We start from the raw sequence: 141,004 nt of genomic DNA on the forward strand, positions 1-141,004 counted from the left end.
ATGGTGTTATAAAAAATGCCACGTGAAGTTTAGAGCAATGGCTTTGTGGTCTCACTGTAAAACATCAGTGATTCAAGCACCCATGAATTTAACCCAGTGGAGTTATTTCCATGGAGAAAACAAGTCAAAATTATCAAAAAGTGTCACCCAGTTTTTGGCCAGTGGAACCAATCACCTGATTTTAATAGCACTGAGCATTTTATTACCTTGTCTCATCAGCCACCAAATTTTTTGTTGTGTTTGGTACCCCTCGGAAATGAAATCTGGTATCTCTGATCTGCAAAATGAAGATTTTTGGTGTGTATTTTAATCTTATAAAGGGCAGGACTAAATAGTCCCATTGCATGCAGAATATACTTTATAAATGTAGATATTATAACTTACAATATCCTCCTCTGTGTTATCCCATGGTGGATGTTTATTATCATTCAAAACTAATTACCTTGGCGTCCTTCAGCAAAATATGAGCTGCAAGAGCTTTTGTTCACATGCCAACCCAAGAGCTAAAAGTGAATATCCCTTCCTCTGACCACATCAATCACTTATAACCACAGTCAGATAATTTTTGCTTTCACCCTTTTTTTTTTCCACACCACAGATTTTATGGGAGATCACTGAGAGGCTGAGTTTGAATGTGACAAATAATCCACCCAGCCACCCCAAAAAGCAGGTGGCAGCCTTGAGGGGGCTGGCAATTAATGCCATATGTGACATAAAACTCTCCCTAAATGTACCTTCCTCAGCCACCGGCTATCTGTGGGATGAGGGAATAAAACTCTAAAATTTGGGGAGTAAAATAAATGGAACCAAAATTTGGGCCTGATCCCATTTTCTTTGTTGCATTTCCACGTTTCCCGTGTCTACCGACTTCTATAAAAACTCAGGGTGAAGATGAAACTTCCAGTTTCCTCCTCTGAGAAAAACCCCAAGTAACAGACCACCAAAAGCTGCATAATTCCGTGCTGGAAACAAAACATTTGGTGTCTTTTGAGGAGTATTTCAAAGAGAGAATTTAAAATCCAGCACAGATGATGTGTGACTGGTCCCCAGCAGGAACAAGCCATGAAATGAAGGGCAGCACCCACAGCCAAGAGAACCCCAAAAACCTTCCCTGGCACCCATGAGGAAATTTGGGGAAATAATGAGGTGGTGCAAAGGCAGCTCTAAATCCATGGAGCCACCCAGGGAAGGTGCTGGAGGCTGCAGGGGTGTGAGGAGGGGTTGCACATCTGGCAGGGAGCAGCAGCTGCACTGCCCTGATCCATGGCAGAGAGGGGGTGGGAGTAGGTGTAGGATCAGGCTGGGTTACAACGCCTTTCAAACTTTTATTGATTTCCTAATCTCCTCTTTCAAGAAGTAAGAGGGGTGGGAATGAAGAGAAGAATTTTGCTGTGAGCCAGGCAGGCCTTGCTTCCCCTCAGATCTGCCCACCCTCGCCCACATCCAAGCAGGGAGCTCTTCTTACCAGCCAATTTTTTTTTTTTTCCCTCTGAAAATATTTGAGCAGGAGTGAAGCAGTGAGAGGGCCCGGGAAGATGAAACAGCAGAATTTACAATTCTAGGATGTGGAACCTCACTCACCTGTCTGATGAACCTGAGCACACCTCAAAGCTCTGATCCTTCAGCATTAATTCATCAAGCTGTGAGAGATTATTCAAATAAAATTAATTTTAAAAAGTAAAATGAGTACATACTCAAGGGCTTGGCTCAGCTGAAGCCCAGCAGATGGCAAGAAGGACATCACATCATTTTACATTCCCAGCGTGGAGGCTGAAAGGGATTTCTGCCATTTCTGAGGGAGATGGTGCAGAATTAGAGGGTGCTGAAGGTAAAACTGAAGTTGGGAAGGGTGCACAGAGAAAATATCAAAATTACTGGGTCAGAATTCCTTGGCAGAAGCACCTGCAGCCCAGGGAAGGGGCACAGCAGCCACAGTCTGCAAAGAGGAACAACTCAGGGCTCTGGAGAAAGAGCAGGAACAAAAGGATAGGACTGACACGGGCAGGGAAGGAGTAAAATGAGAAACAATGAAAGAGACAGCAGTAAAACACGCATCTGTTATTTAATCCTGGCTAAATACCCAGATTAGTGACATCAGATTCTGCTGTTTGTTTGGAGTTTACTCTGGAGCCGTGGCTCCCGAGGCTGAGGCAGCTGGGATAGAGCCCATGGATCCAGGCCAAGGATTTATCCCAGACATGGCTGTTCATGTGCAGCACAAGGCATCAGGCAGAACTAAAGTTTGGATGGAAAAATTTGTCTTTCCAGCCCTTGTGCTCGTAAAAATAAAGCTGGCATGAGCTGGCATGGCGAAGGAATTCAACAGTTTCATAAATTGTCACATCATTTTGCAGTCACTCAGTGCTTAGATGGGCCTTGAAGGTCATGAGGGCTAAACATGGACATTATGTCTCTTTTATTTTTGGTTTTTATCTCAGATGCCATTTTATTTCCCCACAAAGGCTGAGCCTAGTTGACAGAACCCCAGAATGATTAAGGTTGGAAAAAAACAGGATTATGGAGTCCCAGCTGTGCCCCATGGCCACCTTGTCCCCAGCCCAGAGCACTGTGTGCCACCTCCAGGTGACACCTCCAGGGATGGGGGCTCCAAACCTCCCTGGGCAGCCCCTGCCAAGGCCTGAGCACCTTTTCCATGGGGAAATTTCTCCTAATATCCAACCTGAGCCTCCCCTGACCCAGCCTGAGTCTTTCCTTCTCCTCCTGTCCCTTGTTCCCTGCTAGAAAAGGGTGACTCCTGAGTGAGAAAGCAAAATTTGCTCACTTTCTAAAGAAATACCAACAAACACGACCCACGCAGGGAGAAAAAAAAAAAAAAAAAAAAAAAAGGCTGAATTTTGATTTAATATTGACTGGCTCAGCCCACAAGGAACACCATCACCATCCCACTCACCTGATCCCACTGAACATTCCTCAGCCGAGCTGTAAAGTGAGATGTTCCCACCAGGCTGCTGATGTTCCTGCAGATAAATGTGTTGGGTTTAAGCTGCTTTTGCCACTTGGCAGCCAAGAGGGGAAGGTGCCCAGCAGTGAAAGTGTTACAGAGCACCAGGGGCAGCTGGAACTGCTGAGGGAGGCACATGGAAAACATGACGCCGAGTGAGCGGCGCTAATTAATGCTGGCTGCTTAAATTAGAAAAGCTTTTAATGGCTAATGTTTAAAAATAACACCTTAATGGCATCTAAAAATAGCTGCTGCTGAGCCCCAGAGTGTTTTGACCTCCATTAAGTCGGGGGGTCCATTTCCCAGGGCTGGTGGTGTAAATCACATTTTCCTTTGAGGTGCTGCTCTCCCCGGGATCAGCTGCAAAGCCTTGTGACCTCAGGAGCGTCCCTGCAAATCCACCAGAGTGAGCTGGATCCCTGCTCAGGGTGCTGGGCAGTGTGTGTCCTGAGGGGGATGAGGAATTGGAGAGGATAATCTCAGGTTGTGCTCATCATGAAGGAGGGAGAAATTCCCAGACCAGACAAAATCAGGGATGAGGAAGGTGGGGCTGGGATTGAGGACACAGGAGACACCCAAGTGCCATTTCCTGCTTGATGTCTTGTGAGATGTCTTGAGGTCCCCCATGACCAAAAAAGCATGTGGAGATCTCCCTGATCCTGGAGGAATATTCCCAGGATAATTTCCCTGAGATGTGTGGCATGCTTAATTCTAAGTGCACCTCACAGAGACAATAATGATATAAAAAGGTAAAATACTGCTTATTTTTCCTTAATATGGGAATCAAACCCAAATAACCTGCAAGGCAAACATGCATGAGGACTTCTCATGGTTCGACAGAAATACCTCCAGTAGTGCTGAGGTAACAATTTGCCCCTTTGTGCTGTGCTTGGCCCTAACTCATGGCCTGTCACATCTGTGATAGCTGAGAGAAATCTGCAGCCAGACCTCCCCTGGAAAGATGATTTCTGACATAAAACCTTCTGTGATTTTCTCCGGATATGCAAATGAGGTGAATTCCTTCAGCAGCCACATAAACTCAGGTGCTTTCATTTACATGCTACATAAAGAGTATCTGAAAGGCCAGGAATTGGCAACAGGAAAAAATGTTCCTAAAAACCTGGCACACTAAAGTAAAGCTGCTCTTTGATTTGCTGTTCCCGACCAGGCAGCAAATCCAAATCCCATTCCTCCCCATCCCATGGCACGCCCCAAATCAAAGGAATGTGCAGAAGCAGAGAGTCCTCAGCCTGGGATGTTGTCCTGCCCAGCCATAAAATCCTTGTGTTTTCCTTTTCCCTTTCTTTCACAATGTCCAAGGGATTGTTCTGGGAAGAGACGCCCCACCCTACAAGAAACCTGGAGAAGACAATTTCCAAGGGCTGGAGGGACAGGACGCAGGGAATGGCTTCCCAGGAAGGGAAGGAATTGGGCAGGAATTGTTCCCTGGGAAGGTGGGCAGGGGCTGGGCTGAATTCCCAGATTTGCTGTGGCTGCCCCTGGATCCCTGGCAGTGTCCAAGGCCAGGTTGGACATTGGGCTTGGAGCAGCCTGGGACAGTGGGAGGTGTCCCTGCCCACGAACTGGCTGATCTTTAATGTCCTTTCCAACCCAAACCATTCCATGATTCCATGATTTTGCTGTCAGGCAGAGAGCAATGATGCCACAACGACAGAGACCAACCCTGGCACTGATGTCACCTCAAGCACTCCAGACTCTTTAGAGACAATTCTGAGATTATGGGAATGTGGAGCAGCTTCACTTTGCTCCCTTGCATCCTTCTGCTGCCCTGATGGCATTGGTTAGCTGATCCAGATGGTTTTCCTCCCTTTTCCTGCTCGGGCCACCTCCTGCAAACACTTCCACTTTCTCCTCCGAGCAGGAGCTCAGCACGTGCACAACCTTGGCAGAGCTGGAGCCTCAACTTGTTCCTGTTTCTGAATTCCGAGCTGGATTGTGATGCAAGGGTTCTTTTATATATTAAAATAGTTTCTGCCCACACACAGCATGTGTGATGGATAACAGAGCTGGCAAGGCAGCCATTGGAAAAGGCCACTTAGTCTGGGATTTATACAGAGGGAAATTGCCATTCCTTGTTTATCAGCTTGGATTTATACACGGCCAAACTCTGAAGGTGCTGTCTCTCAGAAGCTCCAGGATTTTTGCCCGATTCCACATTTCACCCACAACCTGAAATCAAGACCTGAAACTCCACAGATCCTAACGAAAATTACTCCCTTTTGAGTTACTTTACTGAAATGCAACCTCAAGAAATACTGGCCAGTCAGGAAAGCGACTTTAATCCAATATTTGTTATCCTCTTTCACAGGTTTTAAATCACTCTTTTTGCTCCCTACTTAGAGCAAATACACCCTTATTGTTTTCCTAGTCCTGCTATGACCTTCTGGGAATGTTTTCATCGTGTAAAGCAACCTGCAGTTCCCTACTTTATAAATCTCCTTCATTCCAAGTGTTAACACTACCTAATTCTCCGCTTTAGAGAGGAAATCATGTTTGTTTTTTGAAGAGCCTGCTGGGAAGAGGAATATTTGCATTTCAAATATTTTTTTTCCATTTCATAAATTGTCCTGAGTTCTCTTCCCAGCGGGGCAGCACAAGGCTGTTTATATAAGGGAAGAGGGGAAGCTTTGCTTTCCCATTCTTCCACAAAAATACGATTAACAGCGATAACTATGCTAATTATTGCCCTCGCTGCACTTGGAACGCACCTCACTGGCTGGAGAGGCAAGGCTTTGGGGTAATAATTAACTCCTTTTCCCCTCAATTACCTTTTATTAGGGAGCAGGAGGTGTCAGAGCGAAACAGCCGCACATCTTCCAAGAAAAGCTGGTTCTCCGAGGGAACCCAAGCGGCGGCGCCTCGTTAAGGAAGCGGGCAGGACGAATGGCGAGCTGGGCCTTGGAGCTGCTGGGCTTCTCCCTGAGCCTGCTGGGCTTAATTGGGACGTTAATTGCCACCATCCTGCCCCACTGGTGGCGCTCGGCCTACGTGGCGCCAACATCATCACGGCCGTGGCCTACGTGAAGGGGCTGTGGATGGAGTGCGTGTGGCACAGCACCGGCGTCTACCAGTGCCAAGCCCACCGCTCCCAGCTGGCCCTGCCCGCCGACCTGCGCCGCCAGGGCCATGATGGTCATCTCCTGCCTGCTGGCCGTGCTGGCGGCCGCCGCGGCCGTGGTGGGCATGAGGTGCACTCGCTGCGCCGAGGGCAGCCCCGCCAAGGCCTCCATGGCCGGCTCCGGCGGCATCGGCTTCATGGCGGCCGGCCTGCTCTGCCTGGTGCCGGTGTCGTGGAGCACCAGCGACATCGTCGTGGATTTCTACCACCCCGCGCTTCCCGCCGGGATGAAGTACGAGATAGGGCAGGCTCTTTATCTGGGGTTCCTCTCCTCGGCTTTGAGCATGCTGGGGGGGGCCCTGCTGTGCGCGTCGTGCCTCGGGAGCGGGGCGCCTTTCCCACCGCGTGCCGGGGCTCTTCCCTCCTCCGCCAGCGTCCCCAAGGGTGACCACGCTCCTTCCCTGACATCCGCGTCCCACAGCGGCTACAGGCTGAGCGACTACGTGTGAGCGCCTCGGGAATTCCGCACGTGGCACCGCAGGACTGGGAATTGAGCTGCACCGTTGTGTTGTTCCGTCCTTTTTCCCCCGGAGGAGGGAAGGTGTGGACGCAGAGCTGCTGCCTGCAAAACCTGGAAAATAAAGGCAAAGGTGGAAGAGGAAAATGAATCCAGAAACGCCAGAGGTTTATGTCCAAAAAGGAGACAGAGGAGTCGTTTGATTTTATTCTAATAAAGGGAGAGGCCATGGGGCATTTCCCCTGGGGTCTCTCCAATTTTGGAGGATGCAGCCTCCTATTTCATCCTAATTTCCCTCTCTCTTTCTCCATTGACTGAGGTACTTGAGAGTTACAGCCTTCCTGGAGTGCCTAATACCTAAAATTCCCCTTTAATGTATAAACCCCCCCCCCTTTTAATTCTTAATTCTTACGGAATTTATGCATTTTCCCCATTGTTTCTTTCATCTTTCAATATCCAGTTCCATTTACCAGCAAACCTACAGTTTGTTTGTAAAGGCAAATATCTTCTTTTCCATATCATCGATCAGTGGGATCCTTCCCATCGTTTCTTTTGCCTCTCAGTGCTGGTTTTATCTGCAGCAGACCCAGAGTTTGTTTGTAAAGACAAGTCTCTCATTCCGCTCAATATATTCCCAAGGCAGCACATCCCCGTCTACCTCCAATCACAGCTTTGGAGCCAGGTAATTCGAGGGGTATTTTGTTAAATAATGGTTTGGTTTGGAGTCCTGTGATGCAGAACTGGCCACATCTCTTTGTTTCTTCCCAAAAAAAGACAGAGTTTTCCCTAAACCCTGGAATTTCTTGGGGATACACAGTGATTTCCAGCACTGATTGCCTGCTCATTTCCATAATTCACGAACATTTCGTCATGACAAGGTATTAATTTTGTTTTGACTTAACTTCTTGTTGTTTTTTTAACAGTCCCTTGAAATACCAGTTTCAATGGCACTGTGACAGATGTATTTGACAGCCTGTTACAACCAATACTGGAAGTTTTATTACAATGTTTTGACCTGGTCAAAATAGAATTTCAGCGCATTTTTGAAACGCATCACGAGGGAAACAAACCCTCTCAATGGCTCAGAATTGGGTTTTTTTCAGATGTCAGGAATAGAATGGAACCGGACATTTGATATTAAATGTACTTTAAAATTAAATTTAAAAAGTCTCTGAATTCTAAGACTTTGTCACATTTAGCTTTTGAGCAGATTTAGCATCCTACACAACCTATGCATTATAGGGAGTGGAAAAACAGTTCCTAGAATCCTATCCCCAAATCCCAGGTAATGAAATGTGCTCATTTCTTAGGATGAACGCTGGTATTTTGTGCCTGAAGGTGCATTAGGGTTAGCAAGGATATTTCCATCCCTCCAGCGATTTTTGGGGAACTTCTGTTGGGGCACAATGCATCCTCCATGCCAACACTCATGGACTCTGACCACTGCTTGTCAGGAGTACCAAATCCAGATATTTCCTTCTAAAATCCTCACAAAATTCCATGGTTCTACAGTGGATTCAATCAAAAATCAAAATTATGAGCAAAGAAAGCTCATTTCACATTGCAGCGAAGTCCAAGGCACACATAGCATGATATAAAATTATGACAAAAACAGAATCGATGGATTTCTCTTAAACCAGAAATTTATAGGTCTCCCACTTCCAACAGATGGACCAACACGTTGGAAAAAAACAATTCCAAGACATATGAGGCAACAATTCTTCATTTGGCAAAAAAAGAAAATCTGTTTGCAATTATATTGTCCCCTTGTATCACCTCCAGAGCCGGGAGATTTTCAACATTTCCCCTGGTTCCACTCTGAACCTTCCTTTTCGTGGTTGAGCACCACTGCCTTTGGCTTCATGTTGATTTGAATTGGGACAGAGGGTTTTCAGCATTGATTCATGTTAACATCACCTCTGTTTGTAAAGATAAATGGAATTTCTAAGCGATTTGCTGAGACCATAAATAAAAGTGATCTGGGACCCGATTTTGGTTATTTGTGGTGAAAGGACACAGGGAATGGCTTTAAACTGAAGGAGGGCAGGGCTGGATGGGATCTTGGGCAGGAATTGTTCCCTGGGAGGGTGAGGAGGCCCTGAAAAGCTGTGGCTGCCCCTGGATCCCTGGCAGTGTCCAAGGCCAGGTTGGACATTGGGGTTGGAGCACTTTGGTCTGCATTTTCATAAAATCAGAGAATTCCAGAATTTCTGGGGTTGGGAAGGACCTTAAATCCCATCCATTGCCACCCCTGCCATGGGCAGGGACACCTCCCACTGTCCCAGGCTGCTCCAAGCCCCAGTGTCCAACCTGGCCTTGGGCACTGCCAGGGATCCAGGGGCAGCCACAGCAAATCTGGGAATTCTAGTCCAGCCTCTCCTCACCCTGCAAAGGAACAATTCCTGCACAAGATCCCATCAAATCCTACTTTGAAGCTATTCCCTGTGTCCTGTCCCTGCAGCCCTTGGGAATTGTCTCTCTCCAGGTTTCCTGGGGCTCCTTCAGGCCCTGCAAGGCCACCCTGAGCTCAGCCCAAAGCTTCTCCTGTCCAGGCTGAACAATCCCAGCTGTGGCAGCCTTTCCTCCCAGCAGAGCTGCTCCAGCCCTCTGCTCATCCTGGAGCCTCCTCTGGGCTCTCTGCAGCAGCTCCACGTCCTCCCTGGGCTGGGAATTCCAGGGCTGGATACCACTGGAAGTTGTCCCTGCCCATGCTGAGCTGCATTGGATGATCTTTAAGGTCCCCTCCAGCCCAAATTCTGTGATCACTGACCCTGAAAACACCTCAGTGACAACCCTGAGCTGCAGGGAATGGACACAGACTGCACAACAGCTTCTCAGAGAAGATGGAAACAAACTGTTCATGGTCCATTATGGATTTCTGGGCTGCTTTTTTCAGCCCAATGGAGGTGGTCAATTCCTGGGCTTTTCCTCTATTTCCATTCTACCAGACCCTGCCAAGTGATTTGGTATCAACCTGAGGCAGGGCTTTGGACTGCCATGAATGCTGGAGCACAATTCCAAGGGAGGAAATGGGCTGTGGGTCATGAGGGGGGGTTGTGCCATACACTAATAAATTCATTCACTGGCCAGGTGTTTGGTGTGGTGGGAATACTCCTGTGTGGGGCTGCTCTTACTGCAGCAATCCCCAGCCAGGCAGAAATGTGACAGGAGTGGAGCAGTTTATAAAATCCAGGCAAAAATACTTGGAAGTCAATAGATGTCAATAAAGACGGAAATGGTCTTTCTTTCTTCCTTCCTTTCTTTCTTCTTTCTTTCTTCTTTTTTTCTTTCTTTTTCTTTCTTTCTTTCTTTTTCTCTTTCTTTTTCTTCTTTTCTTTTTCTTTCTTTCTTTCTTTCTTTTTCTTTTCTTCTTTCTTTCTTCTTCTTTCTTTTCTTTCTTTTTTCTTTCTTCTCCTTCTTCTTTCTTTCTTCTTTTTTCTTTCCTTCTTCCTTTTTCTTTCTTTCTTTCTTTTCTTTCTCTTTCTTCTCTTTTCTTCCTTCTTCTTTCTTTCCTTTCTTTCCTTCCTTTCTTTCCTTGCTTTTCTTTCTTTTCTTTTTCTTCTCTTCTTCTTCTTTCTTCTCTTTCCTCTTTCCCCTTTTCTTTCCTTTTTCTTTTTTCTTCTTTTTCTTTCTTTCCTCTTTTTTCTCTCTTCCTTCCTTTCTTTTCTCTTTCTCTTTTCTCTTTCCCTCCTCCTCTTTCTCTTTCTCTTTTCAATTTCAATTCAATTTCAATTTCATTTCTCTCTCTTTCTTTCCTTTTTTTTTTTTTTTTCTTTCCTTCTTTGATCTAAAGACACTATCCCTTCCTTTCATTGTGCTTTGACGTGCATCATCAGAGATTGTTCTTTTTCACTTGTTTTCTAAAAATTGTAAGTTTACTGCTTAGTCCCCACGTTCTATTATCCACATTTAATTTTTATCACTAAAGGGGCACCTGGACATGTTGATTCTCAACTTAATTCAGATCATCTTTTCCAGTTCCTCAGCCTATGGAAACCAGAAGTCATGTTTTAACCCTTCACTGAGATCCTGACAGTTCTTCAGACGCTTCCCAAAACTCAACATCTGAATGGGTTTCAAAGTCTCTGTGGACAAGAAAGGCAGAGAGACCCCACCTCTCTCCTTTTTCCCCTGGGAAAAGGTGTTATTTTATTTTCTGCTTTAAGCAAGGAGAAAAATACATTATTTCATTAGCTCACACTTCCAAGATGTTTGGTAAGCAACTGTGGGAAGTGGAGTGATCAATGCAGAGATTGTGACCCTGTTGAGAGCACATGTACAGCCTTCATATAGATGTGTGGATATTTCAAATGCTGGAATTTTCCGCTCCATTGACTTCCCCGAGGTCACATTTCACCATAATCTCATTATTATGTCAATACTCCCAAATCTATTAGAGAGCTTTTAACTAAAAGGCCTCCAGAGCAAAGGAATCAAAGTCAGGGGGATTTTGCCCCCTCAGAGGATGGGATGGAAGGAGCTTTTGTGGCCATTTCACAAAGTGTTTGGTAGTTGAGCAGCTGCAACCCGTGGATGTGTGAGGGAGTTCTCCCTTCCCTGGATTCAGGACAAGCCTTTTATTTTTAAGATGTCATAATCACGGTCTTGATCACCAGGGTGCTCTCAAATCCACCCAGGCTCGGCTGTCAGCCTGTGCTATCCCTGGCAATTCCGCCCAATTAGCTGCCTTGCTAATGAACCTCACTGCTTTTCGTGGCTCTCTGTGGAGGAAAGGGCTCATTGACAGAGCAAGCCCAGCCTTCCACCCCCTGCCTGAGCTGCCTCTTTGTCTCATTTGGTCCCATTTTATCATTCCATGTGATGCCTTGGGAAGGCTGAGCTGGAAGGAGACTGGACTGAGCTGGAGAATAAAGTAGGTATTTATTAAAAGCCTTTAAGATACAACTTGGGCAGGACAAGAGCCTGGCCAGGGCTACACCCCAAGGGGACAAATGGTCATAACATTGAACCAAAATAGTCACAAAATGGTCACAAAATGTCCACAATGGACAATCAGTCGGAGGTCTCACACTTTGATAAGTTTTGTCCATTTGCACATTGGTTGAATTGTCCTGTTCCAGCCCCAGGTGATGCAGTCCCATCCTTCTTGTTCTCTCTCCTCAGCCCACCCTTGTTTGTGCTTTGGGGCCTGAAAACTTGTCCCAGGTGTCCTTGGTGTGCAGCAGGAGAAGGATTTGTTTTGTGTCCCTGCTGTGCAGAGCTGAGTGACACTGACTGTGAGCTCAGAGCTGCAGCCCTGGGCACCACAGAAACTGGGATACAGCAAAGGGAAAACTGAAGGCATCACACAGAAAACACAGAGAGCAAAGGTTTAGAAGCATCAATAAACCTTGAAAATCAGAGTTAGGACTGAAGTGCTTGGGAGAGTTGTGGCTGCCCCTGGATCCCTGGCAGTGCCCAAGGCCAGGTTGGACATTGGGCTTGGAGCAGCCTGGACAGTGGGAGGTGGTGGATGTTCTTGAAGGTCTTTTCCAGCCCGGATGATTCTGTGAAATTCATGGTAAAGATTCTGTGAAATTCATGATAAAATAACACCAGATTTGGGTTACATCATCTTTGCAAAGTTGAGTCATTTTAAGTTCACTTACTCTTGAAAGGAAGTTGAGGACGAAGAATCTGGAAATTGGGACAGTTCAGTCAAATTTTCCTTTCACTGAACACTCTGAACTCAGGGATTCAGCTTTGCACCAGCTGATGTTTTCTAGAGCTTTATGGAATTCCTCTACAAGGGAAACCATCAATAAGTTGCCAGCTGGAGAAAAGTGGGAGCAAAGAAAAGGAATTCCCACTCCAGCAATATCCAAGTGTCCCTTTAGTGACCTGAACATTAACAAACGAGGCTGTGCTGGATCCAGATCCCCAGGTAACTCCTGACACCACGAGCTGCCAGGATGCCCCACCAGATGTTCCACTCCCTCACCCCTGGGTGAAGCTCTTTGGAGTTCTCAACTCATCCAGCCTTTGGGATCTGGATCCAGTCTGTGGAAATCTGGATGCAGTCTGGGGATCTGGAATGCAGGTCTGGGGGATCTGGATCCAGTCTTTGGGATCGGATCCAGCCTGTGGGATCTGAATCCAGCCTGTGGGATCTGGATGCAGGCACACACCCTCGTTTGGGATCTCTGGGCACGTGGTGCTGATCCCGTGTCCAGCAGCACATCCCGAGCACTGGAATATGCAGCATAACCAGCAGAACCCCAGGGATGGCACCTCAGGGTCTTGCCACAGCCCCAACTCCTCCTCTCCCAGAATCCCAAAGCAATCTGGGATCTTCCAGCTGTGGTTTGGTACCTCCTGGCAGAAGTTCTGTGGCAAACACGAGCAAACTGATCCATAAACCCAGAAATGGGCTGTGAACAGAACTTCTGGAATGTCTTGTTGCTTCCAGAGCCCAAACAGGAGAATATTGGCCTTTGGAGACGCTCACACTCCATGGACAGAACACTTTCCCTCCCTCTGGAGGTTTTATGGTCTCTGGGCATCAGCTCCAGCTTTCCCTCACTGTGACCAGACCTGCAGCAATTTCTGACCCAATCTGCTGCAAGATCTGCTTCTCTTTTCCCAGCCCCAGCCGAATCTTCCTCTATTCCTCCTGCAACACATTTTGAAGATGTGTTTTGGCCAACACATTGTTGTATTCTTTGTTTTCTGCTTAATGAGTTCCATCAGCTCCTGAGAGGCATCCCTGCCCATGGCAGGGGGCTGGAATGAGATGACCTTTAAGGTCTCTTCCAACCCAAATTATGTGATTCCATGATTTAACATCAGAGCACACTCAGGATTGTTATCTCTCCTTTTTTATGATGAGTACCAAGCAAAAATGAGAGTTCAGTGAATGCTGTTCACTAGAGGGGTTTTCAAAAGTGGCCACTGTCCAGCACTAACCAGTGACCCCCAGCCCCGTGTGGGTTGGGAGGTGGCTGAAATCCCCTCATCCCCCAAACCAGCCTGAGGTGCCAGAGCTGAGTGGGAACAGCCAAACACGGAGCTAATCCCGAAGTTCTGCCTGGCATGGGATACTCAGGGGAGGTCACCCTCAAAGTTCACACCAAGGGCACAGCAGCCTGAGCTCCTTCCTGAGTACAGGAGTCACAGAATCCCAGGATCCCTGAGGCTGGAAAAGCCCTCCCAGCCCAGGCAGTCCCCCTGTGCCCACCTTGTCCCCAGCGCAGAGCTCTGAGTGCCACCTCCAGGGGACACCTGCAGGGATGGGCACTCCAAAGCTCCCCGGGCAGTGCCAAGGCCTGAGCACCCTTTCCATGGGGAAATTCCTGCTGCTGGCCGAGCTGAGCCTCCCCTGGGCCAGCCTGAGGCCGTTCCCTCTGCTCCTGTCCCTGTGCCCTGGGAGCAGAGCCCGACCCCCCGGCTGTCCCCTCCTGGCAGGGACTTGTGCAGAGCCACCAGCTCCCCCCTGAGCCTCCTTTTCTCCAGGCTCAGCCCCTTCCCAGCTCCCTCAGCTGCTGCTCACAGGATTGACTCTCCAGAACCTTCACCACCCTCACCAGGAAAGATCCATGTCTGGATCAGAGGCAGAGACTGAATCTCCATCCCAGCTCCAGGTGATCTCCATCTCCCGTGTCCAAAGGAAAAGCTCATTTCAGTAGAAAAACCACTTCAGGATGAGCTGAATTATCTGCCCCATCTGATTCCAACTCCACTCCAAGGGATCCAGCTCCCCCTCATGTTTCACCTGAAAGCCTCTGGAAAAAGCCATCTCCAGCTCCCTGTGGGTTAATCACAGAATCCCAAAGGATGCAGCCAATAGCTCCTTCCCTATTTAAACACAGCCTGAATTGGGTATTAACTACCTGCTGTGTTGGCAGCTCTCTTAGTTCCTAAAATAAATAACTGTATGAAAAGTCATAAACTCTATATTGGACTTTTTCATTAAAAAAAAAAAAAAACCCAGAAAAAATCAAAGTACTGTCAGGATTTTAGCAGCCTCACTTCTTGCAGTAAATCTGCTTCCACAGCTGTTCCTGCTGTACCGTGTCCTTCAGCCAAGAGTAGCTGCAGTCCAACATTTCCTTCTTAAGTTATTCCTTACCCAGAGCAAAGCCAAGGGAATTTTGGACAGGGCTCCTCGCCTGCTCAAAATTATGAATGTGCTCTTATTAGAGCAGGTTGCATGGTTTATATTAAATATTCATTCAAATAACAATCCAGCAAAATGTTTGTCGGGATAAGAGTTACTTTGGCTGAAAGGGCACATTTTTCTTCCAGTCTCCACCAAACCTCGCCCATATTTATCATGTCCAGGATCTAAGGGCATTAATGAAGATCTTGCTTGAACTTGGTTGAGCTCCTGCAGCAGTGCCAGATCCTGTTCTCCTGTTTCAGAGTTGCACCAGTTCAGGAATTGCTTGGTTGTCACTGGGGAAAAGCCTTTTACAGGTTCCACTGCAGCTCATAAAAGAGGGAAAAAAGAAAAAAAAAAGGGGGGAAAAAAAAAGGAAAGTGGCATTTTCTCCTCCTGCCTCCTTAAAAACCTGCCTGTGTTGAGTTGAGAGCCATGGAGAGTCTTGCAAAGTGGTTTGATTTCATGGAATCATGGAATGGTTGGGCTGGAGGGGACTTTAAAACTCCAGTGCCATGGGCAGGGACACCTTCCACTGTCCCAGAGTCCAGCCTGGCCTTGGGCACTGCCAGGGATGGGAACTCCACAACTTCCCTGGGCAGAGAATTTCCTCCCCAAATCCCATCTGTCCCTGCCCTCCCTCAGCCTAAGGCCATTCTCCCTTGTCCTGTCACTCCATCCCTTGTGAAATGTCCCTCTCCAAGTCAAACCATGAAAGGAAAATTTCCTCTAAACCCCAGAGAACTTCCACACCTTGTTCTGAGTCCAAGCCCAGCTCCAGGAGCTGCCTGAATGAACAAAATTAAAGATTAGCAATGTTGCCATCATGTGGCTGCTCCCAGCAAAGGCTCAGGCATGAGCCTGAATTTATTCATCAGGAAGCAGAGATTCCACTTGGATCCTGCTCTGAAAGCTCAGAGACAACGTTTCAAGTCGTTACTATCACAGGATGTAATTAGAATAATTATTTTTATAGCAAGAACATGTGTTCAAAGGTGATACCACACCTCTGAGTGTGCTCCTTATGCTCAGGGATCTATGGATCGTATCGAAAACCTCACTCCAAAATTCATCTTGAGTTATCCAAGCAGAAATTGTAGAAGTGAAAATCCCCTCTTCCTGCAGAAAAAAAAAAAAGACAAGGAATCAGTTTCAATTCCCTTCATATTTAACACAGCTTGAAAGTGAAATTTTAACGTTCCAGCCCTTGAATTACTTTATCCTGACTGCTCTAATAATAGGTGATTTTCAGTGGGTTTTTTGTTATATTTTTATTGTATTTTATTATACTTCTCTGCAGGATCACACCAAATTCTTCTACACTGACAAGGAAAAATCCAAGGAAAGGAACTCCCACAGCCACATCAGAGCAGCTGGATCCCTGGCAGTGCCCAGGTTGGACACTGGGGTTGGAGCAGCCTGGGACAGTGAAAGGTGTCCCTGCCATGGCAGGGGGTGACACTGGATAAGTTTTAATGTCCCTCTTAACCCAAACCATTCCATAATTCTGTGATTTATTTGGAAAAATTCTTCCCTCCTTCTGGGAAGCTGAGAGTGAACAGAAAGAACGGTGAATTTACCACCTGCTCCAGGAACATCCCAGATCCTGGCAAAGTTCTCCAATTTTTTTTTTTTTTTAATGGAAAACCCTGCCTGGGCATAAAGTGCAGTTATTTTATGCCCACTCTTTCCCACTACACAGGATTTCCCATTCCAAGGAATAATTTCCCTGGACAATAACCCATCTTTTTCCTGCACTGCCTGCTCAGAATTACATATTTTATCCGGTCAAATACTGCAGCAGGAAAAGTGTTTTGTGCTATTCCTGCTGATCCAAGCACAGAACTATGATTTGGCAGTTCCTGGCTGACAATTTTCCCTTCTCCTCATGATCCATCCCACAGCAGAGAAATTTCAAATTTCGAATATTTGGAGCACAGAGGCAAAACCTCCTCTCCCCTCTCCTTGCAGAGTAAATCCACACTTTCTTCCCTGCCCTGCTCTTTATTTGTGAGCACATCCAGCTGGTCCAACCCACTCAAAAAGGGAAAATGAAAATACCCAGAGGCTCCTGCAGCTCCTGGAGTGCAGGAGGAACACTCAGTGAGCTCTATTTTGAACGAGAGCAATTGAACAGGCTGAGATCCCACAGCCATTCCCATTCCAACCTGGCCCGTTTCCATTTCCCCCAGCAAACAACACTTCAGAATTCCTAATTTCAGCTTGGCAGAAATCAAAACAAAACTTCCTGCCCAGCTTATTTATTTGCTTTTGGTGGCTGAAGGGGAGAAGTTTATGCTGAGACAAAACCTGGCATTATGTAGCATCAAAAGTCAGCATTGTTGTGCTTAAAACTCAAATCTCGAGGAGGAAAAATGCCCAGAGAAATAATTCCCTCAAAATGAAGCCTTCCCAGTTAAACTCTCAGCAAGGAAAACATTTTAAGTGAAAACACAAGTAATTGGAGCAAAACCAGGAAGATTTGAGGAGTTCAGCCCTCACAGAATAGATGGCAACAATTTAAAAGACACAAACGGTGTTCCTGTCCTTTTCAGGAGCACTAGGATCAGGTTTTTTCCAGGCATTTGGAAGAGCCCAAATTTATGCCCAGTTTCCAGACAGAAGAAATCTGTGAACCTTTTTAATATTCATGCTCTGAGGGGACAATATCCTCTTGGACTGCAGTCACCGGAGGCATTGGGGCTGTAGATTTTCCTGGGATTTTTCAGCTGAGGGAATAAACAGTGGGATCCTCAGCAATATCAACATCCCTGGGCTGGAAGTTTGGCAGCCAAAGGGTGGGAAAAATACTCCCAGTTTGCCCATTCCAGATTTTCTACTGGTATTGGAGCACCAAGATGATGAGCATGGAAAAGCTTCTCCTAAAGGGATTGGGAAGGAGGAGCCTCAGCTCCCCCAGTCCCATCTCTCTGCAGCTCTCTCAGATCCCCTTGGAATGGCAGGATCCCCAAATCCCACACCTGAGCAAGAACAGAGCTGCTGTGTGGGGTTGGGGCTGCTCAGGGAGAAGGGATAATTGGGACCAAATGTTGGGATTTGACTTTGGAGATGACTGGCAAAAGCGCTGCTGGAGTGAGGGCTGAGAGATCTCCTGAGCAAGAACAAGCAGGGAAAATACCTGGGAAGGACAGAGGGGTTTGGGATGGGAGGGACCTTAAAAAATCATCCAACTCAACCCCCTGCCATTACAGGGACACCTTCCACTGTCCCAAACTGTCCCAACCTGGCCTTGGGCACTGCCAGGGATCCAGGGGCAGCCACAGCAAATCTGGGAATTCTGTGCCAGGGAGGAATTTCTTCCCTTTATCCAACCTAACCCCATTCTTTGTCATTTCAAAGCCACTCCCCATTGTCCTGTCCTTCCTTTCCTGTCACCTCCTCCAGGCACTGAGCACTCTTCACTTGGTGGATTTTTCTCCAAAACCCCAAATCCAGTCTCTCCATAAAAGCTGCCAGGGCCTCTGTGGGTTGTCCCTGTCTTAGGATGTAACCAAAAGTTTGTATTCTATTACCAGCTGTTAAAACCAGGTTTAAAAGTGTTTCTTTATCCCTTCCATGACCCACCTTTCAGCATTCCAGGAGGGATCTTTTGTTAATAGGCAGCTGTTAAACCAGTTTTAAAAGTGTTTCTTTATCCCTCCCAGGACCCATCCTCCCCCAGGGGTATCTGCTGTCCATGGGCCATCCAGGCTCACTGCAGGGCTCAGACAATCCCATCATCCCACGGGGAGAGGCTCCACCCAGGAGGAGGAGCCCAGCATTCCCCCCTGGATCAGCCCTGGGGTTCAGAGCCCAGCACAGCCTGTGTGCACTGGATTCCCAGAGGAGACCAGCCCCAGCTCAGCACCACTGGAGCTTCAGAGGGAAACTCCACCCTGGGACAGGATCATCTCTGCTCCACCAGAACCACAGCTGTCACTGCAGGAGGACTGGGCTGGGCTGGCACCAACACCCTGAACAGCAACAGGGCTCAGGCTGTGCTCTGACTCTGGCAGGGGTTTCTTCTTTTTGTTTGCTTTAATATTCCTCATAAAGAACTGTTCTTCCTATTCCCGTATCTTTGCCTGAGAGCCCCTTAATTGCAAAATTATAATAATTCAGAGGAAGGAGACTTACATTCTCCATTCCAAGGGAGGCTCCTGCCTCCCTCAGCACACACCTGTCTTTCCAAACCGGGACATTCCCACAGGCAGAGGTTCTGCTGGATATCCAGTGCTGGGAATCTGTGTCACCTCAGCCCAGGGCTAATCCAAGGTCTGCTGCTTGGACACTCTGCAGTGCCAATTCCTCCTGGAAATCCTCTGGATTAACTGAGTGGGAGATTCTGTGCTCTGTTCACCTCATGACTGAAGTCATCCTGCTGTGTTTTCCTCCTGGAAGAACTCATCCCTGTAAAACCCTATTTGCTTCTTCCTCACGTGGAAAAAAGGCTGAAATTTTCCGTTTGTAGGACAATTGTCTGGAAGGATGGGAAGTCTGGAGTAGAGGGGAGTTTCTGCTCAGTTTGCTTTGCTTTAGGGAATGCTGTCACCTGCTGGCAGGAGAGTAAAGCAATGGAAGTTTTGTGGGGGAAAAAAATCCATTAAAAAACCTCTCAACTAGAACCCAGCCTGGAAAATGAGGTGTTCTGGGCAAGGATCCCCTTGGGCTGAGGGTCCTGCACAGCAATTCCAAAGATACCAAACTCTCTCCCAGCTTCCATCATTTTCCTCAAACACCACTTTTGTCTCCTTCTCCAGCTTGTCTCCACATCCCAGCTCCAATGAATCCATTCCTGATCCCTTTTTTCTCCCTTTTTTCAGCCACCTCCATTTTCATGGTCATCCCTCCTCCTTTTCAACAATTTCCCACCTTCCATGATTTCCGTTCAGGAGGCACTGAGAGATTTGGGACTACCAAAAATTGTCCTTGTGCTGGGAATTCGAGGGCTGTGGTCAATTTAGATTGGAAAAAAAAAAGGAAAAATTTCTTCCTGGAAAAGGAAAGGATGTCCAGGGAAGTGGTGGAATCACATCCCTGATGTCATTTAATTCCTGACATTTTGTTAGCACAAAATTAATCTTCAGGATCCTGCAGCTGCCAGAGCAGAAAACAACCCAGAGTTCCCTGAAAAGTCTGGGTTTTCTTGATTAATTTGATGGTCTTTATGTTATTATTTGATAATAAAGCTCATAACAAACACAGGGAATGTGCAGACAAAATACAGAGTCAGTTTGGAATCATGGGCAAGGGTCAAGCAAATTTTGAGGAGAGCGTGTAATTAATGACAAGACTAAATTAATATTGACAGCTTGGGAGTTAAAAATTAAAATTTCAGCAGCACAGGAGCACAAGGTCTGGCTGTCTCAAAATTAATCATTATTATACAGCAAAAAAAGTCTTTCCAGGAACAAGAAAATCACAATCCTCACCCAGCTAAAAGTTACAAAATCTGAAAAATCCACTTGAAATCTAAAAATTGCAAATTCTATTTGAAATCCATTTTAAAAAAAAATGCCATTTCTATTGAAACCCATCTGAAAAAATCCAATTTTTATTTGAAATCCATGCAAAAAATTGCCAATTCTATTTGAAACCCATCTGAAGAATTCCAATTTTTATTGAAACCCATCTAAAAAATTGCAATTTCTATTTGAAACCCACCTAAACATTTCCAACTCCACTTGAAAGCCATCTAAAAAAATTGCAATTTTTATTTGAAACCCATCTAAAAAAACCTGCCAATTCTATTTGAAAACCACCTAAACATTTCCAAAATCCACTTGAAAGCCATCTAAAACAACTGCAATTTCTATTTTAACCCCTGGTGCAGTTACCTCTAAATGCCTGTGGAACAAGCCCTGCCCAGTTCAGTGGCTCACAGAAATATTAGGACTTTAAGGTGGGATGTCCACATGGGTTTTTTGGGGTTTTTTTTTTTTTGAGGAGAAAGAATTTTAACCATGGCAAAATGGTTTTTGAGAGAGAGTTTGCACTGGAGATGATCCACAGGGCTTCCCTATCCCACAGAAAGATGGAGAGAATGGATAGATATTTCTAAAAAATGCAGAATTAGGACACAAAAATTATATTTTAAAAGATCTACGAGCAAGCCAGAGAAATAAATATAAGAATTAACTCTATAATTCTTCACTAGAAGAAAACCCAGGTTTAATGAAGTCTAATGAAGATCCATCCTCATGACAGTGACAAAACAAAGATCCCATCAAGTTTCCTACAACCTTTTTGCTTATTAATTGTTGAAATTTAATTGGAGGCAAGAGCTCATCTGCCTGAAGGACTGACAGAGGTGTCTGTTAATATTTCCACCCCTGTGAGACTTTGTGAGGTATTCTGGAACGTTTGTACTTCTGCTTTTATTAAGTATTAAATGCTAAAAAGGAATTTTAGGTGTAGAAGTTTTCTCATCCACTGGGTTGCGTTTTATTGGCCAACAGAGTTAAGTTGGGGAAAAAGGAAAAGGGGAAATTTCAATGTACACACTCAAATCCTGCTGCCTCAGGAAAATCTGACACCTGCATTTCTTTTTTTCAGTCCAGAAATTAAACAAGTGAGAACTTTTCTGCTGTTTCATTCTTACAGCAGCTCTTCAGAGGATTTCTTCCCTTTTGCTTTCTTCTTTCTTGCAGTTCAATCTTCCCACTTCTGCTTCCACATCCCAACCCTGAGCTTTGCTGCTGCATGCAGACTGAATCAGCTCCAGGGGAGCATTACTTTACACAAGAAATAAAGCAAAATGCTGGAATGACACAATTTCCTCCTTTTTTTTAGGTCTTGGACCACATCAAATCTTATGAATGAATTCGATTCTTTTTGCCAGACAGTTACTGGAAGACATAATGCTTCCTAAACATGGATTTTTGGGACTCTGAGGGAGACTCACAGCTTACTGGGTGGATTTTTAATCCCCAGATTTCCCTCATTTCCTTGAAGTCACTTCCCAACTATTTCTCCTGCTGCAGAACCACATTGCTGAAACCTGGGTCTTTTTCTTCACAGTTCTACATCAAATATCCACAGGGAACTTGAACTGAGAGTTGAGGATTGAGTTTTTGCAAGAAGAAATGCACTCAGAGGTGGCTGCTTTGACTCCAGGCTGGGAGGGGTTTGCTCAGCCTCTATTTGTTGGGCTCACAGCTGGTTTGGTCTCCAGCAGGTGCAGGAAGGGACAATTCCTCAGTCCTGGCACGTTTGGGTGCTGGGGGAGCTTGGAGGCTCTCATCAGATGGCAATGGCTTCTCTGGAAGAAGCATAATACAGGAAAATCATTTCAAATTAATAAATTCAGATTATAAAAAAAAAAACCCCAATCCTGGTCTGAGAGAGTCCAGCACCTGAAACAACATTAAGCTGGAAGTACAAAAGTCTTTAAGAGCTGGAGAACATCAAAATCCATGAATTTGGATTCAGCCACGAATTTATCCTTGGTTTCACTGCTCTAAAACTGAAGGGACAGTCACAATCAGCTGCTCCAGGGCAGGGAAAACACATCTCATACTGCCCAAAGCACCTTTCAGACACATCAGAACAATGAAGAAGCTTTAGAATTGGCAATCAAAGTGAGGATTTTTTACAATAGAAACCTATAATGGAAAAATCTGACTGGGAAGAGACTTGGCTGGTGTTCAGAGCCACAAAAACTCACCATGTTCCTGTTCTGAGGAAGCAGGGGTGGGAGTTGGGTCTGGATATGCAGAGGTTGGGGTATCTGGCTTCAAGGAAATCAAGTTAATTCTCCTTTAAAAGAGCAGAAAGAATTAAATTGCTTTACAGATATCATTTCCACTCCAAGACTTAATTCATATACATTCAGTTAACTGCAAAGGTAATTCAGATCTATTTTATTGCACATTTTCCTTTCTTTTTACAAGCTGAATGCAGAATTATCCACTTCCAACCTTCCATCACCTTCCACTGCAGCAGGGTGCTCAGAGCCTTGACACAATCAATACCTGGATTATTGGCAATTTCTAAAAAATAACAACCTTTAGGAAGTCACTTTATCAATGTTTTAAGTCCCACACTGAGGCCCTGTCTAGACTTGTATTCTTCTTCAAATACTCTTTGGCAGAAGGGTGTTTAAACAGTTCTTGGCAGCTGAAGGCTTCAGGTACCAGTTTTGTACAGAAAATTGGATCTGAAGACAGAATCCCAGAATATTCTGAGCTGGAAGCGACCCATGAGGATCAAAATCCAACTCCTGGCCAGGACAGACACCTTCTGTTGTGAAGGGTCAGGTGAATTTGCTGCCTCCTACTTCAGGCAGAAACCTAAAATGTCCAGGAGACATTTTGACCTCTCATCTGCATCACAACAAAAAAAAACTCCCCATCAAGAGAGCTTCCACTGAGAGCCAGGGCTGGGAACTTGTGTGCAAAGCTCAGCCTTTAAACACAGCACAAGCACAGCTTGTCTTGGCCCCTGTATTTACAGCTGGAAGAGACAGGCACCAGAAATCTCACCTGGGTGTTTTGAAAGAGGACTGCAGAGTGGTGAAGGTGACCCTCCTGGGCTGGGGGCCTCTGCTGCTCTGGGGGGCTTGGCTGCTTCTCCTCTCCTCTGAGGATGACACTGGGGTGGATTTGATGCCAGCAGGGGTGGAAGGAGATGACACTGGAATGGATTTGATGGCAGCAGGGGTGGAAGGAGATGACACTGGGGTGGATTTGATGGCAGCAGGAGTGGAAGGAGATGAGACTGAGGTGGATTTGATGGCAGCAGGAGTGGAAGGAGATGACACTGAGGTGGATTTGATGGCAGCAGGGGTGGAAGGAGATGACACTGAGGTGGATTTGATGGCAGCAGGGGTGGAAGGAGATGACACTGAGGTGGATCTGATGGCAGCAGGGGTGGAAGGCAGCTCCTTCCCAGCAGTGCTGGGAGTCCGGGGTTGCAGTGGGGGATCCTTGCTGGGAGGGGTCCCCTCTGCCAGCCTGGAGCTTGGGGAAATCACTTTGTGGGATTGGCTCTTCTTGGCTTTCTTGTCTGCTGCTGCACCAGGAGTCCTGACAGGGATCTGGGGCTTTTCCTTCAGGGGCACCCCCAGCTCATCCTCCTCGAAGGTGACGAAGGAGCAGTACCCATCCGTGGAGGAAATAGCCAGGAAGGATCCATCACTGGACCTGGTTGGGATTTATTTTTTTTTTTCATTAATGGCCAAGATTTTACTTCAACCCAACTGATTAAGAGCCATAATTCTCTTGATTTACAGAGCAAAAAGAGATGGGTTTGCTGCTCAGACACTGAGAGACCACGTGAGTGTCATAAATTAAATACAAACCCAAGGCAAGACTCAAAGTGAGTCAAAATTAGACACGGAAAAAGGCCATTTCCCCCATCACAAGAAACCTCAGGAATACAATTCCTTACCATGAGATGTCACTCAGGGTGTGGTAATGGATGTTGGAGACATAACCAAAGGGGAAGGACTGCTCAGTGTCATAAAAAAGCACTGAATCTTCTGAAGCAACAGCAAACACCAATCGATAGGGGAGGTTGAACAGGGCAGGGGGAGACTTGGGACTGATTTCATCTGCAAAGAAATCAACAGGGAGAGTTCTCTTGGATTTATTGCAAGATAGGGATTGCACTTAGCCCATAATTTAAATAAAATAAAGTATCAGCGATCAGGATAAACACTGAGCAGACAGCTCTTGCATAAAACGTTAAATTTAATGTTTCTGTTGTCTGAAATTTACTCTTTATTTTTTTTAAATCGATTTCTGGATTTCTTTCTTTCTGGGTTTCTTTCTCCCTCTGCATTGCTACTGGATTTTTATTTTTTTTTAATTTTTCCTTCTGTTTTCCAGCTGGAATTTTTCAGCATATTTATATGAATTTTAATATTAAAGTCTCCCTTTAGAGGAGCTCCAGAGACCAACTGCAGACCCTCATCTCCTTCCTTTGCAACACCATGGATTTAAAATTATGATGGAAATAAAGAACAGGTAAATCCTGTAAAGAATATTACAAATGTAACCTTTAAAGAAAGGAGCCAAGCTCTGCCTTTTCACCAGAATAATGCCAGTCTTGTTAAAACATAAACACTCCTGGACCCACAATAAAGCTGGATTAAATAAATAAGAAATAAATTCCTCACACAATCCTGTCCCCAGCTCAGAATTCCTGTTCTGCCCAGTAACACCAGCACTGCTTCCTTGAATAAACACCAGTGATTGCAGCAAACCATTCCAACTCCCTGTGATGTGGGCAGCTGAGACTAACAGGAATTATTTCACTGCATGGCTCCTCTGGTGCTAAACCAGGTGATTTAATTTGAACCCAAAATGGTTAACAGCTCCAGGAAAACATTTCACAGTGTTTCTGCAACTCGAGAAACACCAACATTTAAAAGCCACTCACGAGGGACTTGAGGTGAACTCAGAAGCAGGAAAAGAGCTCCTCAGATGTGGCACAGCAATGTCTGAGAGGAATGCTGAAAGGCTGGGGGGGTGAAATAAGTGTCCAGCCACATCCTTTTCCCACATTTGCTGGGAGTTCCCATTCCCTGAAGCTTCCCATACCTTTAGCAGAGGCTCCTCTCAGCTCAAAGTACACAGGACAGCAGCGAACAGCCAGAGTTCCCTTGCCAGGGCAGGGCAGGTGACCCACGGGCCTTCAGAGAGAACCACGAGTTCACAAAACACATCTGCACCTTTTGAACTGCTTATTTTTTTACATAAAAAACAGGTTTTTAGCTCGATAAACCCATCTACCTTTTGAGGTTTTTCCTGGAGAAAACATAGGTGGTGTTTGTAACGTTCTCTCCTGACTCCACACAGCCAGCTGCAAAAACAACAACAAAAAAATTCCAAATTATTCATCACCTCAGAGAGCTCCTGAGCACACACCTTGTGTCCATAAACATTCCAATTCCTGGGAATTAGGCTTCTCCATAAACACTCTCATTCCCAGGAATTAGGTTTGTCACTTGAGTAAAAGCTGAGTACAACTTAAAAAGGCATCCCAAATATTTATTTAGTGTTGGTTTTCTTTCCCTTATGCACTTCCCTCCTCAAAGCTGCTTTTTGATGTTGCCAGACATCAATAAAAGCAGGGTTTGGGCAGGCACACACTGATCCCTCCTTGCAGGGCTGTTTTTACTCTGAATGCAGAATGTTCTGAGGGAAGACCAGTCAAAAACCCCACTCATTACTCTTCATTTCTATTTTGAGACTTCTGCTGTTGCAATTTATTCAGCAAAACGCCATAAATATCACTTTTATCACAGGAGAATGACGACGTTGTGGATTGTTAATGGGGATTATTGTGGAGTTGGTTTTATTTTTTTTAAATAGGGAGAATGAAGAATGGCTTAATTAGGATAAATCAGCATCCCTGAGATGCAGGAAATATTAAGGAACAGTCAGATGAGGATAGAATAGGAAAGGGGCTGAGCCTGGAGAAAAGGAGGCTCGGGGGGGAGCTGGTGGCTCTGCACATGTCCCTGACAGGAGGGGACATTCCTGTTGGGCTCTGCTCCCAGGGACAAGAGGAGAGGAACTGGCCTCAAATTTCACCAGGGGAGGCTCAGCTCGGCCAGCAGCAGGAATTTCCCCATGGAAAGGGTGCTCAGGCCTTAGAGGAGCTTTGGAGTGCCCATCCCTGCAGGTGTCCCCTGGAGGTGGCACTCAGGGTGACAAGCTGGGCATCGAGCACAGCTTGGATTCCACGACCTTGGGCATCTTTTCCAACCCTCAGTGACACAACCCCGAGGCACAGGAGATGTCCCCACACCTGGAGTGAGCAGGTAGGAGCCATCAGGAGTGAAGCTGAGCCGGCGGAAGAACGACTTCATGCTGTCATCATGAAACATCCGAAAGCTCCTGACCTGCAGCAGGGAGAAACAGGATTGTGGAGAAGGCCAGGAATGTGCCAGCTGCAATCCCAGCGAGGCAAAACATCCACTTGGAAGCTCCAGCCTGATGGAACTTTTGAAATAAAACCTTTTTAAAAGCCTTCAAGCTCTCCAGAAATTCTTCACAGCTAAGGAAAATAGTCCTTGATCCCTCCTGAGCTGCAAAGTGAAACACCCCCAGAGGTGTCACCTTAAACCAGCCATCAAAAAATAGCCATAACCTGGAGAACAACATTATTTAACACCCACTGTTGCTCAGGCATCTCATTCTAACCCCAGGATTAGAGGCTGAAACAGAACTTCTCTCATGGCAAAGTGCCTGCTGCTCTCAGGCCTGCTCTGCAGTGTCTATAAAACTCTGACAAATGTTTTCCCCCCGAAAAAAGAAAAGGAGTGAATAGAAGGAATTAAGAAAGTTATAGCCAGCTTGGAGGTGTTATTTTATTATCATTAAAGCTGTTTGGGAGGGGAAAAAAAGCTCTTTTTTTCTCTCTTTGGGTTAGAATTTCCTAAATCAACCTTAATTCACATTTTTCCTCAAAATCTAACTACCTTCTTGAAAATTCCAGGTTGTTAACTTTAAAATACTATTACTATGTCACCTCCATTACTACTTCCAGGTATATTTGAAGCTTTTCCTGTTAAGAACTATTTTTTTACACCCTATTTTTAACTTTTACAGCTAAGGGATTGTGTTACTGCTTCAATCAGCAAGAAAGTTTGGGGATGTGGTTTTGGGGTGATGATGGTGGGAGTGGATGAGTGTGGAAATCTCTTCCAGCCTTGATGACTCTGTGACACAGATGATGCCTTAAGCTTTAGCTTTCAGATTTGTAGATTCTGTGGTGCCCAGGGGTGCAGCTCTGAGCTCACAGTCAGTGTCACTCAGCTCTGCACACAGCAGGGACACAAAACAAATCCTTCTCCTGCTGCACACCAAGGACACCTGGGACAAGTTTTCAGGCCCCAAAGCACAAACAAGGGTGGGCTGAGGAGAGAGAACAAGAAGGATGGGACTGCATCACCTGGGGCTGGAACTGGACAATTCAACCCCAGTGTGCAAATGGACCAAAACTTATCAAAGTGTGAGACTTCATTTTGGGTGTAGCCCTGGCCAGGCTCTTCTCCTGCCCAAGGTGTGTCCTAAAGGCCTTTCAATAAATATCTGCTTTATTCTCTTAGCTCTGTCCAGTCTCTGTTCCAGCTCAGCCTTCCCAAGGCATCATAGGAATTATCTGAATGGAAAATATCCCATCCTTTAGTTTCATGGCACAGGAAGTTCAGATAAAACAGCCCCCAGCAGAGTTTGCAGAGCCATGTACCTCTCCTTCAGCTCCTGAGCCCGATGGCATCTTGGTGACATTGAAGGCCACTCGCTTGGTCTGGGTGCTGTAAACTCTCAGGACCCTGTGTGGGAGAGCAGAGTCAGCCAGCAGGGAATCATGGAATGCTTTGGGTGGGAAAGGGACAGGAAAAACCAGCCAATTCCATGGGCAGGACACCTCCCACTGTCCCAGGCTGCTCCAAGCCCCAATGTCCAACCTGGCCTTGGGCACTGCCAGGGATCCAGGGGCAGCCACAGCAATATGGGAATTCCAGCCCAGCCCCTGCTCACCACCACAGGGAAGGATTTTTCCCCACCATCCCACCTGAACTTGTCATTTCTCAGGTTGAAGCCATTCCCTGTGTCCTGTCCCTGCAGCCCTCGGGAATTGTCTCTCTCCAGGTTTCCTGGGGCTCCTTCAGGCCCTGCAAGGCCACCCTGAGCTCAGCCCAAAGCTTCTCCTGTCCAGGCTGAACAATCCCAGCTCTCCCAATGAGCAGTTTCCTTTCACCCCAAGTTTCCCAAAAATAAATGCCCCAGGACCTCCCTTCTCAGTCAAATATAAATCTGGACCACCAATTAAGCATTAATTAAAATTCTCCTCATGAGACACCACCAGAGGGATGGGTTTTAATGAGTAAAGAATCAATAAACCCCTGGCAATGCTTGGACTCCACAAGTCCCAGCATATGGATTTATGGAGGAATAAGGGAATTAGCAAACAGGGAACTGCCAGGCTGTTCCCACCTGCACTGCAGGTTCCTCACCTTAAAAACAATTCACTACATCTGCATCAGTCTTATCACCAGGGAAAATGCTTTAGGCTGGAAGGGACCTTAAAGATCATTTAATTCCACCATCATTTAATTGAGCAGGGACACCTTGCACTGTCCCAGGATGAATTTATCAGCTCATTAACACGACCATGCAGCACTCTCTTAAGAGTTTCAACAATGATCAATCACAAAGAACACTTAATTCCTAAAAGAAGACTCCTACAAAAGTTTATTTGCTGCTAAGAGAGACTTTAGCAATCATTTAGCACAAGCTGAAAAAATTAACTAAAAATATCATTTTACTTTCACATCAAGCTGCTCACACAACAAAGTGAGTAAAACAAAACCTCATGTTTATCTGGCAGGCTTCCTTTTAATTCATCCTCCTGGGGAAAGGAATATTCAGGGAAAACACTCAGCTCACCTGTCACAACTCAAAGTTGCAATATACTGGCCTAGAGGATCCCAGGTGACTCCTTGGACATAACTCTTGTGCTCATTAAATATTGAAACTTTCTGTCCTGAAATCGCAAACAGCTTTCAGATCATAAATTCAAACGTGTTCCCAAATATTTCACACATAAAACAAGACAAAAAAAAAAATTCGCTTCAAAACATAGGGAAATAATTCTTTAAACATAAAAGTGTTCATTGGATAGTGGCTGATAAAAATACCAGCAAAAGTTGCTTTTCAAGTGCCAGTTTAAGGTTTGTTCACTACAAACTTAATAGTTAATTAGAATTGATATTAGATTAATATTAGAACTCAGATAAGCAAAGGCAGGAGCTCACTGACCCCACTGATGTGCCACAAGGGAAGGTCTCAGAGCCAAAACATTGGTGGAACAAAGTTACAGAGAATTTTAGAAATACTTTGATGAGATGAAGTTACAGAGAGTTTTAGAAATACTTCGTTGAATACTGCCCACAGGTGGGATTTTTATTCTTATTTAAGTGTTGCTTTCTTGCTAAGAAATAACCAGAAGCTCACAAGTTTCAATGAAAATAAACAGCTTTTCAAAAGGAAGACACAAACAGAGCTGAGGCCAACACCACAAAGTGGAGTAAGGAATACAGAAGTTATTTGTGCAAGAGTTTTGGGGGGTAAAAAAATGTGTGAAGCTATTTCCTACACACTTCAAGGTGAACAGATTCCTCAGGTGTACATTTGTTGGCCTGAGAATATTTTATATCTACTTATAGAAGGGCCTCACAAACCCAGAACATCATAAAAAAAAGATGTTTCCCATTTTTTTTGGGGGGGGAAATGCCATGAGGCACTTCCAGTAGATCTGGAATTCCAAGGGATAACTGCAGCATTTACCTTTATTGACATCCCACATGATTGCTGTGTTATCCACAGAAGCAGATGCCATGTAATTTCCATCTGAGGTCCAACAAATATCATAGACATCTTCCAAGTGGCCTCTAGAAGGCAGAAGAAACCAAATTAATCATTTGAAAATGAAAAGCTACATGTAAATATGAGTTTTATCAATTTTTAGCTTAAATATATGTATATAAAGAGGGAAATAAAAAGCTCCTCTGCTGGTGCTTCAAGCACTTCTGTAACTCTTTTCACATCAATCTCAGCAGTTGCCAAGGACTGCTCCTTCAGCTTAAAACCATTACCCCCTGTCCTGTCACCACCTTATTATTTAAAATAGTTTATATTTTAAATAATATAAAACCATTACCCCCTGTCCCTCTCCCTACTTTTTCTGAGTCCCATTGGCAGGGAGTTCAAAGGATTAATATCACAGCAAGCAAAATGTAGGGAGCACTGGAGTTCTACACACACTGAAAAGCTGCACCACATGAGAAAAGCCACTGAGGAAACAAAACCACTGAAAAGAAAACCCAACTCACCAAACAATTAATTACCTCAAAGTTTTAATGACTGCCCAGTTCTCCTTGTTGAGCTGAGCTTCATCTTCATCCTGAAAAACCAACGGCTCCAGCTCTTTGCTGTCATTCAGCTTCCACAGCAAAATGACGGCGTCTGTAGAAGCAATCAGAGCAAGCTGCTTAATTCCCCACTCCCTTTTGTCCACACAAAACATAACCGAGGTGGATTTGATTTAGTTTAACTTCAGATTGATGGGATAGAGTAGAAGCAGCTCTCACCATCCCCTCCTGAGGCCAGGATCTCCCCGCTGGGAGAGAAGCGCACGACGTTCACGGCCTTGGTGTGGCGCGCCAGGTTGGACAGGAATTCCACAATGGCTTTTCCATCCGGCCCTTTCTCCACCTTCCAGATCTGGTTATGAGAGGGTTACAGCTTTCCAGGGCTGTCACAGGGTCATCAAGGTGGGAAGGGACCTCCATGATCCCCCAGGGCCACCCCAGTGCCACCAGCATCAGCCCAAGGCCTGTCCCCAAGGGCCACCTCCAGACTGTCCCTCTAAAGCTCACCTGAACTTCATCTCAGCCCTTTGGCTCTGGAGGAACCTGCCCTTGGGATGGGAGGGACCATCCTGGAGACTCCTCACAGCCCTCAAGGGGCTGAGGCTGGGAGCAGATGAATTGGGAGTTGTGGCCCCTGAACATTTGGTGGATGTGCAGGTGCCTTGGGCTTGGATTCCATGGAATGCCCAAGGTGGGAAGAGCCCCTCAGGATCCCCCAGGGCCACCCCAGTGCCACCAGCATCAGCCCAAGGCCTGTCCCCAAGGGCCACCTCCAGACTCCTCCTGAGCACTCCACAGACAGTGACTCCAAACCTCCCTGGGCAGCTCATCCCAAGGCCTGACCACTCTGCCAGGGAAATTTCCTTGCCCAATCTCCCCCCTGAGCCTCCCCTGGTGCCATTGGAGCCATTTCCTCTCCTCCTTTCCCTTGGGACACTGCAGCAGATCCTGACCCCACCTCACTCCTCCTGTCAGCGAGCATCTTTTATGTCAAAGAAAACTGACATTTTTCTAGCCCTAAAACATGTATTTAAAAAATCCCTGAAACATATGCACCATCAGGGAAAAAGAGGTCAGTTTACCAGTGAGGATGGAAAAAGCTTTATCTGAGACAACTGGAATGAACTACTACAGAGACTATTTATAACAGTATGTATTGACAAGGGGGAGTGGCTTCAAACTAATAGATTGGATATTAGGATGAAATTCTTCCCTTGGACGGTGAGGAGGGGATGGAATAGGATTCCCATATTTGCTGTGGCTGCCTCTGGATCCCTGGCAGTGCCCAAGGCCAGGTTGGACACTGGGGCTTGGAGCAGCCTGGGACAGTGGGAGGTGTCCCTGCCCATGGCAGGGGTGACACTGATGGGCTTTATGTCCCTTTCCAACCCAACCCACCCCACAATTCTACAGACAGCTGTACAATCTTACACTCTTCCCTGAAACCATCCACTCCCTGCGGCACACACCTGCCAATACGCCAATAATCCGGATAATGAAACCAACCCGATATTCCACATAACAAAACCAACCCAACATTTCGGATAACGAAACCAAGCCGATACTCTGGATAACGACACCAGCCCGATTTTCTGGCTCCCGCCGAGGCTCCAGAGGCAGGTTTATCTCACCCTCACGGCTGTGTCCACCCCAGCCGAGGCCAGGCGATTGATCCTGCCGTCCGCTCCGTGCTGGAAGTCCAGGCTGTAAACCGGCTCCTTGTTATGCCACACAATCTCGCACGTGATGACCTTCATGTTTCCTGGAGGAAAACAGAACAAACCTCACATCAATCCTTGTTCTTTGCGGCTCGGGAGGCCAAACTTGGCGCAGGTTTCTCAGGCACCGCTGGCAGAGCCTGGAATTGCGCCTCAGCCATTGACAGGATGCTTCGAGGAAGGCTGTTTCTCAAAGTTGTGATTATTACGGCTAAATGCCTGCTCGGGGATTGCAAGAGGATTGTATCAAGCGCTGTGGATAGGTTTAAGACTTGAGAGAAAAACTTTTTTCGGGGTAACAACCTCATCCGGAATTCAAACAACGAGCGGGGGCACGGGCGGCCCGGAGAAAGGCAGAGGCGCCGCCAGCCTCTAGCGGAGCCCCGAGGATCCTCAGTGGCGCTCTCCAGACCTCGGGGATCCCCAATCGCACTCCGCAGAGCCCCAACAGCCCACACCCGGGCGCGGCTCCCGCGGCTCCCGGTCCCGTGTTCGTGTTCCCGTGTTCGTGTTCCCGCCGTCCCCTCACCTGCGGCTCCCGCGCGCTCCCGCCTGGGCCCGCCCCGCGCATGCGCAGGCCCACCTCGCCCCGCCCCTCTCCGTTTGGCCACGCCCATCTCCGCCTGGCCCCGCCCCTCTCCGCTTGGCCCCGCCCCTCTCCGCCTGGCCCCGCCCCCGCCTGGCCCCGCCCCCCGTCTGGCCCCGCCCCCTGCCCCGCATGGCCCCGCCCCTCTCCGCCTGGCCCCGCCCCGCCTCCCGAGCCCTCAGGGGCGGCCGGGGGTAAAAAAAAAACCCCTCGAAAAACGTCAAAATAAACCTAACGTTTAAAAAAGCCCAGCGCTTGCACCTCCTCGAAAGAGTGTTTGTGGGTTTTGTTGGTTTCTTGGGGTTTTCTTTTAATTTTTCTTTTTTTTTTTTATTTTACAGGCCTTGCTGGGCTCGAGCGGTGTAAATATATAGAAGTCCACAAGGGTGATGATAACGTGTCCTCAAACTTGCCTGTTTCAAATGTAAACCTTTTGCCTGAAAAACATAATAATAAACAATAATAATAATAATAGTAATAATAATAATAATATACTGTTTCAAATGCAAACCTTTTGCCTGAAAAACATAATAATAATAAAAATAAAATAAAATAATAATAATATACTGTTTCAAATGCAAACCTTTTGCCTGAAAAACATAATAATAATAAACTAATAATAATAATATACTGTTTCAAATGGAAACCTTTTGCCTGAAAAACATAATAATAATAAACTAATAATAATAATATACTGTTTCAAATGCAAACCTTTTGACTGAAAAACGTAATAATAATAATAATAATAATAGTAATAACAACAACAACATAATGAGAAAAAGGCTGCTGCTTTCAGTTGTTGCCCACGGGAAGAAGAAGATGCTCGGACGAGGGGTTGAAGCCCCAAACGGCGCCCTGAGAGGTGCCCAAACCCCACACAGCCTCACACAGCAGGCGAGGGGGCAGGGAACAAAGGCAGATTATTTCTGTGTCACAGAATCATGCAATGGGTTGGGTTGGAAGGAGTTTAAAGCTCATCCCATTCCCACCCCTGCCATGGCAGGGACACCTCCCACTGTCCCAGGCTGCTCCAAGTGTCCAACCTGGCCTTGGGCACTGCCAGGGATCCAGGGGCAGCCACAGCAAATCTGGGAATTCTATCCCACCCTCTCTCAGGGAAGAATTTCATCCTAATATTCAATCTAAACCTGCTGTCTTATTTGGAAGCGATTCTCCCTTGTCACAGTTTCCATCCTTTGGAAATTGTCTCTCTCCGTCTTTGTTGTCACCTCCCTGCAGGTTCTGGAAGGCCACAATTAGGTCACCCTAAAACCTTCTCCAGGCTCCAATTCTCTCAGCCTTTCCGTTCCCATGGGACAACTCTTTGTTGTCATCCCTGTGGCACAGCTCACTGTCGTTGTCCTCCTACTGCCTGGACAATCCTTGAATTCTGGAGTCTTCTCCTGGGGACAGCCCAAAGGCTCCTTTAGCTCCACGTTGTGCCAGGGCCCAACACAATGCTCACATTTAGGATATTCCACTTGTGCTCCATGGCCCCCACCTTGGGGACACAGGGGCTTTGCCCTCCTGTGCCACCCTCTTGGGGGACAATAACACCCCAAGCACAGAGGTGTTGGGCTGCAGGAGAAGCCCAGGACGGGCTCTGGGGCTGTGGCACCATCTCCATGGTGTCCCTGAGTGTCCCTCGAGAGATGGCAGCCTGTCCCCACAGAGGGTTGTGGCCTTCCCTCCACAACTTGGGATGGCCTCTGTGGAAGCAGTGGCTTTGTTTTCCCCCGAGTTTGTCACAGTGGGAATTTCTGCCCAAACAGGTCACTCCATCACCAAGCCTGGCACCTTCTTGGTTTTCCATCTGCACTTTTTCCTATTGCCTGCACACCGGAATCTTGTCCAAACCTTTCCCTTTGCTGTTTGCCAACTGTGCCTTAGGTGAGTTATCCTGTGGGAACTCCCTCCTCTGGCAGTTTGAGACCATTTAATTGAATTAAATCCTGAAAGATCCAGTCCTCTCCTCATCCATCAATCTTAATCCCAGTCCCCAAACCCCAGTGCTGCTCCCCACACCCTGTCCCACAAACCTCTTGCTGCAATCCTTCCCTATCCATCTCTTTCCAGCTGAGGGAGATGGGTGGGTGTGGAATTGGAGATTTTAACATGAGTTTTCCAGAAGTCCTGAGGAGTTCCATGGCAGTAGGAACTGCCTCAAGAAGCCAGGATGGTGCAAGTCCACGTGCTTGATGAACTTCTAAAGGCAAGGAAGCTCATCCATGTACCAACAGCAGAACTCCCTGAAATTCAGCTCCATTCCATTAACAGCCCCTCTTTTTTTTCCATCTCCAGGACATTCCCATACCATTTCCATACTGCTGTGCCCAGTCCAACACCACACTGAGCCAGGCTTTCTTCTGACACCCATCACTTCAGCCATTCTGCACAGGGTTTTATTTAGAAACAAACACAAGTTGGCATCCTGCAAACTCCGATTTAAATCTCTTTATTTTTTACAAAAAATACATTTTAACAAGTAAATAGAAACCATTTCCATAAGTCCACCGTTGTCCAAAGTGTAAATGTACATTGCAAATTTGCCGTTTTTAATATAGACATGTGCTCTATTTTGCCAGTTGTCTACAAGAAATTCAGCTACAGTCTGATGAAATGTAATAAATAATGATTAAGAAATGGAAAAGCTACACACCAAGAAGTGGGAAATATAAACTTTGCAAAAGTCATACATAGTTATATTACAGCCACCTCTTCCCAAATCAAACATTCAATTTCTCCTTTATAAAGTACAACAGTAGTGCATTCCCATTATTGGCATAGAGAGAGATCTTCCATAGAAATACTGTCCATGGAAAGAATTCCACTGAACTACAACTAAAAGGGACACCAAGGGATTAACTCAGGACAGTAGCAGTGCAAAAGCCAACAATATTGGCTTTATTAAAAAATATATATATATACTTCCTATGAATTAACATACTGAACATACTAATTAAATGATTTTTTTTTAAATTTATTTTTTATATTCAAAAACGAGACCCATTTTTCTGGAGAGGTCTTTGGGTGACCAATCCCACCACAGAGGAAAAGGTGGATCTGCTGTCTTTGCCACCCAGTTTGTCATTCCCAATGATTTGGAGAGAAATCCCTGCAGCTGGCTGGGAACTTCCCTTGGTACCGTTGCTTCCAGGTTTTCCCACATCCAGGGGAAACTGGGAAGATTTAGAGCACACAACTCCAAAAGGGGAGATGTGAAAAAGAGGAATTCCCTTTCCTCACCTGTAATAAAAACTGTCTAAAGCTGCTGAAGCTGAACATTTTCAGCTCTGGCTCACCCTGTAGTTTACACCACGGATAAAGAAACATCCCTCCTTCTCCAAGTGCTTCCATCCAACTGGTCCATCCCCAGTTTGGAGGATAAAACCCTTAAAGAAGACTTCTTTTGGGAGTACCACACAAATATTCCCCAAATATGGCCCAAATTCTCACCTACTACTTACATTTCTATCCCATGAATGTAACACAGAACACTGCTGGGAGCAATGGAACAACACTGTGGGATACATCAACTCTGGGAAGGAAATCAAGGAAGTTCTGGGGTTTGTTTTTTTTTTTTTTTTTTGCATTTCTAAGGTATTCCACTACTTTAGAAGAGGAAATACTCACAGGTATTAATGCTCTTATAAGATCCAAAGTCAACCAAAAGGTGTCTGTAGAAAAGTATTAAGATTCCTAATAGTAAAAATATCTGCAAATTTAATTACAAATACATTTCCAAAGCAAAATCCTTAATTAAGTACATCAGGGGTGGGGTCAGTATTGACAGTGTTCCTTGAGGAGGAAGGGAACAGCTAAATGCAGAATATTTACACTGAGAGATCCACTTAGGTCAAATATATAAAGTGAAGCAGCCCTATTTACAGTCTGGAACCTACAGGTCGTAATGGAAGAGCAATAAAACTCTGCTGCTAAAACATGGAGATTTTTTTTTTTAAGTACTGCTGATTTCATGCATTTGTTCCACCACTTGCCCTAAGATCTCATCCACCACATCAATGTCATAGTTCACTTGCTGCAGGTCCAGGTCAGGCATGATGGTGGCCAGGAGTTGTCCCACGTTCACTCGGAGAGAGCGGAGCTTCAGGCTGGGGAGAGGAATGGGACACGGTTAGATGGAGATGGAATTGTGGCTTCAGAGGTCACCTAACAGAGCTGGGCTCATCACCCAGGCTGGAGATGCTCCATGACTCCCATGAACCAGAAAAAACAAACAATAAAAACCCCCAAAAAAACAAACCAAACCAAACAACAACAACAAAAAAAAAAAAAAACCAAAAAAAACCCGCAAAAAACCCAACCAACCAAAAAAAAAAAAAAAAAAAAAAACCACACACACACACAAAAAAAAAAACCACAAAAACACAACCCACCAAAACCCCCCCCCCAAAAAACAAAAACAAAAACAAAAACAAAAACAAAAACAAAAAAAGAAAAAAAAGATGCAAGTAAAGATCAACACAGTTATTTAGGTTATTCAGGAATAAAAGGTTTTTTTGCAAGGGGAGAAACTTTCAAGGTCCACATTGGAGCACACCAAAAAGATGATTACATTCATTTAGGAATAAAAGGGTCCTTAGCTAAGGTGTAGGACAAAAATTAATTTGGGTAACTGTGAGGCTGCCTCACATTCTACAAGTGGGAGTTTGGGGTTGTTTCAAATATTTGAAAAAATAATCTGGAGGGAACTTGTTGGAAGTTAAGCTAACTTCCAGCTTCCTGAGGGAATTTTCATTCAATAAACAAGAATACTTGGATTATTGTATCTAGCTGAGATGAGGAGCACTGTGTTTGCTTGTAGTGCTTAGGTTTTTTTAGCTGCATCAGATTATTTTTCAATCCACCAGTTTTTCCAAGCTTCTCTTCAGTTTTCAGCGTGAAGAGGAACATTCCCTCAGTTTCAAACCAATACTAACCTGAATTCCCAGCTGAAATACTTCAGAATTAGCACTGGTGCAATCCTTTACCCCACACCACCTGTATTTCTCAAAGCAATATTAAGCAAGGATATTTTTGTATCTATTTAGAAACCCAGACTACCACAACCCACAGGAACAAAAGGAGAGGAAAGAAGAGAAGACAAGAAAGAGGAGTTTGTCCAAAGTTTTAAAAATATAAATAGGAGACAAGAGTTATAGCCCAGGGAAAAGGCAGTGCCTCCCTTTTTTTTTTTTGTTTGTCTCCTGGATGTCTTTGCTGCGTCATCTTCCTGATCAAATTGTTTTGCCATGAGCCATCCCTTCTGTGGCCTTCCTCTTTCTACTCTCAGATCCTTTATCATCTCCATGACCAGTTCTCCCAGTGCTGCCACATCTCCATCACCCTGTGGGAAAGTTACTTCCAAGTCCTGCATTTATTTGCTAATTCTTTTAGTAAACACAAATCAAGGCTATAAGGAAAAATAAAATCAAATGCTGACAGATCCTTTTTCGATGTTGGCTCAAAATTTCTTTTTTTAAGGCTGAAAGGGGTCTCTGGGAATTATGCAGCTCATTCTGCACCCTCTGCCAGGGTGCTCAGAGTGGATGCAGGGTTCCCAGTGCCCAGCAGCAGGGAGGATCACTGCCCCAGCCCAGCAGGAGCTGGTTTGTGGCACCAGCAGAGAGCACTGTGGGCTCACATTGCACAGCCACTCCCCCAGCACCACCGGCACCTTCCTGCAGCAGCTTCTCCAGGAGTTGGCTCCACTTTGTGCTCCTGCGCTCAGGAATTTTCAGGGGCTTTTTTTTCCAGCCCATTTTTGCCCAATTTGTCACAAGTCCCTCAGCAGCAGCTCTACCCCCTCCTGAGTTCCCTCCAATTTGATGGCATCAGGAATTTATTGAGTTCATTTGGCTTGGTGACCCAGGCCTTGAATCCCAGAATCCCCAGGCTTGGAAGAGACCTTTGGGATTATCCAGTCCGGCAATCACCCCAAAATGCCATTCCCAAGGGCCACCTCCAGACTCCTCCTGAGCACTCCACAGACAGTGACTCCAAACCTCCCTGGGCAGCTCATCCCAAGGCCTGACCACTCTGCCAGGGAAATTTCCTTGCCCAATCTCCCCCCTGAGCCTCCCCTGGTGCCATTGGAGCCATTTCCTCTCCTCCTTTCCCTGCCCCTCCTGGCAGGGACTTGTGCAGAGCCACCAGCTCCCCCCTGAGCCTCCTTTGCTCCAAGCTGAGCTCCCCCAGTTCAGCTGCTCCTCCAGGATGTGTTTTCCAGCCCCTTCCCTGCCCTGTTCCCTTCCCTGGCCACACTCCAGCCCCTCAATGTCCTTTTCAAGTGACACAGAACTGGACACAGGACTGGTGCAAAAAGCCTTTTCCCTTCTTGGCCTTGCTGCTGATCCCCAGTTTACCCTCAGTCAGCCCACGCTGGTTGTCCTTACTCCCTTTTGACTCCCATGGGGCTGCAGGTGGCATCCAGGTACATTTATTCCATGTTTTCCCTAGGATTGAGGCTGCAGTGTCAGGATGGAGCTCTGGCTGTCCAAAATATGGGCATAACAACTGCCTTTGTCCAGGAATGTTAACTTTTAGAGATGCAAGGCCCTCAGATCCCTCTGAAATGCCTCTTATCTGATCCTAGGGATCAATTTGCTGAATTAGCCCCTAATTGAGTCTGCTTTTACCCCAGGTAATGCTTCACCCCTTGGGTTCTCCCCTGGCAGGGACCTCAGCTCCCTCTGCTTTCACCTGCTCTGGGGTTTTTTTGTGTGTGTGCTATTCCCACTTCCCAAAGCTCCAAATTCTCCAGCTGGAAGTTTCAACCCTTGTTTAATTCCAAGACACAGCCTGGACCCTGATTCCACAGGATTTGCATGCAGCAAGGAGTTCTTACAGGGAAGTTTTAAATCCAGACTCTTCAGGTGATTCAAGACAGAAAGACAGACCCTCAAGTGAAGGTCATTGCACAGCAGAAAACAATGATCACCCTCTTTCCTGCCTCCCTTTTCTCTCCTTGGTTTGCAAGTTGTGTTTAGAAATTATACAGCATTTTGGATATTTTAACAAGTACCAGTTTTGGGGCAGTGGCCAATCCTGCTCACAGAAATAAATCATAAATCACAAACATCACTTGATAAAAAAAAACCAAACAAAACCAAACAAAACCAAACCATTAGGTAGGAGTCACAAAAGGCAGTAGAAAAGAATTCTGAGCATCACATTTTATTATCACACATAACCTTCATCAAAATATTTCAAATACAAGCAACAAATAAATGAAATAACATCTAGAAAGAACAAAACTGATACCTTTCTCCATCAGAAAAATTTACAGAGTCTTCTACATTACTGGTGGTAGAATCATTTGCCCGTGCTACAGCCTGGGGGATTGAAGCTTTTAACTGAGCCACCTCTGCCTTGAGCTCCTCACACTGACAGGCCATTTGATTCTTCTCCACTTCTAGGACTTCAATCTGCCAATCAAAAGACAAAACAAAGATGTAAGAATTATTCAGAACGTCGTGGGGCAGAAATGCTGGGTAAAAACGGGAGGGAATGGAAGTGACAGGAGTGTTTTACCAGCCGTACCTCACTTTTGTACCTGTCTCTCTCAATGGTGCACTTGTCCAGCTGCCTGAAAACATCATCCAGCTGCACTGCCATCTCATCCACCTCACTCCTGCTCTCACCATCGGCACATTTGCTGCACTCAGTCTTTAGGTTCTGCAGGGTGCTGCACTGCTCCTTGAGCGTGGCTATTTCCCCCAGGGCCTGCTCATAGAGAGCTGTCACCTCAGCCAGGCTCCTCCCATCAGTGTTTCCTTCTTCAAAGGAGGGCTCTGTCTCTGTTGCCTGATGGCACATTTCCTTTTTTACGTATTTATTATTCATCTCCAAGAGCTGCTGTTCCAGCGTTTCCACCTGTTTGGTTAACGCTTCGCATTTGCTTTGGTACATTTCTTTTTCTTGGTTCAATAGCTGCAGCTGGTTTTTCAGTTCATTTTCCAGCTCTGCAGATGTGTCAGGGACACCATTGACCTTGTGCTGCTCCTTTTCCACGGCTGCCCCAGGAGTCTGGACTGGGATGTCTTCCACCTCTTCCTTTTTCACCACCAGCTGTGGCAGCTCTGTCTGTGTGGCTGAGCTCAGCTGTTCACTCCTTGCCTCTGAAGTGCTTGCACTGCAAGGTTCCTCCACGGCAGACTTTTCCTCCTGCTTCTCCTCCTGATCCAAATTGATACATTCCGGTTTTACCACGGCAACATCAGCATCTGCTGAAGGCTTTGGAGTGCTGTTCTCCTCTAAAATGATGACATCTTCATCATCATCCTCCTCCTCGTGGTTGTTGAAGGTTTTGTCACTGAGCCGAGACGCCTTTAGGGACACAGGTGTCACACAGCTCTGTGCCTTCCTTTTGAGGCTGAGGAGGAAAATATTAAAATCATCAGTTTATTTGCTTAAATGCTGTCAAATCATTTGTTTCCAACCATGTGCAGCGTTTCTCTGAACGCTGTTCAAAAATTACCACTCCAGAAAATCCCCTGCATGGGATTTTAATGCGTGTAGCCAGAGTAAATTCCTGGAAAAACAAATGCCTGCCATCCACACACTCCCACATTATTCTGAAACAGACTCAGTATTCCCAGGAACATCCCCACAGAGCTTCAGGAAAACGGCCTGTGGAGAGTGGAGAACACAAACTCTGCTCCTGAGCAAACAAATCACTGAAAGTATTTCCTTTTTGGCATTTTTTTGCATTCACTTTTGAACTTGACAAAGGCTGCAGGTCCCTTTAACCTGCAGCTTCCCATGCTCCCAGAACTGCCACAGGAATTTTAGCAGCTGAAGCTGCCCTCAACACCATCATTTTCATTAAGTTATTAATGTTAGAAAGAAACAGGAATCTCCTGTTTGTACAGGTCCACTCACCTGCTATCAGCATCCAAATGAGGGGAAGATACTTGAATTAAAATAGGCAGAGATCTTCTAACAGAAGCATCTGATGATTTGGAGATAATTAACCTTGGAAGAGCGTCCTTTGTATTTGGAGCTGAGAATGTTTTGAAGTCTTTACTTGAAGAAACAGGTGTTTTTAGAAGTATTTCATTATTGATCTGTAAGACAATGCAAGTTAAGAATGGAAATAAACAGATATTAGTAGATTCTTCAGGACAGATTTAAGCAGTTCTTTTATACCAACACGTAAAATTCTGACATTTCTACATCCAAGTACCTACTTGAACCCAAGGCTCAGGATTTTGGGATGAGAAAGGCTGACTAGACTACTGCAAATCCCAGATTTTCATTTTAAAGTGCTGTGCAGAATCCCAGGCAAGAGCTTTTCCCAAGCTGTGTCTCTGTCTGGAGTTTGCCCATCAGACACATCCCTGGAAAAGCTGCTCAAGGTTCACTCAGTTGGTCCAAAATGAGCAATTATTTCACTTTCAGAAATTACTTTTGTGCTGAGGGAGATGTAATGGCAGAGAAACAATAAAATGAAACAAATAGGTTGAAACAGCACATGCAGCATCTGCTCTCCAGAAATGAAGTGGTCTTAGGTCAGAAATTGACTTTGAATGCAGCTGAAACTAAATCCCACTTAGGAAATTTGATTCTGAGTTACAATCCAGACAATCCCATCAAACACCTTGATCTGCATCTGGATTTAATCTGAATTTGAGGGTCTCCTTGTACAACTGCAGCTGCTCCACCTCTGTCTATCCCCACTTTTAAGGGCATCTTTACTTTCACATCCCCATCACCTCTCTCTCCAACAAATCCCCTTTGAAGAACTGGGTGTCCTGCCATAAAAACAGCCACGAGTGACTGACATCTCTTCTGGTTTTGGCCTTTGTCCCTCTCAGACTCCTTCCTAAGGAGAAAGAAATGGTGGATTTTCCATCACTGGGCAGCAAAGAAAGGGGATTTTGGGTTTTCTCATGGTGAGCAAATCCTGCAGAGCCATCAGAGTAAAGGTGGATGTTAAAGCAGACATTGGCAGCCAGGGCAGCTTCAGGAGTTACCTGGTGGCTGTACTCCAGTCGTCTCTTCAGTTTCTCCCTGTCCCTGCAAGGAAAAAAGAGAAATGAAGAGCTTAGATTCAAACTGTTCATTCATTATAAAAACTAAATCTAAGCACTACAAGCAAACACAGTGCTCCTCATCTCAGCTAGATACAATAATCCAAGTATTCTTGTTTATTGAATGAAAATTCCCTCAGGAAGCTGGAAGTTAGCTTAACTTCCAACAAGTTCCCTCCAGATTATTTATTCAAATATTTGAAACAACCCCAAACTCCCACTTGTAGAATGTGAGGCAGCCTCACAGTTACCCAAATTAATTTCTGTCATACACCTTAGCTAAGGACCCTTTTATTCCTAAATGAATGTAATGATGTTTTCAATATGATGTAATGTGGACCTTGAATGTTTCTCTCCTTGCAAAGAACCCTTTTCTTCCTAAATAAATGTATTGATCTTTTCAATATGCTGCAATGTGGACTTTGAAAGTTTCACAGCCAAGGCCTCCTAACAGCCCTCAGAGTTTGCTTCTGGGACATCCCAAACTATTCCCACACTGCCAAATCCTGTGGAGCATCCTCCCTCTCTGGGAGCTGCACTTTCCCCCCAACTGCTGCACAGCTCTCCTCGCTGGTTTTTAGCACTGAGAGCTTTGTAAAACTCTCCAGAACTCACTTTTTCTTGTAGGTTTTCTCGTACGTGGGATGTATTAAATCGTCATCCTCTGGTTCTTCTGGCACGTTGCAGTTGCTGAGGGAAGGAAGGGGACAGGAAATAACAACAGAAGGGGCTGAAGAGCCCCTGCTGCTCCCAGGTGATCAGTGAGGTGTCCCTGGGCTGTGTCCTTACCGGAACTGGGGGTCAGGGTTGAGGGAGCAGTACCACTTCTCCGGCAAGTGCTCGATTCCGTCCGGGAGCTTCCGCCACTTGAGGCAGGCGTCACACTGCACCCACGTCTGGTCAGGCTGTTTCCTGGGTAACAACACCAAAATACATCAGCAGCTGCACATCAGGGAACGTTCCAGTAGCAGGTAAAGCAGTGACAGGGTGTTCAGCTCAGTTCAGTGTCAGGGTGGCACTCACTGGATCTCCTCGACGGGCAGAGCTAAGGGATATTCCTCGTTTTTCTTGGTTTTCATCTCGTTCCAGTAATCGTTGAGCTTTTCTCCCAGCGCTGCTATCGTGAGTCTACAAAGAGAGGAAGTCAAAGGACACCTTGAATAATCCAATTCTGGCACAGAAAGACCTTTTATAAACTCCAGTGATAGAATAAGTGCATGAACCACTCTAATATTCCTAATTGCATGAGAGAGAGGAAAAAAAACACCTTTTCTTAAAGGTTTTCCTTTTATAGAAAGTTTTTTGGGGTTTTTTGGTTCTTTTTTTAATTTTATTTAGGAAAATTTAGGAAATATATATATTTTTTTTTATTTAGGAGAATTCAGAAATTGTCTCAAGTCATGTTTGTCAGCAGAGGAATTCCTGGAAATATGAGTCAGAACACAAAGACTGAAATCAAGAGTGCTGTTGATGGACATAGCAAATCCTGGAGGGGCTTCACCAGTTCAGCCTCAACCAGAGAATTCAAGAAAGCACAAAACCAATCCAGCACCTCACCCTGGTTTTGGCTGTGCCTCTACATCCCAAGTGCAGGTTCACGGCTACTCTCAGCTTATGTCCAACTTTCCAACAAGGGGGCTGGCAATTTGATCATTCAATGTGATATAAAGTCTGCACTCTGATAAAAGAGCAGCTCAGTCTCACCCAGGGTGATTTTCAGTTTTGTTTCCTGCTCAGGGCTCACGGTGCAGCTCAGGGACTCCCAGAGCTGCCACACCCAGCAGGGAGAGGTGAGGAACAACGACAAAGCTCCCAGGGGAGCTGCAGCCTGTGGAATTCACCTCTGAGCAATGCAGTGGATGAGTAACCAGCCCCAGCCCAGCCCCAGGCCTTGAACCAAGAGAAATGTTTGTGCAGAGAACTCCTGTGAGCCAGAGCTTGGAGCCAGGTCACCTCTGAACCCCAGGCTGGGATTGCTGACCCAGGGGCCACCAGAGGGGCAGAAATGGGACCACACATCCCTTCTCTGGAGAGGGAAGAAGTGCAGGGAACTTTCCACAACTTTCCAGCCCCCAAACAAAAACATCTTGTCAAAGCCTGAAGCGCTCCTGGCAGAAAAAACTTCTTCCCAGAAGATGTTTTGAGTGTGGTATCACTGTGCCCACCCACATTCCAAGTGCTGGGGGTAAAAATCAGAGAAAGTTGGGAAGTGACACTCCCATTGGAAAAGTCCTGAAATCACAGGTGAAATGCAGTTGCTGCTTCCTGGATGGAAGGCAGCTGGCATGGAAAATCTGTTCCTGGATGATAAAGAACCCAGCAGAGTGGAATCCCTGCAGGAATGGGAACTCCATGGGACCAGGAGCTGTAGAACACACAGCAGCCAAGAGAGGAGAAGCTGTCTGGCTGCTGAAGCAGCAGCTGGGGTGAAATCCCTCTCCTCAGATGAACTTTTACCTTAATTATAAGATTAACTCACACCTCCACCCCATAGTTATGTCCAGGAACAACGAAGTGGCAGTCAAATGTCTGGAGGTCTTTTCCAATCCTAATGATCCTGTGATTCTCCCCAGACAGACAAGTTGGGCACAAAATTCCCAGATTTCCTCGGGTGCTGACAGACAAATCAAACCCAAGGGATTGAGGAAAATCCCCTTTCATGTGTCCAAAAAAACCCCCAAAAGTGAAAAACATTCCCTGCTCACTGTGCATTCCCAATTCCTGTTGGTGCAGGATTTGGGAAATGGTTCAGGATCACCAATGTTTGCAATCCATGCCCAAAATTTCCACATTCAAACCCACATTAAAAGCACTGTTGGCTGGGCACATGGAAAATGCCTCCTCCTGAACAGCCACACAAGATTATCCAGGGAAAAACATGGGAACAAGGCTGGTGTGGATATTGTGGGAAAATATTTATAAGGGAAGAGACAAAAAGGAGGCAGACAAAAAGGTGTCTAAAAGGAGCTGTTTGCATTTAAACCAGGTTTGGCCAGAACACCAAAACCTTTTATTCCTCCTCTTAAAAGAAGCAGCTTCATCAAGTATTTCCCAAGAAATGGTAATACAGGATAGAAAATGCAGATAAAAATACCTGTATTCATTGGTGTAGTCAAAATCTTGTTTGTTGTGAGTTGGTTTTAGGAAGTTGCATTCGATAATCCCCACAACACCCACTCCCATGTTGTTTGCCTGCAAGGAAATTCAAGTTTATCAGGAAAACCAACACAAAATCCATGCCAATATTGCAAGAGTTTGCTGGGGGTAATTATTAACTCTATCTACATTGGGTAAAAAGGATTTTCTGGCTTCTGTCTCCTCTCCAAAGAGAGAATCTTGATATAAACCCCTTAAATAACAAACCCTCTGTTCCACTCTTCTTTTTGTCCTGAAAGATGTGCTCAAATTCATATTTTTGTATCAAACAGCCTCAAAAGCAAACAATTTAATCCAATTTCAAACTGCTACATACAGCAAAAAAGGTGATTTTATAAAGTATATATCAGTATCTTGCTTTCCATCCATATTCTTTTTTAAAATCAGTGTTTGAATGAAATTTGTCAAGATGTTAAAATATTTTGAAGCTTCAATTTCTTACCTTTAACTGGCAGCCAACTCTTTCATAAGCTTTGATGAGTCTGTTTTTGTGGTACATCATTATTCCATAATGATCTTTGTTTCTGCAGTTAAATCCAAAAGTAATTCTGACTGTTTTGGCCTTTGAGCAGATTATTAAGGAAAAACAGAGTGAATGTCATAGAACCCAAAAAATAAAAGTTACTCTGAGCAGGTCTTAGAGGTTTCTTTTCTTATATTGAGATAATTCCTTCACTATGACTTAAAAAAACAAAAAAATTTCCCCAAAAATAACCCAAAATTCATCAATATAACTGCAAGAGAATCCAGTCACAGAATTCAGTTCTGCAATGGAAATACTCAAGGATACACTGAGAAATTTGGGTCTGTAAATATCCTTCTCGATGAAGGCCAAACTTTTGGAAACCAGCTGTGTTTTCACTTTCTGTCCTCTCAGGATGATCTGCATGGTTGGCTTCAGGTACAAAATACTGCAATAAGCCTGTAAAAATACAAATTATTAAAATTCAAACATTTACATCCTTTCAGCTTCCAAAAATAAACCAAATTTTAAAAGTCCACCACGTACTCTTAGGGAGTAATCACTTTCTGGAACAATCTGGTCCAGCCTCTCCTGTTTTTTGTAGCCTCTTTTGCCTGTTTCATCCAAATCTTCTGGAATTCTGATGTCATATTTATCCTTGTCAAAGTCAAATTCTGGTTTGTCGTTTTTATCTCTAAAAATGAAGATAGGAAAATGTATGAATTAGAGGGGGGAAAAAAGCAAATACAAGAGGAGATGTTGTGGTGGAGCCAGGAAAGAAGGAAACAAAAAAGGGGAATTCCTCAAAGATTTGCTAAAATACACATTTGAGTCCAGCTTCCCATTTTTTTTAACTGCACATAGCTTGTTCCAGTTATTTTACACACAAAAACCCCTCCCAAATCCTTATATGTCTGCATACACTGAAAGAAAATGTGAAATTAATGAGAGATAAGAGACTGGATTTATCTTACTTCCTAAGATTCCAAATGATGATCCTGGTGCCTTTTTTCCCCATGATGGCATCCAGCTCTGCCAGTAATTTCTCCTCAGTAGAGAACAAGGAATGTGTCAGGATGGCCTTGAGGCTGTTCTTGGATTCTGCAAGATCACTGACCTGCCGTGGGCTCTGTGTTAAGGAGAGGGGCTTGGAAAGGAGTAAAGATTTCAGAAAATGAGGAGATTTCTGGATTCAGTTCCCAGCTTCTCATTCAGACTTAAAGGTTTTAACCAATTACAGCATCTTCTGGAATTTTTTGACTTATTCTCTCTATCTTGCTATAAACATCCATAAAAGCAGCCAAGGATTTTCTCTGGATGATGTTATCTCCCAAATTTGGGATGTACCCACAACTTGCACAGAATCACTGGGTTGGAAGAGACCAAGATTGAGTCCAACTCAGCCCCAACACCTCAATAAACCCTGGCCCCAGTGCCACATCCAGTTTAAACACACCCAGGGATGGGGACTCCACCACCTCCTCAGGCAGACCATTCCAGAACTTTATTACTCTTTCTGTAAAAAATTTTTTTCCTGATATCCAGCCTATATCTCCCTTGGTGCAGCTCGAGGCTGTGTGCTCTGGTTCTGTCAGTGCTGCCTGGAGAAAGAGCCCAACCCACCTGAGCACAGCCACCTGCCAGGGAGCTGTGGAGAGTGACAAGGTCACCTCAGAGTCTCCTTTTCTCCAGGATAAACAGCCCCAGCTCCCTCAGATTCCTCACAGGGTTTGTGTTCCCAGCCCCTCACCAGCCTCATGGCCTCCTCTGGATGTGCTCAAACCTCTCCATGTCCATCCTAAACTGAGATCCCAGAGCTGGACACAGCACTCAGTGTCCATCCTAAACTGAGACACCCAGAGCTGGACACAGCACTCAGTGTCCATCCTAAACTGAGATCCCAGAGCTGGACACAGCACTCAGTGTCCATCCTAAACTGAGATCCCAGAGCTGGACACAGCACTCAGTGTCCATCCCAAACTGGACACAGCACTCAGTGTCCATCCTAAACTGAGATCCCAGAGCTGGACACAGCACTCAGTGTCCACCTTAAACTGAGATCCCAGAGCTGGACACAGCACTCAGTGTCCATCCTAAACTGAGATCCCAGAGCTGGACACAGCACTCAGTGTCCACCTTAAACTGAGATCCCAGAGCTGGACACAGCACTCAGTGTCCATCCTAAACTGAGATCCCAGAGCTGGACACAGCACTCAGTGTCCATCCTAAACTGAGATCCCAGAGCTGGACACAGCACTCAGTGTCCTGCCTAAACTGAGATCCCAGAGCTGGACACAGCACTCAGTGTCCATCCTAAACTGAGATCCCAGAGCTGGACACAGCACTCAGTGTCCATCCTAAACTGAGATCCCAGAGCTGGACACAGCACTCAGTGTCCATCCTAAACTGAGATCCCAGAGCAGGACACAGCACTCGAGGTGAGGCCTCACCAGTGCAGAGCACAGGGGCAGAATGACCTCCCTGCTCCTGCTGGCCACACCATTCCTGATCCAGGCCAGGAGCCACTGGCCTTCTTGGCTACCAGGGCACTCTGCTGGCCCATGTCCAGCTGCTGTCACCAGTCCCCCCAGGTCCATTTCTGCCTGGACACTGCCCACCCACACTGACCCCAGCCTATAACATTGTGTGAGGTTACTGTGGTCAAAATCCAAGACTTGACACTTGGACATATTAAACCTCATCCTATTGCACTCTGCCCATCCACCCACCCACGCATCTGCTTTTCACGGGGAACACTTGAAGGATATGCTGGTTGGTGAAGGTGACAATGGGGACCATGACATGCTCTGCTTTGGTGACCTCCAGGAAGGTCTGGGACAGCATGCCCACGCTCATGGTGTCCCCGTTCTTGGTGAAGATGATGGCGTCCTTTCCCAGGCGCATGGAGCCCGACTTGAAGCCGTTCCCGTAGAGCCCCACGGGCACGCGCCCGTTCATCACCGACTTCTCGCTGAAGCCGAAGCTGCAACGGGGAGAACAGGACAAGGATGGGAAAAAAAACAGAATTCCTGGAAAATTTGAGGGTTCAAGAGATGAAAGTGCAGGATTTTGTGGGCTTGAGTGAGGCTGTTTTACACAGAGATTCAGAAGGCTGAAAATGACTCCTTGATTTTTGGGATGTGTCTCCCTTTTATACTGTTTTACACAGACCAATTGGATTGGTGACACAAAGACAAACCTCTTCACTCCCATTGGTCAGAGCAGAGAGACATCAAGAACTCCCTCCTAGGGAAAGGAACCAATAACAAAGTTACAGTTTACAAAAACATTTCTCTGGGGCGTGTACAGAAAATTCCCTGGGAAAATAATTTCAGAAAACCCAAACACCTCAGGCATGGAACCAGAGCTACACCTGATATTTCTGGGTCTGAGAGATTTCAGCCTGCTGGCAGCTGCTAACTTCTTCCCAAGGAAAAATATCTCAGGAAAGGTTTTTCTCAGAACAATCTCGGCAAACCACTCTCCTTTCTCAAATCAATCTTTCTCCAGGTGGTGTTTTGCTGTTTCTCTGGTTTAATGGGATCAGAGAGATGTTGCTCCTATTAACCAACCACGTTAAGTCTGTCTCAGAACACCTTACAAAAAGTAGTAAGAATTAGACAATAAAGACCTTTTTTCTGTGCTATTTGCCTTCTGAAATATTTAAAGTCTTTCATCTTTCTTTCATGTCCTACAGTGACAGGACTTGGCCAATTACTCAACCCAACCCTCTTGTTTTAGTACGACCCTCCTGAACAACTAAATCCTAAAATCACTGGACAATGCTGCTAAAACCACACTTGGGAAAAAGTATGGGACAGAAATATCAAGTCTGAAATTAAGTGAAAAAGCATTCTAATGGGATTCTGACAGTTATCCTGTAGTCTCATAATAAATACTAATAAAATCCCCTAACCCCTGTCCCCTCTCCCACCTTTTCCCCTCTCTGCTTCCTAGAAAATGTTTGATCCACAGGTTTTCCAATTCCATATCACATTTCAAGTAAAACAGGGAATTGCATGTGGAATTTAGGAAGCTATTAATTATGGTATCTAACAGAAAAGTAACAGTTTGGATTCAAGCTTGCTCAAATTTAAACCTGCAGGCAAAGCAATTTTTTACACTAAGAGAGAAATTGCACAGGAAGCTTTTTGCTGCTGTAGAAATAAGAGAAAAATCAGTTCCAACCTTACAGAATATTTAAAGATATTTAAATAGACAATTACTTGAAAAATAGAAAATCCGTTAATTTTTCTACAATACATTCTATTATTAATATTCCAAAGGGTTTGAGCTGAATCTCCCTTCTTCTCTCATTCACTAACTTAAACTAAAGCAATTAATAACAGCAACAATGATTATGATGACAGTAAAAATGGAATATTTGAATTCTCCTTATGTCCACTAGCAGGCACTACAGAGTTTCCACAGCATAAAAGGAAGGCTAAAAGGAAATGATGAGGTGAAACTTCCAGGGAAGCTTTAGCAGCATCTGCCTGCTCTGGAGTCTCACCGGGACCTTCAGAAATGCTGAATTAATGAGGAAAATCAGCGAATTACCAATGAGGAACAGGAACAAAGCGAGCAATGACAGCAGCAGAGCTGGGGTTTGTGGAGGACAGGTGCAGAGGGTGCCCACCTGAGCATTTTGTGCAGCTTCTCCGAGTTCATGCCGTTGCCGTTGTCGGTGAAGGTCAGGCAGATGTTGTCGTTGATGACGGTTTTGTCGATCCAGATCTGCTTGGCGCTCACATCCGGGTCATAGGCGTTGTCTGGGGGCAAGGGAAACACCGTGGGGCACCAGAAAACTAACACTCAGCTCAGGGCAAACACAGAAATAAATCAGAGCTGCATCCAACCCAGGAGAACCTCCCCCAAACCAACAGAGAATTCCCCGGATTGTCAATGGCAACAACGCAGAGACCAAAAACATCGCTGGAGGTGAGCAGCTCCCAGGAGAACAGAAAATGAAACCAAGGCAAGGTTCCAGTTTCACTTCCTGCCTGCAGAGCAGCTGGGGCAATGCCTCCTTTCTCCCAGCCCTTACAGAAGGGAGCTGCAAAATGCTTCAGACTCAGTTTTCTGTTTACAGGACGTGAGAGAGCCCAACAGGAGTGAGACAGAAACCAGGCTCCAGAGCCCTGCTGGCAGCAAAGCCAGGCTCAGCTGCCCCACAGCACCTTCTTCCCTCTCTTCCCCTCATCCCCTGGGATTTGGGAGCAGGAGGAAGGCTGGGATGTGATGGCACCTCTGCCTCACTGCCTGTTCTCTGCAGCTTCAGCTGAGAGAATATGATGCTGAGCTCAGGCCAATAAAAGGAACCACAGCTGGGCAGGTTTCTTTCTAGAAACTTTAAATCCAAATTGCATCAAAGTGAAATAGTTCATAAAATGTATTTCAGCATCACAAAAGAGGATGTACAGGTACAACTGAAAGTTTGGAAGGATTTGGAGTCTGAAAAGAGCTGAGATGATTTAACAGATTGTACTCCCAAAACAGCCACAGGGCTCTGGTTTCCTCCTTTGAGACAGCTTTGGGTTTATCCAGGTGAAAAATCCCTGCTTTCTTCTGTTGTTAATTAGGGGAAAAGGGGGGGAAAGGGAAAGGATGTGTGAACACAGGAGTTGCTCCCTTTGGCAGCAGCAAAGTGCTCCATCAGCTTGGCTGGGGTCACAAGCCACACCTTTATTTTGAGGAACCAGCTCATCACTCCCTGCCTGTGGAAAAGAGGAACACTGGAGATAGATGTCCAGTTAACTTCTGCTCAAAATCAAAGGCAAGATGATCAACAGGAGCTAACAAACAGATTAGCACAAGCCCCAGGTAATGCAGGTAACAGGACCAGAACAAAAACCAAAACACTGAGGATGTTCAGCCAGGTCTTTTCTTACCTGCTGGAAAATAGTTTTGTAACCAGAAACTAGAATTATTTTAAGCTATTGATCACCTACCTATGAGCTCTGCAATTGCACTGAAGGGCCAGGTGTGGCTGGTGGAGTTGGTGTGCAAGAACTTTGGGCACAGCTGGAATAAAGCACAAGCAAGGGCATTAGTCTGTGCTCTCCAAGGCAGAAACCTGTTTCTGTTGAAGAAAGGAAGATTCCATGGTGTTGGTTTGGACAACACCAACAGGCTGTAATTGAACTGATCTCTGGGTATTGGAACATTAATACAGCTCTTGGAGAGGAAATTCAGCATATTCTGAGCATGGGTTGTCATCCTAACAGTCTTTATAAAAACATAAGGAATCATCTCATGATGCCAGAGGCCACAAAAAACATCAAAGCCACTGTCCAAACCCAGCAACAGAAGCTCTCAGATTGTTAAAAACTCACATCTTCAACCAGGAGGATTCAAACTTCATGTGAAGAGCGAGCAGCACCCAACACTCTCTGTGCTCACAGTGACCAAATCCCCTCTCAGACCCTCTCCAGGGGTGCTTTGTGCTTTTACCAGCTGGATCTCCCATTTGGTGTACACAAAGGCACAGAATTAGATGAAAAAATGCAAATAAAGCACCTTTTTATGGGATGGAACTCGGAGATGTCAGTGACACAAGAACTGCCAAGCAGCCCCAGCCCAGGCTCACATGTACTCACTTCAAGACTTGGAAAACCAGAACTAAATATCCACATAAGTTAAGGACCTGTCCATGCAACATTTGGAGACATTTTAACTGCTGCAGCCGGTCCTTGTGTTGGCATTATCCCTGAGGAAATCCACAAGCCTTTAACACAACCCCCCTTCAGAGATTTGCTCAAACCCCCCTGCCAGAGTTGTGGTGATGGCAGGAAAAAAAAGCAGCACCCACGAACACAGAACACTGCAAACAGCCCTTGTTCCACTGAGTTACACAAACCCCAGAACATAATCCACAATGTTATACAGAGAAAATCTGTGAGAGAATTTAAAATACTGTGTACACATCCACACTGCATCATTTTTACAGAGTTACTCGTTGGCAAACACTTTGACAAAGGTATGAAGTGTAAATAAAAGTCAAGTGCAAAGCAAATAAAAGCCAGCAGCCGCTTGAAAGCTTCAAGGTGAAAAGGAATGATGCAAAAAGCAAATCCTAGAGGCACAAAGCAGGAGAAAGACACGGGGGGAAGCAGCAGCTGAGGTTCAGAGCAACAGAAAAGTGCCAAGAGCTGTCACCTCCACGCTCAGGTCACAGCAGCACATGACACATTTCCAAGTGCAACTTAATCCCTGCATTTCCCCATGGAGCACCAGTGGGAGCAGACACCATGCTCCTCATCACCATCTGTGCCTCAGAGCTCCAGGTTCACAAAACCTGCTGCACAGAGCCAGGCTGGGGCAGGGTGCTCCCAACCAACATCTCCAAATAATTCTGACTCCAAAAAGAAAATTCCTCTGGGTTATTCATGGAAACCTCTCATGTGTCACAGCAAAAGGGATTTTTGGATTCCTCCCTCTGTTGTACAAGAGCTCAGGGGATCCTCAGAGCCCTGGGTGATTCTCTTCCCCTTCACAGAATCTGCTCCTTTGTTTTCTAAGCTTTGGGATCAAAATCCACCAGAAACAACTGGTGGGGCTTTTTCCCACCTGAAATCCCACCCTGGCAAAACAAAACCATATTGAAAAATCCCAACTCACCACGGGGATGCACATTTAGGACTTTGGCATCTGCTCAGCTCCCTGCTGAAACACTGAACAGCTCCAGCCACACAAGAGGCTGGAAATGCTGGATTCCCTGCTGGATTCCCCGGAATATGGACTTGGTAAGAAGCCCTGAGTGGTTTTGACAGAGGCATCAACTCATCCTTGGGAATCTCATGGAGTCTTTGATCCACCTTGTCACCAGCCCAGAGCTCTGAGTGCCACCTCCAGCCCTTCCTTGGACACCTCCAAACCTCCCTGGGCAGCTCTTCCCAAGGCCTGACCACCCTTTCCAAGTAGAAAATTCCTTCTGAGAAGGAAGAAGCACCTCCCCTGACCATCAGAGAGAACCTCAGTGTCACCCACAGCGGCATCATCATCAATAAATGTCTTTTTTTTTTTTTTTTTTTTCTGCCCATGAACCAAACCATTCTGTGTGCACAGAAATCAAACCTGGCCTGGGAAACACAACAGCTCCATCCCCTCATTCCACAGCTGGGAACCACTGGGAATTCTGAACACAGCACAGGAATCCTGCCTTTATTCTCTGCATCACTGGGAATTCTGAAAACTGACAGGAATTGTGGATTTATCCCCTGGATCACTGGGAATTCTGAACACAGCACAGGGATCCTGCCTTAATTCTCTGGATCATTGGGAATTCTGAAAACAGCACAGGAAGTGTGCCTTTATTCCCTGGATCACTGGGAATTCTGAACACAGCACAGGAATTGTGACTATATTCTCTGGATGATTGGGAATTCTGAAAACTGACAGGAATTGTAGATTTATCCCCTGGATCACTGGGAATTCTGAACACAGCACAGGGATCCTGCCTTAATCTCTGGATCATTGGGAATTCTGAACACAGCACAGGAATTGTGCCTTTATTCTCTGCATCACTGGGAATTCTGAAAACTGACAGGAATTGTGGATTTATCCCCGGATCATTTGGAATTCTGAAAACAGCACAGGAATTGTGACTATATTCTCTGGGTCACTGGGAATTCTGAAAACTGACAGGAATTGTGCCTTTATTCTCTGGACCACTGGGAATTCTGAAAACGGCACAGGGATCCTGCCTTAATTCTCTGGATCATTGGGAATTCTGAAAACTGACAGGAATTGTGCCTTTATTCCCTGGATCACTGGGAATTCTGAAAACTGACAGGAATTGTGCCTTTATTCCCTGGATCACCACTTGGGGAGGGTTTGGGAAAGGCTGGAAGGTGTTCACAGGCCTGGGAACTGTAACAGGTGTAGGAAGGGCTGGAAGATGGGAACTGGAACAAACAGAGTCCTGGCTCTCACAGCTCCCATCCCTCAGCAAAAGGCGAGCAAGGAAATTCATGGGAAAGTTACCTGAGAGCAGAGAGCACCCCCTGATCACAGAATTCCATGCTTGGGATGGAATTCTTAAAGAGCAGCCAGTTCCAACCCCTGCCAGCAGCAGGGACACTTCCCACCAGAGCAGGATGCTCCAAGCCCCATCCAGCCTGGCCTTCAAACAAGGGCACAAAGCCAGATGAAGGAACAGGAGAACAGTGACAGTGCTTCAGGGCCACCAGTTGTGTGGTTTCCTCCAGAGCAATCCAACCTGTCAGCAACCACCCTCTAATTCCTAATGAACTCATGGAGAAATAGTTAACTCCTTTTGTGCCCTTTCACTTCATTCATCAGTGCACCGCTTTAATTAGCTCATAATTAATTGAGGTTCAGTAAAAGCTGAACACTCACTAGGCCAACCCAGCTGTTTTGCTTGCTCAGCCAAACATATTTCATTCCTAAGTGGGTTTGGTTTAATAATTTCATCTTTTTTTTCTGCCGAGCCCAAGTGCAGCCAAATACAACTGCAACCTCCCACTTCTTCCAGCTGAGCATTTCTGGGACTCAGCTGTCCTGAGAACAGCATCTCCTGCAGTTAGAGACAGCAAATATTGAAGAATAAAACAGTTTCTCCCTCAAAAACAACAGGCAGCTTTGGGAATTTCAGTTTTCCAAGCAAACTTGAAATGGGGATCCTGAAGTGTGCACAAATCCCCAACCCCTGCAGGGTTGGCCTCACCTTAGGGATTTATTGCTTGCACATCTTTATTTTTTTTTTTTTTTTGTGTTGCTCATCATCATTACAAGAATTCATGCATTTGAGTGAAAAATGGAAAAGGGGCTTGGTTTATCCTGCATTTTTATAAGAACTCCTTGGGTACAACACTGATATTTTCATGGAATTGTTTAGGTTGGAAAAGCTCTACCAGCCCAGGGAGTCCCAGTTGTGACTTACCCCCACCTTGTCACCCTGAGTGCCACCTCCAGGTGACATCTCCAGGGATGGGCACACTCCAAAGCTCCCTGGGCAGCTCTTCCCAAGGCCTGAGTATCCTTTCCATGGGGAAATTCCTCCTGAAATTTCTCCTCTCCACCTACACCATCCCAGGGCTGTGCAATGAACCGCATCCAGGGGCCGACCCCAATCCAAAACCACTCTTAAAACATTAACCTGGATCACTTCCCTGAGCTGCTTCACTGCTCAGCAAAATATTGCTGAAATATTGAAAAACTGGACAAAAATATTGCCAGAGCAACAGCAGGAGAAAAATTCCAGGGTGGGAAGGAGTTCCCAGGTCCTCTCCAGTGCCTCTGAATGTATTTTGGGAAATAATTTATATTCCCAAAGAACTGTGACCATCAGCTCTCCCCAGCATTACAAAGCCTTTTACAAATCTGGTCAAAACTGCAACAGCTGCTTCACCTGAGCCAAAAAAAAAAAAAAAAACCAACCTAAAAAAAGCCCCCAAACCCTACAAAACTCACAGCTTTCACTGGAAAGCCACTGAATGCAAATTCTCAGTCGTGCCTGCAACAGACAAAACCAAAGAGCAGCCGGAAAATAATTCAGAAAGTTACCAAGATCTGGTTTCGTTTGTTTCGTTTGAACTCTGAGAGTTCAGCTCGGCAGTGTGAATTCAAGCTGAAAATGATGTTAAATTCTGAGCTGTCAGAGGCAAAGGCTGATTTTTGACACTTTTTCCTCTCAAGAAGACCAATAATACGTAAAAAAAAAAAAAGTAATAATAAATCCAAATCTTTATCTAAAAGAATCAGGACAACGCTGCTGCAATAAAATGATCCAATTGTGGATTTCCAACACCTGCAAGAACTAAAGGCCTGAAATCAAAATCGAAAATGCAATTTTGGAACTTCGAGGAGAGATGTTTAGAGGGTTTATCTCTAGAATTCACGGCAGCTTTTATTAGGGTAATATAAATTCATATTAAGGTAACAGAAATTGATATTCTGTGATACAGAATTTCAGCCAGAGGTTTGGGCTCAATGATCTCGGAGGTCTTTCCCATCCTAAACGATTCCACAATCCCAGCACCGCTGAGAGAATTCGAACACACCTTTTTTCACTCAAATATTTGACAAGTTACTCATCGTAGTCCTCCTGCTTCTTCCCACTATTCTGTAAGGCAGGCAATGAGCCAGGTGTAGCTTTAGGTGGGGTTTATAGAGGCATTAACTTGAAAAAAAACCCCTCCCGTTTCACCCGAAAAAGCAGCTTTAACTTCATTTATACCAGCACAAATAAACGACCAATTGCCCCAAGAGCTCAGCGACGACACTGCCACCGAAAAATCACGACACGGCAGCTTTTAACTGCGTGAACACTCATCTCCACTCAGCCGTAATTAGGGTTAAAAAGTAATTAGGCCGCTCGCAATAAAAAAGCAGTGAAGATTTGAAGTTGGAAGTTGGCAATTAGAGGTCACGGCGCTGTTTGGGATCCTGCCTCCAACACCGAGCCCACCGCCAGCCCTCACCTTCCCGCGGCACAGCCCGGCCGGACACACAGAAGTTCATTTTCCAGGATTCGGGGCGGGATAAGGACGGCAAAGCCGCCGGCCTCACGTCCCCTCCGGGGAGCCGAGGCGGCGCTCCCCGCCCTCGCTGAGGGAGTGACCCCGCAAGTGTCCAAGGCCAGCTCTGACGGCGCTGCGAGCAGCCCGGCACGGGGAAAGGCGTCCCTTCCCGCGGCTGCAGGCTGGAAGGAGCCGGTCCCTGAGGTGCCGTCCCTCACGTCCCTTCCCCCGGGGCGGCCGCGGCGCCGCCGCCCGCTCACACTCACCGCGCTCAGGCGGATCCCGCCCTGTGTTTTCGCCGCCATCTTCGGGCCGCGGCCCCGCGCGCGCTTCCGCCTCCCCGCGGCCCCTTCGCGCTTCCGGCCCCGGGCGCGCGCGCGCGGCGAGGGGCGGGGCTTAGGGGAGGCCACGCCCCCTCTCGGGTGGGCGGGGCTAAGGGAGCTGTGAGGGGAATGGAGGCGGGGCGAGTCATGGGGTTTGCTTATATGGGAAAAGAGATGGGAATCGTCGTGTGAGGGTGTGCTGGGGCCTCCGCTTGTCACCCAGCACAGAGCGCTGAGTGACACCTCCAGGGGACACCTGCAGGGATGGGCACTCCAAAGCTCCCCGGGCAGTGCCAAGGCCTGAGCACCCTTTCCATGGGGAAATTCCTGCTGCTGGCCGAGCTGAGCCTCCCCTGGGCCAGCCTGAGGCCGTTCCCTCTGCTCCTGTCCCTGTGCCCTGGGAGCAGAGCCCGACCCCCCCGGCTGTCCCCTCCTGGCAGGGACTTGTGCAGAGCCACCAGCTCCCCCCTGAGCCTCCTTTTCTCCAGGCTCAGCCCCTTCCCAGCTCCCTCAGCCCCTCCTGGGGCTCCAGCCCCTTCCCCAGCTCCTGCCCTGGACACGCTCCAGCCCCTCCAGGGCTCTCCTGCAGGAGCCACAACTGGACACAGCCCTGGAGCACAGAGGGACAATCCCTGCCCTGCTCCTGCTGGACACACAATTCCTCACCCAGCCCAGGGGCCTCTTGCCCACCTGGGCACCCCTGGGCTCGTGTCCAGCCCCTGGCACCAGCACCCCCAGGGCCTTTAACACTGGGGCATTTCCCCACAGCTCTCCAGGCACTCACAGTGTTCCTGTCTGGCTCCCCAGCACAGTTTCTATTCCTGCATTTCTGCTGATTGCAGGTGCCCACAGCAGGAAACAGAGCTGGGAAAGGGGCTGGAGCCCCAGGAGGGGCTGAGGGAGCTGGGAAGGGGCTGAGCCTGGAGAAAAGGAGGCTCAGGAGGGACCTGGTGGCTCTGCACAAGTCCCTGCCAGGAGGGGACAGCCGGGGGGTCGGGCTCTGCTCCCAGGGCACAGGGACAGGAGGAGAGGGAACGGCCTCAGGCTGGCCCAGGGGAGGCTCAGCTTGGCTATTGGGAACAATTCTTCCTTGGAAAAGGGTGGTAGAACGTTGGAACAGGATGCTCAGGATTAGGGTGGAGTCATCATCTCTGGAAATGTTCCAAAAATTTGTGGATGTGGCACTTCAGGATGAGGTTTAATGGTGAACAGGATGGTGGTGCTGGGGTCGTGGTTGGACATCAGGAGCCTGTCAGGGGCTGAAGTGATCCATGCCTTGAACATTGTTACGAAAGGGTTTTGCTGATCATAAAAAAACCTGTATCAAGAAGGTACAACCACAGAAACCTCCCTGAAGATACCCAGTTGGGACTTTGGACTGTAAGCTGAAGCCCTAGGTATGCTATTGTTCAATTGTCCCAGCCTAGGGATAAACACAGGGCTGAGGGAAAGGAATGCAGCCACCCACAAAAGAGCCAAACACAACCGAGATCTTTCCCTGGCCGGGTTTGGGGTGTGGAGACCACAGCCCACAGGGGCCACGTTTCCACAGCCTCTTCCCAAACCCAGGAGGAGGTTTTGGGTGTGACCTCTGCTCAGAGGCACTGAACACTCATCCCCACACAACCCCCCAACGCCACCGGCCACATTCACAGGAGGGACACCTCAGGAGGGGCCAGAATAATCCATTAAAACCCCCCAAAGTGTCCCCCAGAGTCATTCCTGAAGCCTGGCACCACAGGATTGCATGAGCTGTGTTAGCCCATGGGATCCTGTGCTTCTGTGGGACCATCTCCACCAAGAGCTGCTGGAGATCATGAACAGCACATCACTGGGATCCATGGAGTGGGGATGTTTTCTTTATTCTGGCCCTGTCATTTCTTTCTGTCCCCCTCCCCAACCCCAAACTATTTTCTATCTCTGTTTTTTTTTTTTTTTTTTTTTTTTTTTCCCCACGGTTGGGATTAAATGCTCAAGACAGTATTTCTCAGTATTTCTGGTTTGGACTCAGATGTTAATTAATTCTTACCTATGTTACAGTCTCACAAACCGTGAGTGCTACAGCACTTCAAGCTTCTAACAAACTAAAAAATGTCCCCCATCTCTCTCTTTACAAGGCCTTTTAAGGATAAACTGTCCAATTAAGAAATGACACCTAAATTATTTTTACTTTTAACCCAATAACCAACCACCCCTGGCCTGCAATGCAGATTTTTCTATCCAATTACAAAATAAATAAATTACAAATATTTAATATATATATTTAATATATACTAATGTAATTATATCAATAATAAAATTACAAAAATCCCACCCAGATCATGAGGAAGAAGGTGAAAAAGGACTCAGCCTACATCCTAAAACCTCCATTTTGCTTTATATATATATTATATATACTAAAATATATATATTTTATATATATATACTAAAATGAAATATATATATATATATATTTATATATATAGCTACTAAAACCTTGAAATCTAAGTGTTGCACCCTGTGATATCCCACATTTCTATTTCAACCCCACAGCCACAATCCCAGTGCTGTCACTCCGTTTTGGAGCCTTTTCCACGGGCTCAGGTCAGATGCAGTGTTTCCTGGGGGGTCAGTGCCTTTTGGCACAGAAAATCTGGAATTCTCAGTGCCCAGGGCTCCAAAACATCTCTTTATTTCCTCTCTCTCACGTTTACTATCAAATAAAACCCATATATTGTCGCTGGCAGATGGTCTTGTTTGCACTTTAATTCAGACAGAGGCGTTTTTAACAACTTTAATAAGTGGATCTTGACAGAGCCTAAAGGTCTTTTCCAGCCTTGATGACTCTGGGATTCTGTTCTTTGTCCCCAGCAGCCGAGGTTGTCTCCTGGAGCAGAGCAGAGTGACCCTGGAGGAGCATCTGGGAATTCTGTCTGACACTCCCTGACCTCATCATCCCTGTGCCTGTGCCAGAACAAGGACATTTGTCCTAGAACAAGGACGTTTGTCCCAGAAATTGCTGCCCCACCTCCTGGTGGTCCCTTCCCCGGCCACATCCTGTTCCTTCCCATCCTCACCACAATCCTGGGATGACTCCACAGCTCTCAGGGTTTGGCACATCCACATCAATCCCTCCCACCGTGTTCCAGGGAAGGTAAAAGGTGAACAGCAGCTCTCCCTCAGTCATTTAAACCACAGTCCTCCAGCCTGAGGTGTTAAAGAGAAAAAAACCAGGAGATTTTCTTCCCTCTGGATGAAAAGCTGCACTTTCCAGGGCATTCCCTTGGCTGTGTGAAAATGTTCAGGCTGGAATTGTGCAGCTCCTGATTTCCTGGGGAGTCTCTCCCTCCATCCTGGGACAATCCTCCATCCCTGCAGCAGCAGCTGCCTCCACATGCTCCATGTTCCAGCCACAACTCCCCAAAGCTTGTTCCAAGCAGGGACAGGGAAATCAGTGTGGGAATTCCAGGGCTGTAAAAGCCAGGGATACACGAGGTGGAGCAGCAGAGCCGTGGGAGGAGAGAGGGGCAGCAGCACAGCCTCACCCAAGGCAGGGGCCAGCAGTGAGTCCTGCTGCTGGGATCCACTGCCCTCAGCCCCTGCAATGGGATTTTCACCAGGAATTTCCTCCTGGAAAGGGTGCTCAGGCCTTGGGATGGAGCTTTGGAGTGCCCATCCCTGCAGGTGACACTCAGTGCTCTGGGCTGGGGACAAGGTGGGCACTGGGCACAGCTAGGACCTGATGATCCTGGAGATCTTTTCCAACCCCAATTCCTCTGTGATTGAATTTGGGAGCTTTGCCAGAGTCAGGTAAAAAACTAAAATTGGTGAGTGAGCAGTGAAGGCAGGCTGAAAAATAAGAACTGCATTTGAAAAGGCATTGCAAAATAACATTTAATATTATTAGAAGAATTACATTCATGTATGGTATGGGATACACAACCATCACTTAATGCTCTACACTTCCAGTCCTGCTGCTCTTCAGCACTTTACCTTGGTTGCACCTTGGTTCCTGAATGAAATCCTTTGGAATATTTCCAAGTCTCCCTCTGTGCTCTGTGCCTCTGCTGTATCGGAGCTGAAGTATCCAAAAGATAAAGCTGAGCTTGGTTAGACCAAAAAGCAAAAACACAACAAAGCAAAACCATTTCCTCTCCTGGAAAAGGAGAGAATGTCTGGAATTCCAGGCAAAAACCTTTCCAGATCCATGGACAATGAGGTTGTTCTGCTTTGGTGGGACCAGCTGAGGGCAGCTCCTGCTGTGGTTCCTCAGGGGATTTATCAGTAAGAGCATAAGGAGGAAACAACCACTTAGTCCCACGTGGAAAAGTAATAAAGTTATGGAATAAAGGAATAAAATAGTCCCTTTTGGGCCTGTGGAACTGTGCCCTTCAAACAGGACTTTGAGTTAAAGCCCTTTCCTCCTTTTTCACAGGTTATTTATAATTATAAAAGATCTGCTTGGGCACTGATTTTTAAAGAACTTTTTCTTCTGAAATGGAAGGATTATGCCAATCCCTTAAATGTCTGAGGCCATTGGAAGCAATTTAATGGCAAAAAAGCGTCTTAGATTTTTAACAGATTTTATATTAATTTGATAGAATCATGGAATCCTGGAATGGTTTGGGTTGGAAAGGACCTCAAAGCCCATCCAGTGCCACCCCTGCCATGGCAGGGACACCTCCCACTGTCCCAGGCTGCTCCAACCTGGCCTTGGATCTGCCAGGGATCCAGGGGCAGCCACAGCAAATCTGGGAATTCCATCCCAGCCCCTTCTCACCCTCCCAGCCAGAAATTCCTGCCCAAAATCCCATCCAACTCTCCTTTATCAGCATTTGAAAGGAAATATCCAAGTATGGGATGCAACCAGCTGGAAACTGAAAGTAAAAGTCCCACACCATCCTGAGTATTCAGCTTATCCATATAAATTATTGAAGGTAGGTGGGAAATGAACACCAACATTGTAAAAGTGGCCAGCTCCAATATTGAAATAATGCTTTCAAAGGGCAACTTTTCACTTGTGCTCATTCCAACAGCATTAGAGACCATTAATAAATTATATTAATAGAAATAATTCACATGCCTAATGACCACACCTCAGTCCACCCCTTTCTTTCACTGTGAAAACACAAAGAGTTTAAATAAGTTTAGCAGAAGCCTGTTGTGGTAATAATTTGTACAGTATTCCAGTGTGAGAGTAAAGGATGTTTCATTGTTTTAGTTCATAAACCCCAGATGAAAATCTCATCCCTCTGTACCTCAAACCCACTGCAGAGAAAGCTCCTGTGCTTGTTACGGGAGTTTGGGGAAAAAGAAATCCCTGACTCCTAACCAAACCTTTCCCATGTCCTTTTTAATTTAGGAAAAGCACTGGGATGATCCCCCTAAACCTCTCTCACCATCCAGGAATACCCAAATACATTCTTTTGTACAAAAAACCCCATGTTTTTACAAAAAAAAGATATTATTTTCATTTTAGTTAAGCAGTTTCTATTTTTACAGCATTATCTGCATTTAGTTGCATTTCAGAAGCTGCAGCCACCTGAGTCACTGATAGAACCAAAGTTTTTTTAATTTAAAAAATATGAATTGAAATCTTTTAATGGATGAATTAAAATCAAAAGCCCCTCAAGAAATGCTGATTACAAAGTGTTCCTGCACAGGCTGGTGTTTTCTGCACGTTTCTGATTGATTAGGAATTGCTAAGCCTGAAAGATACTGTTCTAGCACAGAGCTGAAATTACAGCCAGGGCAAAGCTGCAGTTCTTTGCACAATGCTGAGACTTAGAAAATCCATCTGTGAGGAATTTGGGGGATTTGTTTAGAATTTGATCAATTTGGGCCAAATTGAGGGGCTTTCACCTCAGGAAATGACTCACTGCAAACTGATTGTACACTGACATGCAATATTGGATTTTTCCTTCAGTTTTCCTTCAGGACACAGTTCCAAAAGCACTTGAAAGCACTGGAGAAGTCCCAGGGCAGCTGCTACTTCCACCAAGTCCAACATATTCTTCCCTTATTTACAAAATGTCTTTAATCCTTCCCTTTCCATGGAAAAAAAACCAAATAAAACCACAGAAAACTCTGAGAAATTCTCACCAAACTGCCCTTTTCTCCCACCACAGGAACTGGACATTCCTGCTCCTGAATAACTGAACAGGGGAGAAATCCCAAACTGTAGCTGGAAATCCGGGAGGGGGAAAGAAAAAAAAGGGAATTTCAGCCAAGTTTTCCCTGTGTTTGCTTGATTGAGTGTCCCAGGTGAGGCTCAGCTTTCCAGATTTTCCAGGAAATCACATTCCACACTGTCCTCCAGCTGCTGCAGGATCCTGAGGCTGGTGCTGCCAAGGGAATCCATGGAGGCAGCTGCAGAGGAGTGGGAATTTTGGGAGTCACTGCCACGGGCTGTGAATGCCCAGCACAGAGTCTGGAAGAAAGGCATCAGCTGGGTGATGCTGGAGATGGAGCAAAGGCTCAGCAGGGGGAATTTGGGATTCCTGGGAATTCCCTCGGTGTGTTTGGGGTCCTGAAAAGAAAAAAAAAAAAAATAAAGTTGGGATTTACTAAAGGTAAAGGTTGGAAAGGATCTGAAAGATCAGGCAGCTCATCCATGAGTTTTTCCACTATTTCAGGGTGATCCAAGCCCCAGTGTCCAATGTGGCCTTGGACATTGTGAGGATCCAGAGGCAGCCACAGCTTCTCTGGGCAGCTTTTTTTTTTCTCTTCCTCACAGAGAATATCTAAAAATCCCTTGAATAACTGAAAAAATCTTGTGTTTTTGTAAAAAGTAAATTAACAGATTAAAAAAAAAAAACCAAAAAAGGGAAAGTTTAAAAGTTTCTTTACCCTATATTTCATCTTGAGCAGGTCCATGATCCTCACGATGTGGGGTTGACATTCCTGGTGGTTTTCCACCAGCTGAGAGGTGACAGGAGATGATTCTGTGTCCACCTCTGGCACAAAGGCCCATTTGTACCTGGAATAAATGGATTGATTCTTTAAAAAGATGAAAATCCTTGTTTGGATCATGCCTAGTTTAGTGCAGCACTGGCTGTTCCTATAAAAAATCTGTCCTAAATCTTCTCTTTTGCTATTAATGAATTATTACATCACTGATTTGTTAATATTTAAATACAGCCATTCCCAGGTGGGTGCAGATGGGAAACAAATCTCCACCTTTCTCCTCTCTCAATTTTCCAAGTTAATTTTCCCTTAAAGAGGATGGATGAAATCCTTCCTGCACCAAGACCAAATCCTTCTCCCAAATCCCATTTATCTGAATCTCACCACTCCTAAAAGGAACTTGATGAAAGGCAAAAAAATGAAATCTCGTGGAAAAAACCAGAATTATTTTAAAGGAGAAGGGAACAAAAGGAGAAAAGGAACTGACATTTGGAAGAGCTGCATCCTGTCAGGGGGGAAGGAGAGTGCAGTGTCCAGGAATTTGCAGGCTGCCAGGTACAGGCACAGCTCATTGGGCTGGATCTCATCCCCTGAGCCTTTGGCTTTGCTCATTTTGCTGTTGCTCCTGTGGTTAAATTAAAATTAAAAAAAAAAAAAAAAAAAAAAAAAAAAGGTCCCATTCAAACTCCAATCCAGCCAAGGTTTTGCTGTCAGCACGAGAGGAATGCATACATTTACACAAAGGAGCTGCTGTATGAGTGTTTTTATTTTATTTGTGCTCTGTAGGAGCAAAATAATCTAAAATACACCAAAAAATGGCACCATGTTAAAATATTCAACTGCCAACTTAGCATTTAACTTTCATCTTCTACTCAGACACTAAATTAGTACTTATATTTTTAAGCAAATCACCATTTTAGCTGCTAGAAAAAAGCCTAAATTGATTTTTTAGTATTTATTAGATTTATTAGTAGCACAAATATAAAATGTCCTGTTGGCTCTTCCCTATCCCAGAGAAGTTAATTAATTATTTTTAAAGAAATCTCTCAAACTCTCCTCCCCCTCCCAGAGAATTAATTAAATTAATGAATTTTAAAGAAGTCTCTCAAATGGCAACTCTTACTTTGCTGGTTCCTCTTCCTCAGTTAAATCTTCCTCCAGCTGTAGGAATGTCTGGATCTTTGAAGACATAATTAAGGAGATGCTGAAACGTTCACACAACTCAATCCCAACTAAAAGTGATGATTTTACATTGAAAAGGAACCTTTGTGACTTGTAACAAATTAATAATTCAGGCAAGAGATTCCATTAACAGCACCAAAATGAATCCAAAAGGAATTCCCTAATGACAATTTCACTTTTCCCCCTGAAATTATCAGATGAATGGAAAACTGTGGAAACATTTCCGAGCAGGGAAGAGGAAAAAGGTAAACTGGGAAAAAAAACACAGGCTGATATTTTTTTTTCAAATATAAGTTGAAAACTTCTTTTTTACCAGTTCTGTCACCATGATTGGCCACAGAGAGGTGAGATGCTGAGGGGAAATCCTCAACAAAAGAACTCTGAAGAACAGAAACATCTGAGCAGCCACCAGAGAAGTCTGGCCCACACGGAGGTTCTCAGTCAGGCGTTCTGCAGGAAGCATAAAAAAAAAAAAAAGACAAAAAAAAGCAAAATAAAAGCAGCATTTTCCTTCATTTGTGTTGTTTTGGGAATTAAAGTGTGGCATCCTGGAATGGTTTGGGTGGGAAGGGACATTAAAGATTAGCCAGTGCCATGGGCAGGGACACCTTCCACTGTCCCCAGTGTCCAACCTGGCCTTGGGCACTGCCAGGGATCCAGGGGCAGCCACAACAAATCTGGGAATTCTATTCCAGCCACTGTCCACCCTCCCAGGGAACAATTCCTGCCCAAAATCCCATCTTTCCCTGCCTCTTTCCATTTAAGGCCATCCCCTTGTCCTGTCACTCCATCCCTTGTGAAAAGTCCCTCTCCTTCATCTTCACCCCGCAGAAAGTGGCAAAACACAATTTTTACTTTATCATCAGTTTTAGACTAAATTTCTCACATTGTGTTAATTAAATTGTAATTCAGCCACAGCCTGAGTGGGTTTATAGTGCACAGAACATGTTCAAAACTGACTTTTAAGGAGAACAACAACAGGTCAAGAGTGGCTACGAAATAATCACATTAACAGACCAAAGGCCTTAAAAACAAAATTCTTGTCTTTCCTTGCTGAGATCATTTATCTGTTGGAATTCAGAGATTCATAAATTTTGTTCAAAATTAAAAAAAAAAAAAAAAAAGCCCCAAACCAGAATAATTTGTTGGAAAAGAGGTGACTTTGTTTTCTTACAGAATTTCTATCTTGGAATGGTTTGGCTTGGGAGGGACATTAAAGATCAGCCAGATCCATGGGCAGGGACATCTTCATCCACCCCAGGCTGCTCCAAACCCCTTGGACACTTCCAGGGATCCAGGGGCAGCCCCAGCTGCTGTGATAAAGGGGTTTTTTGTGTTCCAGCTGAGGGAAGGGCAGGGCTGAAGGCTCACCTTGGATCAGGGGCAGGTACAGGTGGTACTGGTCGATCTCTCCGCTGAAGACGGCGAAGGCCTGGCGCTTCAGCAGCATGGCTTTCTGCTCAAAGCTGGGGTACAGCTTCAGGGCACTGCTCTGCATGGCTGCAACACACACTGCACAGTTATCCACCCCACAAAAACTGCCTGCTTTTGGGGCTGGAAATAATCCCCGTGGCCTGAAAGCTTCTACAAAACCGAAACTCGCTCTGGGTCACCCACCGCGGATTTGTCCTGTGTAATAAAACTTGTCTTGTGTTGGAAATGTTCAATTATTCTTTTAGGAAGGCTGAAAAAGGTGCTTGAGGGAAGTTTAAGGGGTCCTATCCCACCTCTTTCCCCCCCAGGATTTGTTCTTCCACACTCTCCTGAAGCTTCAGTTAGAGGGCACAGCACATGAATCAAAGGTTTGCTGCACTGCTCATGGCAGACACCTGCCAAAGTCTCCTCCTGGGAAAGGTCACACTCAGACAATTCAAAATTAGAGCAAAATATGAATGTGGGAACCCAACAAACAGCAAAACCTTTTGGGGCTGGAAATAATCCCTGTGGCCTGAAAGCTTCTACAAAACCAAAACTCGCTCTGGGTCACCCACCGTGGATTTGTCTTGTGTAATATTTTTTTTTTTGTGTTGCAAATGTTGAATTATTCTTTTAGAAAGGCTGAAAGAGGGACTAAAGGTACTTAAGGGAAATTTATCCCACTCTTCCCCCCCAGGATTTGTTCTTCCACACTCCCCTCAAGCCTGAATGAGAGGTTACAGCACATGAATCAAAGGTTTGCTGTAGTGCTCATGTCAGAAACCTGCAGAGTTTCCCAAAGTCTCCTCTTGGGAACTCAAAATTAGAGCAAAATGTGAATGTGGGAACCCAACAGAAGCACCTCTACAGCAAAACCTCCTCTGGTGTGTTTTGGGCATGACCAAAATCCAGATTTAACTCAGCTGTAGCTGGGAATGAAGTTAATAAAATGGTCAATTATGCATAGTCCACACTTCATGGATACATCAGTGGAATAAAAATGCACCCAAATGGCTCAAATGGAAAATAGACTTGAAATTGAGGTGGAAATGAATGGTCAGCAGCTGATACTTACTCATCAAATCCTTAAACATGGTTTTCTCATGTGTGAGGAGGTGATCAATGATGGATCTCCAGCTGCAGGAGAGAAAGAAGGGATCAGATATCCAGGGAAAGTTGTGGCGTGGAATCACCTCAGAAATTAGTTGGGTCAAACTTTTGACACAAGGGAACAGTTTCCAGGCAGGATTTGTGCTGCAGACTCTTGTCTGGAGCAGAATTAGTGGTGAGATCCATTTTTAACATTATCCCATTCCACAAGAAAGGAATTTTCCTCCCAGTGTTACTCTTTTCCTTTAAAGCCTTTCCTCACAAATTCAGAACACAAGCTTGGAAGAGCTGCAATTCCATGTCTTACTGAGTGCAGGAAGTGTCCATCTGGAAGAAAGATGGATCCATGTACAATTCCAGCACTTCTTTTTTCCAGGCCCTCTTGGTGTAGGCGTATCCACTGAGGGAGCTGAGCAGCTGAGCACCAGCACGGAAACTGGGAATGTTGTAGGCACTGAAGGGACAGGACAAAAATGATCATTATGGGGTTTTTTTCAAGTTCAAGAATAGATTCTAACTCACAAAAGGGTTGGTTTGAATGAGATCTTTAGGAAGGAATTGTTCCCTGGGAGGGTGGGGAGGGACTGGGATGGAATTCCCAGATTTGCTGTGGCTGTCCCTGGATCCCTGGCAGTGCCCAAGGCCAGGTTGGACACTGGGGTTTGGAGCAGCCTGGGACAGTGGGAGGTGACACTGCCCATGGTAGGGGTGGCACTGGGCACCCTGGATGAGCTTTAAGATATTCCTCTGCTGGGAGGAAAGGCTGCCACAGCTGGGATTGTTCAGCCTGGACAGGAGAAGCTTTGGGCTGAGCTCAGGGTGGCCTTGCAGGGCCTGAAGGAGCCCCAGGAAACCTGGAGAGAGACAATTCCCAAGGGCTGCAGGGACAGGACACAGGGAATGGCTTCAACCTGAGAAATGACAAGTTCAGGTGGGATGTTGGGGAAAAATCCTTCCCTGTGGTGGTGAGCAGGGGCTAGGCTGGAATTCCCAGATTTGCTGTGGCTGCCCCTGGATCCCTGGCAGTGCCCAAGGCCAGGTTGGACATTGGGCTTGGAGCAGCCTGGGACAGTGGGAGGTGGCCCTGCCCATGGAACTGGATGAGTTTTAAGGTCCCTTCCAACCCAAACCATTCCAGGATTCCATGCCCTGTGTTTCCATTGGATATCATCCATCTCTCCCACATTTGTGAGAAAAACTAGGAAGGGGATAGGGAGAGATGATGCTTTTTCTGCTTGATCCTGGGACCTGCCCATGCTCTGCTGCCCCATGCCCATTCCCTGCCAGGCCCAGAAAGGGGAGGTTTGAGTAAACCCCAAAATCCCAGGTGAGGGACCCACCACAGCTGAGCAGAAACTGCCGTCACAGAGCTCAAACAACAACAGCTTCAGCTCCTGGGGAAACACTGCTCAAACACAGCTCAAAACCCATCAGAAAGGGAGCAGGGAATGGAGAAACAAAGGAAAAATAAAAATAGGAGAGAGGGAAAATGCCAGGAGCAGAGAGAGACCGGCCTGTGGTTCCTCAGGTAGGGGAAGACGAAGTAGAGCAGGCGGGAGATGAGGGGCACAGCCTTCTCCTTCTCATCACTGCGGTAAACCACGTCCAGCAGGGAGGCCAGCACCTGCAAAAGGGACAGCACAGCTCTGCAAACCCACAGCTGCAAAAGGGGAAAGCCTGCCAGGCCTCAGCCTGGGAGTCTGTGCAACGGAACAGCCCCAAAAAAAGGTTTGCACTCCTGTTTGATCCACCAGGAGAATCCTCCTCATTTTGATAACCCCAGAGGTGAGAGGGCCCCACTGACCTCTGCAAGGAGAGAAAGGGCTTGGACACTGTAGATTGAAGGAGCAGAGGCAGAAACCATTGAAGATGGTGCCACTGATGTATCTGAAAGAGGCAAAATAATCGAGTTTTCCCTTCAGGCAGGTTTAAATGTCGCTGTTTCCTGATTTGCCACCCAAACTGAACGTTTATTTGCAAATTGGTGTTACACTGAAATAGAAAATCATGCAAACCCCACACCATCAAACTCCTGGTGCTGCCTTCAGCAGAGGAGACAGGAAAAGTTACCATTGACATCCTCCACGTTGAATTCATCTGGTAAAATCTGAGGCTGGGCTTTCACTTCCAAGTTCCTGCTCAGCCAACTGGTCTGCTCCAGGGAAGAGCCAGCAACTGTCCCCACAGCCTCCAGGATCTTCTGGGTCACCTCCTGTAATGCAACCAAAGTGACATCAGATGTTTGATTGGTGGTTTTTAATTCCCAGGGAAATGAGGAGCTGCCATGAACCCAAATCTCATACAGCCAAAGCAAAGGCTGTAAAATGACATTTTCTGTCATTGTTGGCATTTTGTTGTGAAGCAGAAGGGGAGATTGAATCTCTCTGTTGGCACATGGCAGTCCTGTGAGCACAGCCCAAAACCAGCCAGGTAAGGAGTGTTCAAAGTGCCCTGGTGAAATAAAAAGAATCCTGCTCTGCTCCTTTCTTTACACACCTGAGCTCAGAGTCATTCCCACTGCCAAACCCAGCTGGGAGCTCTGAGGATTCATCCATTTCCCTGGACAGCTTGGAGATTTCAATATTCACATACAGGATGTGAACTCCTAGCAGCTCACTGGTGTTAGGAGCTCAGTTCTGAGAAAAAATCCTAACAGTGCAAAGCTAAAACAGCTTTGAAATGATTTCAGGCATTTGGGACTCTGATGTTTGAGTCTCCCCTGTTCACCAGGCCTCGACCATAATGTGTGGATGCACATCCAGGCATTCCCAAAAGCCCAGGAATTCAGATCCAAATTCAGATCAGCTCATCTCCACTTGTCTTCACATGAACAGTGCCAGGGTTAGGAACTGAAAGGTACCTGCAGGTCTTTCTGGTCCTTTTTGTTTTCCAGGGTGGGTGTCCTTGTCACAAAGTCGTTCAGGATGCTGTGGGGGGATCAGAGCACTCTCAGTCAGGAATTGCACAGTGTAAGACCTCAGTGAGAGCTCTCCTCTCTCGTGCAGTACCTGAGGAGAAGGAAGTGGCCAGGAGGAGCCAAGTTCAGCTGCACAGACTCTCTGAGGAGCCCTAACAAGGGCTGGAAGTTCTCCTGCAGGGCTGGGACAGGGAGTCTGCCGAAAAAAACAGAAAACCAAAGTACATCTGAGTGAAGGCAGAGTTAAGGAAAGAACAAAAAAACAATAAGTAAGAGGAACTTGGTCTGAAAGCTTCAGGATCAGTCCTGCCCTTCCTGACTGTCAATGTCACTTCCCCTTCCAGTGTCACATCCCTGGCACTCTTGTGTCTGTGTCACCAACCAAGGGACAACACATTTCCTGCACAGCAGCGTTCTGGGACACAAAGGAAAGCAGAAGTGGCAAAACTGGCTGTTCCCTCACTGGAATCAAACAAAAAATTCTCTTTTACAAAGACTGAGTTACCTCTGGATGAAAGCAAAGCTGAACTGCAGCACTGGGATATCCACGAGAGAGGATTTCTGAAAAAGAAAAGCAAACCCACGCTGAGCAGAAGGAAAAAGAAAATCCAACCTGGCCTTGGGCACTGCCAGGGATCCAGGGGCAGCCACAGCAAATCTGGGAATTCCAGCCCAGCCCCTCCCCACCCTCACAGGGAAGGATTTATTCCCCAAATCCCATCTAATCCTGCTCTCTTGAGAGCTTAAAACCATTCCCATTGTCCCATCACCATCTGTCTGACATATTTTAAAGAATCTACTTCTTGTGCATCAAACACAATCTGGAGACCAACATTTATTCACATTTAACCATGCTTCAAAGACACATTGAAACAGATCCAGGCTGGAATTCATGCAGAAAATGGAATTATCTCCCTGCTTACCTCTTCCCCCTTGATTTGTGCTGGTTTCTTGACCACCTCTTTGACCAGATGTAATATGGTGTCAATTTTCAGGGTGTTCAGGGCACAAATTAAGTCCACGAGAATGAGCTGGGATGCACTGGCCACTGGGAGAATCTGAGGAAAGGAAACAAAGCAGAAGACACACCCCTCAAATTAAATGGAGATTACATTTACACGTGGAAATGGGAATCAAACACAGCCTTTGCCATTTAAAGGTCTTCTCCCAGCACCTTATGAAAACAACTGGATTCTGCTCCAATGAAACCAGGAAAGGAAAAGGTTCTCCCCAGAATAAAGAATGAGTTCCAGTGAACACAGTGAACACATTTTCTCTGGAAATTGAACTGATTCTTGGGCTTTAAAATAGAACTGTCCAATTGCAATCCAGCCTTGAATAAAAAAAGGGCTTTTGCTCTCAGATTTAAACCCACAGTGTGGGTTTTATTTGATTATTTATTGAGGTTTGATTGTAGTCCTGATGCTTTTACAGATTTTTCAGTGCTATTTAAAACACTTCAAAGAATCTACAGAGTTGAGAAGTGTCCATATAAATGTAACATTTGCCTTTATAGAGGAAATAAAAGGTGCTTTTCTTTAGCTTCACCTTGGTTTTGCTGTGACTCCTGTGAGGTTTCTTGCTGTTCCACACTGCTGCAATTGCTGCCATCAGCTGCATCCCAAGTTGTGCTGTCAAGGGATTTAGGAAGTCCAATATTTTTGTTCTTAGTGTCTGTAAAAGAGTGAAAAGAATTATCAGTGTAAGGTGAAGACCATCTCCTAGTTTAGAGAACATCATTTCTTTTCCCAGGATATACAGAAAATAACAATACAAGAACTCTGTATAAAAGGCACTGGGGAAGATGAGGAGATAAAAAGATTTTAAAAGGGCTCCTTACTTTGGTTGCCTTAAAGTAGACTGAAGAGGAGCTTTTAGTTGTCCCAAAGAAGTCAGTTGGTCTTTTTTGGGAGTCTTCCCTCTTTATGACACTCCAGAGGAGGCTCATGGTGTTCACAATTCGAGGCAGCTCCTCCAGGATGGCATTCCTGGCATTCCTCAGGTTGACAGGTTCAGCTGAACAGGATGACTGCGGAAAAAACCCCCCCAAAATATCTGTGTTAAAAATAATTCCTGATGCACAAGAGCCTAAAAATTGTAGGGGACACATCAAAACATTATCAATTCAACAGAAAATAAATGAGTTTGTTAAGGATAGAGGACTGATGTTTGCATCACCCAAGTCTGCATGAATAATGACTTAAAATTCACTTTGCAGGCTTCAAATACAGAAAAATTAAGCTCAGTCCTTTCACTTTGAGTCAGTTCAGTTCTTTGGGTGTGCTCTGAGGCCTCTCTAAGGTTATCTTCTTGTCCAATTCACTGTTTATATTCACCTGGAAGGAAAAGGGATGTGACTTGTCAGGGGATTCCCACGTACCTTTTTTGTTGGACTGGGATGATCCAGAAGGCAGAAGTGCCCAATGGTTGTCAGCCCTTCCAGAAGGGTGAGGGGGTAATCAGGAGTCACATTTTCTCTTCTGGAAGTGAAGCTTTGGAAGGGGAAAACAAACCCAAACATGTCAATAAGCCAAGTGGTATTTCCTTGATTAAAAATTCCTGGTTTTATTCCAGAGCTAAAATTGGGAGCGAGTATCAGAAGTATCAGGTCAGGAATATCAAAATGAAAGGATCCATAAAACTGGGAGCTTTTATACTTGGATGGAAGACACAGGGAAGGCAGAATTTCCTTTCCCCTTCCTTTCCCCTTCCCTCCCCTCAGGAAATATCACTGGAGCTGCTGCTCCTCTTTCCTTTCCTCCTCCAGCTGCTGCAACAATCCTGTCTCCAGCTCACTCCAGGGGCAGGTGCAGCAGGAATTAAGGATCAAACTCTGGGACCCAGAGAGTCCCTACACCCTCCAGTGCTGTGTGGAAAGGGGAATTTTTGGGATAACAAATCCCCCCAGGCGGCTCTTACCCGGCAGATGTTTTGGCAGACGTCTTCACAGCTTCGTTTTCATACTGCTTGACGAGCTCATCCAGGTTCTTACAGATCTGCACCACAAATGGAGCCACTGTCCAGCCTAAGGACTTCCCAAAGTAGGGCAGGGAACCGGTGACCAAGCCCACCCAGGTGGGATGCATGCCATGGCCATACTCGGGCTGCAGCCCCCTGACCACAGCAGAGACAAAGAGCCCCTGGGAGGTGATGGGATGCGGGTACACGTACTGCATGGCCCCGATGGCCTGCTGGAAGTTCAGGGCCTGCTGCCACTCCTTGGACAGGTCTGGCTGGTTCTCCTGCTCCTCGGGGCTCTGCCCTAAGTGGTGCTCAAGGACGATCAACACCTGCAGCAGCTTCAGCAGCTCGATCTGCAGCGGGTGCTCGCTCCAGATCTGGTCGTGGCCGAAGTTGATGAGGCTCTCCTCCAGCAGCTCCAGCTCGGCGCCCTCGGCCAGCAGCAGCCGGTAGCGCTTGCGGCTGACGTACATGGAGGCCGACAGCGACAGCAGCACGAACTCCTGCACCCTGCACCTCCCCAGCAGCTCCCTGATCAGCTCCACGCTCTTGGCCTCCCCTGCCTTGGCCGTGGCCGCCAGCTGGGCCATCATCCTGATGAGCACCTCCACGCTCTTCACCTGCACGTCCCTGTTGGCCAGCAGGTCCCTGTGGCTGAGCTGCAGGCAGCAGGGGTAGTAGGAGCGCAGGAAGCTCAGGCACAGGTAGGTGAGCAGCTCGATCAGCAGGGAGTGGGGACACACGGTGGGCGACTGAGGCTGCAGCTTCCCATAAAAGCTCTGCCCTACCAGAGCTTCCTGGTGGCGAGCCAGGAGGTTGTAGATGAGGTTCAGGTGAGCTGTGGAGCTGGTGTCCATGCTGGTGGTGGCCACGGCCTCGATGAATTCCTTGGGGTTGGTTTTGAGCACGGCCTCCAGCACGGAGAAGGCGTAGAGCACCCGCCGGGAGTCGTAGGGCTGCAAATACAGCAGCATGTGCTTGAACAGGGCCTCTGCCAGCTCCTGCTTCTCCTTCTGCTGCCTCAGCAGCCTGCACTGGGTGATCTCCTGCAGCTCCAGGTCCACCTCCTCGTCGCTGGACAGAGACTCCGAGGCCTGAGTCCTCTCGGAGTCGGCCCTCGCCAGGTTGGGCCCCGCGCTGGATTTGGAGCTCTCGGACAGGGAGGCACTGAGGGAATTCCCTGGGGCCTCTCTGCCATCACCTGCAGCCTCCTTGTCCCCGTGGCTGCCCTCCTGCAGCTCCAGGGAAGGGGAGAAGGAGGAGGTGTTGTCGCTGTCGTGGCCTGTGCTGGTGTCCGCAGACTCGGTGTGCTCGCTGTTGTCCTGCTCGCCCTCTGTGTCCTGGGAGGAGCCCTCGTGTTCAGCCTGCTCAGCTTTTAGCTCTGCTTTCTCGGGATCATTTTCCACTTCTGCCCAAATGGCTTCTCTGTCCACAGTAGTGAACTGGCTCAAGGGGAGGTTTTCCTCAGAATTGCTCTCAGAGATGCCAGACTCTTTCAGAGGGGCCTTTTTCTTGCAAAGCCAATCACGAACATAGTCTGAAAAAAAATTTTTTTTTTTCATCTAATTTCTATTTTACACATAAAATCATACCACAATCTGGCTTGGAATGGACCTTTAAGGGTCATTTAGTCAACATAATGTGCTGTGTATTCAATAAATCATTTTAAAAAAAGTTTATAACTTGTTTATAAAGTTTATGACTTTGCTCCAGTCCAGTATTAATTATTATGAGTGGGGCTAAAAAAAGGGCAAGAATTATTCTTAAGGCAAGAATTATTACTTTTTTAAAGTAGTTAAAGAGCAGTGCTAACCTACTGCAAAAAGAACAGGATCAGAACATAAAGCACTTTTAGGCTGAGACTCCCTAGGAGTGAAAATTGTCTTTTTTTTATGCTTCCTGAACAATAAATATTTGTGGAGATCGGGAGGGCAATGAGAAGGATGGAAACAGAGGGATTGATTAATGAATGAATTAATGAAAGAGCTAATGTTTTCCTTGATTAAATGCTGTGGAATAAAGAAGGAATAGATGAGCTCCGTGTTTTTATAGCAGCCCTGAAATGTTGTGACATTTATTTGTCAACTGACACCAAAGGATGATGCTGAAAGCACAGCCAGGTAACAGGCACAGGACAGGGGACAAAAATTCCTGTCTATAAAACTCCCAGAAACTTCTCCATTTCCTGCTCTGCTCCAGGAAAAAAAACCAATTTGGATATGTGGGCCAAATCACAGAATTGTTAAAGCTGGAAAAGACCTCCAAGATCAGAGTCCAACCATCACCCAGCACCACCCCCATGTTCACCTCTCAGCCGTGGCCCCACGTGCCACAGAAACACAGTTTTCAACACTTCCAGGGAAGCCCATCCCTGCCCTGAGCAGCCCCTTCCAATGCTTTACAACCCTTTCCATGAAGAATTTTTTCCTAATATCCACCCTGAGCCTCCCCTGGGCCAGCCTGAGGCCGTTCCCTCTGCTCCTGTCCCTGTGCCCTGGGAGCAGAGCCCGACCCCCCCCGGCTGTCCCCTCCTGGCAGGGACTTGTGCAGAGCCACCAGCTCCCCCCTGAGCCTCCTTTTCTCCAGGCTCAGCCCCTTCCCAGCTCCCTCAGCCCCTCCTGGGGATGCAGAGATCCACCCACAGCCCCTGGGGATCCACAGGGATGCAGAGATCCACCCACAGCCTGTAGGGAAGATTCCCATGCTGGAGCCAGTGGATTTCTGGAGGAGGCTGTGATCCAGTGGGAGACTCAATAGAGAGCAGAGAGCTTTTCCTTCCAGGCTGGAGCAGCCTCTCCTTGGGGAACTGCACCCCATGGAAAGTGAGACCCACACCCTGTAGTTTGGGAGGATGATCAGCACACTACAGCAGTTTGGGAGGATGACCAGCACACCACAGCAGTTTGGGAGGATGACCAACACACTACAGCAGGTTTGGGAGGATGACCAGGACACCATAGCAGGTTTGGGAGGATGACCAGCACACACAGCAGTTCGAGAGGATGACCAGCACACCACAGCAGTTTGGGAGGATGACCAGCACACACAGCAGGTTTGGGAGGACTGTTGGCCCATGGGGAGAATTCACTTTCCAGCAGTTTTGTCAGGACTGCTGCTCATGAGAGTGGAGCCAAGCTGGAGAAGTTCACTGAGAACTGTCTCCTGTGGGAGGGACCCCATGGGGCAGCAGGGGAAGGACTCCTCTCCCTGGGTCATGGAAGAAAATCTCAGTGATGAACTGACCAAACCCTCCACTATTGGTGGAGCTATTGGTGAGAAGGAGAGAGGGGCTGGGGAGTGAAAGGTGTTTTAATGACTTATTTTACTTCTCTGATTCTGTTAGCAATAAATTCACTTTCCAGCTTAAACTGAGCCTATTTCACCCTTAAAACATCTCTCCCTGTCCTCATCTCACTCATGAAACCTTGCCTAATTTTTTCCCCTTTTCCCAGCCGGGGAGGAGGAGCCAGCGACTCTGCCTGTTGTGGCAATACCAAACCACATCCCGAGCATACCTGGGGGGCTGCTGTGCTTGATGTAGGTGATGGAGGTGCGCTGGGTGCGGGGGTGCAGCAGCAGCAGCAGCACAGGCTCCAGGATCCTGGCCACATCGCTGAGGGACAGCGCCCGCACCAGCCAGCCCTGAGCCGCCGCCCCGATGGCGCCGTCCGAGCAGTTCAGGCTGTCCAGCACCACGAACAGCGACCTGAGGGACAAAACAGCCATTTCACTTCAGGATTTGCTGTTCTTTTATCTTCTTCAAATCCTCCACCGCGTCGGTGCAAAGCAGGGATTTCACGCTTTAGGATTTTCAGCTCTTTGGATCTTCTTCAAATCCTCCACCGCGTTGGTGCATAGCTCTAAAATCTGTATAAAGTGATAGCTACTCTCTTCACATTTTGGTCAGATAAAAGAATCCTTCTCGAAGCCTGAAATCTAAGGATAACTTACAACCCAAAAAAGTATAAACAGAAGTTGTTGGAAGGCCTGGGCACTGAGAATTTCAGCCTGTGCTCACAGGCACTGATCCCCCAGCAAACACTGCATTTCACCTGAGCCCGTGGAAAAGCTCCCAAAAAGCACTGGGATTGTGGCTGTGGGGTTGGAATAGAAGTGTGGGATAGCACAGGGTGCAAAACTCACAGTTTGAGGGTTTATATATTAATATATTTAAACCAAGATGGAGGTTTTAGGGTTAGAGGCTGAGTCCTTCTTTTTCACCTTCTTCTTCATGGTTTGGGTGGGGTTTTGTAATTGGGTAGAAAAATTCACGTTGCAGGCCATGGGGTGGTTGGTTATTGGGTTAAAAATAATTTAGGTGTCATTTCCTAATTGAACACGTTGTTCTTAGAGGGCCTTGTAGAGAGATAGAGACAGAGTCATTTTCTCTGTTATTAGATAGAACTCACAGCTTGTGAGACTGTAACAAAGATAAAAATTAATAAACTCAGAGTCCAAACACAAAATACTAACTCTCAAGCGTTTTATCCCAACTCTGGCAGAAAAGAAGATAAAAAAGCAACAAAAAGTGAATTGGAGGGAGCAAAATGGGGGGATGTGACTTCATGACCTGCAGCTGTAAGTGGAGGATTAACCCCTGATATGTAAATGGATCAAACTTTTAATTGTCTGAAAATCTCGTGACCATTGTCCGTGTTGGGTGTAGCCTCAGAGGCCTCTGAGTGCCCAAGGTGTATCTGTGGAAGGCCCTTCATAAATACCAACTCTTATTCTCTTTATCTTCTCTCTATCCTAGGCAGCCACTGCAAGGCATCACCAGCACCAAGGACAGCTGAATTCTCTAAAAAAAGGTTAAATCCAGCAATAAAATCCTGGCAGGGAACACACCCAAAGAGTGCTCAAGGAAACATCAGCCAGGTCTGCTCCCAACAGCTTTGGCCAAGCAGCTTTTCCTGGACTGAGTTCAGGGATTGTACAAGCAAGGCCTCACAAATCCTCCCACTTTTTTATGTTCTTTCCCATATTTATATGCTTTTATCTCATTTTATTCCCTAGGGAGGGAAACGAAATTAAGATTTTTATTTTTACAAGGAGCTGGTGTTGTTTTCTTTGGAAGGCAAATTTAATTCACTCCAAGATTAAAAAAAAAAAACAAACAAGTGCTCTCCAGAAAAGCTACTTCTCTTTATGAACCTCTTTCTATTTTTACAGCAACTTCCTTCACCCAAAAAAAAACCCCACAGCATGCACAGAGATAAACTCCAAGGAAGTGGAAAATGTTCTTTTTGTTCCTTTTTTTTTTTTTACTCTCCCTACAGAGAACTCCTCCCCCCCTCAGAAAAGAGAATAAAGCACGATATAATTCAATATAAAAATGGAAAGAGAAGTGGAAATACCTATCAAAGGAGCGATTGTGGGAAGTGACTCTGCTGCCTTGGATTTCTCTGGTCAGGTGCCACATGACAGAGAATCTGAACAGAGCTTCCAGCCTCGTCCCCTTGGCAAGGGAAAAAAAACAAAAAGGAGATTTAGGGAGGTTTCCAAGCTGGATGAAAATGGGAACACAGTGATATCCAGGCAGTGGTTATTGGTGGAAAGCATTGAAAAGGTTTGCAAACTTTTATGTTGTAAAATTGCAAGGACAGGTTAAATAGCAAAGTTTGGGCAAAATGTACTGTCAGCTGTTAAAGAACTGTGCTGCCATTATATTAAGGAAGGAAAAGAATTAATAACTGGCTCACTTAAAATACAGCTTATTGTGAGACCAAATACTAGAAAATCAAGCTAAAAGAAAGTGATTTTACAGAGATTGGTGGAGCTGGGGCAGTGGGAAATACCCACAAAAACGACAGGATTTGGGCTTGAGCTAAAACCTCCAGCTAATATCTAATGCTAGATTTTGTATGCAGGGATTAAGTCCAGCACTAATCCCATGCTGAACAAATCCCAGGGGATTGTTAAAGCAAAGGACAGAGCCTGTCACACTCTTGGAAAACACAACGAGCACGGCAGGGAAGACATGGAGAAGGGAACAGCAGGAAATCTGGGAAACACTGGAACAATTCCACAGTGCTGGAGGGGCTTCAGGGCATGCAGGACTCACTTTATCCCTGTCCAGAAGGGCCTGGCAGATGATGTCCTCACAGATATTGGCCGAGGGAGCCAGGCAGTGAAGTCTGTAGAACAATTCCACACAGGCAATGTGGTGCTCTCGAGTCTCCTTGTTCAGCTGATTCCAGAGCACGCAGGCAACTCTCTAGAGAGAAAGAGCCAACAACTAAATAGAATTACAGTCAGAATTATGTTAATAATAAGAGGCATTTCTTTCCTGTTAGCAGAAGGTATTCCCAAATTGCCTCAGAATCCCAGGATTGTATCAGTAAAATAAAGACAAGAAAACGGACACCTGGTAGAAATCTGTTTTCTCCGAGATCATCCTCAGGACCGCAGGAGCAATGGGAGGAAGGGTGACCATCTGCAGCTTGCCAAGGAAAGGGCTGTGGCCAGACACTTTGTACCTCTTCATCCTGTCCTCGATCACCAGGGCCAGGGACTGGGAGTGGTTGATGACCTCCAGGAGGGTGAAGATGGACACGTTCTGCACGTGGCAGTCGCTGACGCAGCAGCAGACGGTCATCAGCGACTTCAGCCACACGGGGAAGGTGGGCTCACCTCCTGCTCACAGGGGAAGGGACACAAAGGCTTTGGAACAACCTCAGGGTCGGGGTCATGCTCCCAAAAATCCCTTAAAGCAAGGTCACAGGGGGAAAATGGCTGCCCAGATGTCATCATTAATAGCTGGTGGAGTCACAGAAGGTTTGGGTAGGAAGGGACATTGGTGATGGAAGGGACACCTTCCACTGTCCCAGAGTGCTCCAAGTCTGGCCTGGGACACTTCCAGGGATGAGGCAGCCACAGCCTCTCCATGTTTTTCCTACTTCTCCCAGCAGAAAGCTCTTGCAGGACCCCCAATACCTACAGGATTTCTGCTTTCCCCTTTCTGTTCCTTCCCAACCATTCTTTGGAGCTGTTTTGTTTTCCAGCTGCCATTGTCACAAACAACTCGGGATCCACGGATGATCTTCAGTAGCACTGAGAACCCCTCCTCCCAGGATTTATAAATTTATAACTGAAGTGGCTGACATCAATCCAAGCCATCTTTTCCTGAGGGAACAATGGAAATATTCCATTCCCATGCCATGCTCAGCCATGGAGATGATGGGAATATCATCAGACAGCAGGACTACGGAGTGAGGGGAGGAACAGAACCCAATTTTCCAGTTTGCCACCTCTCCAATCCCCACAGACCTATTTGTGAATTAACCTTCAGGTCAACAACAGCTCCTGCTAAAGGTAAGGAATGAACAAATCCACAAAATTATTCTTATTTGTTACACTGAACTCCTTTGAATCCTGAGGGTTTGGGCTAAGAGATGGTTCTGCCTCTGTTATGGTCTAGAACTCAAATTTTCCACCTACACTCATCTTCGTCTGAAACATCCTTTTTGAGAGACACAAACCAGGAAACATGGAAAACAGGGATGGATATCCTGAAAATCCTGAGCCATGCAAGGCTGTGCAGGCCAGGAGGTCTTTGTAGCTCTTCACCTCCAAATTTTCTAGTGGATTTTTTTAAATTAAATTTAAAAAGCTTGGCAAAACTCAGCTGCCAGACACACCCCAGATGCTGAGGTGAGTGAGGTTTTAATCCACAATTTGCCTTCAGCCCTGTCCAAGGGTTTTTACTGACTTTGGTTCTTGAAAACAGCCAAGCTCTCACTGTTTGCATCCTACAAATGCTCAGGAAAGGAAGGAAACTTTTCTTACCAGGCCCCTGAAACAGAGAGAGGTACAACTGCTCCATCTCCTCCTGGGACAGGTAAACTGGGAACGTGGTACAGTCCAGCAGCAGGTGACATGCTGCAGAAAAAGCTTCCCTGCAGTCACCTCTGAGGGGTCCCAACACCAGCTCCAGGTCCCACTCCTCCTCCTCCTTCTCCTTTTTGTGCTCAGAGAGGAGAGGAGGGGAATTCTTGCTCCTGAAGGGGGAGCCCCGCGCTGAGAAGAGCTCTGAGAGCATTTGTTTGACCTGAGGCACAGTGATTTGTTTGGCATCCCAGGGACTCTTTTTCTTGTTGCCACTCTCAGGTAACCTGTAGCCGTTCTCTTTTTTTTCCTTCCCACTCAGATTTATTGCTGCAATCCCTTCAGGATTCATCTCTTGGAGCTGCACCCCGAAGATGTATTTGCTGGAAAACTTGGCAACCAGCTCCTGGATGCAATGAAGAGTTTTTTGGATGCTGCCTCCTTTTTTCCAGACATCATCTCTGTCCGGGGTCACTGTGGGCACCCCCAGGTGCTGGGACAGCTCTGGGGAGGAGGCACTCAGGCCAATGCCACTGTCCTCTGACTTGAGGGGAGGGAATGGAGCCTCCTCCTCCTCCTGCAGCACAGCTTTGGCCTCCAGGGCGATGTCCACACCTTCCTTTGGCACTGGGCTCTGCAACAGCAACAGGGATGTGGTTAAAGGGGCACTGCCAACAGAGATCTGACTTGGAGAGCAGCAGCGAGAGAAAAAGGCAAAATTCCTGTTTGTGATTTCCAGTTTCAGCATCACAGTTGTTTGTAAGCTTCCCTTTATAACAAATCCAAACCCAACAAATATCTGTGGAAACCTCACACACTGACTCACCAAACAGAGGGATGCATTCCCTTAAAACCAATTCACCCCCGGAGCAGAGTTCCATCTGGTGCATTATTTCTGCTCAGATGCAGGTGTTTGTTCTGCAGGCAGATTTTGGCAGGTTGTGTTCCTGGGCTTGCCATTTATTTCTCCCATTTATTCCTCATTCCTCAGCATGCTCCTCTGCACTCCAACAATGCCCCATTGTGTTCCACTGAAATATTAATTGAAAGCCCTGCAGACCTAACCAGCTGTAAAGCTGGGCTGCTTTTGGCAACTCCAGTTTTTTAGCTACTGCATTCTGTTTCCAAAACCATTTAGATCCTATCCTTCTCAGGGGCAGCCAAGACTAACCCACAAATAATTCCAACAGGCCAGAACTGAACACTCAGTGAGAGTAACAAGGCACCAGAGTGCTCTGGAAGGAGCCAAAGAAGGGGAAATTTAAAAAACAATCTTTATTGTACTTAAATATTTCATAGAATTACAGGTTTGGGTTGGAAGGGATCTTAGAAGTGACCCAGTGTCATGGGCAGGGACACCTCCCACTGTCCCAGGCTGCTCCAAACCCTGTCCAACCTGGCCTTGGGCACTGCCAGGGATCCAGGGGCAGCCACAGCAAATCTGGGAATTCTATGCCAGGGTTTCCTCACCCTCACAGGGAAGAATTCCTTCCCAATATCCCATCTACCCTTACTCTTTTTCAGTTTAAAGCCATTCCCTGTGTCCTGTCCCTCCACCCCTTGGAAATTGTCTCTCTGTAGTTTTCCTGTAGCTCCCTTCAGATGCAATCTGAAGGGTTCAGATTCAGAATCCTTCATCTAGGCTGGAGGAGAATTAGCATTTTAAATCCTGTGCCAAAATTCTTTAAACCAAGAGTTTTCAAGGGTTTTTTACCCACCCTTGAGGGGTTGAAAAGCACCTACCCCATTGGCACTCCCTGTCTCGATGTCCAGGTAGGAAGGAGGCATTTGCACTTTGCTGAGCACTTTAAAACAGGTTTTTAAGGCATGAGTGAGTTCTGGCAGTCCCAACAATTCCATGTTTTCCAGCAGAGACTGCACCATGTAACAGAGCATCTGGGGCAGGTATTGAGTCTGCACTTCTGAGTAAAGCTCCTGAAAGAAATGAGGGATGTTTTAAAGGGGTTTTCCCATCTCGTGGATCAGTGATTGCTAAACTGAGCCTTACCAAAGGAATCACATCCAGCAGGAACACCAGCAGTGTGCAGAGCTCTGAAATGGAAGGAGGAGTGCTCACACTCTCCAGAGGATACTTCATCCCAGTGGATTTGTTTCTGGAGTGAAAGAAATGTTCTTTTGTAAGGTTTTGGTGGGTTTTTTTTTTTTTTTTCCATGGTAAAATTCTGGTTACAAGCAAAAAGCTTCATTCAAATCAGCACAAAATACTGAACAGCTCTGAGGCAAAGGGCTTCTAACACAGCAGGAGAAAATGTTCTGGAAAAACAACCTCAGCTCTGTGTGGTAAGATGAAGAGCTGCTCATTTTCAGATGGCAGAATCCTCTTTTTTAAGAGTTAGTAAATGATAAAAAGAGAGATATCATAGAAAAAGATAAAAAAGAGAGATATCACAGAATCAGAGAGCTGGAAGATACCTAAAAACCCATTTAATAGCTTTATTTTTTCTTCTCTAAAGACCTCTCCACCTCCCTCCCAAACCTTTTTCCTTCTTCTGTTGATTTGAAAGGAATTTCTTTTTTTTTTTTTTTCCCAGGTTGAAATTTCCATCTGATTGTTTACCTGGTTGCATTCCTGAATTATTTGTGGGCACAACTTACAGATCTGGCTGGTTCTAACATGTGTGATGTCCCTTAAAAGCTCCAGTAAATATTATTATCCTGAACAGACAGCTCTGAAGGTTTTGGCATTTTTGAGAGCACAACATAAACACCTGAAACAATCTTCAAAGCATTTGGTCAGGTAATCCCAGAGGAAATCAGTGCTTAAGGATGTGATCAACAAATTCACTGTTTTGACAATTTCTGAAGCGTTTTTGTTCTCTTTGATTGCACTGGAAGAAAAAAAAAAAAAAAAAAAAAAGCAGATGTCAGTGAGGATTCACATCACAAGAACTGAGGGACTCTAAAATCTCTTTTCCTCTTTCTCTACAAGCTCAAAAAATGTTGATTTTTTTTTTTTTAAATCAGGGAGTAAATCATTGTGGAATAGCTGGAGCATCTTTCAGATGATGGAAGTCACAAGGCTGAGCTCTGTCAGCAGCCTGATGTCACTGTGGTTACTCAACCCCCATCACATGCAGCAAACTTCATTTTTTCTCTGCTAATCCAAGAGAAATTCATTGTGTGTGGGGAAAGGGGAAGCCAGAGGAAAAAAAAAATCACCCTCTGTCCAGAAAGTCTCTTTGTTACAACCCCAAAACTTCATTAAACTCCTTCATTTTAACCATTTAGCTTAAAAAAAAATCCAGTTTCAGCTCAGAGCTGAGAATCTGTCATACCTTGCCAGGATGTTGCCACTTTGATTGTAGCTGAGTTTGAGATCAGAACCCAGAGTGTCTTTGCAGTAGGAATAAAAAGCTCTAAGAACTTCCAGGAACAGATCCCCAACAACCTGTGGCCCTGCAAGGAAAGGGGGGAAATAAGAATCCAGGAGTTGTCTACAGAGGAAGGGAAGAAACAATAATTTCAGTGCCCTAAACTTGGAGTAATTAAAAAAAAAAAAAAAAAGAAAAAGTAGTGTATAAAGCATTGCAATGAGTGCTTTTAAAAACGAAAATATAAAAGTTTAAGTGATTTAAGAGTAGCAGAAAATCTTGTTATGTTTGATTTGATACCTTTAAATAATTGTTGCATTGTTAAATCCATTTCTAAAGGGAGTGAAAGTCTTAATGGCTTAAGGCTCAAGGAGTCAAACTTTATGTGCTGCCTGGAAAGATTAAACTGGATAATGCAGTTGAGTTAAATATCCCTGATTTAAAAGGGATTTATCATCCCTTCATTTGTACTTTGGATTAATGCAGATTGTCAGACAGCCAAGCAACACATTCAGTATTGGATCCACATCCATGTCTCTCATTTACTTTCTAAATTAGATTAATCAATGCATTTATAATGGGAAACAACCTCTTTGGCAACATCACTCCCACCCAAAATATTTTTAAAAGATTTGTCAAGTCACTTTGGTTGAATTCTTTAGTGCAGAAAGGTGAATTTGTCCTTGAAATGAGAATGGGCAGAGCCTCATCCTTCTGGTGCTGCACAAACACAGCAGGACACGGGAAAGGGAAGAGCAGAGAAACCCCACGGAACGAACTGAGCTGAATATTGAGACAAGGCTGGAAGTGCTTCTTTGTAAATGCCCCTCAGATGTCAGTCCAAGGCACAAAATCACAGAATTATCAAGGTGGGAAGAGCCCCTCAGGATCCCCCAGGGCCACCCCAGTGTCACCAGGCCTGTCCCCAAGGGCCACCTCCAGACTGTCCCTCTAAAGCTCACCTGAACTTCATCTCAGCCCTTTGGCTCTGGAGGAACCTGCCCTTGGGATGGGAGGGACCATCCTGGAGACTCCTCACAGCCCTCAAGGGGCTGAGGCTGGGAGCAGATGGATTGGGAGTTGTGGCCCCCTGAACATTTGGTGGATGTGCAGGTGCCTTGGGCTTGGATTCCATGGAATGCCCAAGGTGGGAAGAGCCCCTCAGGATCCCCCAGGGCCACCCCAGTGCCACCAGCATCAGCCCAAGGCCTGTCCCCAAGGGCCACCTCCAGACTGCTCCTGAACACTCCACAGACAGTGACTCCAAACCTCCCTGGGCAGCTCATCCCAAGGCCTGACCACTCTGCCAGGGAAATTTCCTTGCCCAGTCTCCCCCCTGAGCCTCCCCTGGTGCCATTGGAGCCATTTCCTCTCCTCCTTTCCCTGCCCCTCCTGGCAGGGACTTGTGCAGAGCCACCAGCTCCCCCTGAGCCTCCTTTTCTCCAGGCTCAGCCCCTTCCCAGCTCCCTCAGCCCCTCCTGGGGCTCCAGCCCCTTCCCCAGCTCCTGCCCTGGACACGCTCCAGCCCCTCCAGGGCTCTCCTGCAGGAGCCACAGCTGGACACAGCCCTGGAGCACAGAGGGACAATCCCTGCCCTGCTCCTGCTGGACACACAATTCCTCACCCAGCCCAGGGGCCTCTTGCCCACCTGGGCACCCCTGGGCTCGTGTCCAGCCCCTGGCACCAGCACCCCCAGGGCCTTTTCCTGCCTGAGCAGCTCTCAGGTCACTTTGTCCCCAGCCTGTGGGGTTGGGGTTGGCACAACTCCCAGCCTGGGTTGTGCTGACCCTACAGGAGGGCCCAGATTTCCCTCCCTGGGATCCAGGCAGGCTCTGTGGGGCAGCCAGAGAGAACCTGGAGAGGGGATTTGTCCCAGGGAATGGCCAAGGCAAGGTACAACCTCCTCACACTCCCACACCCCAGTCAGGATTAGGGTTGTGCAGGGTTTTGTTAATTCCTGCTCAGATTTGGGGCTTCACCTATTTCAGGTTTGTCCAGGAGGCTGATGAGGATCCGGAAGGGTTTGAGATAAGCCTGGTGCTTTTCCTCTGGGTCACACTCGGGGAATTTCTGATGCAGAATCACAATCAAACTCTAGGAAAAGGAAAACATCACAATGTTATTATCCATCAGAGACAAATTGTCATCTTATTAAGAGCTGAAGTGTTTCTAAATTTGATTTTGTTTAGGATTGATTACAAATGAGCTCCAATTTTCCAGCCAGGGTAAACAAATCAATGCCATCTTCTCATCATTTCTGCTCAAGGGCTGATCTTATCCAGAGAAACATTTTTAAATAACTCAAATTTATATAGTTCATCCAAAATGCTTCCTTTAGATTCCATAAACAATCCAATATTGGGATCAATAGAGCACAGAGGCTTTGAGAGAGATGGAAATGTAACCACAGGGACAAAAAGGGAAGAACAAACCAATAATTGGGAATAATTCTGGGCACAGTTGGAGCTAAAATTTAAAAGATCATGAATTTATCTGGAACAGATCTGTATAAAACAAACACCAACCTCAACCAGAAGATCTTTAGAGTATTTTGCAAAGAAATAAACAGCCTGGTCTTCAGAAGTGGTGGAGTCTGGAGCAAAAGTGCCACCTTTCATGTCAGAGCCTACAAGAAAACAAGAGGCAGGAGGAGCTCAGAGAGCAGCACAGAGCACTGAGGGGTTTCTATTGAAATTACACTGAAGTTTTAATTTTTTGGCATTTCAGCAGCTCATTTGAGGGCATGCAGATGTTCAGCACAGCACATTAATCAAAACTAAGGCCCAGCACAGTGGGAATCACTATTTCTTCCAGAAAAATAATGTTAAAACAGTAACTTTTAGTCCTCTTAGTCCACTGAAGCCCTTCACAACAAGCTGTGGGGTGGAACCAGAATTTACCAGACACCCTGGGATTCAGGAGAAATAAATTCACCTCTGAAGAGAATAAATTCACCTGTTTGCCAAATGTCTCATTGCATTAAGGCACTTAATAAATGGCAAATAAACACCAATTTGCTTTACATCATTCATTAACAGCTAAAGAAGCATATTTCAATTTTAAACATTGATTTTTTATTTTTTTTCTCTCATGTATTCAGAGCATAGGAAATCCCTGGATTTTGCACAGTACCTAGCAGCCATGCATACAATCTCCTGTTGAGGGACATGTCTCTCCTCAGCAGGGTCTGTGTGGCTGCTGACAGGATATAAACCAGATCAGCCCTTCTCAGCAGGATGGTGCTTTCCTTGCAGTCCTAGGGTGGAAAATAAAAGAGATTTTTTTCAGCTGTTGGTGAGCACTGAAAGGAGTAAAATCGGTGTTGGGTTGGGTTTTTGAATTTGGAATATCAGTGTTTTGGGGGAAAAGGTAACAAAGCATCAACAGGAAAATGGTTTGTGTGTGAAAAAGGTCAAGGAATGTGACACAGCCTGATGGGAGCTGTGAAAAGTGGGATCATGGAGTCACAGGATGGGATTTTAAAGATTTTATTCCAACACCTCCCACTGTCCCAGGCTGCTCCAAGCCCCAGTGTCCAACCTGGCCTTGGGCACTGCCAGGGATCCAGGGGCAGCCACAGCAAATCTGGGAATTCTATCCCAGCTCCTCCTCACTCTCCCAGGGATGATTTTTCCCCCCAGTATCCAACCTAACCCTACAATCTTTTATTATGAAGCCATTCCCTGTGTCCTGTCCCTGCAGCCCTTGGGAATTGTCTCTCTCCAGGTTTCCTGGGGCTCCTTCAGGCCCTGCAAGGCCACCCTGAGCTCAGCCCAAAGCTTCTCCTGTCTCTGAGATCTAAAAATCCTTCCTCCACCCTGAACACTGCCTGTCCTACAGGGAGGTGAGGAAATAATGGCAACAACTTTAGTTTTAAGTAAGATTTTCTCCCCTGGGCTTTACCAGAAGTAATTCCATGTGGACAGTTCTAAATTCTAAAATCCTACTTGAATAAATTCCTTTTTTTTTTTTTTTTTTTCCCACATGAGCTGCTCAGGCCTGAACACTTCCAGCACATCCCAAATATCCCCCAAAAAGCCCCTATGGAATAATTTCTTCTGCCTTGGAAGCTGTGAAGACTCTGAGAAGCAGCAGAGTCTCTCCTTCATTCCTCAAATTGATGTGGCACAAGAAACCCTAAAATTATGGATTTGGAAGGTTGAAAATTCAGCCATTTGGCAGTAACAGAGGTGGGCTGTTTGCACAGAACACACCTTCCATGGGACAATCCCATAATAATCCCCTTACCAAAGCTGTATAAAAGGGGAAAAAGAAGAGGATTGCTTCCAGAGTGTTCCTCTGCACAAGGACATTGGAATCCAGCACTGACACACACAAAGATTTTATCTGGGAAAGGAAAACACAACATTTTAATTTGATTTTACTATCAAATAATCAGGAGAAGGAAAGGAAGAAAATTTGGCTACCTAAGAACAATATTTTTGTTTAAATAAGAGGATAATTACAATTATTTTCCTGTACCCAAAGTGAGTTAAAACCAATTTTTTGTGGCTATTGAAAGGATTGTTAATGTTGGGTTTGTAACAGAATGTTCCAGAGTCAGGGGATGTAAAACCTCCCCAAATGCAGATATAACTCTAATTAGCCTCACATTTATTCCACCACTCAGCACAAATTACTCCCTACAGAACATTTGCATTTTACTAGAAGAATAAAAAAACCACACAAAATTTCAGAACAAAGCAAACACTTGGGAACTGCACATTAAAAACACTGAAACCAGAAAATCTGCTCCTCAAATTAAAAGCATTAAGCCATTGCAGAGCATGAACCTTTCAGTCTCTCTTCTCAAGATATGAAATTTAACTCTAATCCTGATTTAATCCAGAGAAAATTGAGAATATGGGGTGTGAAATGAACTCACAGTGAGTTTATAATCAGTGCCAAGCATGAATTTCTGCTGTTTGCCAGAGAGTTCCCTGTTGATGTGGCTGACAACGAAGAGGGAAGCAGGGAGCCTGATGGAGGGGCTGCCCAGGACACTGCCCCAGAGAGCTCCATAAAACACCTCCTGGCCCATCAGCAGGGACAGCTTCACCAGCAGAGCATCTGTCCTGTACACAGAGAAAGGAAAAAAATCCCTCTGTGAGCTGATTTTATACCACAGAAATGGAATGATAAATACACAGGATTTATTGGGCATTTCGCAGTTTTGTGTTATTGATGTTTCCCTATGTCACAGAATCTCTGGATGGTTTGGGTTGGAAGGGATAGTAAAAATCACTTTATTCCACCCCCTGCCATGGGCAGGGAACTTTTTCCAGTCCCATGTGGGGATGGATGATGTCACTGCCCATCAGCAGGGACAGCTTCACCAGCAGAGCATCTGTCCTGTACACAGAGAAAGGAAAAAAATCCCTCTGTGAGCTGATTTTATACCACAGAAATGGAATGATAAATACACAGGATTTCTTGGGTATTTTGTAGGTTTGTGTTATCGAGATTTCTTTTTATGACAGAATCTCTGGATGGTTTGGGTTGGAAGGGATAATAAAAATCACTTTATTCCACCCCCTGCCATGGGCAGGGAACTTTTTCCAGTCCCATGTGGGGATGGATGATGTCCCTGCTCATCACCAGCAGAGCATCTGTCCTGTACACAGAGAAAGGAAAAAAAATTCCTTTGTGAGCTGATTTTATACCACAGAAATGGAAATAAATAAACAGGATTTCTTGGGTATTTTGTAGGTTTGTGTTATCAAGATTTCTTTTTATGACAGAATCTCTGGATGGTTTGGGTTGGATAAGGTATTAAAAATCACTTTAGTCCACCCTCTGCCATGGGCAGGGAACCTTTTCCTGTCCCATGTGGGGATGGATGATGTCACTGCCCATCAGCAGCAGAGCATCTGTCCTGTACACAGAGAAAGGAAAAAAATTCCTTTGTGAGCTGATTTTATACTACAGAAATGGAATGGTAAATAAACAGGATTTATTGGATGTTTTGCAGTTTTGTGTTATTGATATTCCCCTTTGTGACAGAATCTCAGGATGGTTTGGGTTGGAAGGGATAATAAAAGTCACTTTATTCCACCCCCTGCCATGGGCAAGGAACTTTTTCCTGTCCCAGGTGGGGATGGAAAAATCTCACTGTACAAAAAAATTCCAATTTTTTATCACTAAAACAAAGTCTGTCTGTCCTGGAAAATCCTCCAGGAAATATCTGCAAATATTTACCTGTGACCAAACAACTGCAGCACCTCTGACTGCAGAATTTTTTTGTCAGAGGGAGTGAAAAGCTCAGTTGGAATTCATTTAAGCAGATGCTAAAGTCTAAAAGTCAATTTTATCAGTCTGGGAGCTGGAGGTTATCCTAAAAATTCCTACTTTTAAACCAACTGGGATAATTTTGAAGGCACTGGAGGAAGAGAAAAAAGAGATGTGAAGTGCCCAAGGCCAGGTTGGAGCAGCCTGGGACAGTGGAAGGTGTCCTTGCCCGTGGAATTGGCCGATTTTTCATTCCCCTTCCAGCCCAAACCATTCCATAAATCCATGAGATAAACCAACAAATTTCACACAGGACACCCAGAAATGAATTCCACTGAAAATCCAGTGCCTGGAGCACATTCCCTGCTCTGAAATATTTTAGGTATTTTACCATAAAGGAGGAATTAAAATCTCACATGAAGAATTTAAGATTGAGGAAAGAGGAACAAGCCCAGCTCTGAAAGGAAACTCCCTCCCAGAGTGATGTTCTTTTCCATTTCTTTATTCAAAAATCCCTCAGAGCAGTTTTCTTTTTTCATTTTCTGTGGGAGTGCACAAATTCAGGGAAATTTTGAGTTGGAAATGGTGGCTAGGCTGAAGCACAACCTTTGTTCACTTTCAGGAACAGCAGGAGATGGATTCACTTTAATTTTCATTTATTAATTAACCTCAATATTGAAGGTTCTAAAAACACTCAGTGGAGAGAGAACCTCTCATGAAAAAGACTTGAAAATTAACCTAACACAGCTTCTGACAAGATATTTTCAACACAGAATGAGTAAACAAAAGGAAAACTCCCTCAGGTGAATTGGTATTTCACAAAAAAAAAAAAATTAAATTAATCTGAACATAAATTTTCCCAATATTTATGAAATATATGTATTTATGTTATAAATATACATAATTTATGAAAAATATTTTTTCCTAGCAGATCTTGTTTGTTCAAGGCAAAGAGGAAAATGATGCCACCAAAAATAGAGAAAAAAAAAAGGTGTAAAACCAGAGGTCAGATCTTGGAAGTCCATCTGCACCTCCCATTAACTCCCTGCTCCATTTTTTTGCCATTTTGTACAGAAATATTGGAAAGAATTCAGCTGCTCTCTCATGTTACAGAATTCAAACAGAATTTATCTCCAGAGCCGTGCTTTGGGGAGTCAGGTGAATTATTTAGGAGTCAGAGGAGCTTGAAGAAATTTTTTATTCTTTTCTCTCAGCATTTCTACTTTTAACCCCATTTTTCCTCTTTGTTTTTCAACCCTCCTTTTCCTCTTCTCTTTTTTCATCCTCCTTTTCATCCTCTCTTTTTTAACCCACCTTTTCCTCTTTTTTTTACCCTTTTTCCTCTTTTTTTACCCCTCCTTTTCCTCTTTTATTATACCCCTCCTTTTCCTCTTCTCTTTCTTTAACCCTCTTTTTCCTCTTCTCTTTTTTTCAACCCTCCTTTTCCCCTTTTATTTTACCCCTCATTTTTCTCTTCTCTTTTTTTAAACTCTCCTTTACCTCTTCTTTTCTCCTGGGATGAAAAAAGAGGACAAAGGGGTTCTTTTTTTAACTTCAACATCTTTCCAGGTCCCATCATTCACCCCCCTTTAAAAACTCTTTTAATCTATAGAAATCTGACAGAAATTTCTTGAGAATTCCCTAGAAAATCCAGACCCTGGATATTGCTTCATGGAATATGGAATAATTAAAATTACCTGTCATAAATTTCTGATCCTTCTTCCAGGCCAGGCAGCAGCCCAATTACAAAAGCCTGCAGACCAGGCAGGAGGGATTTTTGCAGAGGGAGAAAATATTTCTCATACAGGCCAAGGAGAACAGGTCTCACTGACATTGCTGCATTTGCCAGCAGAGGGAACAAACCAGAGCTTTGAATCCAGAAAAGAAAGACAAAATAAGAATTAATTAAAATAAAGGGAGAGGAAAAAAAAATTTCAAATGACACGTACAAAAAATAAACCCTTGGCGAGCTGTTTTGTGCCTAATTAAAAAGAAAAAAATCAAATTACCTGTACAAGAATAAATCCTTGGCAAGCCATTTTGTGCCAATGATTTTAAAGATTATTTCATAGGTTTCTAAAGCCTTTAAGTGCACCCCACTGGGCAGAGCTGGGTGCAAGCACTGGGATAATCTTTTACTGATGATCAATCTTCTGGGCAGCAGAGAATATTTCAGGTTACTCTGCAGAGCCTGGGGAGAGAAAGGAGAGAAAAAAATAGTTATAATGTGAAATATAAAATATTTAATGGCTGTTTTTTAAAGATTGAGGAGGATGTTGGGAAAAGTTTTAACTCCTCCAAGTGCATTTGGTTACAGAACTCTGCAGGTGAGTTTTTATCTGGGATAAGGCATGGGAAATTTAGAAAAGTCTGGGCTGAGGCAGCTTAGAGGAGGGAAAAGGAAATCAAAGAACAGGATTGGGATAAAGGATCCTTCTCCCAACTCCAGGGGAAAAAGAGAAGTGACAAGAGGAGCATCTCAGTTTTTAAGGAATAAAGAAAGAATTGAAGTTTGATCTTTCCTCATAAATCTTCATTTCACATATGGAATCATGGCATGGCTTGGAAGGAACCTTAAAAATCCTCTTGGTTCCAGAACCTTCCACCATCCCAGGGTGCTCCAAGTCCTCTCCAACCTGGCCTTGGACACTCCCAGGGATGAGGAATCCAGAGACTCCCTAAAAACCCTATGCCAGGACTTCCCTTCCCTCACAGAGAACCATTTTTTCCCTGAATATCTGAAACAAAAATAACAAACCTTCCAACCAAAGCAGAGACTTGGAATTCTCTGTGGCCACATTCACTGAGATGAATTCACTCACTGCATGAATTCATTCACTCCTGTCCTAAAAGATGTTTAGGACAGGGAATATTTAAGATTTGCTGCTGGGCCAGGATTTAGGAGAAACTGTCTCTCCCTACTTGGGAAAGGTAATTCCTTCCCTTGAGCCACCAGAGCATTTCAGCAGGGAAATAAAGAAGTTTTCTCTTCAAGAGAAATTAAAAAAAGAAAAATTTGCAAGTCAAGGGCACTTCAGGCTTTGCTCAATGTGCAAACACAAATGGATGTTCCAGAGCATGTGGAGATTTGGGATATTTTCAGGATCAGGCAAATTCCTGCCTCTTCCTAAAATTAAATCATGGAATTATTTTCAACTTGAGGCTCCTCTGTTTTGTTTGAAAGTGGAATGACTCTTCCTGGAATAACTAAAGCAGGTCACTCAACCCTGAGCACTCCTCAGCAGGAAGGGGAGGAGATAAAATCCACACCTTGGAGTAAGAGCAGCTGGCAGGAAATTTACTGGAGAAGGGAAAAAAAATAAAAGGTTGAGAGTTTACAACAACAGCAAACACAAATGTCATCCTGGCTGACACACAGATGTCACTTAGAGCCACTTCACTGCCTTCCTTCCCTCCCCCAGAGCTGCATTTCATGGATGATAAAAAAAACAGGATCCAAAAATAAACCATTATTTCATGTATTTGTGGAGTTGGCTTCTTTATACTTTTTATATTTGAGACATTTACCCATATGTTACATGAGGAATTTTTTTTTCAGCATTAAAATCCTTAAGAGCTGTAAGAACTTTGAAGATTTCTGCAAAAGCTGGACTTTGAAACTTTCTATTTATATTACTTGGCATCTATTTGCCCACACCCTCTCTGTATATTTATAGATATAAAAAGGAGTTAATTAAAAAAAAAAGCAGGCCAGTGGTAAATATTTCCCCTCTCAAATGCTCAGCCTGAACAAGCACCATCTTAATATTCCAACAGCTTGAATTGAAATATCAACCAGGCAGCAAATGGAAACATTCCCTGTTTATTACACAGAAATCATGTTGGGTTTGGCTCCAAGGATTTGAAGGAATTAAGAATTCCTTTTCCCAAACATCAAGGATAGATAAAATATTCAGAATCATGGAATGGTTTGGAAAGGAACTTAAAAATAACTCAGGGATGGGCAAGGGAGACACCTTCCATTATCCCAAACCTCATCCAAAATATTCCTTTGGACACTTCCAGGGATCCACAGCTTCTCTGGGCACCCTGGTCCATGAATATCCCATCTTATTAAAAAAATTCCTAATTGTCCCAGACTTCCCAGCAGATTCAGGCATTTTTTAACCCCATCCCAACATTTTAAAAGGCTGTGGTTGCCCCAAGAACCTCCCCAAGCAAAATCTGGCTGCTGCTTTGCTGGAAGGTTCAGGTTCTCCCCCAGAATTACAATTCCAAGGATTTTCAAAGGTTTGAAAGGCATTAATTAGCAGAGGGAATCTCCAAGTGTTCACTGAAATAAGAGGGAGGTGTTAATAGATTGATTTCTAAATGCTAATTAATCTCCTCCTCGAGCTGACAGGTGGATTTTTAAATATCCTGAGCTTCCAACAAGAGAAAAAAAGAACAAAGAATCAGGATGCAGGAATGCTGGAATTGTAACTTTGCCTGGTAGAGGTGAATAAACTCGAGATCCCATCCCCACACCTTTTTTTTTTCCAACACTAACACCTAAAGATGCTCAGAATTTCCCTGAAATTGGCCTATAAAAATACAGAATTGTCTACAAAAAGGAAAACTTGGTGTTTTTTGCACCTGTGCCTTTAAAATTAAACCACATGAGGTGTATTTGCACTTCTTCAGTTCCTGGTTTAATCCCTTCTGCACTAGGAATCTGTTAAAAACAACGATAAGAACTCTATGCAATCAAGGAAATATTTTTATTTCCATCACTAGAATTCTTTGAAAAGGTAGCACCAATTTCTGAGCTTATCTTCAATCAGGAGAGACCACAATTCCTGTTTAAACAACACTGGTTGTGAGGAGAGGGGGGAGAAGAAGAACCTGTGGTTTTATTTTCCACTGATTCATTTTCCAAGTTTAAAAAAAAAAAATCCAGAGCTCCATAGAAATATGGAATATAATTTTTCCGTGAAGAAAATTAATTTTCAAGTAGGAGAACTGATTTTAAAATTGGGAAAGTAGGAGCTGGTGTTGTATTAAAAAAGGGGAGAAAAGTTGTATAAAAATACCCCAAATCCTGCACATTGCATTTGTCCATTGGGTTTGGGGAAATAAAAAAAAATTAAAAGAACTTCTCCAAAGTAGAAATAAGCTTTGTTTTCAGCACAAATCTGTGACTGAGCCAGCAGCTGGTACAAAGCCCTGCATGTCTGAGTTTTCAGATGAACAAGTGATTAATTAATGGCTGCACTCATGAGATCCCTTTGCAGAAGAATCCTCCTCTTCTCTCCCTCAAGAAGAGGCAGATTGTGACACTGAATGTGGCTGTTCAAATAATGAATTTGGAGTTTTGGGGGTTGTTTTCCTTTCCCCTCCAAACAGAACAAGGATTTAGGTGAGCTCAGGTTCACCTCCAAGCTTCTGAGGCAACAAAAACCAAATTTTTTTCTGTTGGAAATTCAAATTTTTTTAAAAAAATCCCTTTGAAATTGCAGAGTAAAGGTTAAGATGTGGATTTATGGAGTTGTGTGATATCCAAGGATAAAAAGGAGTTAGAAAATGCTCTTTTAGAGCAAGTAACACTAAAATTCCTGAAGGGATTGGGTTGGAAGAGACCTTAAAGATCATTTTGCTCCAACTTTTGTCATTCCACTGTCCCAAGGTGCTCCAAATGTCCTTGGACACTCCCAGGAAAACAATGAATGTGGAGTTTTGGGGGTTGTTTTCCTTTCCCCTCAAACAGAACAAGGATTTGGCTGAGCTCAGGTTCACCTCCAAGCTTCTGAGGCAAAAAAAACCAAACCCTTCAGCAGCAAAAAGTCCCAGATTTCTTTTCTGTTGGAAATTCAAAATTTTAAAAAAATCCCTTTGAAATTGCAGAGTAAAGGTTAAGATTTGGATTTATGGAGTTGTGTGATATCCAAGGATAAAAAGGAGTTAGAAAATGCTCCTTTAGAGCAAATAACACTAAAATTCCTGAAGGGGTGGGGTTGGAAGGGACCTTAAAGATCATTTTGCTCCAACTTTTGTCATTCCACTGTCCCAAGGTGCTCCAAATGTCCTTGGACACTCCCAGGAAAACAATGAATGTGGAGTTTTGGGGGTTGTTTTCCTTTCCCCTCCAAACAGAACAAGGATTTGGCTGAGCTCAGGTTCACCTCCTAGTTTCTGAGGCAACAAAAAAAAACCCTTCAGAAGCAAAAAGTCCCAGATTTCTTTTCTGTTGGAAATTCAAAATTTTAAAAAAATCCCTTTGAAATTGCAGAGTAAAGGTTAAGATGTGGATTTATGGAGGTGTGTGATATCCAAGGATAAAAAGGAGTTAGAAAATGCTCCTTTAGAGCAAATAACACCAAAATTCCTGAAGGGATTGGGTTGGGACCTTAAAGATCATTTTGCTCCAACTTTTGTCATTCCACTGTCCCAAGGTGCTCCAAATGTCCCATCCAAGAGTCCTTGGGCACTCCCAGGAAAACAATGAATGTGGAGTTTTGGGGGTTGTTTTCCTTTCCCCTCAAACAGAGCAAGGATTTGGGTGAGCTCAGGTTCAACTCCTAGTTTCTGAGGCAAAAAAAAAAACCCTTCAGAAGCAAAAAGTCCCAGATTTCTTTTCTGTTGGAAATTCAAAATTTTTAAAAAATCCCTTTGAAATTGCAGAGTAAAGGTTAAAACTTGGATTTCTGGAGTTGTGTTATATCCAAGGATAAAAAGGAGTTTGAAAATGCTCCTTTAGAGCAAATAACACTAAAATTCCTGAAGGGATTGGGTTGGAAGGGACCTTAAAGATCATTTTGCTCCAACTTTTGTCATTCCACTGTCCCAAGTTGCTCCAAATGTCCTTGGACACTCCCAAGAAAACAATGAATGTGGAGTTTTGGGGGTTGTTTTCCTTTCCCCTCCAAACAGAACAAGGATTTGAGTGAGCTCAGGTTCACCTCCTAGTTTCTGAGGCAAAAAAAAAAACCTTCAGAAGCAAAAAGTCCCAGATTTCTTTTCTGTTGGAAATTCAAAATTTTAAAAAAATCCCTTTGAAATTGCAGAGTAAAGGTTAAAACTTGGATTTACGGAGGTGTGTTATATCCCAGGATAAAAAGGAGTTTGAAAAGGCTCTTTTAGAGCAAATAACACTAAAATTCCTGAAGGGATTGGGTTGGAAGGGACCTTAAAGATCATTTTGCTCCAACTTTTGTCATTCCACTGTCCCAAGGTGCTCCAAATGTCCCATCCAAGAGTCCTTGGGCACTCCCAGGAAAACAATGAACGTGGAGTTTTGGGGGTTGTTTTCCTTTCCCCTCCAAACAGAACAAGGATTTGGCTGAGCTCAGGTTCATCTCCAAGTTTCTGAGGCAAAAAAAACCCCCTTCAGAAGCAAAAAGTCCCAGATTTCTTTTCTGTTGGAAATTCAAAATTTTAAAAAATCCCTTTGAAATTGCAGAGTAAAGGTTAAGATGTGGATTTACGGAGGTGTGTGATATCCAAGGATAAAAAGGAGTTAGAAAATGCTCCTTTAGAGCAAGTAACACTAAAATTCCTGAAGGGATTGGGTTGGAAGGGACCTTAAAGATCATTTTGCTCCAACTTTTGTCATTCAACTGTCCCAAGGTGCTCCAAATGTCCTTGGACACTCCCAAGAAAACAATGAATGTGGAGTTTTGGGGGTTGTTTTCCTTTCCCCTCCAAACAGAACAAGGATTTGGCTGAGCTCAGGTTCACCTCCTAGTTTCTGAGGCAACAAAAAAAAAACCTTCAGAAGCAAAAAGTCCCAGATTTCTTTTCTGTTGGAAATTCAAAATTTTAAAAAATCCCTTTGAAATTGCAGAGTAAAGGTTAAGATGTGGATTTACGGAGGTGTGTGATATCCAAGGATAAAAAGGAGTTAGAAAATGCTCCTTTAGAGCAAGTAACACTAAAATTCCTGAAGGGATTGGGTTGGAAGGGACCTTAAAGATCATTTTGCTCCAACTTTTGTCATTCCACTGTCCCAAGGTGCTCCAAATGTCCTTGGACACTCCCAAGAAAATGAACGTGGAGTTTTGGGGGTTGTTTTCCTTTCCCCTCCAAACAGAACAAGGATTTGAGTGAGCTCAGGTTCACCTCCTAGTTTCTGAGGCAAAAAAAAACCCTTCAGAAGCAAAAAATTCCAAATTTCTTTTCTGTTGGAAATTCAAAATTTTAAAAAATCCCTTTGAAATTGCAGAGTAAAGGTTAAGATTTGGATTTCTGGAGTTGTGTTATATCCCAGGATAAAAAGGAGTTTGAAAATGCTCTTTTAGAGCAAATAACACTAAAATTCCTGAAGGGATTGGGTTGGAAGGGACCTTAAAGATCATTTTGCTCCAACTTTTGTCATTCCACTGTCCCAGGGTGCTCCAAGTGTCCCATCCAAGAGTCCTTGGACACTCCCAGGAATCCAGGGGCAGCCACAGCTTCTCTGGGAATTCTCTGCAGGGCCTCAGCACCACCAATTCCTGGGATTTTTTAAAAACCATTCCTTTCCTTATTTCCTTACACCACCAAAATCCATGATTTTCTGCTCTTCAGTTCTTCATTTTGCCAATTCTCCGTGTCAATTCATTTTGTGACTTTCCTGCCACTTGCCTGCACCCAGAGCTGGAATTGATGGAAAATTGATGGAAAACACATCCACAATCTGGATATAAATCAAGAACTAAAGCAAGCTGTGCATTTGGATTTTCCTGACTTCATCATTGTTTTTATCCTCTTCATTGCCTGAAGTTCCCTGCACATGAACATTTAAAACATATTTGCTATTTGTTTACACTCTGAAAACAGTGACAGATATGGATATAAAATTAGATATAAAATTTTGGATATAAGAGTAATGTTAAAAGCAGCTGTTTCATTGACAAACCCACCTGCACTGAAGCACCAAACATTGCAAAAAACAATATTTCTGTCCCTCTCCATGGTCAAAAAGACACCAACTTTTATTTCGTATTTTACTTGATTTATATAGTATTTTTCCTTTTGAGAAAAAAAACACATTAAACTTAGTTTTAAATTTAAAAGACAACATCCCTCCCACCCCAGCAGCTTTTATTTTTCAAGTATGAAAGTGATTTCTCACTGAAAATGAAGCTGAATAAAACACTGACATCCATATTTATTGCCTGCTTCACCCACCTGTCCATTTATAATCTTATCAGAAATGTTCCTTTCCACTGTTTCTCATTTCCCATAGAATAATAAAACGATTTATTACACCCACTTTATTCTAAATAATCCCCCCCCCCCAAAAAAAATAAATCTTTCCTTTAGAAGTTTGTGGTGTGAAATAAAGAAGGAGATTCTGCCAATTCTCTCATGTTCAAATCTGGTAAAAACCTGCAGGTTTTTTATATCTCTGAAGGGGAAATTCATCTAAATCTCAGAAACCCAAAAAACAGCCTCTCCTCCAAAAAAAATAAAATAAAATAAGGGTGACATTGCAGCAACTCCACAGACACCCCAAAAAAACCCACGAGGAACACACACAATTTCAGGACAACCTTCCCCTGACCTACTTTAAGCAAGGGGTGAGTCACAAAACACAACCAAAAATAAAAAATAAACCCTTTTGTTGGTTGCTCTGCCTGGCTGAAAGCAATTCAAGGTGGAGCTGTCAGTGCTGGAGTCGTGTCAAGTCACATAAAGCTCATCTCATTTCGATGGTAAAATCAAATCTCTGCAAACTGAGCATTCAGATGTCACCTCCCTGGTGCTAAAATCACCAGAAAATGTTGTTTTGAGGTGTTAGAAGCAACAGAGGAGCTCAAAAACAACCTCCAGTTTGTCCTGAGGAGGATCAGGGAGGATGGAGGAGATTTTAAGATCACCAGGGAACAGCAGAGAAGCAGCAGAGTTGTTTCTCTTCACCAAACTCCATTTTTTAGCCTCGTTTTTAAGGAGTGAGAGCCTGAATTGCTTTTTCCAGACTTTGGATTACCTGGAGCCACTGAGCTCTATGGAAATCAGAGAGTGTTTGTGTGACAAGAGTGCCTGCAGGAGAAAAAGTCTTACAAAATAAAATAAAATAAAATAAAATAAAATAAAATAAAATACCATAAAAATGAAAAAAAGTTTAAAATAAAATAAAATAGTAAAACAAAATAATAAAATAAATAAATAAAATAAATTTTAAAGAGAAATTAAAAAATAAAAAGAAAATAAAAATAAAAGTAAAAAAAAACAAAAATAATGATAAAATAAAGAAAATATTAAAATAAAAGTAATGAAATAACATAAAATAATAAAATAAAAATTAAATAAAAATAAAATAAAATAAAATTTAAAAAGTTTAAAATAAAATAAAATAGTAAAACAAAGTAACAAAATAAATAAATAAAATAAATTTTAAAGAGAAATTAAAAAATAAAAAGAAACAAAATAAAAATAAAAGTAAAAAAATAAAACAAAAATAATGATAAAGAAAATATTAAAATAAAAGTAATGAGATAACATAAAATAATAAAATAAAAAATTAAATAAAAGTAATAAAATAACATAAAATAATAAAATAAAAAATTAAATAAAGATAAAATAAAATAAAAATAAAATAAGAATAAAATAAAATAAAATATTACACCCATATGGGCAAGAAGAGATTTCACACTGCTCTGGAGAAGAACTCCTGAATTTCTTCATTTCTGGTGTTTTGTCCTTCCCTTTCTCAGCATTTTCATGTGTGAACAAATCTCAGCTCCCAAGTGACCCTCAGGAGCTTTGACAGAACCAAACCTTTGACAGTTTGGGAAAACAATTTTATCACTGAGCTCCTTCCTGCTCAACCACTGCAGGAAAAAGGAGATTTTTCTGTCAGAAACACCTTCCCCCAACCCTGATAAAACCTTATATTTTACATTAATATTTCCATTTGAGGCTGTCAGAGACCAAGGAACAAAGAGCTGAGGGAATCTTATTTATTGACATCTTCTTTTCCTTTTGGCAACACCTTCCCCTGCCACTTCCAGCCTGACTTTGAGATAACAGGGGTTATTAAATCAGGGCTTGAATTTGTTCCACACAATTGTTAAGCTCCTAAAAAGATTAAATCCATAAAATCCCCCCCAGAGCAGATGGACTCTGCTGGATCAGCTGAAAGTTTTTCCTTTGGGTTTTCTCCTCTGCTGCCACAAATTTGGGCAATTCTGCACCTGAAGAAGAGGCTCAGTGTTCATTTAGGTCAAGAGGAAAGATCAAAGCCTCCCTCTCATTTATTTCATGTTTTCCCCTCTGAGAAAAACATTTTGATGGCTCTTGATGAGAGCCAGAATCAGGAGGAAAAAGTGAAGGCAGAGATGTGGAACTCCTGTTGCAAAACAATATTTCTGTCTCTCTCCGTGGTCAAAACGCCCCAAATTTTATTTTATTTCATTTTTTTTAAATTTCATGTTTCATGAAATTTATTTCATTAGTTTTATTTTTTTTTAATTTCATCTTTTCCCTTTTGATTAAAAACATTTTAAAGGCCTCTGGCTCTTGATGAGAGGCAGAATCATAATGAAGAAGTGAAGGCAGAAATGTGGAGTCCCTGTTTCCAAACCAATATTTCTGTCTCTCTCCATGGTCAAAATGCACCAAATTTTATTTTAAATTTTATTTTATTTATTTTATCTTTTTTCTTTAGAGAAAAACATTTTGATGGCTCTTGACAAGAGCCAGAACCATGAGGAAAAAGTGAAGGCAGAAATATGGAACTCCTGTTGCAAAACAGTATTTCTGTCTCTCTCCATGGTCAGAAGACACCAAATTTAATTTCATATTTTATTTTTTCTTTAATAGTTTATGAAATTTATTTCATTAATTTCTTCAAAAATTCATATTTTCCCTTTTGCTAAAAACATTTTGAAGGCCTCTGGCTCATGATGAGAGCCAGAATAATGAGGAAAAAATGCAGGCAGAAATGTGGAGTTATTGCTTCAAAACAATATTTCTGTCTCTCTCCATGGTCAGAAGACACCAAATTTTAATTAATTTTTTAAATTTCATATTTTTTTATTTATTTCATCTTTTCCCTTTTGATTAAAAACATTTTAAAGGCCTCTGGTTCTTGATGAGAGGCAGAATCATAATGAAGAAGTGAAGGCAGAAATGTGGAGTTCCTGTTTCCAAAACAATATTTCTGTCTCTCTCCATGGTCAGAAGACACCAAATTTTATTTTAAATTTTATTTTATTTATTTCATCTTTTTTCTTTTGAGAAAAACATTTTTATGGCTCTTGATGAGGGCCAGAACCATGAGGAAAAAGTGAAGACAGAAATGTGGAACTCCTGTTGCAAAACAGTATTTCTGTCTCTCTCCATGGTCAGAAGACACCAAATTTAATTTCATATTTTATTTTTTCTTTAATAGTTTATGAAATTTATTTCATTAATTTCTTCAAAAATTCATATTTTCCCTTTTGCTAAAAACATTTTGAAGGCCTCTGGCTCTTGATGAGAGCCAGAATAATGAGGAAAAAGTGAAGGCAGAAATGTGGAGTTATTGCTTCAAAACAATATTTCTGTCTCTCTCCATGGTCAGAAGACACCAAATTTTAATTAATTTTTTAAATTTCATATTTTTTTTATTTATTTCATCTTTTTCCTTTTGAGAAAAACATTTTGATGGCACTTGATGAGGGCCAGAATCACAATGAAGAAGTGAAGGCAGAAATGTGGAGTTCCTGTTTCCAAACCAATATTTCTGTCTCTCTCCATGGTCATACAAACCCCACCAAATTTCCCCAAATCCAAGGGGAGGGCACAGCCAAATAAATGTGACCTTTAAATATAATCTTGGACTGAGAAAAATATTCCAAAACTTGTCACTTCCTGTTTTCTAAGAAAGCTTTTTAGCTGCTCTGGAGTGAGGCTTTCTTTGATGCAAAAATTAAATTAACTCAGCAGCATAAAGACAGCAAATACCATTTGCAGGAAAGCTCTGCTGCTTTCACCACAATTTCTCAAATTTATATTAAAAAATACTGACTCAGCCCCTTCCACTCTTTTCCTTGAGGGAATTTTCAATTTTTTTCCAAGTGCTGGAAGGGACAGAAAAGTTCATAACATTACAAATATCACCAATAAATGATACAAATTTCCCATTTATTACCTTATTGAGTTTGCCAAGGGAAGAGATGAGATCTGCCCATTCGCTGGATGATTCAAAGTTCCTCAAAGCTTTCTCAATTGCTGAAGAATAATTCCTGTATCTGTAATCCCCAAGTAAATCCTGCTCTTCTGGATCCATCTCGGCTTCTCATAGCAAAGTGGGACCTCCTGGTGAACTAAAAAACATGCCAAGAGTCACAAAAACCACCCAAATTTCAGCTCTGCCACACCTCAGATAATAAATACGGAGGGGAAGGACTGACAGCAAAACAAACAGGTCAGCAGATCAAAATTTCAACCCAAAATTCAAAATAATTCCCTGGGCACGTCTGTGACTCTTCAGTGCCTCTTCCAGCTGATTTCCAGTCACTTTTTTTTCCTATTCCTGGATTTTTTTCCCCTTTCCACGCACAATAACAAAGGGGGAGGATCCCAAAATCTCCTTCCAAGCACTGCCCAGGAGTTGAGGAGTTCCTGAACTCCTCCCTTTGTGCTCTGCAAGGTCACCTGGAGCCCGGAATGGGAAAAATTCCCAGTGCAAACATTCCCAGAGGAATCCTGCTCCAGGGCTCTCCAGGCTCTGCAGCTCAGCAGCAGCAGATGCTCCAGTCCCAGCCCAAGGTGTTGTGCCAAAAAGCAAAACCATGCATTATAATCCTCCTGCATTTCAACAAAACACATCCACGGGTTGGGGTATACAAAGATCAGCTCTTCAGGCTTTATAGTCCTGGTTTTTTTCCAAGGTATTTAGGTGAAAAATTCAAATGCACCTGGTTTAAGAGTCTGAGCATAGTTGGATTTTTTTTCCCTGCTTAAAAATCCTTCCTTCTCACCTTTGCTGCCTCTGACACCAGTTCTGTTAGAAAACATAAAAATATTCTCCTAGGATAGTTTATAAGTGTTTAGGGTTAGGTTTGGGTTTCAATCCCTGCTGCATCATTGATATAAAAAAGAAGCCACAGCTCTGTAACAAAATATTTTACGTTTCTGAAGGACATCTGCATTCAGTCTCCTGCTGTCAGGACACAAAAATAAACCCAAGCCCTTCTCCATGTCCTTTAAAACATCAAATTTGTTCTAATAAACAACCTCAACTCCATCAATAGAAGGGGTTTGGCAGGGAACTCTCAAAAACGCTGGATGAAATGGAAAAAACAGAAAGGATTTTAAGTGCAGGTTTAAGGCACCTTTGCAATCTTCCTTGAGGCATTGCCAATAAAACCACTCTGTGCCAGCCAAGCCACATCCACCCCCATGGAAAAATAAAATGATCACACAGTGTCATCAGGGTTTGCCTGGCTGCAGAGAGGATTGTATTTATCAGGATTTTGTCCTTATCAGGACGTTTGCAGTGCCTCTCACAGCAGAATTCAGGGAATGACATTTATCTGGGATCCAGCTGGGTCCTCCCATAAAACCCAACAAAGTGGAAAAAGCTGCGAGATCCTGTCAGCAAAAATCAAAGAGCGATCTGCTACAAACCCTGGGCAAGAACAGGAACCCAATTTCCCTCACCTCATCGAAGGATCTTAATCGTGGGATTGTTTCTAGAAAAAAAGAGGAGAACAAAGCAGGAGCTGGGAAGTTTTTCCAGCGGCTCTCTGCCAAGTCAGGGCTGTTCCCACTTCCATGAGGAAGAGATTTGTCTGCATCACTTAGGATCAGGCAGCTGGTTTGCTGACAGGTCACAGCAGTTCTCAAGATACTTCATTTAGATTTTTTTTTGTTGTTGTTGTTTTGCAGTGAAAAGACAGGTTTATATCAAGTATTTAGTTGATTTCCACCCAGGAAAGCAGGGATGGAAGTAATGGTTTAGTGTGGGTTGATATTCCTGCAGCTCAGCTGCCAGATGTCAGCAAGGTTTGATAAAATCCAATCCTCTAAATAAGGCAAAGAGATCTTGTTTGTGCCTGGACACACAGGCGAGAAAAGAAATAACAATATAAAATAATTAAAAAGCCATTGCCCGGTGACCTTTAGCGAGGTAACCCAAATCCCAAGTCACAAACTTCCTTCGTAAATCCTGCTGTAAATAACTATTCATCAGCTCCCACCACTGAGGGGCCAGGACGAGGAGCAATGGCCGTAAAGGAAAACAAGAAATTCCACCTGAACACGAGGAAGAAGCTTCTGTCCATGGAGGCGGCAGAGCACTGGAACAGCTGCCAGAGAACCGAGGAATAAACTGAAGATCCATCCGGATCATCCAGCCCAATAATCCCGATCCCAAAGCTCTGGGCCGTGCCCATTCCCTGCGAACGCCGTGAATCCATCCCCAACGCACCTGGCCGCCCTCCTGTGTCACCTGCTGCAGGTGACGGCGCCTGGGCAGGGTTTGGAGCGGCTGATCCCCTTCCCAACCCGACAATTCCGGCACTTTGTGCGCCGTGTGTGCTGTCCCCTCAGCCGGCTCCCCTCCGCACACCGCGTACCTGTGCGACGTGTGCCAGCGGCTCCCGCAGCGCCTGCCCAGAGCCGGCCCTACGGAACACGGCCCCACAGACGTCCGCAGTGTCCACGGCAGCCCGGCCCCATGGAGAACCGGCCCTATGGAATCCCGGCCCTATGGAATCCCGGCCCTATGGAATCCCGGCCCTACGGAATCCCGGCCCTATGGAATCCCGGCCCTACGGAACCCCGTGCCCACGGAACGCCGCCCCCGCCCGCGCCGCCGGGCCCACAGCGGGGCCGCACCACCGAGCGCCGCGCGGGGGGAGCCGAGCCATGGCCCTGCGCGCGGGCTCCAGCTGTCCCTACAAGGCCTTGTCACCCGCTGTGCTTGTCGCTGTCACTTTCCTCCCGGTGTCACCCGCTGTCGCGTTGGGCCACAGCCCGCAGCGCGTCACCTGCCCGCTCCCCCCCGTGAGGCAATGGTACGGCCCGGAGGGCGGGTCGGGGCCCTCAGCGCCCTCTGGCGGCGCGGGCGGGGACGGCGGCTCCGTGATCCCACCGCGGCCGCTCCGCACCGGGATGCACCGGGATACACCGGGAGAGATCCGGGATACACCGGGAGAGTCCCGGATACACCGGGAGAGTTCTAGGATACACCGGGAGAGTCCTAGGATACACCGGGAGAGCCCCGGGATACACCGGGAGAGTGCCGGGATACACCGGGAGAGATCCAGGATACACCGGGAGAGTCCCGGGATACACCGGGAGAGCCCCGGGATACACCGGGAGAGTGCCGGGATACACCGGGATAGCCCCGGGATACACCGGGAGAGATCCGGGATACTCCGGGAGAGATCCGGGATACACCGGGAGAGCCCCGGGATACACCGGGAGAGTCCTAGGATACACCGGGAGAGCCTCGGGATACACCGGGAGAGCCCCGGGATGCTTCGGGAGAATCCCGGGATACTCCAGGACAACCCTGGAATGCACCTGGAGAACCCCAAAATGCACCGGGAAGCACTAGGAGGACCTCGGGATGCACCGGCAGAGCTCCGGATGCACCGGGAGAACACCCGGATGCGCCGAGAAAGGTCTGGGATGCAGTGGGAGAACCCCGGGAGAGCTCTGGAAAACACCGGGAGGGCCCCGGGATACACCGGGAGAACACCCGGATGCCCCGGAACAGCTCCGGGATGTACCGGGACAGCTCCAGGATACACCGCGAGAGCAACAGGATGCACCGGGAGAACCCCGGGAAGCAGCGGGATAACTCCAGCGATAACTCCGGCTTGCACCGGGAGAACACCGGGATGCACCGGGAGAGCACCGGGACAGCTCCGGGATGTACCGGGACAGCTCCAGGATGCACCCAAAGATCCCCGGGGAGCACCAGGAGAGCCCCGGGATGTACCGGGATAGCTCCGGGATGTACCGGGAGATCTCCGGGATGTACCGGGACAGCTCCGGGATGTACCGGGACAGCCCCGGGATGTACCGGGACAGCCCCGGGATGTACCGGGAGAGCTCTGGGATGTACCGGGAGAGCCCCGGGATGTACCGGGAGAGCTCCGGGATGTACCGGGACAGCTCCGGGATGTACCGGAACAGCTCCGGGATGTACCGGGAGAGCTCCGGGATGTACCGGGAGAGCCCCGGGATGTACCGGGACAGCTCCGGGATGTACCGGGACAGCTCCGGGATGTACCGGGACAGCCCCGGGATGTACCGGGACAGCCCCGGGATGTACCGGGAGAGCTCTGGGATGTACCGGGACAGCTCCGGGATGTACCGGGAGAGCCCCGGGATGTACCGGGACAGCTCCGGGATGTACCGGGACAGCCCCGGGATGTACCGGGACAGCTCCGGGATGTACCGGGACAGCCCCGGGATGTACCGGGACAGCTCCGGGATGTACCGGGAGAGCCCCGGGATGTACCGGGAGAGCCCCGGGATGTACCGGGACAGCCCCGGGATACACCGGGAGGTCCCGGGGAGCAGCGGACCTTTCCCCGCCCTGCAGGTAAAGGAGCACCGGCGCTTCCAGCTCTGCCTCTGATCCAGCTGCATTTAGGGAGAAAAAAAGGCGTTTTGGGGAATTTTTATGGTTTTTTACCAGAGGCCGGGTGTGGCATTCACAGAGGGCTGGATGTGAGGAGCCGTCTGTCTGCTCGGCACAAAGGGATTGAGGATTTGTGGTCCTGTGGCAGCAAACCCAAGGAAAAAACCACCCAAACAAAATCAAAATATCCCTGGGAAGTAAAATCTTTTTTATTATTATTATTTTTTAAACAGGCAAGCAGAAACTCCTGGTTGTTCAAAGCAGCTGGGGGAAAAAAAAAAATCGAGGGAAATGCATTTATTCAGTTCTTTAAGGTGAGAGAAGAGAAACTGTTCAGATTTGCTAAATTTCCTAAAGTTGTTTAAGATGAACACTTCCATGAGGAATGACAGTGACTCTGGAGCCATCACCTCCCTCTTTCCTTCCTCACCTTGACACGCAGGAAGTTGGTTTAATAAAAGAGCTTAATTTAAGAATTTGACATGCACAGAATGGTTTGGGATGGAAGGGATTTTAAAGGTAATTTAATTCCAAACTCCTGCCTTAGGCAGGGACCTTCCACTGTCCCAATGGCCAGCCTGGCCTTGGACACTTCCAGGGATGGGGAGTTTATAGGGAATTTAGAATCTCTCTGGACAGCCTTTGCCACCCTCACATATAGCATTTCTTCCCAATATCCAATCCAAACCTGCTCTCTTCCCAATCCAGGCCATTCCCCCTTTGTTCTGACTCCCTGGCCCCGTGGAAAATCCCTCTCCAGCTCCCCTGTAGCTCCTTTAGGCACTGAAAAACCTGCTCTGAGGTCACCCCAGAGCCTTCTCTTCTCCAGGCTGGGATCTACACCAAGTTTTACAACCCAACAAACCACTCCAGGGTGAGTTTAACACCTTTTGTAAAACCTGCAAACCTACAGAATTTGAGAGAAGCTAAAACAAAACCCAAACCAACAAAGCAGGTCCTGAATTCCCCTTCAGCAGGAGCTTCTCACATCCCAGGGGACAGTTAAAAACTAATTTACATTTAGCACTGGATATTTCCAGCCAGGATTTTTTCCAGTCTGGTCCTTGCACCAAACAGAAGCCGAGGTGTGTTTGGAATGTTTGGAGATGTCACACAGGTGGACACACAGCTTTTGAAGCTCAGTGACTCGGGCAGCACTTGAGGGATGAAGAATTAGGCAGGATCTTAATCCCACTGCTGGATTCAGTCTCTTAAAGCTCTGACTAAATCCAGGGATCCCAGTAACACAGCTGGAAGGGCACACACAAACTGGTTTTTCTCCATGGCACATCAGGAGAGTTGAGTTACAGTGCAGCAGCCAAAACTTTACAAAGATTTTGTAATTTTTTCCCCCTAAACCCGAGGCCTCTGAGTTTTGTTTTTTTCTTTCTTCCCAGAGAATTTTTGGCCTTCCCTTCTAGGAGCTCTGGCATGACTGATGAGGTAATTCTTCACAAAAACAATGCTCCTGTACCTGTATGCTTAAAAACCCCCAAATTTATAACCAGCCCTTTGTTCCGTGCTGATAAACAATTAATAACTCCCCACAATATTTATTTCCAAGGTTTCCCAACCCAACCTGTTCTGTGCCAATGTCAAAGCCAGTCAGCATCACCTAGCTGACTCCCGATTAACAATTAACAAGCCCATTATTGATTTGTCATTACCAACAACAGCTTTATGGGCAGTTGTTTCCAGCTCCTTCAGCCTCACAAGAGGCAATTTTTCAACTCTGAGAGTTTGAAAGGCAAAAAGCAGCACTGAAACAAATGTAGGGCTCTCCACATCACTTACAGTTCTCACTGCTGCTACGTGGAGAGCACTAAATTCAGATTTTATTGAGGAAACGTCTGGCTGTGCAATAAAGGAACTGAGGAACACTTTGTCAGGTCTGTAGTTTATTTCCTCTGTATCAAGGGCAGATATCACAAACCCCAGCCACAAACTTCGGCACAAACAGAAAATGAAAATATTTTTTCCAACTCTGCAAGGTTTTAGTACCAGAATATAAATCAGTAATTATTTATTGATCTATTAATAACACCAACTGATTATGTTTGGCAATAAATGGTGGATAAGTGCTAATTTTTTTTTTAATTATTTTCACCTAATTCCATTTAGTTCTGATAGTAAGGAATGTCTGTCCAACAATGATTCTGGAATTTCTCCCCCAGACAGATCACAGCAGCACTAAAACAACCCAAACCTCTTTGGAAAACCCTCTGGAGCCTCCAGAATTTTTCCCTCTGGAAAAATCTACTGTGATGAGAGATAAGGCACCTGCTTCCTCAGGCCAGCTCCATGTCCATGATCCATGCCAGGGAGAGGGAAAAGGGCTGCCAAGGATGGAATCAGGAGTGGAATCAGGAAAAGGAGCTCCTTTCCTCCCCCACCCCCTGAGCTCACCAGGGTCTGACAGTTTTGTCGCTGACAAACTGGCCATGAGGAGCATCAGCACTGGAAGGCAAAAGGGCCAAGTAAACAGGGGTCTCAGCCCCTTCCTCTGGGGACTTGGTGGCTTTGGGACCTGCCATGTCTGTCCTGACCCAGCCAGGGCAGCAGGCATTGAGGAGGATGTGATCCCCTTTCCTCTGCTCGTTTAACAGGCGGGCTTGGATCCTGGACAGCACAGTGACCCCGATTTTGGACACCCCATAGGCAGTGTTGGGCCAACCCTCTTTCTCATGGATGTTTTTCTTGGTGTCCTCCACGAATTTGGTCATGAGCTGCACCAGCTCCTCCTCAGTGATGGTGTCACTGCGGAATTTCTGCTGCAGCTCCTGGCTGCAGCCCCTCAGGGCTGAGCTGCTCACCATGCTGGAGACATTCACCACCCGACCTGCAAACAGAATAAAAACCTGCTTATTTTCACACCTTTTTAAGCCCACTCTCGTGGACACAGCACAGAGCATACTGTGGATTTAATCAGCACAGGCAGTTTGATAACCAAGATGCCTTGGCAAGAACAAACAGAGCTTTGATGATTACAGGAAGAGTGGATCAATGCTGGTGACAGGAAAAGAAGATTTTACAACATCTTTTGCGTGCAGAGATTGATTCAAAGTACAGGTTTGTGTGATTGTAGTAAAAAATGATTAGCCTTCCTAGAACAATAGATTTGGAAATCACAGTGAAAACGAATTCTGACCACCAGTCTTCCCATCTCTCTCTCAGTTGTTGATACTGAACTGGGGCTCCAGTTCTGGGTTCACTCCTCAGCTGAATACCTGTAAAATATTTTATGTGTGTTGCCTTGCAGAGCTCCTGGAAAATCAGATTAACTAATAAATACCATGAGAGGTGATTCAAGGTGTGAAGCTGCAAAAGTTTCAGATAAACTTCCAGGAAACAACTTCAAGTCAGTCAGCAGGTGCATTCTTACTGCAGCAGAAGTAACACCCAGAGATTTACAAATGGAAGGATTTACTTCCCAGCACTTCAGTAAGAGGAATGAGTCAGCTGAATCAGTAAATCACTCATCATCTCCAAAATTCTGCTCCACTGTTTCCCTTCTTTCCTGCTACTTCACAGCCATTCTGATGGTGAATTTGGGGATTTAATCTTAAAAGCCGTAGAAATTAATCCTGTTAATGACTTTATGAAGAGTCATCCTTCAGTGTAGTCCAAGAGGACTAGACTGCAACTTTAGCACTGTTTCCTCTCTCCCCAAAATACACTCACTCTGTTTTTCCCTTCTTCCACAGGAAATAAAAACTTGTTTTTCATCTAGTTGACGTCTTGCTTTCTTGAAAACCTTGAGGTATTTAATTATTAGGAGAGACTACATTTCATTTATAGCAGTAAACACATCCCAGCATCACATCAAACTCTGAAACACTGGCACAGTGCCTGAGACTGGACAGGATTTCCCATTTAGAAAGGTTAAAATTCAAACCCCAAAATCTCTCTCTAGTTTTTATGTTTCACTCACCATAAGGCTTCATAAGAGGCAGCAATTCTGTGCAAACATTCCTGGTTCCAAAAAAGTTTGTCTTCAGTGTGACCTCAGCTTGGACTGCAAATGGAGCAGTGTCATGAACTGGTCATCAAAGGTAGGAAGAGAAAAAAAACAAGAAAAATTAGAATTGTAACACTGTGTGAACAGAAGTTAACAAACCTCAAAAGTTTATCTTAGTTACTGGTTTTACTAATTAGAGAACAGGCATATGATCAATTAAAAAATACAAGAAAAGAAGGCAGAGGCAGGATTTGGTGCAGTCCGACCAAACTAAGGAACAAAAATCCTCAGCCACTCCCAAAACTGAGCAATATTTGTCTGACAAACCAGCCCTGAGGTGAGGGGCCTGTGCTGACACAAGAGAAATGTGGGAACTGGCTGAGGTGAGGAAACTGCTCTGGAAGGGGATGATTTCATCACGAATCATGATATCATCATGAATGATATCATATTCATGATGATGATATCATCATGAATAAATCAAGTGGCAGCTCAGCACCACCACAAGTGAGGTGGGGTGGCTGAGGGCTCAGCAGTGAATCCTGTGCTCTGCACCCCTCTAGGAGGGAAAACAAGAGTTCAGTCCCAGTTTTGCTCCTCTGCTTTTCCTGGAGCCACCTGCATGGACTGGGCAGCTGCTCACTTGTCTCCAAATGCAGGAGAATTCAAAAGAGAAATTGTAACAGGTCATTATTTGATTTTTCTTTTTATTGTAGAGCACATTTAATGACTCACACTCGTTTGTAAATCTCTCATTTGCATTTAAATCTCACACATGAAGCCAGATCATGACTCATGGCCAGGGTTATGGCAGGGGGAGAACTCAAATCCTACAGAACCCCAAACTCCTGCTTCAGTATCATCCTTTCCTTGTGAGAGAGAACTTCCTTACACTCCAAACCCCACTTGTGTTTAACAGAATATATTTTAACATCCTGAACTTCTCCGATTTAAGAAGCTTTATCAGACAACTCTCCCCAGAGAAGCTCATCCAGAAGACAACTACAGCTCCACCACCATTTGGAACAGGAAGATTTTGCTGGATTAAGGATCATGCTGGACAAATGCAGCACAAAACCAAAATAACAAAACTTAATGGCAAATTTAATCTTTGATGGAGTGCAATAGCACATAAGGCTGCAACTAAGAAAGGAAAATACAAATTCTGGGATGGCAGCAAAAACTTGGTTTGAGGAAAGAAGCAAGCTTGGGTAGAAATACCAGTCTGGGGAGCAAGAATTAAAACCATGAGAGAAGCATCACAGCAAGTTTTTACACATGTTACAGGCTCAAGTGAGCTTGATATTCACAGCAACAGCTCCAAGAGGGTCCTTTATCACACCCTAAATTGTGGGACCTCCTGCTGACCCAGCTGTTGTCAGCTTGAGGAAAGTCAAGGCTCAACATCTGGAAGTGATATTTTAACTGCTGCTGGAATCTTTCCTGAGCACACCCAATTCTATTAAGAGCTGCCTCCTAATGAGCTGATCTTGAGCGCTTTTCCTATAAAGTAACAGGCAAAAGAGTGACTGACTTTCAGAACATCATCCCTGCACTCCCACTCCATGAGAAGTTCCCTACTCTGTGTCAGTGTGAAGTCATTTCCCTTTGGAAGGTCCCAATGAGCTCAGCCCAAAGCTTCTCCTGTCCAGGCTGAACAATCCCAGCTGTGGCAGCCTTTCCTCCCAGCAGAGCTGCTCCAGCCCTCTGCTCATCCTGGAGCCTCCTCTGGGCTCTCTGCAGCAGCTCCACGTCCTCCCTGGGCTGGGAATTCCAGGGCTGGGGCAGCTCTGCAGGTGGCTCTCACCTGAGGGGACACAGGGACACAATCCCCTCCATAAACCACCAGTCAGGCTTGTTATTTGTTCTGTCTGGAGCTCACATTATTCTGGATTTCATACATACAACAAAAATGAATCCTTCCACCTGGAAACTGCTGTGTCTTTCTCACTTTCCCTGCTTTTCTGCCCACTGGAAGGTGAAGGGGTTGAATTCTTGTTTAGCACAACAGGACTGGAGTGAACTGGTTTAGAGGTGACTGAATGGACTGAGAAAGTTCAAGACAGCAAAACTCATGCAGGGAAAAAGCTGCTTTGTCATCAGCTGGAATCCCTGAGCAGATAAGGCACAGAAGAAGGATGGGGGTGGAGAAGAGAGAAGACAGCTCCCTGAGGCACAGGGCTGATATTCCCAGTGGTGATGGGCTCCCATGGCCCTGCTGGAACTCCTGGCACTGAGGTAATTAACCCAACCCAGCTCACCCACCCTGTGTGCTTCAACATTTCCATGTGGTGCAAACACACAATCCTCCAGGGAAGCGAGTTCACAGAACCCTGGGATTGTTATGGCTGGAAAAGCTCTCCCAACCCAGCGAGTCCCAGCTGTGCCCAGTGCCCACCTTGTCACCCTGCCCAGAGCACTGAGGGCCACCTCCAGGGCTGGGCACTCCAGAGCTCCCTCAGGTCCCTTCCATGGCCTTGAAACTCGATTGGAAACTCGAGGATATTACTCATAGAAATTAGAAGATATTGATTAAAGGATAGGCATTCAGATGATGTGTACTGCTGCTCTTTGAAGGAACAGACAGGATGACGCGCAAGAACAGCAAAGAGGAATGCAAAGATGTCTGATGAGGGGGGGATACTGACAAGAACAACAGGCAAGAATACAAGGTTACCAGAGATAATGAGGTAAGGAGGCTCCTCGGGCCCCCAGGACCAGATAAACCCGGCCTTAGAGCTTGGACTGTGACCAGAAGATCAATGGGCATGTGCACGGCAGCGGGGGCAGAAGTTCATCTCTGAGGAAGACTATTCTCCTTCATCCCTTTAGATTCCCCGAGACGCCCACTAAAAACAACTACGACCACCAGAGACAACTGCACAGGCGCACAGTAAGAGAATTAACACACGAATCAGAGAGAGGAGGAGCCAATGCACAGACGTATTGCGAAACTCGATGCATATGTAACATCCTAGAGGTTAAAGGGGAACGCGGTGAGCGGGAGGCTGCGCACGCCTTTGGGAGCTGCTATCCCACGTGGCGCCCAGCGCTGAATAAATCACACGCCTACCCTAAAACTCACTTTTGTCCCTAAATTTTAGAGTCTTTCCGCGTGTCATTTTGGCGACCACGAGTGGACGTTCTCTGCCCAGCCGTAGGACCGGCCGGGGTGTGGACTCCCTAAGGCGCTCCCGGGATTTTCCTGGAAGAAACTCCGCTGCTCAGGTCGCTCACTGCAGGAGCAGACACCGATTTTCTGAACAGCACACAAACGGTATGTATTTCTTTAAATAAGGGGCCCCGTAGAGACCACTGAGAAGCCGAACAGAGACGTTTGAGTGCACAGAGAGGATCTCGGTGGGTTTGGGGCTTGCAAACAACCGCTGGATCAAACATGCAGCCAGAGGGAGGAACAGCAGACCGAAGGCAAGGCAGCGGGGAGGGGTTTGTTGCTAGCGGCTCTGGGGCTGAATGGAGCGAATTCCTGCTTGGTTGCTGCTGTTTGGCTGTGAGTCTGTGAGTTTTTAAAATTCGGAGGTGTGCCGTGATTGGTTCTGTGAGCGCCTGAAAAACCTTTGCGAGGTGACCGTGGGTTTGTGTGGGAGCCGTGGGGGATTTTGGAGGTAACACCAGCATCTTGTGTCCAAAGTTATAATTGCCTTCAATAACCGCTTATAGATATTTATTCCTTATTGTGCGCACGAGGGAACTCTTCGCATTTTTTACTTTTCATATTTCTTTTACCGCATGTTGCCTTTAGGGTTTGTGTGATAAAAGGTTGGTTGTGAGTATTTTCTTTAGGGTTTATTTGATATAAGGTTTGTTGTGAGCATTGCCTTTAGGGTTTGTGTGATAAAGCGCCGGGGGTTTTTTAGTGACTGTTGCTTGTTTCAATGCTCTTGTTGTATTGCCTTTAGGATTTCTTTGGTAAAGTGTCGGGTTTTTTAGTTACTGTTGCTTGTTTTAATGCTTTTTTTGTGAGCATTGCCTTTAGGGGTTGTGTGTTAAATGCCGTTCTAGGTTAGTGCTGTTTGCCTTAATGTTTTTGCTGCGAACATTGTTTTTTGTTGAGTTTGTCGCCATAGACAGTGCCTTGGTGACAATGGTGACAGTTCTAACCGTGGTGAGAGGACTGGAAGGGACCTCTCTCCCCCAGTGGTTTGGGCTCCACCCTTGTGATTTTGTAACCCCCAAAAGCCACTGGGTGATAATGGGATGTGGGAAGTGGATTTGTAGAGAATGCTCAAAGCCTGACAGAAGGCTCACATAATGTGCATCTGTGTGCAAACCTTGAGACTAAAAATGCCAACTTAGAAATGCCGTGGAACAGGATGGACATTGCTGAGAGAGAAATAGGACTGGAAACAAGTTGTAAATAAGACTGGATACTTTGGAGAAATAAAACTGTGAAAGGTGCATTGTAGTAGGAGCCACGAGGGGTGATTTAGTTGATTGGCTTTAAAGCTTTAACAGCATTGTGTAGCAAAAGCTGATAGGCCAAGAAACGCTTCTAATGGATTGTAATTAAAGAATAGTTCGGCTTCTGATTGTGATGGCGTGGATTGTAACATCTGTATTGTCTCACCCTTCACATGAGACTGAAAATGGAGTAAAAGTTTTAAAAACGCCTCCCAGTTGCCCCATCTCTGGGTCAGAAAAGAGTATAATCCGACAAGGGGAGACACCAGAGGGTTTATGTAGGAGGACTACAGAAGACTTTTGCAGGGAGTGTGGCTGCATTAGATTAAAAGCAGCCTGCACCAAAAGGCAAACAGAAGGAGTGAGACCATCCATTTCTGTGAGCAAGGGTGGCATTTAGCCTGGGTGTTGGTTAAATGTGGGTCCTGTGCAGAGCAGTGGTGGTGTTTTCCTTGAGTAGAAGACGAAGTGTTTGTGCTCAGTGTGGGGAACAGGGTGGAGAGGACCCTGAACCAGAGATTTTACAGTATTTTTGTGGAAGACCACATGTAGTCCCAGAGTGTAAAAGACTGGGAAAAACTGTACGGGAAGTGTGAAAAGAGATTTGGGTGGAAACAAAACAGGAGAAAGAAATAATTAGATTAGGAAAGAGTAAGGGAATCCCCAGGGCAAACCCTCTGGGGCGTGTTCTAGCTCACTGGAAGGAGATTGCAGGCTCAGGAGGTACAGAATCCAAACACAGCCCAGTTTGTAGTGTGAATTACTGCTCCCAGTGGTGGCCCTTACATCAGCCAGAAAACAGAACTAGATGGCTGTAGCCCTGGTTCGTGCCTAACACGTTTTAGTTTCTGAAATCCCTTTCCCAGAGAATTTCCTGTGAACAAGAGACACGTTTTAGAAACAGCAAAAATGTTTACTTTTTTTCTCTAGGAGGGACTTCTCTAGGCTGACCAATGCAATTGAAGAAGTTTGTCTTCTTGTCGCCAATCCAATTAATCTGTGTTAAATAGTATTTTAAAAAAAGTTCCCAAAAATACAACAGCCACTTTTTCAACCTTCTGAAATAAAAGTCTTTGTAGTGTACAATTGCAACAGATGGCCATTGACCTGGACTTTAAAACATAATGTTCTATTGCAGCTTGTGCTTTTCCTCAGGCCTGAGGGGAAATGGTCTGAAGTTTCATACGTGGAAATGTTTTTTCTCCCTCCGAAATATCACCCTGAATGGCAGAGGGACTGTGGGATCAGAGCCCCTCTGCAATCCCCTGGTATCAGCCCTTGAAAAGGAAAATAAAGCTAACAGAAAGCAGCCTAAACGATGCTGCAGGACTTGCTCAATAAACCAGCGTTGCACAAACCCTGATAATGTTAACCAGGCAGAGGCATAAACACAAAAGTTCCTGGATTTATTTGGGCCACCCCCTGAGGAGCAAAGGGGGAGGAAGGGGAGCAGATTCAGCTCCCTTGGAAGGGAGACAAGTGGACCATCTGCTCCTCCACACAGCCCTGAGTTACAAACATTGTATCCCCATTGCCTGACAGTGATAGTGATCAGGAGGAACCTTCCATTCCCCTGAGCAGCCCCACAGCAGCTCGGACCAGAAAACAAACAAGGGAAATAATCCAAGCCCCTTTAAGGGCAGCAGTGGGACCCGGGAGAGAAACAGTGTTAGTTAAAGCCCCTTTCTCTACAACTGACTTAGAAGGCTGAGAAAAAGTTACCAAGAACTATAGGACTGACCCAACAGGTTAAGATCTATGATTAAGCAGCATAATCCGGACTGGTCCTACCTAAAGTTATTATTGGAGGTGTTAACAGGCATGGAAAAACAGTTAGTTTTGAAAGCAGCAGGGGATTCAGCAGGAAACTTTTGCAGGACAACACAAGGGGATGTTAAGGATGTTTTTCCTCTCCAGGATCCAGGCTGGAATCCAAATAATGAAGGGCAATTAGTAAAAATTCAGAATTATCAAGAATGGGGTAGCAAAGGGGATGGAACAGGCCATCCCCAAAACTATACATTGGTCAGCTTTGTATGCAATTAAGAAGATTCCCTCCAAAACTCCTTCTGAGTTTCTAGATCTCCTGAGAAACACAATGCACCACCATTCACCATGAGATCCTGGATCTGACAGAGGGATACAGCAGCTGGTAAATCTATTTTTAGGGCAATCTATGAGAGATATCAGGAGGAAACTTCAGAAGCTCCAGGGACCAGAGGGAAGAAATTTAGAGGCTTTGTTAGATGAGGCATGGAGGATTTTCAGCAATTGAGAAGAAGGATATAAGCAAGGGATGAGAAAGTTAATGGCAGCAATGAAACAGGAAGGGAAAAGAAAGGTGGGAATAAGAACCACCAAGGCAAGGGCCACCCTGGCTGGGCAAAGATCAGGGTGCAAACTGCAGAAAATTTGGAAAAATGAGTGTCCTGAACAAAGAAGAAATGGGAAAGGGAATCAGGGAAAGGAGGTGGTGGTTGCTCACAGAAAAAGTGACTGAAGGGGCCTGGGGGACCTTACCCCAGGAGATCCACTGGTTATAAAAATGAAACTGGGGAAAGAGGTGGAACTCATGGTGCACACAGGGGCAATATTTTCAGTCTTGAATAAAGCTTTGGTGCCAGTGGGGAATGATCATGTCAAGGTGAGGGGAGCAACTGGCCAACCTGAAACAGCATATTTCTGCAAGCCACTCAAACATGGACCTTTGCAGCAGCAAATTGACCTTTTCAGGATGGCCAGAGGCTGTCCCCACCACAACTGCCAAAGCCTGGGAGGTTGTTGCAAGAAATAACACCACACTTTGGAGTTCCAGCCACAGTATCTACAGATAGGGGACCACGTTTTGTTTCAAAGATAGTTCAACAGATCAGTCAGCATCTGGGCATAGGCTGGGAACTTCACACATAATCCTGTCCCCAGTCAAGAGGCCAAGGTGAGGAAATGAACCATCTGATCAAACAAGAAATTGTGAGGCCGAGGCAAGAGGTGAATTTGCCCCAGTCCCTCCCGTAGCATTGCTGAGGATTCAGACTAAGCCCAGAACCAAAAGCTGAGCCCCTTTGAAATGCTTTACAGGAAACCCTATGGTGTGCAGAAAGGGATATCCACCCAAACTGGGGAAGAAAGGCTGGCTGCTTATATGGCAGCCTTAGGTAAATAACTGAGAAACTGAAAAACACGTGGCTGGAGCTCAGAGGAGAGGGCTGGATGGGCCAGTGCATGACATACAGCCTGGGGATTGTGTGTGTGTCCAGTCTCTTACAGAAAACACCTTGGAGCTGCAGTGGGAAGGACCATTCCAAGTGCTTCTCACCACTTCCACTGCCATTAAGATCCAAGAGCAGAAGGTCTGGATTCACCACTCCTGAGCACAGAAAGCTCCTGAGGCCACTTGGAGAGTGACACCGGGTGATAAAGAACTGAAACCAAAACTCACTCCAACAAAATAAGTACATTGTGGTTGGGGATGTTTTGTAATCTAAGCTGCAAGAAGTTAATTGAGAAAATCGTTTGGTTTATAATCATCATCACAATCCAAGAACTGGGAAATACCTCTAGCCAGAACAATGCTGAGTGGCCTTGGTCCCAAGCTTTTACTCGGTACACTGGATCCATGGGAGGACATTCTGATATAAAAGGGTTAAACCTATCAACCGTGGTCATGCATGAAAACCAAGTATACAAAAGGCAAGAGTGGCAAAAAAACCAAAGGTCGTGGTCACTCCAAGGGACTACAGGAGAGGAAATCAGAATAGGGTGTCGGATGATTAATGGAACTGCTCATAAGAAAGCAACCCTAATTAGTGCTTCAACCAGTCCCACAGACAGACACAGGGAGGTCTGCAGCCGTTCAGGAGAATTGGACTGTTGGTATAACTTTACATTAGTACAGACTGTTGAGGTGGTCTGTCTTTGGGCTCGTGATACTATCGGGCTCTCCTTCAAATTTAAAATAAATGCCACTACTGAGCCTATTGATATTAATGAATAAATTGGCCACTGCAACAAGTGATCTAACTAAATTAAAACTACCCTTACAATCATCTTTGTTTGCAATGGGAACTAGTCAGTGACAGGTATCAAAAGAGTTGCAAGTTGGTTAAAAGCAGATGACCAAGAGCACAGGTTAATCACAGAGGCACTTGCCATGGCTCAGAGTGAGGTGTCCTGGCTTTTAGCACAGGCACAATTGTGGCTGCAATCCACAGCTGCCTTGGTTAGAAGAGAAGGAAATGAAGGAGCCTTTCTGATGGAAATCTGAAAAGCTGTTCTGGGACAATGCTACTGATTTTGAAAAGAAATGTCCATCCTGGTGGATCCTGGTAAACTTCACCCATGATCCAATTGCTAACACGACTCACCACACACAGTGCCAGAGTTTATGTTATACCCATTAGAGCATTAGGGCTGAATCATGAGGGATCAGTGCTCTGCCCTTCAGAACACAGGACATGGGATGGGAAATGGCAAACTGAATCTGTAACCTTATGTTACCTGGGAACAACAGGGGTTCATTTGTGAAAGTAACACAATCCATGCTGGAGATACATGTCTTGGTACTGAACTTTTGTCACTTTTTTGTCACTTTGAAATTCATCCCAGCACCAGTTAAAGGACTGGCCTTGTATATATTGGTCAGTGTTGTGTATGTTTAAGGACTGCCTGTGCTTTTTTAGAAATAGGGATAATGTAACTTTGTTTAGCAAGAATCATTCTAACCTCTGCATTTGTAACTCTGTTAAGATTTTTGGTTGTGATTTTATGTATTCAGCACCAGTTGTGTCCCACCAACTAGTTAAGTCTGACAATATATCACAACTTAACACCCATACCTGTTGAGATGAATCTCACTTTAGTAGAACAATTAATTAATCATCAGGACCTTGTCAAAAATTCTATGTCAAATTCTATTGTAATTTGTCAAAATCCAGCCCCTGGCACTGAATAAATCACATACCTACTTTAAAACCCACTTTGTCTCTTGAGTTTTAGTCTTCCCACATGTCAGCCTGACCATCCTTTCCAGGAAGAAATTCCTCCTGATGTCCAACCCGAGCCTCCCCTGGCACACTGTCCTCACATCACACTTGAGATGGGAAGTTTGCCCAAGCAAAAATGCAGAATGCCATCAGCACAGAAGTGCTGGATGCATCCACTGCCCTCTCCAGCACACAGGGCTATCCCCAAGAGAGCACTCCCTACTGTTGGAGTCCAGGACATCCCCTTGGATGGCCTGGGACCCGAGGAAGGGAATTTGAGCCCTGCACAGGGGGGTGTGGAGCCGGCCCAGGGGATCAGAGACCTTGGCACCAGGAAAACACCAGGTTTGATTTTAATCCATGGGAAAAGCTTCCAACACTGCAAAAGGAATTACAAACCACCGGGATGTGAAAACAGTAGTTTAGCACAGTAGACGATACAGAATACAGTAGTTTTAGAGTTTATAGAACAGAAGTTAATGGGGACAAGATGGTGGAATTTGGGTGGTACCTCATGTACTTTTCCTTCTTGCTCGTCCTCCATCTTTTGGGGTGGTGATGGCACAAAGCAGTCAGAGTGGATTGAGGCAAAGTAGAAATGTCACTTTTAGTGTGAGCACTGGGCATTGGCACAAAATAGTAAATAACCAACACGTAGTTATCTGTATAAATGTTAGGGAATGTCCCATCTGTGGGCAGTGGCCTCGTGAGCCAGCTGCTGTCCGGATCTTGGCTGGGAGCAGAGAAAATTCTGAGATATCAAATAATAAACACCACGAGAAACCTGAAAACAGACCTTGAGGACTCTGCTTTTTTATACCAACACGACTCGGGGCTTTTAGAGGGCCAAGGCCTTTAAACCACCTAAATCTCATGTGAGGAAACCCCCCCTGCCACCCTACCTTTGAAAGCGATGCCAGCGTTGTTCACCAGCACGTTGAGCCCTCCATACTTCTCCTTCAGGAAATCCCGCAGCGCTCGGATGCTCTGCGGGTCATCGATGTCCAGCTGGTGGAAGAGAGGCTTCAACCCTTCCTGCTGCAGCTGTGCCACGGCAGCCTGGCCACGGCCTGGATCCCGGGATGTCAGGTACACATCCCCAGGGAATTGTTTGCACAAGGCCCTGACGATGGCCAAGCCAATCCCTTTGTTGGAGCCTGTCACCACAGCCACCGGCACGTTGGACATCGTCCCCTCGGAACGTGAGACAACGTCACAGGAACTGCAAACAGCAAAGAAAAGTTTAGTCACACACACAAAATGGCTGCTTGGAAAGGAATTAGGAGCATGGCATGGTTCGGGTTGGAAGGGAACTTAAAGATCTTTTCACTGCCATGGACACCTTCCACTATCTCTGGTTGCTCCAAGCCCCGTTCATTCTGGCCTTGAACATTTCCAGCAGTGTGGAGTCCACAGCCTCCCTGGGCAATATTTGTTTCTTTAAAACACTATTTAAAATTCCACCTTGGATTACATGAAACTACATTCCTGTGCAAGCCGTGTAAATTCCTAAGGCAGCACGAGGCGTTCACAGAGTTAAGAGTTCTGAAGAAAAGCCAACCTGGGATGGGTAAAAAGCAGAAAGAAATGTCTCCACTAAAAAAAAAAAATCATTTAACCTTTTTCAGGAGTAAGCTTTTCTGCACTTACACCTCACAGAAAGGCTTGTCACCTTTTGGGAATATTCAATTGGTTCAGCTCAAGTTTTGCTGAAAACCTCAGGCTCAAAACCTGAGCAACCTGGCCTAATGCAAGGTATCGCTGTCCACGGCAAGGGCTGCACTGGATGATCTTTAAGGTCCCAAAAAAAGAAAAAAAAAAAAAAAAAAAAAAAAAGGACGGAGTTGCTTTATCTTCCAGCGCCAGGCAGAAGGAGCAATTTCAGCCTTTTCGGAGGAGAACAGCACAGACCACACAGGGTGACTACAATGGCTCGTTGTGTAACACATCGGAAACCCGGCTCGCTGCTTTTCTAACATAGCGCATTGAAAGACGCTGCATTTCCCTCATTTAAAAAAAAAAAAAAAAAAAACAAAAAAAAAAAAACCACAAAAAACAACAAACAAACAAAAACCAACCAAATTTAAACTCTGGGTTTGTTCCCTTTGGGCATCATCACAACTTCTCTCCCATATTTACTTGTGACCCTAAGCAGGCATCCCGAGAGGTTATAACACTCTCCAGATATCCAGAGTGACTTCCAGAGGGACGGGAGCGCCTTTCCCACCTCACCGCAAATCCTCTTCCCTCTCTCCCCTTCTCTCGTCCCCTCACGGGAAGGGAACCCGCGGGCCGCCATGAACCCCACCGCCCTCAGGGGGGACATGGGGGTGAAGGGGGACACTCAGCACCCACCTCCAGCACTGCGGGCACCTCTCCTCTCTCTCCTCCGTCCCTGTGCTCCACAGGGCGAGGACAGGACCCGCGATCGGCCCGGCACAAACACGGCAAAGAGCAGGGAAGGGAGATGGGGACGGCCCTAAGATGGCGCGGCAGCCCCGCCTCAGGGGCGGGATCGCGGGGAGGGACGCCGGGGGAATGTCGGGCCTGGTGTGCTTTTAGCCGGTGGGTTTGGGACGTGGAGCAGCGATTCCCGACCGGGAGAAACTCGGGAATCACAATCTGGGCTCCCGGGGGGAATGCGCGGGGCACTCGGGAGGTCCCCGCTGTGGCAGCGCTGCTGGAGACATTTCCCTTGCTCTCATCCCGAGCAGGGACTGGAGCTCTGGTTAGCACAGGATTATTCCCAGTTCTGGCGGTGGGATGGGGATGGGATGGGGTGGGATGGGGATGGGATGGGGTGGGATTTGGGCTCGATGGTCTCTGAGGTGTTTTTATCCCAGCGGAGTGGGATGGGTGGGATGGAGGGTCTTTGGAGGCTCCCTGAGGCCTGCCAGGGAAAACTGCACTCTGAGGGTCAGTTCAGGGCAGTTTTGGCCAGAGGAAGGAGATTAAGGCAAATTTCTTCCCCCAAAAAGGTGCTGGGCACTTTTTTATTCATTTCAGGTACAGCCCAGGCTGCCCAGGGAATGGGCACTGCCACAGCTCCAGCAGCCTTTGGACACCAGGGATGCCCAGGGGGATTGTTGGGCTCTGGGCAGGGACAGGGTGGGATTGGAGCATCCTTGTGATCTTTCCTAACTTAGAATATTTCATAATGAAAGATTATCCCATCCTATCCAGATCTACAGACAAGGACACCTCCCACTGTCCCAGGCTGCTCCAAGCTGGCCTTGGGCACTGCCAGGGATCCAGAGGCAGCCACAGCAAATCTGGGAATTCTGTGCCAGGCTTTCCTCACCCTCACAGTAATAAATTTGAAAGTGGCTTTAAATGTTTCTAAATCAGTTCTTTTCAATTTTTTTTTTTAATTCAAGTTGTTTAAAGGCAAAATCTGTTGCTTAATATGAAGAAAAGCAGAGGTCGGACAGGTCGAAAGAGAAGAAGGAGAAAACGCTTGAAGAGTTTTGTGGATGGAGGTACCATCATACCTGGAAGTTAAATAATAAAATAACCAATTGTTTCTCAAGGTGACATTTTATTATTTATATTTGTAAAAGCCTTTGTGCTTGAAAAATTACATTCATAAATGTTACCTTTTTTTATATCCAGATATCTGAGCATTAGTTTACAGTCCCAAGCAGTGCATGGTGAATTTTCTGAGCTCTCTTTTCTGCCTAATGGCAAATACTACATTATTCTAAAATTCCTTGGATATCCTGAATAACTCACACATTTCTGAGACCTCCCAGTGCCCAGAGACACAAAATTTATTTAGTTCCACTGGAGTCTTCCTTGCTATCCTGTTATGCTTTAAAATGTCCACAAAACTGTTTTTCTGGCTGTACAGTAAAATGTTTATATTTCCTTTATTGTCCAACAGAATGCTCTTTAATAGCATTAATTTTTTTCCCTATTTTTAGTCAACTGCAGTCACAAGCTGGAATACATTAAACTTAAGAAGTGGCTAAAAGAGAGAGGATTTGAAGACAATAATTTAAGACCAGCAGAGTTCTGGGGTAAAGTTTTTTTCATTTATTGATGGTACAAATCTGAATCTTTTAAGAATTTTAGATTCCTGGTTGTGGTTTTTTTTTTGTTTTTTTTTAATTATGCACCTCTATGGCATCAGGAAAAAACCTAGTTACTGATACACTTCCAAGGATTCTTGGAATGTCAATTTAACATGAAAAAGTAGATATGGAGGTCTGTAAAAGATAAAATTTTAATTGTTTATTAATAATACAGTTTCTGGAATTTAACCTTGTTATAACTTGTTTATCTTTTTATCCCCAAGCAAATTCAGCAGAGAGCTGAGGTTTACTTAGTAATGTTTAAAGTAAATATTTACATTTACATTTTCTCTCTTTATGTAGATTATATTTAAAACAATTAATAATATTAGAGACAGAGTGGGAAAAAAATTAGAATGGATCAGAGAAAAATATTGTGACTAGAAATACTAAAGTTTAGTTAAAACTCTGAAACCAAGAGCTGCAGCTGGTGATGAAAAGATGTGTTTGAGGAAAAAATGGAGAAAAAGAAGGTGAATAATTACTATAAGTGGGAGAAAAAAAAAAAAAAAGCTGAATAATTGCTAGAACTGGACAGCAAATGCTGCAAGGAAAAGATGCTGAAAAATAAAGAGAATTGGAGAGCAAAGAAATGAGATATAGCTGAGACAGCCCATAACTGAATTTCTGTTTTGTAAGCCATAGTGTCTGTTCCTTTAGAGATCACAGATCACTGATTTTCCATGTCTGCATTTATTTACTCCTGCTCTTTGTTCTCTCCTTCAGAGACAGGAAGAGGCTTGATGACAACAAAAGCTCTTCAGGTGAGTGATGCTGTTTCTAATGCAGGAGCTCTTCAGGTTTGGGTTTGTTGGGTTGTTTTTTTTTAACATTTAATAATTTTTGCAACAAGCAAAACTCAGAATTCCAATGTGAATGTAATTTCTGATTTTCAGGCTGTTGCAGCCATCATGTGAAACCTCCAGGCCCCACAGTAATTAGAGGAGTCCTTTACACTTGATTGTTTTATTTCATGTGTAATTTTTTATTCGTCCTTCTCCCTCCAAGGCTGGAGATCTGATTATTTCATTGCCTGAGAAGTGTTTGCTCACCACAGGCACTGTCCTCAGCAGCTGCTTGGGAGGATACATTGTCAAGTAAGTGACAAGTGACACTTGATGACCTTCAGTGGGGTGTTTTTTTAAAGCAGTTATGAATCATCTGAAGAGGTGTTGGAGCTTTCAGTTAAATATCCTGAGTGGTGCCAGCATTTCATGGATGTGGAATGCTCAGATAGGGAAAAAGTTTTAATATTCAGCATCCCTTTTTTATTTAGCTTGGCAGAGCTGAAGACAGAGCACAGGCTGGAGCTGCCTCAGAGCCTGCTTGGTCCTAAATATCAATTAGGAATGTTTTTTGGGAATTTGTGAGTCAGCTTCAATAAGAGAAGGAAGATAAAACTGGGCTGCAAAGCCAGGGCCTCTTAGAAAATTTGGAACAAATTGGAAATTTGGAAAATTTGGAACAAAGCCTCATGCTGGGCATTGAAAACTTGTGTATTTAAAAAAAAACCCAGCCCAAGGGTTGAACCTGAAATTGTTATTACAAACCACCTTTTATTGCCCCTTTGAAATCAGCCAAAGGACTTGGAGATGAACAAAGAACTTTCAAACAAAAAGCTATTTATAACTTCCAAAGAGCTCTGAGAGATATAAAACCACTGCTGTGTCCATTTCCCATCTCACCTCTGTGGGCCTGCTGCTGTTTTAATTTTAATTTTTTTAAATCTTAATTTTAATTTTTTAAAATTTTAATTTTATTTTTGTTTTTCAACAGATGGAAGCCCCCTGTGTCTCCTTTGCTGGCCCTGTGCACCTTTTTGATAGCAGAGAAACACTCTGGGGACAAATCTCCATGGAAGCCTTACCTGGATGTTCTACCCAAAACTTACACTTGCCCTGCTTGTTTGGAGCCTGATGTGATCAATCTTCTCCCAAAACCCTTAAAAAAGAAAGCTCAGGAGCAAAAAAGGATGATCCAAGAGCTGTTCACATCTTCCAAAGCTTTCTTCTCTTCCCTGCAGCCTTTATTTGCTGAGAGCACAGGGACTATTTTTACTTACAGTGCTTTGGAGTGGGCTTGGTGCACTATAAATACCAGGACAATCTACATGAAACATCCACACAGGGAATGTTTCTCCCTGGAGCCAGATGTTTATGCATTGGCACCATATTTAGATTTGCTCAACCACAGCCCAAATGTTCAGGTGAGAAGCTCAGAATAGAGCAGTAAATCTCCTTTATTTTTGAATGCACTCTGGCGATGCACATCTGCGTTTGTGTGATGGGTGAGAGGAGCGTGGGGAGGTCAGGGAGAGATCTCACAGGGGGAAAAATGTCTCATATCCTGAGGAGCTGGAGTGTCAGGACCCAGGGAGAAAGAGATTGTAGGGTTAGGTGGGATATTGGGAAAAAAATTCTGCCCTGGCAGGGTGGGGAGAGGCTGGGAGAGAATTCCCAGATTTGCTGTGGCTGCCCCTGGATCCCTGGCAGTGCCCAAGGCCATGTTGGACACTGGGGCTTGGAGCAGCCTGGGACAGTGGGAGGTGTTTAAGGTCCTTTCCAGCCCAAACATTCAGTGATTCTATAATTCAAATATTTCAGTTTTTGCAGCAAAGCCAAGGTACAGGGAGAGCCCACAGTGGCTGGGGGAGATCTGCACCCAGAGCTGCTTTTGTGAAGAGTAAACACTCCCTGCTCCTAAAAGCAAGGCAGATCCCTTGTCCTGACACAGATTCCAAGTTCCAAGGCCCCATGGTGTTAGTTCAGCTCTGGCTGAGGGGAGTGCAGAGAGAATTTCCACCTTTTGTGAGGCTCTGGGTGCCAACACTGAGCTGGGGCAGCACAGGAGAGGCCAACTTTGCATGGAACCATCTGTGTTTGCAGATTTGGGGTCTCTCCAAGAAATCCCCACAATTAAGAAGTTCAATCCTCCGAGGTTTCACAATTCAAATTTTTCACCCTACCAAGAGTAGAAAACAAGCTTTTCTTTTTCACTCCCTGAAGGTCAAGGCTGCGTTTAACGAGCAGAAGAGGAGCTACGAAATTTGGACAAATTCACAGTGGAAAAAACACCAGGAAGTTTTGATCTGCTATGGACCTCATGATAATCAGAGGCTGCTGCTGGAATATGGATTTGTTGCCATGGATAACCCTCACAGCAGTGTTTATGTCTCAGCAGGTGGGATTTATGGATTGTTCTGGGCTTTGAAAAGCACAATGACACAGAACTGAACTGAATTCTTAAGGAGTGGAAAAGGCTTTGATGCCTCTTTCATAGACTTTAATTATTTAAATATTTTTAATTAAAACTGGGGGTTTTTTGGTCAACATTTTATTTTTAAAAATTGTGATTATTAACAGCATCTGGATAGAAATTCCAGCTGAATATCTTACATTGCACCATTGACCTCAGGATTGAAGTCCTGAACTCCACAAACTGAACTTGTTTGGAGTATTTCATAACTCCAGTGTGAGCCAGGATTTCTGTTACAAGGACACAGTCCTGGAGATTGCTGAGAGCTTTTGAGAATTCTGGGAAGTTCACCAGAATTCAACAGGTTTTGATCTTAGTCCTACATGAAAAATATAGTTGAAATCTCATTTCAGAACTGATGGTTGTGGTTTCCCTTGCATGCAATTTATTTAAATATTGAATGCTATTTATTTAAATATTTCTTTAAGTCTCCTTTCAGAACTGGTGATGGTGGTTTCTCTTGCATGCAATTTATTTAAATATTGCATACAATTTATTTAAATATTTATTTAAATCTCATTTCAGAGCTGATGGTTGTGGTTTCTCTTGCATAGACGTTATTTAAATACTTAAACTGTATTTCTCTGCAGATACTCTCCTCAAATATTTTTCACCCCTGGACAAGCAGAGAAAGGCCAAAGTTTCCATTCTAAAGGATCATGATTTCCTTGAGTAAGTATCTGTGGAGTTTCTTCTTTCCTTTTATTCAGTTTTTTTTCTGGGAGTCAAAAATTGCTTCTAGTATCAAAATTCAGCAAAAAAAAAATTTGGTTTTTAGCAAACTCACTGCTTGGGAGAGATGGAGAAGTTGTAAACACCACTATCAAAGCTGGAGATCTTCCATGGCTGATGTGTCTCAGGAAGAAAACTGTCCCTCTAAAGCTCACCTGAGCTTCATCTTATCCCTTTGGCTTTGTAGGAACCTGACTTTTGGATGGGAGGGACCATCCTGGAGACTCCTCACAGCCCTCAAGGTGCTGAGTCTGGGAGCAGATGAATTGTGAGTTGTGGCCCCCTGAACATTTGGTGGATGTGCAGGTGCCTTTGGCTTGGATTCCATGGAATGCCCAAGGTGGGAAGAGCCCCTCAGGATCCCCCAGGGCCACCCCAGTGCCACCAGCATCAGCCCAAGGCCTGTCCCCAAGGGCCACCTCCAGACTCCTCCTGAACACTCCACAGACAGTGACTCCAAACCTCCCTGGGCAGCTCATCCCAAGGCCTGACCACTCTGCCAGGGAAATTTCCTTGCCCAATCTCCCCCCTGAGCCTCCCCTGGTGCCATTGGAGCCATTTCCTCTCCTCCTTTCCCTGCCCCTCCTGGCAGGGACTTGTGCAGAGCCACCAGCTCCCCCCTGAGCCTCCTTTTCTCCAGGCTGAACCTCTTTCCCACTTCAGCTGCTCCTCCCAGGATGTGTTTTCCAGACCCTTCAGTATTTTTTCTTTCCCTTCACTCTCTGCTCTCTGCTGGCTGTGAGTGACATCCTGGGACAATTTTTGGATCTCCTGTGTCTGTTTTATTGACCCCAGGTGAGAAGTGAAAAGAAGAAAGGCAGAGAACACCATTGACTATAAACTCACTCCCCTACTGCTGCTTTGGTGATTTTCTTTCTTGTATTTTTTCCCCTTTCTACTTCAAGCCCCACGTATTCCCTCAAGGCTCAGGCTCTGAGGCTTTTTCCTGTTGTTTTGATGAAACTTGAAATGCTCTTAACCTGCCTCGATTTCCTTGAGTCATGTGTTCCACAGGCTGCAATCCCAGGCCCAAGGAAATTGCTGAAATTCATCTCCAGGGACTGTCAGTGCACTTGGAAACATTTATTCCAAATGCCAAATCTTCCTCAAGCATCAGGGATGGAAAATTGTTACCTGCACTTTGCTTGGAATAAATGAAATGAGGGAATAAATTAATGAAAAAAAAAGAAAAAAGAAAAGGGTTATTCAGAGTTGTTTGTGCTTTGAAGATTCATTGCTGAGTGGAATAAATTGATCTAAGAACTAAAAATAAATCCCTGGGGTTGGTTATGAGCCCAGGTGAGGGGCAGGGCAGCAGAAGCACGTTTGGCATCCAGCTGGGGAGTGCAGCAAATAATTCTGTATTCTTTAAACATTTTCATTCCAGTGCCTGCTGGAGGAGGATCCTGCTTGGTGATGTCACTTCAGCCAGGAATGAGCAGCAGGCTTTGGCTACAGCAGCAAAAATCTGTCAGTTTTTAATAGAGGAGACCCAGCATGTCCTTCTCCAGGTAATTTGGGCAAACAAGGGAAATCAGATGCTTTTCTTTCTCAGAACAATGTCATTTTCTGAGTGAGAATTTTGATGATTTTTCCCATTCTCTCTCTCTTTTTTTTTTTTCCTTGTTAATAATAGAGTATTTCTTGTGGAATTGAAAAAACCCCACTGTTTTAACATAATAAAAGCCTTACAGATTTCCACAGATTTTTCTCTTCATGTCCTGATTAAATAATCAAAAATTTTGAATCATTTCATCCCATTTGTTTTGACTCCAGATCTCCCAGTTGAAAAGGGACAAAGAGAACCTCAAAGGCCACCTGGCTTTGGTGGAAATGCTGCGCTCAGAAGGCCTCAGGATCCTTCAAAAATCAGCTGAGATTCTTTGCAACTTGAATTTAGGAGCAGCTTGAGCTCCCTGGAACTGTGACAGCTCTAATCTATCAGGGATTATTGTTGCCAGATTATTACACTTCTAATGGACCTGAGCAGCAGAAGAATGATTTCAAAATTCATCAGAATAATTTTGTTCTTTGCTGACCTTCACACCAAAGGTTTTGCTGAAGTGGAGAGCTCGAGCTCCTTGGTTTGCAGAAAAGAGAATTTTTTTAAAGGGCATTTTAAAGGGCAGGACACTTATTTAAACTGCAGAAACTTCATTTGGAATTGTGATTATTTTCCATGATGTGATTTTAAAAAGTGTTTATTTTTGTAAATATATGACTTTGTTTTCTACAAGACTTGTGTGTTTTATTTTTCTAAAATCCTTTCTGGAGCTGGAACTCCCATTTCTTACATCCTTGAGGCAAATTTACCTCCAGGTTTACCTAGATTATGTTTTAAACTCACTTCCCACCATATTTTACACTCTGATCAGTCCCATTAAGCCCTGATCAGTTTAAATTGGATATCAGGAATTATTTTTTTTTTAAAGGAAAGTGTTGTAAAACATCAGAATAAAATACTCAGGGGAGAGTCACCCGTCCCTGGGAGGGTTCAAAAATGTGCACGTGGCACTTGAGGACTTGGTTTGGTGGTGACTTTGGGGTGATGGTTGGACTTGGAGCATCAAGTCTTTTCCAGCCTTAAGGCTTCTGGGATTTTCTGGCTCTGAAGTGTCTCCTGAGATTCCTTTCTGGGATTTGGGGATGCTATTCTGTAGGGAATTCTCACTAGTTTCCCTCCAGATCCTTCTGTGCCCCTGCCCCTTGGACCTTCCTTTAATAAACCCCTTTTCATTCTCTACCACCAGCTGTGTTCCTAATTTTAGCATTTCATCCCAAAATGGTACCAGAGTTAGAGGAGATAAGGATGGTTGGCTGGTTTATTTCTCTTTTTTTTTTATTCCTCTGAGGATGGTTATTTAAAGAGCAGCTCCTGGCCAGGTGAATAGGAGTTTGACAAAAGGTGATTTGCTTTTGCTGGGGGCTCCACATTTATTCCACATTTATTCCACATGGTTTGGATATGAGCTCTGCTCCTGGAACTCCTACACAGGAAAGCAGGAAAGAGGGTCTGGAAATGCAGGGAAGAAGGCAGAGCACAGCAATTTATTTGTATATATATATATATAAAAATATACTTTCAATTTAAGCTTAAACCTTTTGATTCAACCTCACCTTTGTGCTGGGCTGAGAGCCTGAGGAAGCAGCAGCCCTGGGAGTGCTCTCCACCAGTTTTACAGGACACCAAATCAAGTTTTCAGAGTGGAAATTCTCCCTCTCAGCCTCTCCTTGGAGCTGCAAACAACATCTCAGTGATGTGCTGTTAACATTTCACTCTGGCTGGCTGTTCCCTGAGAAAAGATTGAGCTGGGATCTTATTGTGGGAAAGAAAAAATTGCTTAATTTCCCTCTTGGCATAAATTTCCTTTCAGATTGAACCTGGAAATCTGAGCAACAGTGGGAATGAACTCAACTTCTGCCCAGGAGTGATACAAACCTGGTTCAGAGCAGGGCAGGGAGTTGGATTCTCATCCAGCTTATGCAGTGTTACCCAAAAAATGACATTGAGTGGGTTGGAGCATGGCCAGAGAGGGGCAAAAAACCTGGGAAAGGGCTGGAAAAATCCTGGAGGGAGCAGCTGAAGTGGGAAAGAGGTTCAGCCTGGAGCAAAGGAGGCTCAGGGGGGAGCTGGTGGCTCTGCACAAGTCCCTGCCAGGAGGGGCAGGGAAAGGAGGAGAGGAAATGGCTCCAATGGCACCAGGGGAGGCTCAGGGGGGAGATTGGGCAAGGAAATTTCCCTGGCAGAGTGGTCAGGCCTTGGGATGAGCTGCCCAGGGAGGTTTGGAGTCACTGTCTGTGGAGTGTTCAGGAGGAGTCTGGAGGTGGCCCTTGGGGACAGGCCTTGGGCTGATGCTGGTGGCACTGGGGTGGCCCTGGGGGATCCTGAGGGGCTCTTCCCACCTTGGGGATTCCATGGAATCCAAGCCCAAGGCACCTGCACATCCACCAAATGTTCAGGGGGCCACAACTCCCAATTCATCTGCTCCCAGCCTCAGCCCCTTGAGGGCTGTGAGGAGTCTCCAGGATGGTCCCTCCCATCCCAAGGGCAGGTTCCTCCAGAGCCAAAGGGCTGAGATGAAGTTCAGGTGAGCTTTAGAGGGACAGTCTGGAGGTGGCCCTTGGGGACAGGAGCTGGGCTGATGCTGGTGGCACTGGGGTGGCACTAGGGAATTCTGGAGGGCTCTTCCCACCTTGGTTATTCTGGGATTCAAGGAGAGCTGCAGTGGGAATGCACTCAGTGCCTGCAGCAGACACTGGGTTTGTTTAGGTAACAAGAGCCACCAGATTTCACGTGGTAAGAGCATGAGGCAGAAACAGCACAGCTTGATTTTTTTATTTTATAAGAGAAATGTTTTAGCGCAGTCACCGAAGTCACTGAAGAATTATAAACATGAAACCTCCTGACAAAATCTTTGCCTTGTCAATTTATGACAAGAAAACGTGGATTTTCTTTGATCTTCTGCAGAAAGTGGCTCCCAGATGAGAATTTCCTTCTGTGATGTGTGGAGCTCATCCATCACTGCCCAGTGCCCTCAGGCCTGTCTGGTTTGTGACAAGGGAAAGGAATATCAACTTCACACCCTGATAACTAAAGCTTTTCAAAAAGCTCTGAAAACATTGCCAAGATGCCATTCCCAGAGAAAGAGCTTTTAAAAATGATGTTGCCCAAAAATGATGTTGCTGCACTTGGGTAGGATCTGAAATGTTTATTTGCACTCAGAGCACCTGCGACTCCTGTGATGGATTTAATGATTTTTTTTGGAGCTCAGGGAAATAGCCCAACAAAAGTTTATGGGTTTCTTTAAACAGGAACAGGATCAGGTTTCTCCCTTAGATCACTGCAAGTGTCTAAGGCCAGGCTGGGTGGGATTGGGAGCAATCTGGGATAGTGAAATGTGTCCCTGACCACAGCAGGGCATGGAATAATTTATAATGTCCCTTCCAACCCAAACCATTCCAGAAATGGAAAGGAAAAAATTAACATCTCCAGCTCGTTTCACTGTATGTTCTAGTGGATATCAATAATCCCAGAATTTAGATTTAGAAAGCACTGCAGGAAGTGTATTCAAGGGAAAACCGAATGTGATTAACCCCAAATCAATTGTATAAAATGTAAACCCGATGCAATCTCCGTGCTGCCCACTAGATGATGCAGCTGTACTGCAGAGAAACAAGGAATTGCAGGAGATCTATATCCAGTTGTAATCCTATTCACTGTATTGCTTTTTTAACAGTAAAAAGTAATGTCTTCAGTGTTATACCACGACTTAATCTAGAGAAATAGATTCGATAAAAAATAGATTAGTTAAAAAAATTTAAAAAACTTAAAAAGATCATTTTCTTCCTGCTGCTTCCAAGTGAGATTTGAGGTTTTGTGGCCTTTTATCTTCTCCCAGTTTTGCTGGATTTTAACTTGGTAGGAGTTGTTCGTCTCTCAGATTTCATCATTCCCTTTGGAATTTTCACTCCAGACAAAGTTCAGATCCTGGCACTGGATGGTCTTGAAGGTCTCTTCCAACCTTGATGATTCTGTGGTTCCGTGAGCTCCACTCTGAGGGTTTCATTGGTGGGATTGCAGTGGAGAAGCAGCAGCTCCTGAGTTTTATTCCTGCAGAATCAGAGGCTGGATGGATCTTTAAGGCAAATCCCTCTCAATAATGTCCTTGGATGGAGCAGACTGAAGCATTTCCTCTGACTGAGGTGATTTTGAAGAGAAACTTCAGGGTGAGCTCGTTGTGGCCTTGCAGGACCTGAAGGAGCTGAAAGGAACATGGAGAGAGACAATTTCCAAGTGATGGAGGGACAGGACACAGGGAATGGCCTCAAACTGCCTGAAGACAGAGGTAGAAGGAATTTTTATGGGAACTTTCAGTCACCTGGAATTAAAGAGGTCAATAATGATTCAATGAGTTCTTCCATGGATCTGGGAGAGAAAATTACCCCTGAAATAGGAAATGATGGGATTAAACATTCACCTGTTGAGACTCTTGGAGCATCATTTGGGAAAATCAGGGTGCATGATTGGCATGAAACCCTTTGTGGGTGGAGGGGCTTTGGAAGCAGGATGAGCAGAGGGCTGGAGCAGCTCTGCTGGGAGGAAAGGCTGCCACAGCTGGGATTGTTCAGCCTGGACAGGAGAAGCTTTGGGCTGAGCTCAGGGTGGCCTTGCAGGGCCTGAAGGAGCCCCAGGAAACCTGGAGAGAGACAATTCCCAAGGGCTGCAGGGACAGGACACAGGGAATGGCTTCAAAGTAGGATTTGATGGGATCTGGGGCAGGAATTGTTCCCTGGCAGGGTGAGGAGGCCCTGGAATAGAATTCCCAGATTTGCTGTGGCTGCCCCTGGATCCCTGGCAGTGCCCAAGGCCAGGTTGGACACTGGGGTTGGAGCAGCCTGGGACAGTGGGAGGTGTCCCTGCCCATGGCTGGAGTGGAAATGGATGGTTTTAAGGTTCCTTCCAACCCCAAAAATTCTGGAATTCTGGGACACACTGACCTAACAGAAACATGGAACGGGAAATGAGAGAATTCCCACCTGGGATCTGAGTCCACCTCCATCTGTGCAAGGAGCAGAGACACACCCAGATGGACCAGTACAACAAAAAGGCTCCAACATTAAAAAAAACCCAAAAAACCAAAAAAATCAAAAAAACAAAACAAAAAACCCACAAACAACAACAACAACAACAACAACAAAACCCCAAAAAACCCCCAAAAAACAAAACAAAACAAAACAAAACAACACAACAAAAAAACCCCCCAAAAAACAAAAAAAACCACCATAGGGTCCCTCCTGATCCCTCCCACACACCCTCTGCAGGTCAGACCACCCCCACCCAGCATCTCTGTCCCTGCAGAGCTCATCTGGTGGGAAGGACACCCAAATTCCCCCAAATTCCCCAAAATTCCATCTCTGTCCATGCAGAGCTGACCATGAGGGGACAAGGGACACTCTCAGCAGGAGGCTGGTGCCACTCCTGGCTGTACCAGCCTGCCTGGGCTGGCATCCAGGGCTTGTCCAGTAGAAGCCAACAAGGAATTTCAGGGAATTTGGGTGTCCTTCCCACGAGTTGAACTCTGCATGGACAGAGATGGAATTTTGGGGAATTTGGGCGTCCTTTCCACCAGATGAGCTCTGCAGGGACAGAGATACTTGGTGAGGGTGGTCTGACCTGCAGAGGATGTTGGGGTGTCATCAGGAAGGATCCTCTGGCTTTTTTTTTTTTTTTTTTTTTTTTAATGTTGGAGCCTTTTTGTTGTACTGGTCCATCTGGGTGTGTGTCTGCTCCTTCCACAGATGGAGGTGGACTCAGATCCCAGGTGGGAATTCTCTCATTTCCCATTCCATGTTTCTGTTAGATCAGTGTATCCCAGAATTCCAGAATTTTTGGGGTTGGAAGGAACCTTAAAGACCATCCAGTTCCACCCCTGCCACGAGGAAGGACATCTTCCACTAGAAAAACCAGAAAGTTGTGGAGAGCAAGAAAAAAAAAAAAAAGAAAGAAAAAAGAAAATAGAAGCAACACTGAAAAACCAAATCAAATGGCTAAACATTCCTAATTTCTAAATAAAATGTTTTTGTTAGAGAAAATGGGCAGAGGATTGTGAAACAAACAAACTCCAGACCTCCCTGCAAAATGAAACAGCGGGAAAAAAATGTTCTTTATGCACCCACATTCTCTGGAGCTGCCCCTCTGCTTTCCCCACTGGTTCAGGATTCGGATCTAAGTCAACAACAAGATGCAACTGTTGAATGTCAGGGAGGGGGAATTGGGAGTGTTCCTCAGAATTCCCAGAGCAGCTGCTGCTGTTGGGTTGTGTTAGCTAGAAAAAGACGCTGCTCCTCCTGGGAGGAAGAGACAAATTTCTGCAAATTCCGTGTTCCAGGGGCAGCAGGGCTGGGATCTGTGTGAGCCCAGCAGACAGCACAGAGGACACGAGCACTGAGACCAACACTGCTGGCAGTTCAGACATACAGGTGCAACTCAATGCACCCAAACCCACTGTCTAAAAGGGGAAAAGTCAAGACAGAACTGACAGTGAGTTATTTAAACCGTTCTTTAAACACAGATGGAGGGCCTGAGCTGTTTTTACCTGTCTTGAAGCTCTCTGTGATTAATAAATAATTGGAAATATGGAATATTACTGGTTCCAGCTGATTCCTAAATCAAGTGCTCGTGGCAGAAAGCTCCAGCCTCTTTTGCCCTCTTGCCCACTCCAGAACTGGAGAGAATCATTCCTTCCATTAAAGCCCTGAAATTTCTGAGGAATGATGTGGAACACAGATCCCAGCCTGAGTTATTGTTACCTGTCTTGAAACTCTCTTTAAGATTAATAGTTAATTTGAATTTTTTATTAATATTTATTCATTTATTTATTATTGATTGCAGCTGATTCCTAAATCAAGTGCTCGTGGCAGAAAGCTCCAGCCTCTTTTGTCCTGTTGCCCACTCCAGCACTGGAGGGAACCATTCCTTCCATTAAAGCCCTGAAATTTCTGAGGAATGATGTGGAACAGAGGTCCCAGCAACTCCTCCTTTGTTTATAGCCAAGAACTCTCTGGGATGCTTAAGAGAACATGAAAACCAGTTCCTTCCCTATTACTGTCAAACAAACTTCACCTCCCCGCTCGCGTCCCGTGGGATTTGTCACCGGCAGGAAGCACGAAAACCCAACCCTGTGAGTACAGAACTTCCAGTCACTTCAGAGGGAGGAAAAGAGCCCTTTCATCATGCTCAGTTTTCTCCACTGCTTTATTTCACTTAAGACATCACTCACTACCAAATGGTCTTTGTCAGGGGTAATTGGCAAACGCTGGAGGCGCTTTTCGAGGCTGTCTGGATGGAAAATCTCAAAGCTGTTGTCTGCACTGAAAGCAAATATTGCATTTGATCTTTTTTTTTTTTTTTTTTTTTTTTAATGATTCCTGCAGACATGATGTATGTCTGCATTCCTCAGCCTGAGGAATTCTCACTGTTTGGGTTTCTCTGCCTTTCAGTGACAGGAAGTAGCACTTCACCCTCATTTCGCAGTATCGTCTGAGAATTAACCACAACACAACAGTAATGTACATTTTCTTCTGGTGCTTCCCAGAGGTCGGCTTTTATTGGCCATTTATTGTGGTTTTCTCCTCGGCAAGTGGCGGATTGTCTCAGTGATAGTGTTGCGTTTCAGCTGGGTTTGTGTTGAAAGAGGTGGATTTCTTCCTGGTGGCTCCTTCCTCAGTGATGTCCTGCTCCGAGATTCCCGCGCCATAAATCAGCTTTTCCCAATTGCAGTTGTACAAATGTGGCACTGCCCTGGTCACCTCTGCCCCTGAGGGTTTTGGTCACTCAGGGAAAGGACAGACAGAAGGTGACCTTAACCCTGTGGGTCATGACTGCAGAGCTGCTGTGGAATTGGGGCATCATGGAATTGTTTGGGTTGGAAGGAACCTGAAAGATCAGCCAGTTCCATGGGCAGGGACACCTCCCACTGTCCCAGGCTGCTCCAAGCCCCAATGTCCAACCTGAGCTTGGACATGATTCCATCCTCATGAGAAAGAATTCCTGCCCCAGATCCCATCCAGCCCTGCCCTGGGCACTAGGAAGCCATTCCCTGGCTCCTGTCCCTGCAGCCCTTGTCCCCAGTCCCTCTGCAGCTCTCCTGGAGCCCCTTCAGGCCCTGGCAGGGCTCTGAGCTCTCCCTGGAGCTTCTCCTCTCCAGACTCTTGGGAATTACATGGAATCTTCAAAGTGGAAGAAACTTTCAGGATCCCCCAGGGCCACCCCAGTGCCACCAGCATCAGCCCAAGGCCTGTCCCCAAGGGCCACCTCCAGACTGCTCCTGAACACTCCACAGACAGTGACTCCAAACCTCCCTGGGCAGCTCATCCCAAGGCCTGACCACTCTGCCAGGGAAATTTCCTT

The 141,004-nt window shown here is 45.2% G+C and overlaps 6 protein-coding genes across 6 annotated transcripts; 2 read left to right on the top strand and 4 right to left on the bottom strand.

Annotated features, from left to right (window-relative positions):
* Window positions 1–5,866: 5,866 nt before the first annotated feature.
* Window positions 5,867–6,550, top strand: CLDN14 (claudin 14). Its single transcript, XM_066340204.1, is given in 3 exon segments — window positions 5,867–5,969; window positions 5,972–6,095; window positions 6,097–6,550. Coding segments are annotated over 3 exon segments (681 nt in total).
* Window positions 6,551–21,281: 14,731 nt separating this feature from the next.
* On the bottom strand, window positions 21,282–32,328 carry CHAF1B (chromatin assembly factor 1 subunit B). Its single transcript, XM_066314181.1, has 13 exons — window positions 32,174–32,328; window positions 30,762–30,894; window positions 30,519–30,636; window positions 29,959–30,062; window positions 29,059–29,155; window positions 27,857–27,941; window positions 26,414–26,507; window positions 25,393–25,462; window positions 25,201–25,292; window positions 24,047–24,209; window positions 23,140–23,799; window positions 22,323–22,414; window positions 21,282–21,917 (listed from the first exon to the last, which is right to left on the bottom strand). The coding sequence occupies exons 1-13, from the start codon at window positions 32,297–32,299 to the stop codon at window positions 21,796–21,798; spliced, it is 1,956 nt and encodes a 651-aa protein (XP_066170278.1). The 5' UTR covers window positions 32,300–32,328; the 3' UTR covers window positions 21,282–21,795.
* A 2,957-nt stretch (window positions 32,329–35,285) lies between these two features.
* MORC3 (MORC family CW-type zinc finger 3) lies at window positions 35,286–58,348 on the bottom strand. The gene is made up of 17 exons (XM_066314182.1): window positions 58,249–58,348; window positions 52,451–52,523; window positions 51,139–51,271; window positions 49,270–49,482; window positions 47,474–47,623; window positions 47,046–47,193; window positions 46,827–46,958; window positions 46,479–46,598; window positions 45,975–46,072; window positions 43,904–44,008; window positions 43,670–43,792; window positions 43,496–43,570; window positions 42,824–42,866; window positions 41,730–41,914; window positions 40,389–41,220; window positions 40,110–40,273; window positions 35,286–36,958 (listed from the first exon to the last, which is right to left on the bottom strand). Exons 1-17 carry the CDS (start codon window positions 58,285–58,287, stop codon window positions 36,805–36,807), a joined length of 2,787 nt encoding a protein of 928 aa, XP_066170279.1. The 5' UTR covers window positions 58,288–58,348; the 3' UTR covers window positions 35,286–36,804.
* A 3,804-nt stretch (window positions 58,349–62,152) lies between these two features.
* On the bottom strand, window positions 62,153–105,391 carry DOP1B (DOP1 leucine zipper like protein B). The gene is made up of 36 exons (XM_066314183.1): window positions 105,221–105,391; window positions 94,173–94,354; window positions 93,861–94,031; window positions 90,821–91,010; window positions 90,184–90,282; window positions 89,068–89,191; window positions 88,461–88,561; window positions 87,915–88,029; window positions 85,900–86,020; window positions 85,333–85,452; window positions 84,612–84,717; window positions 84,347–84,538; window positions 82,565–83,237; window positions 81,144–81,412; window positions 80,841–80,993; window positions 80,134–80,234; window positions 78,292–78,482; window positions 74,735–76,313; window positions 74,196–74,307; window positions 73,656–73,844; window positions 73,364–73,489; window positions 72,739–72,873; window positions 72,321–72,376; window positions 71,907–72,011; window positions 71,759–71,825; window positions 70,969–71,110; window positions 70,703–70,785; window positions 70,413–70,522; window positions 69,206–69,352; window positions 68,864–68,925; window positions 67,744–67,872; window positions 66,686–66,822; window positions 66,314–66,369; window positions 65,678–65,815; window positions 65,134–65,263; window positions 62,153–64,813 (listed from the first exon to the last, which is right to left on the bottom strand). The coding sequence occupies exons 1-36, from the start codon at window positions 105,356–105,358 to the stop codon at window positions 64,556–64,558; spliced, it is 6,807 nt and encodes a 2,268-aa protein (XP_066170280.1). The 5' UTR covers window positions 105,359–105,391; the 3' UTR covers window positions 62,153–64,555.
* A 6,162-nt stretch (window positions 105,392–111,553) lies between these two features.
* Window positions 111,554–125,457, bottom strand: LOC136358230 (carbonyl reductase [NADPH] 1-like). Its single transcript, XM_066314184.1, has 4 exons — window positions 125,390–125,457; window positions 123,937–124,256; window positions 113,604–113,711; window positions 111,554–112,511 (listed from the first exon to the last, which is right to left on the bottom strand). Exons 2-4 carry the CDS (start codon window positions 124,220–124,222, stop codon window positions 112,075–112,077), a joined length of 831 nt encoding a protein of 276 aa, XP_066170281.1. The 5' UTR covers window positions 124,223–124,256; window positions 125,390–125,457; the 3' UTR covers window positions 111,554–112,074.
* A 966-nt stretch (window positions 125,458–126,423) lies between these two features.
* Window positions 126,424–133,316, top strand: SETD4 (SET domain containing 4). Its single transcript, XM_066314185.1, has 10 exons — window positions 126,424–126,513; window positions 126,958–127,053; window positions 127,834–127,871; window positions 128,116–128,204; window positions 128,884–129,313; window positions 130,113–130,287; window positions 130,953–131,034; window positions 131,282–131,362; window positions 132,482–132,605; window positions 132,871–133,316. Exons 1-10 carry the CDS (start codon window positions 126,441–126,443, stop codon window positions 133,003–133,005), a joined length of 1,323 nt encoding a protein of 440 aa, XP_066170282.1. The 5' UTR covers window positions 126,424–126,440; the 3' UTR covers window positions 133,006–133,316.
* Window positions 133,317–141,004: the final 7,688 nt, after the last annotated feature.

Source organism: Sylvia atricapilla, chromosome 2 (genome assembly GCF_009819655.1).
Source record: "Sylvia atricapilla isolate bSylAtr1 chromosome 2, bSylAtr1.pri, whole genome shotgun sequence".
Lineage (NCBI taxonomy): Eukaryota > Metazoa > Chordata > Aves > Passeriformes > Sylviidae > Sylvia > Sylvia atricapilla.

Bases quoted from the DNA above. Each gene is read 5' to 3' on its own strand.
- DOP1B (XM_066314183.1), bottom strand. From the start codon at position 105,358: ATGGATCCAGAAGAGCAGGATTTACTTGGGGATTACAGATACAGGAAT. The intron at 84,539-84,611 runs GTAAGGCTCAGT...CATTTCTTTCAG, and splicing joins TGCTGGATGTGATTCCTTTG to GAGCTTTACTCAGAAGTGCA. The intron at 72,377-72,738 runs GTAAGCAGGGAG...TTTCTTTTTCAG, and splicing joins CACAAATCAAGGGGGAAGAG to AAATCCTCTCTCGTGGATAT.
- SETD4 (XM_066314185.1), top strand. From the start codon at position 126,441: ATGAAGAAAAGCAGAGGTCGGACAGGTCGAAAGAGAAGAAGGAGAAAA. The intron at 127,054-127,833 runs GTAAAGTTTTTT...TCTCTCCTTCAG, and splicing joins AAGACCAGCAGAGTTCTGGG to AGACAGGAAGAGGCTTGATG. The intron at 129,314-130,112 runs GTGAGAAGCTCA...CACTCCCTGAAG, and splicing joins ACCACAGCCCAAATGTTCAG to GTCAAGGCTGCGTTTAACGA.
- LOC136358230 (XM_066314184.1), bottom strand. From the start codon at position 124,222: ATGTCCAACGTGCCGGTGGCTGTGGTGACAGGCTCCAACAAAGGGATT. The intron at 113,712-123,936 runs GTAGGGTGGCAG...TTTGATGACCAG, and splicing joins CGCTGGCATCGCTTTCAAAG to TTCATGACACTGCTCCATTT. The intron at 112,512-113,603 runs GTGAGTGAAACA...TTCTGTTTGCAG, and splicing joins GCCTCTTATGAAGCCTTATG to GTCGGGTGGTGAATGTCTCC.
- CHAF1B (XM_066314181.1), bottom strand. From the start codon at position 32,299: ATGAAGGTCATCACGTGCGAGATTGTGTGGCATAACAAGGAGCCGGTT. The intron at 29,156-29,958 runs GTAAATGCTGCA...TTGCGATTTCAG, and splicing joins CATGTGGGATGTCAATAAAG to GACAGAAAGTTTCAATATTT. The intron at 25,293-25,392 runs GTAGATGGGTTT...TTCTCTCTGAAG, and splicing joins TCCAGGAAAAACCTCAAAAG to GCCCGTGGGTCACCTGCCCT.
- MORC3 (XM_066314182.1), bottom strand. From the start codon at position 58,287: ATGGCGGCGAAAACACAGGGCGGGATCCGCCTGAGCGCG. The intron at 44,009-45,974 runs GTATTTTTATCT...CTCTCTTTGTAG, and splicing joins GACTACACCAATGAATACAG to ACTCACGATAGCAGCGCTGG. The intron at 42,867-43,495 runs GTGAGTTCTGGA...TTTTCCTTGCAG, and splicing joins GAGAAAACCTACAAGAAAAA to GGACAGGGAGAAACTGAAGA.